At 37.9% G+C, this 125598-nt stretch overlaps 1 protein-coding gene and 1 long non-coding RNA gene across 24 annotated transcripts; one reads left to right on the top strand and one right to left on the bottom strand.

Moving 5' to 3' along the window:
• Positions 1-20614: 20614 nt before the first annotated feature.
• PUM2 (pumilio RNA binding family member 2) lies at positions 20615-99868 on the top strand. 22 transcript variants are annotated; one of them, XM_034432172.3, is made up of 21 exons: positions 20615-21068; positions 30782-30850; positions 45760-45865; positions 46026-46213; positions 47505-47677; positions 54114-54387; positions 55005-55098; positions 55810-55932; positions 63392-63534; positions 65994-66132; positions 73256-73399; positions 75886-76167; positions 78732-78968; positions 85589-85856; positions 86367-86496; positions 89504-89638; positions 90301-90438; positions 91155-91280; positions 92606-92727; positions 94102-94294; positions 98068-99868. In XM_034432172.3, exons 1-21 carry the CDS (start codon positions 20775-20777, stop codon positions 98197-98199), a joined length of 3510 nt encoding a protein of 1169 aa, XP_034288063.2. In that variant the 5' UTR covers positions 20615-20774; the 3' UTR covers positions 98200-99868. The 22 variants fall into 22 exon arrangements, with proteins under 22 accessions (XP_034288063.2, XP_034288065.3, XP_087738474.1 ...); XM_034432174.3 differs by having other exon boundaries at positions 89504-89632; XM_034432176.3 differs by having other exon boundaries at positions 20647-21068; positions 55825-55932.
• A 3028-nt stretch (positions 99869-102896) lies between these two features.
• On the bottom strand, positions 102897-117604 carry LOC117674138 (uncharacterized). 2 transcript variants are annotated; one of them, XR_004593703.3, is made up of 6 exons: positions 117486-117604; positions 115634-115772; positions 105584-105665; positions 105233-105350; positions 104715-104773; positions 102897-103135 (listed from the first exon to the last, which is right to left on the bottom strand). It is a non-coding gene; the product is annotated as an uncharacterized LOC117674138 (long non-coding RNA). The 2 variants fall into 2 exon arrangements; XR_004593702.2 differs by lacking the exon at positions 102897-103135 and adding an exon at positions 104084-104152.
• Between the last annotated feature and the right edge of the window lie 7994 nt (positions 117605-125598).

The raw sequence follows: 125598 nt of genomic DNA on the forward strand, positions 1-125598 counted from the left end.
TACTCTGGTGCCAGCGCAATAGAACAAAATCTGGCAAAAGCAGTTTGTGCAGTCTTTGGAATCACTTGCCTGTCAACATTCCAGCTAAGGTAAAACTACTCGTGACTTCCAGGGATGAGGTTTAGATATTGGTGAGTGGGAAAGTGTTGGTTTTTGGAATGTTTGTCACAATATTCAGCCAGATCACTTCCAAAATATCTTAGTTTAACAGCAAGTCATCAAGATAATCTGGCTGTCTCTGAGTTGCAAATAGCTTTGACCCTGTACAAGGTAGCTTTCAATATTACCTATTTTTACTTGAGTACCATATGTGTTAAGGTTAAAAAAATGTTTCATTTTCTGTTAGATGGGCTGTGTACTACTATATGAGTATTATGACTGTCATAAAATGGATGACAAAAGAGAAGTTATTTAGGATTTAGGGAGTGAGGATATACCTTGGTGGTAGAAGGGGATAGATTCCTCCCACTTTTGCTTCCTTGTATCAGGGATGCGTGCCACCACATTGTAGATAATAGGGACATCTAATGTGTTTCCCCAAAAATAAGACCTGTCTTTTATTTTTTTGAACCCCGAAATAAGCACTTCGCCTTATTTTCAGGGAGGTCTTATTATTTGGGGAGGGTATGGAGCAAGATGGGGTTCATCTTGCCGTCTTATTTCCAGCTCTGCATTTAAATATTTTTGGGGAGGGCTTATTTTCAGGGGGAGGCTTATTTTAGTGCATGCGCTCAAATGCCCGATTGGGCTTATTATCAGGGGATGTTTTATTTTCTGGGAAATAGGGTACCACAGCATAGTGTTTCAGGTTGTGGTGGAGAACAATGTGTATTTCATGGGTGTCTTATGCAAAGGGTTCCAGTTCTTGTGACACCTTATTTTTGAGGTTCCGACTCACACTATGGCTAGAAAAAGTCTTCCTATGGCAGTCCTATTGATGCTAATGAATGGGATGTTAGTTGGTTCCATTGTCTAGGGAAAAAAGCCTAAGCAAACAGCTTCTGGTGATGAAAATGGCAGCTTAGATGCCTCCAACGTTCTAATCTTGGAGATGATGGGACAGCTTGTTTTGCTCCCTGCACAGCAAGGGCGCCCTATCTCTTCTAAAAACCAGAATTGTTCCATATGAACCCTACTCCTTGCAAGTAAATTGCAGAAACAAAATTTTGAGATGAGTGTCATTTCTCTCTCTCTCTCTCTCTCTCTCTCTCTTTTGATGTATTCTTCCTTGTAGCTAAAGAGAAACTTTCTTTGGATCTTTGGAAAGGGCCTGGTGGCTCAGCAGACTGATAGCATTGTGATTAACACCAGCTGTCTGCAATTACTGTAAGTTTGAATCTCACCAGGCTCAAGGTTGACTCAGCCTTCCATCCTTTCTAAGGTAGGTAAATTGAGGACCCAGTTTGTGGGGGCAATAAGCTGACTTTGTATAAATATACAAAAGTATGAAGGCTATTGCTTAACACATTGTAAGCCGCCCTGAGTCTCCAGAGAAGGGCAGCATATAAATCAATTTTTTTAAAAAAAATGAATACTTCTGTTTAGAGACTTTATTTCTGGAGCTATATTTATATTGAAGTGTTAAGAATTTTTTCTTATATTTGTCTGAGTTGCAAAAACTTGGAAACGAAAGAGACTCAGAGCATCTAAACAGAATTAAGTTGATTTTTTATTTTTGAAAGACTATTTTTTGATGAATCTATGTTCTTCAGCTTGGAGCATCAAATTGCTCTGCTTGTTTTTTCTATCTACCTTCCCATCATTTGGTTGGATTTACAAACAAGGACTGCCTCCTTTGAATTAAAGGCTGTTAATAAATCTTTTGCTAGCAGTGTATGATATAGACCATGGTTCCACATAGGGGTATCAAGATCAGGGTTTAGAGATGAGCAGCAGCTTCCACTGTCTCTTATGAATATGATTATTTAACATCTTGGGTACAACATTAGCACAATCTTTAGAAGTTTAGTTTAAGACTTTGAAAAACTTTTTTTAAAAAGACTGGATAAGATTTCAGTGGAAATTAAAACATTTAATGTCAGGATGGAACTTTGGAGAAAAAAAATCAGAAATTAGGGATCTGAGGAGAGGATTGGACAATTTGGCAGGACAAATTTGGCTCTGCTGGAACTCAGAGAGAAGGAACTCTGAGGTTTAGGGTTATTCTAAATAGAACCCTTTTGAAAATATATGAAAAATGTTTATTCAGGCATTAGTTGATTTGTTGAGCTGGGAAGAGGAACAGATGGTGGGACAATTGGACAAGGTCTTATCACATAAATTCACATCAGACTTCAGAGAGAATTTCTTCATGGAATCAAATCAATGATATATACTGTACATCCCCAAAGGCTCCAGTTATAGTTAACGGTGAATTGATTAACCATTTTTATATTCAGAAGAGGGACAAGACAAGGTATTCTCTGTCCCCTTTGCTGTTTATTTTGGTTTGTAAAGCTTTGAATAGAGATATTAGACAAGATGAGAAGATAATGGGCTTAAAAATAAAAATAAATAAGACCTTTAAATTGAGAGCTTTTGCTGATGTTTTGGTTTTGATTTTATAGGATTCCCTGAATTCTTTGATGAAAAAACTGAAATGTTTTGTTGTGCCAGTAAGTTTTAAGATAAATAACTAGAATACAAAGATGTTGGTTTAAAATATGACTCAATCAAATCTTTATTCAGTCATAGACCAGCAAATAAAATACAAAAGTCAATTAAGACACAAGAAAAATATAGTTATTCTAAAATATCTAAAAAGGATTAGGGTTAGTGCTGTGGTATACTGTGCAGATTATAGAACAGTACTTGACTGTAGTCAAGGGAATAAAATTAGATTGATGCAATAATATCATCTTGAGATAAAACAGATTGGACTGATCAGGATATTTAATAAAGAGTAGAAATAATAATTGTTAGGAAGTACCTGCACAGAGAGGGCAATAGAGAATAGCATGTTCCATTGATTCAATTATTTCTCCACTACATAACACAGTCTCTGTTCAAAGGGGATTTTTTGGTATCCTCTTTTAGTAGCAGCTGTTGGGAGGGCATCGAATTGGACTAAGGAGAAGGCCCTTCTGAATGTTAGGATTGTTATGCGATTGAGATGTCCAGTCCAGCTGGTTGGAGAGGATGTTCAGAGTGACTCAAGAAGGTATTTCTGGGTAGGCTGGAAAGTCTGCTTGCAGCTCTAAATCAATCGCTTGCTATTTGAGATCTTTCCGGTGAATGTAGATTTTTAAAAAATCATTTTATCAGATATGCCATATTGAGAATTTGGAACAGTTAATAAGGCAAAATTGTTTCCTAAAATTCCTTTATGTTTGGCAGCCCCCAAATCCATTTTTAGAAGGGAAATGATAGCTAAACAAAAAAGACTTGCTGAATTTTTCTCAAGGAGTGCATAACTTAAAAAACAAGAGAAGGTTTTGGAAGGCTTTACATGCCATTGATTTCCTTTTGTTCAGCTAATGGAAAGATTTAAGTTGGATAAGAAGAATTATGAATTTGGAAAACAAGGGCCATCAAAGGGGCAGGATGAGTGAATAAGGAGTCTAAGTCGTCTTTTGAATCAGTGCTTGTAATACTGTTTTTGGTGACCTTTTCTTTCTACTCTCTTTTCTCTTTCTCTTTTCATAGCTACTGTTGCTTGCTTAGTTAACAGAAAGAGATTGGTGGTATCATGAAACTTTGCCAGAATTTTCTTTCAGCAAGAGTTCAAGGGATACCAGGAACCTTGTGTCCAGTGGCTTTAAACTGGTTATTTTTACACATGCATCCTTGCTAGAACCACTAAATGCTAATCGGGCCATTTGTGTTATACAGTAAGGTCAAAGAATATATACATACCACATTAAGCCAAAATCAGATGAACCACTTTTTGGCTGTGCTTCCTTGCTTGCAAAGGTAACCCTATCACATGTTGGTGGAAGAGACCATGATGTGGGTCAAAGGGAATGCTTCACAGCAAAGCTAAAGACCTAGTTTCGTTCTGGCATTTGTAGGTAATGGATTAGATACCACAAGAAGAAGTTATATCAGAGATCCTGGAAAGCTACTCCAAACAAGCTATCCAAAATCGGTGGTTGATCTATATCTTACTTTCCTTACCCAGGCTAATCTTATTGTTTGTAGAAATATAAGATTACAGTGAGTCCCACAGAATGATAGTCTTGCTATACAGAACTTCAAGATGAAGCTATCTTTTGAAGCTATCTTTTGCAATGATTGGCCAAGAACTCTAAAGCATTTATATGGCCAAATGAGAAGCTTATGTGAAAGGCCAAGTTTCTCTTCCAGTATTTCTTCAACATCCTGGGCATATTTTCCTGGGCTATATTACAGGAATATAAAGCAGATTAATATTTAAACTCATTTTTTGCATTCCAGGGACCAGCAAAGCAAGTTTACAATATGGTGTGAAGTTATCCAGTGTTCTAGCCAATCAGCCATGTCATCCTCTAAGATATTCTTTTTCTTGACTATTTTGTTTTCATTTCTCCTGGCATCTCCTCCTAGATTTCCAGTGTTGCTGCAAATAAGCAGTCTTACTTGGGCTTTTGGATTTTTAAGGTTCTGGGTTTTTAATATTTTCCCTTTAAGCTGATATGCAAAATGTGTGTTGCCTTATGGATCTTACCTTGTTTGGCTACAAACAGTATGGGCAGTGCCACTGAACTATATAACAATGGTTCTCACTTCTAAGCATGGAAGATGAAGAATATATTTCTAGTCAGTTGGCTAAAAGAGACTGCTGGGATTATCTCCTTTCTCCATTAAAGCTGCATCCAGTATGAACCTTCCATATCCATAGTTTCTCTCTGATGAATCTTCCATTTTATTTTCAGGACTTCCAGAACAGTAGACCAGCCCTGGGCAAACTATAGTTTGCCCAGGGCTGATAGTTTGCCCAGGGCTTGTCTACTGTTCTGGAAGTCCTGAAAATAAAATGGAAGATTCATCAGAGAGAAACTATGGATATGGAAGGTTCATACTAATCCTCTTATACTGAACTATACATCAGTAAACCCTCAGTTGTCATTTACTTGAGAAAAAAATTGGTATGAGGACTGGCTAAATCCTGACTTGTGTTATTTGAGGGGGATTAGCCCTGCTGAAATAATATTCCTCGGCTATAGGTTTGCCCCAGCTGTTTCATCATGCACTCTACACACTTACATGCATTTCTCTATATTTGGCTATGAAAATACAGTATGTGTTCTTTTTGCCTGGCCTAATTTCTAGGCCCAAATTGGATTTCAAGTCTTTTTTTGCCAGTTTGGCTGAAGTTTACCAACAAGTGAGCACTGGTGATGTTGCCTAGTTTGGGTAACGAAAAGTCTGCAAGAAAACAACCAAGCTCAGAGAGCAACAGGGAGCCCATATTTCAGCAACAAATATTCTCCTTTGTTGGTTTATCAACCCTATCAGAGCTAAGAAGCACTTGCAACATTCTGTAGCAGCGCCCACTTGTCATGGCCAATCTACATGGGTACAGATTTTCTTTCTGAATATGTTGAATTCCTTTTTAAAACAAATAAAATTGAAACAAATCTCCAGCTGCTTATATAGACTTGCCATTCAGTGTTCTTGTTCATTACTGCACAGAAGCCCTACTTATTTCAGAAAATTGTTTTATCAAGACCACTATATTGGCAACTTCTACCTAAAATGTATTAGCTAGCAAGCACCATACTCTTGATAAAAGAATTTTCTGAAAAGTGTTGGTTTAACACAATAAGTTATTTTTGTTTCATATGGGTACTTGAAATATTCCCCAAGTTATGGTAGAGGTCAATAACATTCAGTGCCTGCCCTCTTTTCTATTTTGTTCTTCACTGAATAGATTGCTGTATATTCTGAAATAAATTGCCTTGTACTTGAACAAATGAATGTATAATTTTGTCCTTGTTAAAAGCTGGAACTACTGGACATAGAAAAGGCAATCAGTAGATATATTAACTGGGTTATTATTATACTACTAAGTCATGATTTGCTTAGCCACGGTTTATTCAATAAGTCACAATTGTTGACTTTACATGACAAACTGAATTACAAGATTAAAGTTTAATAAACCAGACAAGATACTTTAGACTTAGCATTTTTCTGTAAAGGGTCACAAGACTCCAGTAATCAGCAATAAGAAAAATAAATAATGTAAACAAACAAAAAGATCATGAAGCCTTAATATAAAGGTATCTAAGAAAGGGAGATTGGTATATACGTATATATCAATGCCATTTTTAGGGATAATTATGAGCAGTCCTGTCTTCTTGATACAGAGTAGAAGTAAGATGAGCTATGCAGCTATACTTTAGAAGGGAATGGATATATCCCATGAAGAACTCTTTAATGAAGACAGTAGGTGGCATCTGACCTTTAGTGATTCTTAATAAAGGCACAACAGAAACACAGGCAGGAGAGTAACTCCCACTTCTAGTACAGCTAATTCTGGAAACCAGATGGGTACATTCTGTAGTGTTTCTGGAACTGGATTTCTACATCTAACTTCTTTTTTGAAACGAACCCTTATTGCCATCTACTGGTCTTTAAATAGTAAAAGCTTTATTTTATGAAATGCCTGCAGGTTGCACATAGCACTCAGAGACTGCTTCCATATGCTCTGCAGGCTTAGTACTTTACAGAGATGGAGCATAAACCACAAAGGATAATATTTTAACATTGGGCAGAGAAAGACAGCTACCTTAAACAGCTGATTTGAATTATCACAAAAGGCAAGAAGTTGTTAAATGCTTTTTTTTTATAGCTGATGAAGGCAGTCATGGAAAACTTCTTGTTCAAAGGAGAAGAATTGTACCAATGAAGAACTGTACCACAAAATTATAAAATCTTTGTACAATGAGATCTATCATTAGAAGACATGTAGAACTGCCATATTTTACAGAAGTAAAAAATTAAGGAAACAAATCAAAACTAAACAACCCAAGATGGACGATCTAGTAAAAAAACAGCTCAGTGAAGACTTCAGTTGACTAATGACTAAGAAAATATGGATGCAGGAGATGAACACTGGAAAAATGGGCAGTGAAACTTGAGTCAAGCTTGATCCCTGGTAATGCCATGGACACACCCCTGTTGTTTTCTTGGCATTTCTATAGAAGTGTGGTTTGATTGTTTCCAGGGTGTTTTGTCTTTACTTCCTCTCTGTTCGGCACAGTGGTCTCCAATTCAAGTATTAAATGCTGTTTGGCATTTTTCAAAGCCAGTCAGGGATGCTAGATGCTGTCATCATGGGAAACTTAACTAAATATCTTTGAATGGCTGAGAGGGCCAGTGAGGAACTCCAACAACACGCTGTTGCAGGTCCATTTTGTGTATGTATCTATCAGAAATATGGTTTATGCTTATATTAAATAGTTCTTTAACTCCACTCTTGCTCTAAAGATCACAGAGCACATTATATAATTGCTCTTTATTCTAATTTTTTTACAGGATTGTGAGGAAGATTTGAGAATCGCCCTCTATTAGCCTTAACTCTTTTAATGAGCTTTTGCTTTTCACTCTATCCATTCTACATGAATTCACAATGAGACCTATTATATTTCATTTCATTTACATTTATGTATTTACTTACTTTTACTTTATTTTTGTATTGCCATCCAAAGCCATCACTGGAGCCAAGAGAGAGCTAGTTGGATTCTGGGCAAAATAGCAACTCAGTCTTCTTGGAACTTCATCTTGCTTCTCCACAGGCCAATCCTTAAAAGTACCAGGTCAAGACTTCTCCTGCATCACTGCTCGGCATGTGTTGGAGAGGTATGTCAGAGTACCATCAAAGTACTGATATCTCATCCCAAATTAAGAGATGATTTCTCCAAGAGGCTTCACATAAATGAAACTTGCTAATACTGTTTGAGGAAGTTGCATAACATTCTCAGAGACTCTTCCCATCCGGCTTACAATCTTTTTGGACTGTTGCCTTCTGGCAGAAGATACAGAACAACTCAGACCACACGTTTTCTGAATAGTTTTTATCCCAGAGCTATAATTGCACTCAACAATGAACTAAAGGGCCACCATCAGTGAGCTGTTGGACAGCATTACTTGGTCTGTTGTGTCAATGTTTGGATGGTTTAGGGGTGGGGAATTTGTGGTGGGTGGGGGTGTGTTTGGGGATTGTTATGTGTGTTGGACCTGGTCTTTGGGTGTTAAGTGAATTTCGTTATATGGATATATACTGTGTATACACATACAATGACAATAAAATTATTATTATTAGTTGTGTTTACTTTCTGTCTTCATCTGAATTGCCATTCTCCACAGACTGATTTCCTCTATAAATGATGCACTAGCGCATTCATTCTTGCCAACTAGTACAGCCTGCCAATACCAGGTGGTGTTGGGGTTATGGACCAAAACACCTGGTGGTGTCAGATTAGGAAGGCTTCTCTACATCTGCAATAACTTTTCTACTTAGAGAAAGTATAGTGATATGTATAAACAGCAGTGACAGAAATTTCTGCTCTGAAAGTTTTTACTTTTTCCTTCTCTACTTCCACATAATCTTTGCAAACCAGGAAGAAAGGAACGCTTACATTTGTAATCAAGCTCAGTAATGGCACTCCTAAATAATGGTAGCCATACATGGAATTCTTCCACAGTTCCTTCGATACCAGCATGCTGGGAGGGAGCCTATGAAATGCCTAGTCACCACTTAACTGCCCAAGGTTGGGGGTGGGGAGGGAACACAGTTCAACATTAAAGCATTTCTAGGATTACAGAGGTTTCTACATATGGCAAAGCTTAATGAGGAGCCTACTGTATTAATGCCAGAAAGAAACAGTAGAAGTATTTCAAACTGAATTTACAAATAATGCCTTGGAAGACATATACAAGTATGAGCCAGACCTCTCGGAACTATAATTAGAACATAACTCTGACAGAGATGCAAGGGACAAGCTAGTATGTGGTATCAATGATGAAAAATTCATGACTACAGCCTGAACCACAGAATCCATCTTTTGACGTTGCTACAAAGCTTCTCCAGGAGTCAGTATGGAATCAGTAAATAAAAGTACACCGTCTTTATTCGCTTGCCAAAAAATAAAAATGAAGGGTTTATTAATAAAGATGTGAAATTTGCACCATGGATAGCCCAGGTAGTATTTACATTAAAAGAAAATGTTCCTTGGTGCACATATGGTGATTACAAATGTTTATAAATCAGATCTTCCAGTTACTGCAGTCACCTGCTTCCTAAAGTAGAGTTCTTCTGCAGTATTAATGTGCTACATAAGCCTTAGAATTAGGGCAAACAAGAAGCAAAAGCAGTTGATTTCATGAGCTTCGACTGCTCAGTTGTAAATCTTTCAACAGATGCAAGACAAAAATAAGAGCAGTAGAATCTGAGAGCTGGAACAACCCATAGAGAACATTTAGTCCAACCCTTTGGGCTAGGGGTGCAGGATTCACAAGAGTATCACTGGCTGATAAGAATCCAGCCTGATTGAAACTTTTAGTAAAACAGAACTCATTCTGTCATATGGGAGCCTCTTTTGCTGATGGTTCCCATAGTCAGGAAGCAGCTTGACCTTCCTTCTGCAGTTTTAACTGATCTGATCGTACCATGTGGGACAATAGAGACTAAGTCTGCTACTCTTATATGATAATCTTCCAGATATTTAAATATTGCCATTATATTTCTACCTGGTTGTCTTTTCAGGAGACCAAACATACCTCATATGTTCCTTGTTAGGCTTGGTTTCCAGGTTTCTCCTTGGTTGCAGTCCTCTGAACTTCCTCCAGTTTGTCATGCCCTTTTGGTGCCCAGGAATAGGACATACTATTTCAAAGGGGTATGACCACGGCAGAGGCAGATGGAACAATTGTTTCATGTGATCTGGACTCCATGTTCCTGTTAACATACCACAAGATGGCATTTGCTTTTTTATCAGTTGTTTCACATTGCTGGCTCATGTTTAACCTGTGCTTTAGAGACAACCAGATGAACTACTGTCAAGCCAAGTCTCCCCCAAGTTTAATATCTGTGCCTTACGTTTTCCCCATCCAGATGCAGAAAGCTTATTTGTACCCAATCATCTGACCCACGGCTCAATTCTTTCTCAATATTTCCTCTTTCTTCTTAAGTATTAGTCACCCCTCTAAACTTTATAAAGGGTCCCTCATCCAACTCATTGATAAAAATGTTGAAGAGCCAGGACCCAGGGAGCTCTTAGGCAGTCCATTTGATACTTCCCTCCATTTTGAAATGGAGCCTCTAAGGCAGGGCTGTCAACCCCCCTGGGCCGGATGCATCATGTGCTGGCCACGCCCAGTTTAGCGAAGGGGAAAAAGTCCTGATACGTCATGTGATGCCACCGTGAGGACGTGAGTTTGACACCCCTGCTATAAGGAGCCCTTTGGATACTGTCATTCTGCCAAATGTGAGTCTACCTAAGTCTATCTAGCCCATGTTTTACTATTTTATGAAGGATGTTATCATGAGGCACTTTATGAAAGGCTTGACAAATACACAAAGCTGATGGCAGTTGCCTGATCTAATACTTTAGTGACTCAAACAAGGAGGTATGGTTAGTTTGCCATATGTTACTAATTGAAGTATGCCCACCAAATGCTTACAAATATGCTACCCCGTCATCCGTTCAATAGATATATTAAATTTGCAGATCTGCATTGTCTTGGTCCTTCTTAATCCCCCTTTGAAGGTGGGGATATTCTTTTCCTTCATTCTTCTGAGACCTCGCCAGTCCTCCAGGAGTACTCAAAAACATTGTTTTCTAATGACTTGCAGTGGTTATTAGAGACTTTCTTGTATTTAGTTACAATTTTTTTTTCTCTTTCCATTTCTCATAGGTGCCCCTTTTTTCTTGAGTATTTAACAATTCTGCATACTAATCTCTCCTGATTTCTCCTGATTTTCTTTCTTGTGGGGATTGTTTGTAATGCACCTTCAGTATCTAATTCTGCAGAATTTCCCGTCTGTCCTGGTTATTTTTGTTCTTTATAGAGACATTTCTAATAACTGGTGGAAAAGTCAACTGCAAGTTAATTCAGAGTGCAACTTATAAGAAACCAAAAGGAAACCAGTCAGGCAGGGAATTGTTTCAGGCACAGGAAGGAGACTGGAGTGTTTTCTCATACAACTAGAGATTTTAACTTCACATAATTAAAGGAATTCATACCTTCCATTCTCTTGAAGAGGCAGGGTGATCTCTGCTGTTCAGCTCTCTTTAGTTTGTGGTATGATTTATGGCTTGGCACTCTCCCAAGGTCATGGATTGACTCCTTGCTATCTGAATCAACACCCAACAACTCATGGGTGTGTGACAGCCTCAGTATCAGAGGGGTCTGTACATACAATCCTCACTTGCCAAACATCATTGGGACTGGCAATTCGGTTGCTAAGCACTGCGATTGCTAAGCAAAAAAAATTGCCTGACCGCATCAGACTTATATACATCATCCCTTCTGTTTCCATCATTAAGTGAATCACCATGGTCGTTAAGTGAGACATCATGTGACTACAACTGGCAGTTTCATTTCTGTGTTCTCATTAATTCTGCTTGTTGGAAGCCAGTTGGCAAGCTCACAAATGGCAATCAGGTGATCACAGGAGCAGGGGTGGGTTCTAAAATTTTTTACTACTGGTTCTGTGGGTGTGGCTTATTTTGTAGGCGTGGTTTAATGGTCATGTGACAATTCTTTAGGATTTAGCAGAGATACTGGTCTACCAGGCTTTTAACTGCTTGCAGAGCTGTACCAGTCTACCCATTTGTTCTTGGAGCGTTCCGGTCTACCCATTTGTTTTTGGAGGCACCGGTCTACCCATTTATTTTTGGAGGAACCGGTCTACCCATTTGTTTTTTGAGCGCACTGGTCTACCACTACACTGCCTTTTAACCCTGATCAGCTGTAGGGCGGCCCTTTGAAGCCCCGTGGCAAGAGTTTAAACAGTTTTTTTTCCTTCTAGCCGATCAGCTGGCACTTGTGAGGCAGCGAATAGATTGGGGGTGGGGCCAAATAAAAGGTAAGAATAACACGGGGGCGGGCAGGAGGGCCCAGCTCCCGAACAAAGAGAACCGGTTCGGTGATGTCATATCGTCACCGCTACTGGCTCGACCGAACTGGGCCAAATCGGGAGGAACCCACCGCTGCAATGGTTGGGAATGTGTACCAGTTGAATGAATGGCAATTCATTCCTCGTGACCTCTCGCCTTGATTACTGTAACGCTCTCTACATGGGGCTCCCCTTGAAGAGCACCCGGAGGCTCCAACTGGTCCAGAACGCAGCAGCGCGGGTAGTGACGGGAGCAGCATGGCGCTCCCATGTAACACCGCTCCTGCGCAAGCTGCACTGGCTCCCAGTGGTCTTCCGGGTGCGCTTCAAGGTGTTGGTTATCACCTTTAAAGCGCTCCATGGCATAGGGCCTAGCTATCTCCGAGACCGCCTGCTGCCACCGACGACCTCCCATCGACCCGTGCGCTCCCACAGAGAGGGCCTCCTCGGGGTGCCATCAGCCAAACAATGCAGGCTGGTGACCCCCAGGGGGAGGGCCTTCTCTGTGGGGGCTCCCACCCTCTGGAATCAGTTGCCCCCTGAGATAAGGAGAATCCATGACCTCAGTGCCTTCCGCCGTGCCCTTAAAACCTTCCTTTTCCAACAAGCCGGGCTGGCCTAATTCTTTTTAAGTGTTTTTAATTGTTTGGTTTATTGTTTTAACTAATGGGGCCAAATTTATATATATTTTTTAACTGTATTTTAATATTTGTATTTGATGTTTTTATTTGGCTGTTCACCGCCCTGAGTCCTCAGGGAGAAGGGCGGTATACAAATTCAAAAATAAAATAAATAAAATAAATAAATAAATCATGACTATGGGGCACAGATGGCTGAAAATGCAAGGACTGATCGCAAACTGTTCTTTCAACTCTCATACCTTTGAATGGTCACTACACAAATGAGGAATACCTGTAGCTAGAAGCTATTCAAAAAGCGGAAACGTGTAATGATGGATGAAGCATTACAAGCAATACGTTAACAACAACAACAACAAAAAAATGGAAGAATTAAACTCAGGTTTTTCCATCAGTGGTAGGCTAGAAGTTGATAGTGGAGACAACAAATGTACTATTTTTTCCTGACTCAAAGATAAAAGGACTGCATTTTAACTGTACAGGTAGCCCTCGACTTACGACCACAATTGAGCCCAAAATTTCCGTTGTTGAGACATTGGTTAAGTGAATTTTGCCCCGTTTTATGATCTTTCTTGCCACAGTTGTTAAATGAATCATTGCAGTTATTAAGTTAGTAACACGGTTGTTAAGTGAATCTGGCTTCCCCATTGACTTTTGTGTGTCAGGCGGTTGCAACATGGGATCATAGGACCCTGGTACATTCCGACTGTCATAAATATGAGTTAGTTGCCAAGCATCCAAAATTTAATCATGTGACCATAGGGATACTGCAAGGATCATTAAGTGTGAAAAATAAATCCCTTTTCCCAGTGCTGTTGTAACTTTAAACAGTCTCTAAACGAACTATTTTAAGTCGAGGACTACTTGTATTCTGGGAAAAGAATCCATGCTTCCCAACATTTTGGTTACCCTGTCCATCTGCAGAACATTGAGTGGGTCCTTATTATTTCATTTTTTTAATGTAATGTCCAATGGTGTTGTTTCATGGCGATGAACCATTGTGGCACAGTGGTTAGAATGTAGTACTTCAGGCTACTTCTGCTGACTGCCTGCTGCCAGCAGATTGGCAGTTCGAATCTCACCAGGTTCAAGGTTGATTCAGCCTTCCATCCTTCTGAGGTTGGTAAAATGAGAACCCAAATTGTTGGGGGCAATATGCTGACTCTGTAAACCGCTTAGAGAGAGTTGTAAAGCACCATGAAGCGGTATATAAGTCTAAGTGCTATTGCTATTGCTACTCTCATAACCAGGAGTGAAATCTAAAATGTTTTGCTACCAGTTCTGTGGGTGTGGCTTAATTAGTGGGCGGGGCTTGGTGGTAAGGTGACTGGGTGGACGTGGTCAAGTCAATGTCACTTCTTTGCCCTTTTTTAACCTACAAAACACAACACAACACAACAGGCTCACCCACAATGTAAAAGCAGCTGTGCTAGACTCAAAATGGCCCCGCAACAAGCAGGAACCTCACACAATCACAAAAAGCCCAAAAAAACAACTTTCACACTTTACACACACAAAATTCCACATACAGCTTTGTGAGATTTTGTGTTTTTGTGTAGCTAGAGTGAAACACTACAGAAACACACTAAATCTCAGAAAGCTGCACAAATATTATTTTATTTTATTTTATTTTTATATAAAAGCAGCTAAATTTAAAACTTCCTAAACTTTAAATGGCTAGGTCTAAAAAAAGAACAACTAAAAAAACCCCCAATTAACTATTTTTTTTTAAAGCTCCCAAAGGGGAAAAAAACTTACCCAATAGAACAGGGGTCTCCAACCTTGGCAACTTTAAGACTTGTGGACTTCAACTCCCAGAATTCCTCAGCCAGCTTTGCTGGGAGTTGAAGTCCACAAGTCTAGGCAGGAAGGCAGGAAGGCAGAAAGAGCTGCTCACCGATGAGCTTGATTGCAGGCAGGAGAGATTCAGTTGCTTGCTGATGCATGGATCTTTTTTTCTTTTACATGGTTCTGACGATCCAAGCTGAGTTGCCTGATTAGCAGGCAACTCAGCTGGGATGTCAGAGCTTGGCTGGTCAGAGCCATTTAAAAGAAAAAAAAGGCTCTGATGATCACGCGGCTCAGCTGGGCATGGGGGGCGGGGGCAGGGATTTTTGCTACCGGTTCTCCGAACTGCCCGCCGCCATCGCTACCTACTTGCCCAAGCCGATCCGAACCGGGAGCATTTCACCCCTGCTCATAACCTAACTTCTTAGATCCCTTTGCAGTAAGCAGGTCCATAGCTACTAGTTGCAACTGTTCAAACTAGTAAACGATAACATTTAAGAAAATAACATTCCTGTAAAGAGCGTAACTTGTAATTAAAGAAAATTTTGAATGCTTTTGCACCAATAATGACATATAAGGTAAGGGTCTGAGTCTTATACCTATAATAGTGAAATAAAGCCAATTATGATTCCGGTGGTTAATAAGATAATCTCATCCAAAAGATGCTAAAGCAATTATTGCCAATTTTTTTTTAAAAGCCTCATTATGGACATTCCTTTAGCTTGTTCAAAGTAGCTCTTACAGCACAGACATATGAAGATTCAAGTATTTATTACATGCTCAAAATAACTGCTGCAAAAACCAGCTTGACAGAGAGAGTTGGTTTTAAGATGCAAACATTCTTTTTTTTTTTTTATGAGGTGGGAAGATTGTTGGTCTGGAAAATATATTATTATTTGTGTTGCATATCTTGCCACTTCTGCTACATAATTATTCATGTTTAGACTGGAAAGAATTAGCTGTTATATTTACAGTGTAAAATTGCATAATAATGCACAGACTAGACATAACACTGGACTCACACTGGCATGCAATGCCCTGACAACTTTGGTTCTGCTTGTGAATAAATTGAAAGTAATTCCTCTACAGCTGATCTGCACAGCTGGGCTTTTGAATGTTTTTTGGGGCATAACCAGGAGAGTAATGGGAGACAACCAACCAACCAACCAAATTTCCTTCCTTCCTTCCTCCTTTCCTTTCCCTCCTTTCCTTTATTTTGATTTTAAACTAATAAAATGCAATACTTATAAACTGTTTTTCCTACCGCTGTAAACATTACAATTTGGTTGTCACACCTTCCAAAAATTGTTACTGAGGGGAGCTTCATATGGCAACTCTATAACTTCACCAAGCAAACAAAAATAAGTTATCATGTTGGCTGTGACCAAGATAATTTTTGACATAGGGCACTTTGTCTCCCAATTTTTGAGGTGCAGTTCCTGTATCCCTCCAAAAGCTGCTAGCCATTTTATTTTAAAAAATTCTATGCTACTTCTAGTTTTTTTAAAAATCGCAAAACAGTTTACAATTAACTAGCCAGGTAATTAATGGAAATTCATTAATTAATGGTAATGTTTAATATGACACAGGAGGATGTCAACACAAATACAAAGACTTAACTCTGTAGACCAGGGGTGCAAAGTTGATTTCATTGAGGGCCGCATAAGGGTTGTGTTTGACCTCAGGGGCCAGGGTGGGCGTAGCCGGGGTGGGCATGGTCACGGTGGACGTGGCCAGCTCGACATCACTCACGTTGGGGGCATCTGTGGTGGCCTGGGCGGGGCTGGGGGAATCCACTGTCTCCAGTGAAGGAAGGCGAGACCAGGGAGAGCGCCAAACCCTTGTCCTCCAGAGGAGCCTCCCTGTCCCTCTCAGACCACGTGGAGGACCCTGGATGGCGGTGCAGGCTGTCCAGAGCTCTAGACAACAGAGGGCAAGCACCCAGCCTGGCCCTCAAGCTCCCAGGGCATCAGGACCCCACAGTCTTGAGCTCAATTTTTGGCTGTTATGGCCTCCCGCAGCAGTCTGCCAGTGAAAAGGGAGCTCGGGAAGGCGGCGCACGGCCTTCCTGAGGAGGCCATCGCAGCCGAAAAAAGAGCTCCCAAGCTCCATTTTTGCTGGCAGACTACTGCAGGTGGCTGTCGCGTGGCCCTCCCAAGCTCTGTTTTTGCTGGCAGAAGCACTGCAGGCTGGTCTTTCGATGTTTCCAGAGCAGCTGGCCAGATCTAAGCACCCCGCGGGCTGGATCTGGCCCCCGGGCCTTGAGTTTGACACCCCTGCTATAGACAAAATATATAACAGTCTATAGCAGGGTTCTGCAACCTTAAACACTCAAAGAGCCATTTGGACCCATTTCCCACAGAAAAGAAAACACCGGAAGCCACAACACCCTTCCCGTGTCTGACTATTTCTTGAGCGGCCACAAAACTAGCATATGTAGTTGAATTAAATGTTCTGTTTTCTTCTGAAACTTTTCTTTTCTTTGATTTATCCATGGTTGGCCTACCAGGGGTTGAAAAGTTCAATAAATCGCATGCCAGCGGGTGTCGCACATTGGCAGTTGTGACACATATTTTGAGTGGCAGGGAGCCCCAGCAGAGGGGTGAAAGAGCCACATGCAGCTCCAGAGCCACAGGTTGCTGACCCCTGGTCTATAGGAAGAAAAGAGAAGAAGAGGACCACTGTCATCAAGATCTTTTAAAAGATCTGAAGGATCCTCCTGGAGAAAATCTATTTTTATGGTCTCTAAGAGTATACCTTACTATTATCCTTTCTTTATTATTTTATATAATGACAAACATATCTAATACTCCTTCCTTCTCCTTATTTTCCCCACAACAACCCTGTGAGTTGGGTTGGCCTGAGAATGATTTGCTTTTTTGTCTAAGGCAGGACTAGAACCCGCAGTCTTCTTTTTCTAGATTGGTACCTTAACCAGTAGACCAAACTGACTTCTTATTCCATTTATTATGTTTATTATTATGCATATAACATATAATCATTGTTACATAATAAAATATATTACATATTTATATTACACCGCATTATAAAATTATTATAATAAATATAAAATTAAAAATGTAAAATATAATTATTATTATCTGTTCACAACATGAGATCACAGCTACCAGTTCTTTAGCTGGTATTGGCTTTCATGCACATTGAGTTTTCCCCCAAAATCTAGGATGTTGTAATGTATTGGCATAGTACATGTGTGGCTCCAAGCAACTCACTTTTGCAACTTACAGATGGAAATTTTGTCAAATCATTATTATAATAATAATCATCAATAATTACCATTAGTTATTAATCAATACTAATAATTATTATTATACTCATGTCACATAATCATAAGGAAGCAAAATTTTTAAAATGCACCACAGACTAGCACTTGGTAAAGCAGCGATGAAGGCCTTGGAAAAAAGTATTCAGGTATCATGACATGTCTACACAAAGATGAGAATTGTGCATAGTCATTTTCCTTGGAAGTGAAAATTAGACTTTGAAGAAGCAGGACAAAAAAATTATTGCCAACAACTTTGTTGTTGGAGATGATGAAAATACCATGGATACCAAGGAAACAAACAAATGGATCATTGAACAAATCAACCCAGAGTTTTCACCTGAGGAACGAATGACCAGGCTCAAATTATCATATTCTGTATACCTCATGGAAGAACCTAGGTCTTTTGAGAAGTGTGGAATGCTAAAAAAAGTGCAAAAGAAGAGGATGACCAGTAACAAGGTGGATGGATTTCATTACAGCAACAATGGTTGCATTGTTGGAAGTCCTGAAGGGCAAGATCATCCTGGAGAAGGTATTGGTAGTCCTCAATTTACAACCATTATTGAACCCAAAATTTCTATTGCTTAAGTGAGACAGTTGTTAACTGAATTTTGACGCATTTTATGGCTTTTCTTGTCACAGTTGTTAAATGAATCACCAAGTCGTTAAGTTAGTAATGCGGTTAAATGAACCTGACTTTCCCATTGACTTTGCTTGTCAGAAGGTCGCAAAAGGGATCACATGACCCCGGGATCCTGCAACTGTCATAAATGTCAGTCAGTTACCAAGTTTCTGAATTTTGATCATGTGACCATGAGGGTGCTGTAATGGTTATTAAGTGTGAACAATGGTGATAAGTCACTTTTTTCACCACCGTTGTAATTTAAAACAGTCACTAAATGAACTGCTGTAAGTACTACCTGTATACATAAGTCACGGGTATACATAAGTCAAACTCGTGGCGTCACTGTGCCGTCATGTGACATTTTGGAACTTTTCCCTTTGTGGAGCTGGTGTGGGCGTGGCTGCGCATGACTCATCCGGTCCGCGGGCCGCCAGTTTGATACCCCTGACATAAGTGGTAGTACACAATCAGTTAACGACTGACAGACTTTAACAATGCGCCCTATCCAACAAAATGGAATTTAATGTAGAGAAGGTGTCAAACTCGCAGAGTCAACTTTTTTCCCTTTTGCTAAAATGTGGGTGGGTGTGACCAGCATGTGACTCATCCGGCCCGTGAGCCATGAGTTTGACACCCTTGATGTAGAGAAAAGCAAGGTTTTATACCTGGGCAGGAAAAACCAAAGATACAAGTACAGATTAGGTGAAACCTGGCTCAAAAAACAGTAACTGTGAGAGGGACCTTGGAGTCTTAGTGGACCGTCACTTAAACATGAGCTAGGAATGTGCAGCAGCAGCCAAAAAAGCTAATACAATCCTTGGTTGTATAAACAGAGGCATAGAATCAAAATCACGTGAAGTATTAGTACTGCTTTATAAAGCCTTAGTAAAACCACACCTGCAATACTACATCCAGTTTTGGTTACATTACAAAAAAGACATTGAGACTTTGGAAAAAGTGCAGAGGAGCAACTAAGGCCTGGAGACTAAAACATATGAAGAATGATTGCAGGATTTGGGTTTGGCTAGTCTAGAAAAAAGAAAGACTAGCGGTGACATGATAGCAGCATTCCAGTATTTGAGAGGATGCCACAAAGAGGGGGCCAATTTATTTTCCAAAGCACTAAAAGGCAGGACAAGGAACAATGGATGAAAACTAATCAAGGAGAGAAACAACCTGGAATTAAAGAGAAACTTTCTAACAGTGAGAACAGTTAACCAGTGGAACAGTTTGCCTTCAGAAGTTGTAAGTGCTTCATCACTGGAGGTTTTTAAGAAGAGGCTGGATAGCCTCTGAATGATGTCTGAAATGATATAGGGCAGTGATGGCTAACCTTTTTGAAATCGCGTGCCAAAAGTGTGGGGAGCATTGGGGATCATGCACGCGCATGCCCACAACCATAATTAAATGCGCCCCCCTGCGCATGCATGCATGACCCTCACCACTCCCACTGCTTTTGGCACGTGATGGCACGGTGGGCCAGGTAGGCCCCTTTTTCGCCCTCCCCAGGCTCCAGAGGCTTTCTTTCAGCCTGGGGAGGGTGAAAACGGCCTTCCTCATCCCCCCCATCCTGAAACGGCCCATTTCCCAACTTCCGTTGGGACCAAAAGGCCCCAAAATCAGCTAGTCTGTGCGCACATGTGCACTGAAGCTGAGCTAGGGCAACGCTTGCGTGCCCACAGATATGGCTCCATGTGCCACCTGTGGCACATGTGCCATAGGTTCGCCATCACGGATATAGGGTTGGACTAGAAGACCTCCAAGGTCCCTTCCAGCTCTATTTTGATTCTGATTCTGAATTACTCCTGTATTTTCATTTTTTTTGAAAAGTGCATCGAGAACATGATTTGTAAGATGCCACGATTCTAAAATGGGAGTGAGAAATAAATGAACATGCCACAAGAATAAATGGGTGGGTGGGTGACCTTGACTGTGGATGCTGATGAAGCGTGGCTCTTCGCAGGTGTTCAAGATAACGTAGCAATTTTGCGTGCCTCTTCGGAGAAAAGGTCCAATTATGTCAGAACAGTCGATTAAAAGGCACCTTTACGTTTGCGCAGCTTCGACTTTTCACGCCCTTTCCCTTGCAGTGGCATCCCACTTTAAAACAGACTGCAATCCAGGGCCGGAAGTCTTCTTACTACCTTATGACGACTCGCACTCTTTGCTTGAACGGGTATGGGCTTTGTTTGGGTGTATGCCCCCCCCTCCCCACTTCCCCCCCCTCCGGCGTCCGTCCGTCGTACGCACGCGCGACAGCGGACGCCAAAGCGAGCGCCGCACGCTTCGGAGAAATGCGCCGGGACGCACGCGTCCGCACGCGCGCGCTGTCAAGTCAAGCCATCCCACCGTCCCTCCCTTGTGCCGGCGTTCGCCGATGGGTCGGCGGCGCGCATGCGCACTAGTGGGCAGCTGCCGCCGCCGCCGCCGCCGTGTATGTCCGTCCCTCTCTTTCTGTCTTTCACTCGCCATGTTGTGAGCTTTCTTCCCGTTGACAACGACGGTGGCGGCGGCAGAGGTGGAGGTGGTGGTGGCGGAGGAGGAGGGGGAGGGGCGGTGGCAGGAAGGCAAGGGTGGCAGGGAGGGGGCAATTGGATCGTTGTTGGCAAGAGTCTTCCGGGAGGAAGAGGGAGCCCCCTCCTTTCCGTGTCCGTTACAACAAACAGCGCTGCCCGCTCACCCCAGCTCGTGAGTATCCAGCCGTGGCAGAGAAGAAGGAAGGGGGGGGGAGATGGAACGGAGGGGCAGCGCGCGAGGGAGGAGCAAAAGGGTAAACACCCCCCCCCACCCCTAACAGTAACCGCGCGCGCCTTTCCATTCCCCCCACACAGCGGTTCACCCACGTTCTTTTGTTTCGTTCCCGGGGAAAGAGCGGCTGCTGCAGCTGCCCGGGGCCTTGGCTGGTGGTTTTTTTGCACGTCGCAGCCTCGCCTCGCTTCCAACCTTTTCCCCCCACCTCCTTCCTTTCTTTCTTCCCTCCCTCCCTCCTTTGTGTTGCGGAGAAGTAGTAGGCCTTGTTAGGCAGGCCCGGGCTGGCCGAAGCGAGGAGGAGGAAGCCTTGTGTAAAAGGGGAGGTGGGGGGGGGGGTGCAGCAGCAGCAGCAGCAGCCGAGAGAAGAAAGGAGACGGTCCGTGTGGGTGTGGTGGTTGGAACGAGCCAGTATGGTGGTGGTAGGAACGTTCGACCGGGTGGGTTTGTTTCCGTTTCTCTCTCTCATTGTTATTATGGCTGCGTTTCGGGCGAGGGGGAGTCGGAGAGAGGGGGTGGGTGGGTGCCCCGGACCGCCGTATAAACGGTGTGTGTGGAGGGGGGGGGAGGAGGAATGGTGGAAGTGGCTGGAGGGTCTTTTTTTTCTTTTTTTTTTAATGAAAGGGCCGTTTGGGGGAGGGAACGGGGGGTTGTTTTCGTTGGGGGGGGGAGGCTGCGCTTCAGCTCTTCTAACCATTCGGTGGGGTTTTCCCCTCCCCACCAAATCTTGAGGAGGATGTGTGGGGTAAACGGAGGGGAGGGGGAGAGAAGGCAGCGTTTGACCGAGCGGACATCATTTGCAGAAAGGAGTACTTGAGGGCCTATTCTACGGGTGTGGGAAATCGAGCGACTGTGAGGGAGGAATGAGGTCTCTGAAGATATTATACCCTGGATCGGTCGCGAATAAAGTACTTACTGTCTTTGATTTTCGGGGACGGGATTTGTCTCTGCGTACTCGCGGGGTTGGTTTCCTCCCCCCCTGCAAGCGTTAACGTTGGGTTGCTAAAATGTCAAGAGCATGGGTCTTTTACCAGGGAATCGAAATGGTAACCGATCACACTTGCTTTCATTGTATAATAAGTCTCTTGTTAATCTGAGAAAGGGTGAATGAATGCAAGGAAAGGAAACGGTGCTGGAAGTGGAAGACAATAATCATTAGAATTTTCTTCTGCTTGAAAATTTGTGAAAGTATTTTAAAGCTCTGTTGCAGTAATCCTAGTTGCAAATGGATAATGTGGTTTGTTTGCCACTTTGAAATATAAACGTTCCTTTGGACTTGCTTCTTTATAGGATAAATGATTCTTGGGAAGAAAACACAGACGGTTCAAAGGGACAATTTAGCTGTTAATTTAGACTTGATCTACTTAGTTCCATTCTCTGTACCATAAGATGACTCCATGAGTTAGATTCACAGAACGTATCAGGCTAAAATATTGACTGGTGATTGTAGTTCAGTATGTTGTGCTATAATATATTAATTGTGTTTGGTGTAGTTGAACATGCCATTCTTATATATTTTTTTAAAAAGCTGATGTTAAATGAAATGTGTAAGAAGAGTTTGTTTTGGTGCCTGTGGGGAGAATCTCTGGAAAGTGCAACCAGATATTATGAATGATACAACAAAGGTCAACAAACAGGAAATAGTGTGGGGAAATTGTGTACTATGGTTTTTAGGGTGTAACAAGATACTCAGTTTAAAAAAAGTTCTTGAACTATGGCTTGGTTAAAAAAAGATATTCTAATACATTTGTGAAGTATAAAGTCATGATTTAAGCAAGGCAGATAAGCATGTGTTTCACTGTGCAATTTTAAATTCAAGTAACTTAAATCTGAGTGATGTATGAATAAAGCATTTGTTTAAAAGTTTGGATAAATATAGTTCTGAATATTTTCCTTTTTTGTCTTTAGAATAGTAAATATTTTTGTAGGATATGTATGGTACAGACGACAATAAATTTGGTTTTAATGTTGCAAGCAGGAAAAAACTTTTTTCAGAATTTTTGATGTCCCTTTCACTATATATTTAATAATGCAATTCAGATTGTTTAAAAATGGTTAGTTTAAATAGTATATGTTATTGTACATTTCATTGAAGAATGTAGATTATTGTTACAGGTACAAGGCAGTGGGACAGGATATATAAACATACGTTTGTTTACACACAAATCTATAGTGTTTGTCTCTGTCAAAAACATAGCTTCAGAGATTCTTCACGATCCAGTAAAATTGAATATTCATTAACAAAAACAAACCAAAAACACTTTGTGGTTTATATCTAGAAATAACATATTCTGAGAGTCAGTCTCCTCTACTTTCTGTATAGAGTTCTGTGTAGAGTAGCATTTGAAAATGTATGTCCAATTCATGCCTCCTCCCAAATATTCTGTTCTGGCACTATTCTGGCTCTTATTTTTATTTTATTTATGTATCAAATTTATGGACTTGTCTCACTGAAAACAACTTCTTGGGGGATAGAACAGAAGGGAGATTTGGGAAGGGAGATGCTACCCTACCTTCACAATAATTTTACACTCTAGCCTGTGTTGACAAACTATTTTCAAGAAACACTCCTTAACGCAACTCATGGGAATAAAAAAATGGCAGAGCTTCAATAGCTGTGATATTTTCTGTGTACTAAGTCTAAGGGGAGAAGCATAATGTTTAAAAATCCCAACCAACAGCCTATAGCTCACATTAATCACATCTTTGCAGTCATTGTTTATATTATTCAAGACCTAGAAAGAGATAGTGTTCTAGTGGCACTGGGGTCCTTTTTCCCTCATAGTGATATAACAATGCTTGTGACTCACCCAAGATTGAACCTACCAGAAAGTCCAGAAAAATATTGGACATGAGATTGTCTTCTTGTACCATACATACACTTAATAACTTTGATTTTTTAAAATCATGGTGCACAGATAAAAGGAAGAAGGCTCATATAGCTTTCCTACATTGGATTTCCTACATTGAAAATGCATGTCCCTGCTCAGAAGAGTAAAAAGTATGAAATATAGGGGACTTGGAACAGGCAAAGAACACTGCATATGGACAAGCAACTTTTAATATCTTGCTTGATCAGGATCATTGATGTCAGAGGCAAAAGATAACTGATGGATTAAAAGCCATACTGTAAATATCAGGAGACAGTTTCATGTGGTTGAACATGACAGACATACAAATGCCAGGCATATGTTGCTCAAGCTAAATATCTAATGTGTGCTATAACCATATGAGTTGTAGAAGAAGCCATTCTGGAAATTTCTTAATCACAGAATGGGTCTTTCAATTCTGCATGGAACTAAGTGTGCTTTAGATCATATTACTGTGGAGAGTGGTCTATGAAGAGCAAAATATAAACTGAGGAAAGAACAGTATTCAGCATGGTTCCTGGATGAACTGGATTATTTTTTGGTCAAGAAATTAGGGGTAAATGAAGTGAATGAAGTCAACAACATTCATCGATGGAATTTAAATCCTGTAAAGGCTGTCCTTGATTTACTACCATGTGTTTAGCGGCCATTTGAAGTTAAAATAGCACTGAAAAAAGTGACCTATGACCTTTTATCACACTTTAACAACTGTTGCAGTATCATCAAAATTTGGATGCTTGGCAATTGGCATGTATTCATAACAGTTGCAATGTCCCAGGGTCATGTGATCACCTTTTGTGGCCTTCTGACAAGCAGAATCAATGAGGAAGCTAGATTCACTTAACAACCACATTACTAAGTTAACTGCAGTGAATCACTTAACTGTAGCAAGAAGGGTCGTAAAATGGGGCAAAATTCACTTAACAGTCTTGTTTAGCAACATAAATTTTGGGCTCAATTGTGTCGTAAGTCAAGAACTACCTGTAGTTTTCCTGTTTGCAGAGTTGATAGTGGTGTGCAGTTAAGTTATAGATTCGTCTGTTTCTTACAGATCTGGTTTTGGTGCTGCAAGGCAAATAAGGGCAATGAGTGTTGGAGCCTGCAGCTATAATTACTAGAGTGGAAGACATTACTTTTTCCACCAGAAAGTCCACCTATGTTAAAAGGCATCTTTTGTAGTTGAAGGGTAATGATTTCTTCTTATGAGTATGTTGTTCGGAGAAAAGGTGATATTCATACATGGGTGAAGGGCTTGAGAATAGGGGATAATTACAGGTAGTTCTCAATTTAGGACCACAATTGAGCTCAACATTTATGTTGCTAAGTGAGACATTTGTTAAGTGAGTTTTGTCCCATTTTACGACTTGCCACCGTTCTTAAGTGAATCACTGCAGTTTTTAAATTAGTAACCCGGTTGTTAAATGAATTTGGCTTCCCCGTTGATTTTGCTTGTCAGAAGGTCGCAAAAGGGATCACATGACTTTGGGACACTGCAACTGTCATAGATGTGAGTCAGTTGTCAAGCATCCAAATGTAAATCACATGACCATGGGAATGCTGCACCGGTTGCAGTGTGAAAAACAGACATGTCACTTTTTTAATGCTAGTAACCTCAAACAATCACTAAATGAATTGTAAGTTGAGGACTACCTGTAAAGCATTTTAAAAATATTTACAGCACTATTTTTTCTGATTTTCTTACTTCCTGACCAGAACATTCTGTTCTCATCCCCTATCCTTTATTAGAGAATGTAGATTATTGGTTGGATATACAGGCAGTCTCAACAGTTCTCTCAATTTACAACAGTTCATTTAGTGACCGTTCAAAGTTATAACAACACTGAAAAAAGTGACTTATGACCATTTTTCACACTTTATAACCATTGCAGCATCCCCATGGTCACATGATTAAAATTCAGGCAATTGGCAACTGTCTCTTATTTATGACGGTTGCAGTATCCCAGAGTCATATGATCACCTTTTGTAATCTTCCGTCAAGCAAAGACAATGGGGAAACCAGATTCACGTAACTGTTTTACTAACTTAACAACTGCATTGATTCACTTAATATCTGTGGCAAGAAAGGTCATAAAATGGGGCAAAACTCACTTAACAACTATCTAGTTTAGGAACAAATTTTGGGCTCAGTTTTGGTTGTAAGTAGAGGACTAACTGTAAAGATTGGTGGTTAGAATTTTAGGAAGAGAGTGCCTCAAAATACTTAACAATAATTCAGCTCCTTCGTATGTTTTGAGTTTAGATTTTGTCTATTGCAAAGTATATTCCATTGGTTCTGTCAGTAGAGTTTTCTCTTGTGACTGTGAGTCCAGAATAACAATCTGTATATTGTCTGAATTGTGGATTACATGTCCAGGTTTTAATATGAACTGGTGATATATTGTTCTTGGATGCTGTATTACACCGTTCCTGATTATTTGGGGCATAGGGTTGTGTGAAACTCATTAATAAAAGAAAACAACATACTCAAAAATTTTGAAATATTCTGTCTTTCCTCTGGATGCTTATTCTAGGTCATGGGTGTCAAACCCCTGGTGTCACGTTGCTGTCATGTGACATTTCGCAATGTTTTTCCCATTTGTGAATCTGGTGGGCGTGGCCTGCGCATGACGCATTTGGCCTGCTGGCTGCCAGTTTGACACCCCTGTTCTAGGTGAAGCAATTGTTTAAGTAAATCCTTCAACTGAAACCTTGGGATACTTCAAGTCACTTCTGGTTCAAACAATTTACTTTCAGAAATCAACAAACTATATTTAAGAACAGCCTGGTCTAGAGGGGGATCTGTTATGTTTCAGACTGCTCTATTCTTGAATTACTGAATTTTGTATGTTTCTATTGTAACTGTCATTTTTTCCATATCTGTGGAATTCATGAATTTGCCTTGTGCAAATTCATTGATTTGAAGTTATCCTACTGAAATGAAAGAATTTGGGAGAATAGAAATAGTACCATAACTGTGATATACTGCTAATACCTGTACTGTAATTCATGTTTCAGCTTTTTATTGGCAGAACAATTCTAAGGATGTATTTTGACCTCTATTCTATCTTTAATACTGTAATATAACATAGATTTTATCTATGGCATAACTCTGCTATTTTTATCCATTCCCACATTTCATAAATGTGAAGAATATAATATGGTGCCTATGCTAGAGTTTTAAGAGTTCGTTGAATATTGTTAAAATAGAGGACAGGCAGATTGAACCATGTACAATCTCACAGGAGCCCAAAAATCAAGTGTGCAGAGAGCCTGAGTTCCAAGTGATATTTTTGTGAACCTCTGACAAAAATTGATGGAGCAAAGGTTTGTTTCAAGTTCTCATTATGCCTTAGGACAGAACACTTTAAATGGTTCATCTTTCATTCTACTGTGAAAGGATTCAGCTTTGACAGAATTTTGTAAACTGGAACTGTTTTATCTGAAGCTTGTACACTCATATAAATTTTTGTAGGATGATGATTTTATGAGGTTATGAGACAATTTCCAACATTTTAAAAGTAGATAACTTTTTTAATGTTAAGTTGCGGGTATCTTGTTGCTGACCACTTTTACAATAGAAATACATTAACAAGATTTATATGTACCACGTGTTATTTGATTCTGTGCCTATTTGTTTAGTATAGTATTTGAATCATTAAGTTATTTTGGACAGGTTAATTCTGAATAGAAGAATAGCTGGAGAGGCATACTAGTTATAGCGGGTCACTTAACCAAGGTTATAGTGATAAATGGAAACCATTGTTAAAGATTTTCATTTATGAGTTTTTCACTTTAAACTAAAATATTACTTCCCCACCATCTTCATGATAAGGAATTTGGATAAATTGTAACTTAATCTTATTGTTTTTACCCTTTAGTTTTATAGAGACCTGGTCCCAAATCTGGGTTTCCATTTTAGTCTTGCATGTTATTTTTTTCCCAAACAACTATAGTTGAATGATATAAAAGTAATGTTCCCTTTTCATTTCACTGCTGTCACTGCACTCTTTTTAAGAATGTGTATGAGTTAAATAACACAATTTCAAGTGGAGTACTTATTAGTTGTATAATAAATATGCCACAGAATATTTACAATTCAATGCAGGTAGTCCTTGACGTACGACCACAATTCAGCCCAAAATGTATGTGGTTAAGTGAGACATTAAGTGAATTTTGCCCCATTTTACGACCTTTCTTGCCTCAGTTGTTAAGTGAATCACTGCAGTTGATAAGTTAGTAACCCAGTTGTTAAGTGAATCAGTCTTTCCCATTGACTTTGCTTGTCAGAAGGTCACAAAAGTGATCACATGACCTTGGGACCCAGCTATAGTCATAAATATGAGCCAGTTGCTAAGCATCTGAATTTTCATCACATGATCATTTAGCTGCTGCAAAGGTCGTAAGTGAAAAACGGTCACCTTTTTCAATGCCATTATAACTTTGAACAGTCACTGAATGAACTGCTGTAAGTCGAGGACTACCTGTATTCAAATTATTTCAAAAAGTACATTCCAATTAAATGATACGGAGAAAATTTATTTTAAAGAATTCATTTGCACAGAGAATATGATAGTAACTTCATACCAGTTCTCAAGCTTGAAGGTGATAGTGTTATGGATTGGAGATGTTTTGCTGCCTTAGGATCTGAATAGCTTGAGGGAAGCATGAATTCTGGCTTATATCAGAGAATTCTAAGGAAAATCAAGCAGTTCTTGGTTACCAGAAGAAGGAGCCAACAGGAAAGATTTAACTTCACCTTTTCTAGTTAGAAGGCAGTACTTGATGTTCTTTGCCATTTGGTGACAGCTAACTGCTTCTCAATCTTAGTTCTACCTTTTGCAGACCAAGAAAGGCTCTTCAGCACCATTTTCAGGCCTAGGAGTTTAAAACAAAAGATGGAGAAAAGAAAATCCTTTTTGGAAGCACAGTGCAAGAAGTGGCAAGCAGACAGCTCCAGCATCAGTACCCTCTGCTCCAGTCATGGAGAGCCAGTTGATGGAAAGTAGCTGTGTTAGCTGCAGTCTGGCCAAGAGAGTCTATTGGAGTTCTCTGATCCCTAATTCAACAATGGGCCAAGATGTCTCATGTCTCCTTCCAGTTTTTGTGTGTTTAGTCTGCTATCATCTCTGTATACTTACTGCAAGAGTCAAACATATTGACTGGCACTAGCTGCAGAAGATCTAATTTTCTTCCCATCACAAGCAATAGAGACTCATATGGTTCAATACACATGGGACTGATTGCAAAGCGGCACAGGCAGTTTGAGTAGTTGAATAACATAGTTTGCTTCAGTTGTGGTGCCTTTTGATGGCCCTCCCCTCTCTAACAGGAGCTGGCAGATAGATGTAAATCCAGTTTCCAGTTAATCTCCCATCCAGTGCTGGCTAATGGCTGATGGTAGAGATTCCAGTTGTTTGCAACATAAAGCTTTCTGGAGCTTCTAAATTAGGACATGTATCTGTCCCCTCACCCTCTTTAATTGTTAAGATGAGAGCACTGAATTAGAGATGCTGCTTGGAGAGGATGTGGGCTCAGCTATAGCTGGGGCTAGTTAGGTCTAATGGACCTAGAATTATCAGAAAGAGCAGTTCCCAGTGGAGTCAATGGCAGACTCTTGGGTGTATACAAACTGCAATCTCCCAAATATCAAGCAAAACAGTAGAGTTCTTGGTGCTGAATCATTCATTGGACTGGTCCAAAGCAGTTCAGAACTCATTTAGGTTTGAGGAGCCATCAACCATCACTTTTCTTATCTAAAGATTTTAGGATGGTCTTAATATGACCAAATACTCACAGGAGTCCCTCTAGGAAAGGAGAGGTAAGAGAGATAGCAAAGGAACCAACAGAAGAAGCTCTTATCCAAACTCAACTTTGAATTCCTTTAGTTGAAAAGAAAGCTCCTCGCAGATACAGTGCATGAGTATGAGATCTAGGAAATCAAATGGGCCAAAGGCTGCTTTTCAGAAAAGAATAGCTTTATGATGGGAAAGATGGAAACACACTTTGGCACAAAGGTTCCAGAGGCTGTTCAAGTCAGATGCCTACAATGTGAAAGTCAAAAAGTTGGCAGACTGCTACTGCTTACATTACTAAAAAGATCAGAGAGGTGCCAGGCACATCCACGCCAGACTGGGATTGCCTCTTCCTGATTTTCCCCCCTGAAATAATTAGTAAGGAATGGGTGGAACCATTGAAGAACAGAACTGTGTCTTCCTTGTTTGACTAGTTTTATTTCCTGTCTGGGGAACATATGGACTGGATAAAAACCTGGAACAGAATTGGGGAGTGTACATGGGGCAGGAGAAAGTCCTTCTACATAAGGATTTCATCTTTAGTTTAAATACAAAATTTAATGAAATTGCATGTGTTGTCTCAAAATGAGTATATATCCTTGAAATGTTATTTGTTAAAATGGTTGATTCAGATTTGGTTGTGCTGTGTTTATTTATGTAGAAGTTTCTCAATATAAACTCATTTAATGTTCTGTGTTTATAGTTTGTATTTTTTAAAAATTCCTTAACATTTGAATGTGGCAAATATTTATTCACAAAGTTTAATATTTTTTTTGAAGACAAATAATACAATTTATAGGAAGTTTTCATAAAAATAAGTGATAATGGAAACAATTAGTAAAAACTATCATTCAGACAATCATTGTTTGAAAATAAAATAATTCAGTTGTATCACCTATACTACAATTCTATGCAAACTGATATTGCATAACGTTTCATATAAAATCAATCAGTATTCTGTTTTGATTTATTTTTCCTGTCTCTTTTTTAGGTTTGCTCTGTGGATGAAATGAATCATGAGTTTCAAGCTCTTGCATTAGAATCTCGGGGAATGGGAGAGGTAAATAATTTTAAATGCAATTTACAGAATATTTATATTTATTTGTTAATTGTTAATTCTAGGGCCTAGAAGTGTTTATTTTTCTATTTAGAATATATAATTCTTCCAAAATGTAATTATTTTAATAATATATGCACAAATGAGATCAATTTTAATATAATTCTCATTTTAAAAAACTGAGTTTTTGCTTGTTAATAGAAGTTTAATTATTGCAGGGTATTTCCTCAAGAGTTTTCAATTGTGTTTTTAAATATGCAAATTTAATGTATGCAAATCATAGATGTATTTATTATAACAGAGACTAACATTTGTTCATGCAAATTTTTTATTCTGCATGAGGTTACAATGGGTTTTTAAAAACATTTCTGGTGCATTGACAGTGTTAATTATTCCTGGCATTTACAAATTCCATATTCATCTAAAAGAAACATTGCCTTGAATTTAAAAGAATCCCTTTTAAAAAATAAAATAAGGCAAGGTATAAATTTGCCAAAAATTCTACATTCTTCCAATCTTTTCTGTGCTGCCAGCTAGAATTGTCATCTCTCCCTGAAACCAATCCTGAGTATGAATTCTTCAACGGGTGCATATTTGATTCATTTGGTTTATGCATAAATGGTTTTGTACACTCCAAAAAGAATACAGAACAAAATGTTAATTGAATTAATAAACACTGACTATTGAATAAAAGTGCTTTAATTTAATTCATTTAATTTACATAAATTAACCCCATCTATGGGAGTGTGTATGTTGTATATATAGATGTACTCACTAATATACACATGTACATGCAAACACGACATGCATACACATATTCAAACCATTCTCTAACATATAATGCTTCCTTACACAAACACACAAGTACATATAATCATGCAGAATAACTTTAAGATGGTTAACAAAGGTATGCAAGCTGACTGCAATAAATCCCATTGTGTTCAGAGGTCATCTAGACCAGGAGTCCCCAACCTTTTAGACCTCAGGGACCACCAAGTTCATAATTTTAAATCCCACAGACTGCTGGTGGTGGTGGGGGAGGCTCAGTCGCCTTTCGGGCCTCCCTCTCTGCTTCTGCGAGGTCTCCGGGTGGGAGGCCCAAGAGAAAGTGCCTGGTCCAGGCATACAGCCTGGAAACCTCTTTTGTGTTCCTTCTCTCAAGGAGCTTGGTCAATCTGAGTGAAGGAAAACGAAGACGGGCAGACTGAAGGTAGTTTGCTGACGTTGGTGGGAAAGTCGGTCCCATATTCCAGAGCTGTGGTAGTCACAGGACTGGCCCTTTGGTCATCCCGGAGCAGCTCCTCCCCCAGGTGCACCGGCCTGCAGGAGAGCTGCCTGCTCCCCAGCAGGCCGGTGCACCCGGGTGGAGGAACTGCTCTGGGATAACCAAAGGGCCAGTCCTGTGACTACCATAGCTCTGGAATATGGGACTGGCCCATGGTGGGGCTGGAAATGTCCACCATAGAGGTGGCATGTGCAATGTGCAACTTTGCAGGTGGTGTAACGTGCAAAAAGGAGTGCAGCCCTCGCCGGACGGAACAAGATAATGGTGCTGTTGCGGGGTGTGTGTGGGGCAGTGGCCCAAGTGGGCTGAAGTGGCAGTGGCGATGGCTGGAAGGTGCAAGAGTGAAGCGTTACTTGCATTTGCGTGGCATCAGCATTCCGCCTTCCACGCGATATATTTGCGCCACTGGTGGCACCAAGGCAGCCCCTGTCTCCTGCCGTTTGGGGCTTGGAGCAGTAAACCGCGTCCAGGAAGCACTACAGCTTTTTTCCATTTTATCATTTCTTCTGTACATTACAGTACACCATTCATAACTGTCCTATTTTAAATTTAATCAGCATCAACCTAGAATCTTAACTGGTGCACCATTATTATTTTTTGCACAACATAAGGCAATGCAGCAAAGAAAACAAAGCTAACAAATCTCAGTTCCCCCGCTTCACAATAAATTTCTTTTAAGAATTTATACTCATTCCCATTTTAAATACATAGGCATATTCATGCCTGGGATTTATCCATCAATACAATACAAAGAGAAGTCTTTAAAGCCCGGTGTTTCTAAATCTTTGGTTTTTAAATCGCACAGGCAAAAAAGAGCAGATTGAAAGCAAATTGAGGACTTGGGAAAGTAATGGTTGGGGGAAAAAACTCAATGAGAAATATGGAGATGACCAGAAAGAGACAGCCGATGTAAATAATAATAATTTTTATTATTATAATAATCACAATCAAAGGGGATTTGGCAGCTAATGCTGGAAAAGCAGGCTTTGGAAAGCGCCAGCTGGGTACAAAAAGAGGAAGGGTCTTTTTTTTTTTTTTTCTAGAAAGAGCCACAGGGAAAGAAGGGAAACCTTTGTGTGGAAAAATTGGGCAAAGATACCCTACTACCAGGTTTCCTCCTCCTCCTCCTGGAACTGCTGCTGCTCTTCTTCCTTTTCTTCCCGGCCGTAGCCACCCAGCCTCCGAAGATCCAGTATTTCCACCTCATCCAAAAGACTGGCTGGGGGTAGAAGGATGGAAGGGGTGGTGAGGGCTTCGTGGGGTCCCCCAATGGGAGATGGCTTGAAGTAGATGAATGGCTCAGCTTGGTATATGACAGCCGGTGCTGGGCTCGACCTGCTGGCTGGAGGAGAGCTGGTGCGGGGGACTGATTAGGTGGCACTTGGGGTTTGGAGCACTTGGGGCTCGGAATGGTAAACGACATCCAGGAAGCACTACAGCAGAGAGAAGCAGCCGGAGTCATCCCCAGCTTTGCTGTCCATTGCGGACGCTAGATTGGCCCTCTGCAAGCTTTCATCTCTTGAGCCTGGCTGAAGTTTCCCGCGCCACTTCAGTGAGCACTCCTTGATAGATGAGAGGTTGCAGGGGGCCGATCTAGCGTCCGCAATGGACAGCAAAGCTGGGGTTGAGTCCGGCTGCTTCTGTCCGCTAACAGGCGGCCAAGGTAACTGCCTGAAAGACCCCATCCTGTCCCTGGGAGTCAAAACACTGAAGTGCAAGCAGCGCGGAAAACTTTGGCTGGGCTCCTCGAGGGAAATGCAAAGATTTCTCTGTGGACCACCAAATTTTTCCGCAGACCACTGGTTGGTGACCATTGATCTAGACCTAGTATTATCAGCTGGGATGCTGGCCTTGCTCCCCTCTCATTCCTGTCTCACGTTGAGACCAAGAAACTTCAATGAAAAGCCTCTTTATTTACAGAGTCCCCATTCAGTAAAGATCCTGATCTTCTTGTTTCCTCATTTACATGGAGAGTCTCTCTTGAATAGAAGCATTTCAATGCTGAAAAAGTTGTGCATTGTTTACACATTCAAGAGAACAAGGGGAGAATGGGGCTAGTATGTTTATCTCACATGTTCTTCCTCTCCTCAGTTTCAGCCATGAGATTCATTATTTGCACTCCCTTTTCATGAGCTTGTTTTAAGCTGCTTCTAAAAATGTGTTCTCCGTGGCAAGAGAAAGATAGGGCTAGCATATTCATCCCAGTTCCCTACATGCCATTTCTCTCTCTTCAGTTTTTGTTTCAGTCTCTTTCATTACTTGCTTCTTCTACCAATTAGCTTTCTATCAACATCTGTGATTATTACCAGTAATGTGATAATAAATACCAATAGTAGGATAAATCCCTGCCCCTCCCATCCATAAAAATAATTATTTCAATGTAAGAAGAATAACTTGGAAAATGTTTTGTTTTCCCGAGATAATTTGGGAAGCCCTTGTGTAAAATAAGATGTTAAATAAAATATTCAAATAGTTGTAAATAACATTTATTAAAGTAGGGTTAAATTATTTGGAATGAAAAACTGTATACAAACCTATTATTGTTTTCCCTAAGCTGAGTTACACTAATTTAAGAAAAAGAATGAATATAAAGCAAAAGATTTGAAAGAAATTCTTTAAAGATCTAGTTAAATAGGTTATATTGTCTTGCTTCTAAATTAGTTTTACGAGATATGTATATTGTCTTTGAATTGCTTTATTTATGCATATTACTCCTATAGCCATCCATCTATATCAGTTATTTTAGATGGTATAGAGAGGATTATTTTTTAAAAGGAGCACAATATACAATGTAAATAACCAAAATAATAATCTGAAATAATAGTAATATATGCCTGTGGTCTAGAAAACATTCTATTTTCAATCAGAATAGATTAAAACAAATAAATCCGCCAACAGGACTGATTCATCTCCCAGCCCAAATGTCTGAGGGAATGTCCATGTTTTTAACGTCTTATGAAAGATCAAAAACTTTGAGGGTCATCTGTGTATCTGGGAGGATACTATTCCATAGCACAGGTCCTGGACAGACAAGATATAACTCTTTAAGTAAGTCCTACAATAAGAAATTTCCTAATCGAATGGATCTGGAACATCTATTTCTGCTGGCTGTGGTGAAGTGAATAGAAACATAGATGGTCCCAAAATAACTCTATACCATGTAGAGCTTTGTAAGTGGCAAACAGAATCTTGAGTTGCATCCTGAAGCCCATTAAAAGCCACTGTAACTCCCAGAGCAGAGATGTCATGTGGCTATTTAGTAGCACACCCTACATTGCTTGTTCCACTGCATTCTGGATCTGTTGCAGCTTCTGAGTCAGGGCCGGATTTTCCTATAGGCTAACTAGGCTTCAGCCTAGGGCCTCAAGATCAAGAGGGGCCTACACAGTGGTGGGATTCTGGGGATTCTAGGGGGTTCGGCCGAACCCTTTGTTAAATTGCTGGCTCACCCGCCCCTCGCCTCCCACCCGTGCGGCGCCAGCCTACCGTAGCCAGGGGTGGGCAATTGTGGCTCTTTTACAACCTGTGGACTTCAACTTCCAGAATTCCTGAGACAGTTTGGCTGTCTCAGGAATTCTGGGAGTTGAAGGCCACAGGTTGTAAAAGAGCCACAATTGCCCACCCCTTCCCTAGCCTGAGTTCCGCTGCCTGGGATCCACGTGGGCTGCCACATGGTTCCCCACTGGCTCCGGACGCAAGAGAGCAGGATGGAGAAAGCCGCTTCCACGCCTTCACTCACCCTCACTCTCTGCTCTGTTGGATCGTCGGCCGTTCGCTTACCCCGCCCACTCCCCATCTATTGCTGCCTCCGATGGCTAGAGGAAAAAAAAACTTCAAATTCTTGCCGCGGGGCTTCAAAGGGCTGCCCTAGAGCCAGTGGTGCAGCCGAACCCTTTGTTAAATTGCTGGCTTCCCCTGCCCCTCCGCACCACTATTTATTGCCAATAAATAGTGGTGGGCGAGGGGCGGGGGAGGCAGCAATTTAACAAAGGGTTCGGTGTTTTTTTTGTAATTTTATTGGCCCGCGGAGCTTCAGCATAGGCTAATTGGCCTCCCGGCTCTCAGCTGATTTGTCTCAGCTGTTTTGCTCAGGGCTCTTCTGCTTCCTTGCAAAGAGTGCTGATTTTTTTCCCCCTAACTATGCTGAGAAACGAAACTGAAACTGCTTTGCTGTTGCTGCAAGGTTGGAAAATTAGGCAGGCAGAATTCTTTTCTTTTTCCTCACCAAAAAAGGTAGGTGCAAACAATGGGAAATTTAGGGAAAAAGAGGAGAGTTCAGGATTTTAAAACACAAAAGAAAAAAAGCTCTATTTAACTAGGGAATTGTAATAATTGAGATACTATTAATTGTATATTTCTGAAAGCAGAAATGGTTAAGTTGTGGTTTGGAGGAATATATGGGGGAATTATTTGGTTTATTATTATTGGTAAATATAATTAATGGATTTGTAAGAAATTGGATTGCATGGAAATATTTGGAATATTCATGTTCATATTGATTAATATACAAAAAAGGTAGTTATATAACTAATTGATTTATATTAAAATGTTGAATTTATATTAAACAACTAATATTACATAATTAACCAATGTGAGGATGGATATAAAAATAGATGACAATGGGAAGGGGTATAATATAGAATAGAAGGGAAAAATTGAATTTGATTAAGATTAGAGATGAGGATGAAGGGTAATATTGGTTTTTTACAAAAATAGATGAGGAATAAATATGGCAAAAAGGAAATATAGAAATTGTAAATTTAATTGAAATGACTAAACACTGTTTAAATTTGTGAACCGGCCAAATACTCTGTTCGAAGAAAATACATTGTATGTTTGTATGTGTGTTTCTAATTATTGTTATTTATTCATATTTGTTCTCTTTTATTCTTTAAAGTTTAACAATTCATTCTTTATCTTAATATCTTTATATTTGTTTGGGGTTCCCTTTCATCTTTTTTATTGTACAGCAATCTTTCTCCTCAAACCTACCGCCTCTCTCTTTTCTTTCCTTCTTACTTTCTCTTCCTCCCCTTCTTCTCCTCCCTACTTCCTCTTCCTTTCTCCTTCTCCTCCTTCTTCCTCCCTCTCTTACCCTCCCTCCTACTCTAATTTCCCTTCCCTTCCTTCATCCCTCTCTATTGCTGTATCCTTTTATGCATATGGACTACTCAGAGGGCTGAAAAAGTTATTTCTGACTGGTCCTCGCACTTTTGACCAGTCCTCGAACTTACGACTGTCCTCACATTTTACGTTTTTGCCCTATCTTGTCACCATGGTGAAGAGAAGCAGTTGTGAAATGAGTGACATGGTTGTTAAGAAAGCTGCACGGGCATAAATGTGAGGATGGTCATAAGTGTGAGGACCGGTCAAAAGTGCGAGGCCCAGTCAGAAATGACTTTTTTCAGCCCTCTGGGTAGTCCTTTTGTGCATATGGACTACTCAGAGGGCTGAAAAAGTTATTTTTGACTGGTCCTCGCACTTTTGACCAGTCCTCGAACTTACGACTGTCCTCACATTTTACGTTTTTGCCCTATCTTGTCACCATGGTGAAGAGAAGCAGTTGTGAAATGAGTGACATGGTTGTTAAGAAAGCTGCACGGGCATAAGTGTGAGGATGGTCATAAGTGTGAGGACCGGTCAAAAGTGCGAGGCCCAGTCAGAAATGACTTTTTTCAGCCCTCTGAAAAAAGTCTATGCACATAGCCACGCCCACCCGGTTACATGATGAGCTACCCACGCCTACACAGTCACGTGACCAGCTAGCCACGCCCACCCAGTCACATGATTGCCAAGCCACACCCCCAACTAAGCCACGCCCACAGAACCTGTTGTTAAAAAAATTGAATCCCACCACTGGTGAAAGGGCCTCATAAGTGGAATAGCCTAGGGCCTCTTTTCATCTAAATCCGGCCCTGTTCTGAGTACTCTTTAAAGGTAGTCCTTATGTAGAACGCATTACAAAAATCCAGCTGGGGCTGGAGGAAAGGTCTAAGGCTTAAATTACTACAAGTAGAGCCTCCCAGTAAAAAATGAGCATGTGTGGTGCATAAGGCAGACCACCATAATAATAGCCTATCTCAATAAAATATAATTTTAGTCTTCCTGTGGAGTTCATTTTCTGGTCTGGTCTAAGTAATAAGACTAACAGAAAAGGGCTCAAAAACTATAGCTACTTGTTTTTACTAGGTTTTGCTTAAGCCTGTTCTTCCCCATTCAGGTTCCCAAAGCCCCCAGAGATTGGGACAGAACTTTGATAACATGACTTGGTTGGCATGGGACAGAGATGTATATTTGTTGTCATCAACATACTGATGATACTATACTTTGCCCCATGCCAGTGGATGACCACCTCCAGTGGTGTCCAGTAGATGCTAAATAACAGCAAGGAGAAAGCAGAGGTCCCAGGCCCCCCCACAAAGTAGGGGCCTCTGGCTTGATCTCCCACTTACCAACATTGTTGGAAGTGGCCTGGGAAAAAGGAGGAAAAACACAATTTCTTACTGTTGCCATTAAATAGTTTGAATAGTGAGTTTGCTAAACAACATGAATAAGGAGAACTAGTAGAATTCTGCTTAAAGTTAAATCTTTCCTAATGTATTTGGGAAATAGTGTGAGAGGAAGCAGAAGTGAAAATGGCCGTCAACCCCCGAAGATGGCTTAAGAAGGACCTCACTTAGGTTATTGGAGGAATGGGATGGATGCCCAAATGTCAGAAAACTGAAAAGTTGATGGGAAAAAAAGAAAACTGCGTGAGTAAGGATGAAACAAGAAAGATGACCTTGGGGATAAGGGGAAGAGATGCTGCCTAGGAAACAATTGGACAAGAGAGGGTAGGAGCCTCCCAGTGGCTTATGGTCAGGAAAAGAAACTTAGGACCTGACTTAATTGATCAAGCAGTTAAAAGTGTGGCAGGAAGTCTGTACCTTTGGACTTGAAAGATTAATGTAGCCTTGCAATAAAGTAGAATTAGCTCATCTAATTGTGTTGCCAGTCTGGTTTATCTGGGAGGGAATACAGTGAGTGATTGAAGAATTCTTCTCTAGCACTGAAGGGAATGAAACAAGAAATTGGCAGCTGAAGACTTCAGAGGGTCTTGGCAGCTGATATAGACCAAAATGAAAGAAGAAGAGCTAATAATCCAGATGGACTATTAGCAATCCCAGCTTCAGAGTGGTTAAGCCCAGATTCAACAACTGGCAACAGGAATTAGACCAACAATAAAGACAGCCAAGCAAGAGGTAGTTGGTTTCTTGGACCTGAATAGATAGTTACAATAGAGAGATTAAAAATCAAGATTTGGATTAGAGTAGGAATATTAGACAGCTATAAGGGGATAACAACAAAGAGTGGGAGTTAAGTAACACGTAGTCCTCAGTCTATAATTGAGCCCAGAATTACAGTCGTAATTCTTGCCAGTTGTTAAGCAGGTCATCACATGATTGCCTGATCTTATGAACTTTTTGCAGCAGTAGTTAAACAAACATGGTCATTAAGCAAATCCATTGTTCTCAATGGGAGGTTTTGCTGGAAACCAGAAGTAAATACCGGTTTCCGGCAAAAACATCATGAATTGGGATCATGTGACTGGAACACTGGAAGTGGTCGTTAATGCAAACCAGTTGCTGAGCGTCCAAAAATCCTATCATGTGATTGAGGGAGGAAGTGATGAAATGTTCTGGAATTTTTTTATTTTCACAAAAAAAGGAAACACAGGTAATTAAAAAGTGGAGTATAATCCATTATCTGATAACAAAAAAAGCAAAACACAAAGATGATATTGATAGGGATGTATGTATGCATTGTCAAAGAGAAGAGAAATAAAAACACATTAAAAGTGCCTTAACAAATAAGTGAAAAAATACAAAGCAAAAATTATAAAGTAAAGCATAGATCAGTTTAAGTGTAAACAGTCATATTTCTATGCATAGTTACCTAACTATTTAAGTACGTACACGTTTCTAACGGGTGAAATCCAGCAAGATTCTGGAGAACCGGTAGGGGAAATTTTGAGCAGTTCAGAGAACCGGTAGCAGAAATTTTGAGTAGTTTGGAGAACCAGCAAATACCACCTCTGGCTGGCCCCAGAGTGGGGTGGGAATGGAGATTTTTCAGTATCCTTCCCCGAGGAGTGGGGAGGGAATGGGGATTTTTCAGTATCCTTCCCCTGGAGTTGGGTGGGAATGGAGATTTTGCAGTATCCTTCCCCTGCCACGCCCACCAAGCTACACCATGCCCACAGAACAGGTAGTAAAAAAATTTGGATCACTGGTTTTTAACACATTTATGTGATAATAAATTCTAACCTATTGTATTTTGTATAAATGAGCAACATATTTCATTATATTTGTATATACAAAGTCTATTATGGGCAATTTACTTACTCATAAATGGCAAGTGCAATCAGGTCTTCAATCCAGGAGCCACACATTTATCTTTCCTTTATTTTTTTCCTATACATTTATCTTTCCAATGTTGCAAATCTTTTGGGGAATAGTATGGGCACAGAGAATATATTTATGTTGTCCATTTTTCAAATTCCATGTACTAAGTATATAGTCAATAGTTTAGTATCCTCTGAAAATTTTAGCTTTTGTTGCATTTACATAATCTACTACAGATAGTCCTCAATTTATAACAGTTCATTTAGTGACCATTCAAATTTACAACTGAAAAAAGTGACTTATGATCATTTTTCACATTTATAGCCATTGCAGCATTCCCATGGTCATGTGATCAAAATTCAGATGCTTGGCTTTTGGCTCATATTTATGATGTTTGCAGTGTCCTGTGTCATGCGATCCCCTTTTATGACCTTCTGACAAAGTCAATGGGGAAGTCAGATTCACTTAACAACCAGGTTACTAACTTAACTACTGCAATGATTCATTTAACAACTGTGGCAAGAAAAGTAGTAAAATGAGGCAAAACTCACTTAACCAATGTCTCACTTAGCAACATAAATTTTGGGCTCGATTATGGTCATAAGTCGAGGACTACCTGTACTTTCTCCCAAAACTTGGCAAGTATAGGACTTTGTAGAAATCTATGCTTTAAAGAAGCATCATCCTTATTAGATATCCAACAAGTCTTTTTTAAAGTCCTTTGGTATTCAAATGAAATGGGGTCTAATAATCCCTATGATTTTATGTTTGAAATAGTTCTAAATATTATTTTTCTTATATTAGTGGTAGTTTGAGGTCCATTGGCACTCTTGCTACAGAGGTTAAGACACTCCAATTGTCTAAGCAATGTAGGAACTTCTAATTCTTTATTCCATTCATTTCTTAAAATGTGCATATCAAATTGATTTATTGAGAAGAAATATCTATAAAAACTAATAGGTTCCTTTAGTTTTAAAGGATTTAACAAGTTGCTCTAGTGCAGGTGTGTCAAACTGGTGACCCATGGGCCGGATGTGTCACGCGCAGGCCACACCCACCCCAGCTCCACAAAGGGAAAAGTGTCGCGATATGTCATGTGACAGCAACATGATGCAGCGAATTTGACACCCATGCTCTAGTATCTCAGATGTATCAGAAGCTGAAAATACTGCTGGTCCAAATAATGTTAACAAAGGTTGTAACTGTAAATGTTGCCATTCGGTTACAACTGATAAATGATACTTGTCTCTTAACATAGAGTAAAAAAATTCATCTTTATTGCCTATCAATTGGTCTGAAGTCAGTATCCCCACTTACATCCAATTTTTCCAATATCACCATCTCTTCACCAATTTTTAAAGTTAGGTTTCTCCATAAAGTCAATTTGATATGAAAAAAGGGCTAAATCTTTTATTAGACATTTTATTCCATAACTTTCGAACTAACGTAATTGTTTCCAGAGATCACTAAAGCATATTTTGATTCTTATACTATCTATCCAACTAAAGGTGCTATAAATGTAGAAATTCTTTTCTAAACAAAGGATTTATTTTCTGAAAATATTTTCTAGATATATAAATTGGAAACTCCTCTCAAAATATGAATTAATTTGGGAATAATGTTCATTTTGAAAGCATTCACCTTTCCCCAGAGAGTAAATTTTAATAACTCCCATGTATCAATATTTGAAGAAATCTCTATATTTTATTTATATCATGTTACTCACTTAGTTGTATCCTAAATATTTAATGAATTTAGTACAAATATGGAATTAATGTGCCTTAAATGAATTTCTAACCCAATTTTGGCATCACTTCCAATTTGGACCAGTTTATAGAGTAATCCTGCTAAAGGCATCTGTCTCTTACATCAACACTGGGATAGTATAATGAGCTTTAGTAATAAACAAAAGAATGTTATCTGCAAATAAAACCAATGTGTCCAGTTGAGTTATTTACTACATAAATCTCCCTACATTGTCAAATAGCATAAGCTGAGGGTTCCATGGAGATAATCAAAAAGCAAAGGTAAATGTTGACATCCTATTCTAATTCCTCTGAATAATGGGAAAGTAGGAGATAACATGCCATGAACCTTTACTTCACCTGTGGATGATTCATATCAGTCCATTTTATGGATTCCAAAAGAATCTGAATCTATTTACTAGAGCGAACTTGCACTGTTTATGTGTACTATCAAAGGTTTCTTTGGCATTTAATTATTAAATTACAAATTATCTTTATTCAAGTCTGTTAGATCTACATCTTGAGACTACATGCTTCTTAAAACTATAAATGAGCTAAGGACCAAGGAAATCTACAAAACTTCAATTCATAAATGTGGGGAAAATGAAAAATTAGGTAAATCTAATGTGTGGCAAAACCTGCAAGGAAGGTTTTTCAAATATAACAGTAGAAGGAGGAAAACAAATGAGGCATTGGCTCATTGTTTACTTCAAATGAAGAAATCTTCATAGATATCAAAGAGAATATAAAGGAACTCGTATCTTATTTTGTTTATGTCTATGTCCACAGCAATCATCTGAGACTAATCTTGTCTCCTTTGACAAGGTAGCTAATGGAAAAGGATTTGGATATGAGTGCCTCAATTTCAGCTTTTTTAAGCAAGCTTTTTACAAGATTGCATGTGACAAGCTGATTTGGATGGCAGTATGTTAAGGTGGGTCCATAAGTGCCTGGCAAAATTACACTCAGCATAAATGGCACTTCATTGAGCTAGAGAGAAGTAACTATTGGGGTCAAGCGGGGATCTATCAAAAGGCAAGTATTATTCAACATGTTATTAATGTTGGGGTTGAATTGCTTGTCCAATTTGCACAAAATTCAAAGGTCTGGCCAACATCCAGAAAGATTGAATGAGACTACAACTTAATCTGGATAGATTAGACGTCTCAGCGGAGAGTAACAAAATGCTCTTCAGCAGAGAAAATATAAAGTATTACATTTAAAAAAGAGAGATGTATGGCATATATACAAGATGCAGGATTTATAGCTTGAAAACATTATGTCAGAAAAGGACTTGGGCCTATTCACTGATAGTCAGCTGAATGTGAGGTAGCTACTAGCACAAATGCAACTCTGAGCTGTGTTATAAAAATTCTTATTCTCTCCCTTATTGATGAAACAATTTCTGCAGACCTGTGTATGGTTCTAGACTCAACATTTCCATAAATATATTGACATTCCCTTAAGAGGCTGACAAAGATTTTTTGACAAAGGTTTTGTGATAAAAGGCTAGAAGAACCTGAGATGTTCATCTTGAAACAAACACTGATAGTAGACCTGTGAGTGTTCAGGTCCTTAAAAGGGTATCATGAAAAAGTTATTTAGAATCTATCCATTACTGCATAAGACGAAAATCAGATATAATAAGTGCAAGTTGCAACTACCAAATTCTGTTTAAAGAAAACCTTTTTGGCAATAAGAACTGCACAGGAGAATAGTCTGTCTAAGGAGATTATGGATTCTCTCTCTGTGGAGATTATTTTAAGAGGCCAAACATTCATTCATTCATTCATTCTTCACAGTTTTGACCTGCCCATCTCTGTCAGAAAGGGACTCTGAGTAGTGTACAATAAAATGTTAAAATATACATACAGTATTTAGAAATGGGTTAATTTGTTTTCCTGTAGCCTACAGAGAGTTTGACTACATCATCCTTGTCCCTTCCAACTGTACAATTTTATAACTGATAGACTCTTGTTAATACTAAAAAATTTTTTATAATAAAATCAGTTTCCAGAAGGAATTGGTATGAATGTGACTTGGTTAGAATTCTTTATTGGCCAAGTGTGATTGGACACACAAGGAATTTGTCTTTGGTGCATATGCTCTCAGTGTACATAAAAGGACAAGATACATTCGTCAAGAATCATAAGGTACAACACTTAATGATAGTCATAGGGCAGTGATGGCTAACTTTTTTGCCATTGTGTGCCAAAAGTGGGGGGGAGCACGGGCGGGCCACACATGCACATGCCCACACCCATAATTCTATGTGCCCTGCCCCCCCTACACATGTGTGTGACCTGCGCTCCCCCCGTTTTTTGCACGCGATGGCACGGTGGGCCCAGTAGGCCCGTTTTTTGCTGTCCCAAGGCTCCAGAGCCTCTCTAGGAGCCTGGGGAGAATGAAAATGGCCTTCCCCACCCGCCAGAGGCCCTTTGGAGGCCGAAAACGGCCCGTTTGCCAACTTCTGGAAATCTCACCGATATGGCTCCACGTGCCACCTGTGGCACGCGTGCCATAGGTTCGCCATCATGGTCATAGGGTAAGAATATCAATATAAATCGTAAGGATACAAGCAACAAAGTTATAGTCATGCTGTCATAGTGGGAGGAGATGGATGATAGGAATGGTGAGAAGACCAATAGTAATAGTAATGCAGACTTAGTGAATAGTTTGACAGTGTTGAGGGAATTATTTGTTTAGCAGAGTGATGGCGTTCGGGAAAAAACTGTTCTTGTATCTTGTTGTCTTGGTGTGCAGTGCTCTATAGCGTCGTTTTGAGGGTAGGAGTTGAAACAATTAATGTCCAGGATGCGAGGGGTCTGTAAATATTTTCACAGCCCTCTTTTTGGTTGAAGTGTATATTATCCTTGAAACTGTAACTCCATCATTTGGTTGGAGAACATTTAGCATCTACTGTATTTCAAGTTCATGTTTATTTATAAATCTTATATAGATGTTAATCTCCATACAAGACACTGGGCAGCTCATAAATAAAAAGATAGCAAACCAATCCAAAAAAAGAGTGACTTTAGGTCAGTCACACACGCTCATCCCAACCTACATCACAGGGCGATTGTAGGGAAAATAGGAGGAAGGAGTATTAGGTTTGTCCACCATCATCTTATAAAGTAATAAAGGCAGGATAAAAAATTAAAGATAGATAAAAGCAATAAGAACTATAAAACCATTTAAAGTGAAAGCAAAATTCATAACTGAGGTAACCATTTTATATCTAACAGTCAATCTAGCCACTGCACCAACATTACCATACCTGCCTATCATCATGCTTCTCAAATACAAAAGTATAGCATGTAATAAAGTACATTATTGGTTTATTAAATGCATTATTGTTTAATAAATACATTTATATCAAAAGGGATAAATGCAGAAATTCCAAATTCCTTTCTCTAGAAATATAATTTATGAATATACATCTGGACATTAGTTTGTTAATAAATAATCATTAAATTTGAGATGTTTCTTTTATAACAGCTGCTACCTGCCAAAAAATTTTGGGAACCAGATGATCCAGCAAAGGATGGACAAAAAGGGATATTTCTTGGTGATGAGTGGAGAGAAACTGCTTGGGCAACACCTCGTAAGTGATACTTATTTAAGTCATTATGTAAACTATACAATTTAGTGTGGGAAAAAGACTGTTCCTAGGTTCAGTGATGGAAAAATCTGCATTGATTTATGCTGTATTAATTTGCATATTGATACTGAGTTTTAATATCTCTTTTTTAAATTTAAAATAGACCACTCCATGTCACAGCCTATTATGGTTCAAAGAAAGCCTGGACATGTTTTTCATGGAACAAGTGAAGTAAACGCTGTCTTATCTCCTCGATCAGAGAGTGGGGGCCTTGGTGTGAGCATGGTCGAATATGTGCTAAGTTCTTCTCCAGCTGATAAATTGGACTCCCGGTTTAGGAAAGGAGCTTTTGTAAGTAACTTGTTTGTATCAATAAAAGTTATTGTAGGCTAGTCTACAATATTACTAACTGCTAGATTTCCCTCATGCTGCCTTGTAATTTAGCAGCAAGTATCTTTATTATTTAAGTTTTTGTTGTGGTCTCCAGAAAGCAGTGCTTTATGCTAAACTAGATCTTATGTGTCTATACTCAACTGTTTCATGCTACTGTTGGGAAAATGGCTTCAAAATCATAACTGTAACATGAAGTGTTGTATATAAATCTTGCATATTCCCTCCAAAGATTTTTCAAAGGCTTTCTGTTCATAATAAATCCTTTTAAATAGCTGTATTTATGAGAAAGAGCAAGATGTCTTGCAAAAGGACACACCAAGCATAAAATGGCATTTTGGTTATATGTTATTCAGTCATTCAGTGACTTCCAACTCTTCATGATTTGATGAAGATAATTTTACCTGGATTATCTATCTATAACCGCTTCTTTGAGCTTATACCAGGGGTGAAATCGCCCAATCTGGTAGCGATGGAGGCGGGTGGTTCGGAGAACCGGTAGCAAAAATCCCTGCCCCCCCCCCACCATGCTCAGCTGAGCCGTACGATCATTGGAGGCTTTTTTTTTTTAACTTTTAAAAGCATTTTTTCTACAACCTCTTCCAACAAAAAAATGCTTTTAAAAGTAAAAAAAAAAAAAGCCTCTGATGATTGTGCGGTTCAGCTGGGATCGTCAGAGGCTTTTCAAAGCATTTTTTTAAAAGCCTCTCTGACGATCCCAGCTGAGTTGCCTGATCGTCGGAGGCTTTTCAAAGCATTAGAAAAAATGCTTTGAAAAGTTAAAAAAAAAAAGTTGGCCACACCCACCCAGTCACATTACCCCCCCCCACCAAGCCACGCCCACAGAACCGGTAGTAATAAATTTTACATTTCACCCCTGACTTATACCATTTTAATTTCATATGTTTTATAGTATTTCACTCTAGACAGTGTTACAAGGAAGAAGGGAGTACCAAAAACTGCCTCTCTTCACTGTCTTAAGTGCAGGGTTAGATTCCTCTGGATCATCAAAACCTCTCACAACTGGAAAAGCCACACTCACTTCATAGGAAATTTACCTTCAGCTAATGTTGATTTTTCAGTTTTATCCTGAAAGCTAGTTTTATTTTATGTATGTACAACACACTTTATTTAAGAATGATACCTGACAATCAAGGTAGTTTACAACATTAGTTAGATTTGATAATGATACCTTGTGGGTGCTACATTTTATTTTCTGCTAGATTCAGACCAAACATGTTTTTTTACTTAGGGCACTAGAGAAGCTGAAACAGATGGACCTGAGAAAGCAGACCAGAAAGGCAAGGTTTCTCCATTTGAGGAGGACAAGAACAGAGATCTTAAACAAGTTGATGATGACGATGTTACCAAAATAAATGGCAGAGGCTTGCCAAATGGAATGGATGCTGATAGCAAAGATTTTAAGTAAGGATTAGATTTTTGGGGGGTGGGGAGGAAGATATATTTGTTTTCAATAAATAAAAGTTATGGGTATACGGGTTCAGGTTCAAAGTTTCATTTAGGTTTTATGATATTTTGCATAATGGTTGCCATCTTTATACATGTTAAGTTTTATGTTTTAATTATGGGATCTGTGCAGGCTGTAATACAGATGGGTGTCCTGTTGCTATCACTAAACTTAATTAATGGAAATTAGAGTTCGACAGCAACTTCTGGGAGGCTGTAAGTTGTCTGTTCTGCTAAAAAAGAAAAGTACACCTCTCCAAGAGGTTTCCATTCTTTTAAAATGTAGCTCAATCTTCAAAATCCATCTTCAAGTAGAGAGCCTATTCTCAATTTTTGAGACTACATTAAAGGATATGATAATTTGTACTTTTTCTTTTCAAAATATTTTCCCCTGACTACATTCATGGATGAGCCGTGGTTTTCTGCATTGATCAAGACTTGTTCAGATCTATCTATATGTATGTATCCAAATAGGATATTGAATTCCCTGCTCGTATTTCCTTTATATCATACAGAGTCTTTACTTAGCAACAGCAATTGGGACTAGAATTTCTATTGCTAAGCAATGTGGTCATAAAGTACAATATCAAGTGACCTCATTGCTTAGCAATAGCAATCTTACTACAGGTCATTAAGTGAGGACCTAATTGCAACTTCCTTCTGGCTTCAAGTGACACTGGGATTCTGCAGCTGTTGTAAGGGTGAGACTCTTGCCAAGTGCCCATATTGTGATCTGACCCTTGCGGTCACATGATCAGAACTTTGAATCAGTCATGTACCCTTTGATCAATGTTATAATTTGGAACAGTTACTGAATAAGTGCCGTTTAACCAAGGACTACCTGAATAACAAATGTCCTGGTTATCTTAGTTGTATATCATCATGGAAAACAGTCTGCCGAACAGTGTCCACTTTGTTAAATTCTGACAGAGATATTAGCCACTTAGTATGAAAGGAGGCCAACTAATGACTATCAAAAATCACAGGGAATGTGTATATTGTATTTCATTGGTGCATGGGTATGTAAACAGGGAGAGTTAACAAATGTTCCTGGGAAGTTCAAAGAGAGAAAAATGACTCCCCCCCCAAAATGTATGTTTTGAATGATTGTGTTCAGAACTGTAAGGGCTGTAAAGGTCATCTCCTGAATAAACTGCTGATCAGAAGGGGTATGTCCTGAGAATTGCTTATTGTCCATTGTATATGATTGAGTGACTGATAAAGGAGAATATTTGTAGCTCAAAGTTGAAATGAGTGTTTATGATTGGATGACTACTTCCTGCTGAATAACCAGAGAGTACAAGGAATATAAGGTAACTTGATTCCAATAAGATAAGTGGAAAATGAGTGCTACAGAATTTAGCTGGGAGTTTAAGTGAAAGCCCTATACATTTTCCTTTCAAAGTTTGTACTTGGCTCATCCAGAAGCCTGAAGGGGAAAAAATGAGAAATAAAAGATTTTCTACTGGTGGTAGTTTAAGAAGTGAAGTTTAAATCAAGTGTCTGTTATAACTCTGATCTCCAGTGCTTCTGATGAGTTTAATTTCTTTTATTTTATCCCACTATTATTGCTGTTATAAATAAGATGGCAAAAATACCCAATGTTCATTCCTCCTATTTTCCCAACAACAACAACAACAACCCTGTGAGGTGGGTTGGGCTTTGAGAGAATGATTGGCCCAAAGTCACCCAGCTGGCTTTCATGCCTAAGGTAGGACGAGAACTCACTGCTTCTTAGTTTCTAACCTGGTGCCTTAACCACTGGACCAGACTGTCTTTTTTTTCTTTTCTTTCCTGAAAACATATTGGGGTAAATTTCCCAAAAATATCTACTTATAGCAGTGCCTGAAGAAAATGACAAAAAATTGGTGCAGCAAGTAGCTAAACTCCAGTTGATGAGAAAAGACAAGGAATTGTCAGTTTAAAGAAAGGAAACTCTACAGTGGAAACAGACCCTGAGAGTTGTCCATCATATGATAAACACAGTGAATGAGAGTAACATCTAGAAGCAAGAGTAATAGAATATATGCTGCATTGCTGAAATGCCAAAGCAGCTTTGAGGCTCATGCAGATGAACAGCTCTGAGCTTTGGAGGAAAGCAAGAGAAAGACTATATATGAGAAATGGGAGAGTGGAGCCAAGAAGGGCAGGGACAGTGTAAGTATATCAAAAGAGAAACACCCCAAAAGGGAAGAGAAGATTCAGAAGAAGTAAAAAAATTGAATTATGGTAATTGGTAAGTCATTACTATGAGGCTTTGAAACAAGCATATCACATAGAACCCTTTGCTTGTGAATTGTGCTATTTGTGAGCAAGAATCGGGGATGAGATAGAACAAGTCTAATAATTACTTCCTGCTGATATATATGGGAATTAATACTGCAGATGGTAATGCAAAGGACAATTGGAATGTTTCATCATAGATACTGAAAATCACAAAACAAACTCTGGGGGCTTGAATTGTGTTCTCATATTAAATGCTTTCACGCCATGGAAGAAGAATAGAAAGGAAAAGAAAAATATTGCAAATCAATAAATACAAGTTAGGTTAATAAGAAAGACTTAATTTCTGAGACGGGGGCGTGTGGTCCAAAGTGTTTACATTCAGATAAGATACGTTATATGTCATAAGGAGTGGAAAATGTGTCTGAGCCACACATGATAAGGTTGATTAGAAGAGTTTTAAATTGAATCAGTATATGTACACTCCTAAAGTAAGACTCTTCATTAAAGTCTTGTGTACTGTACAGAAGTGTTCTTGGAATGAACTTTTAAGTTAGTTTAAAAAATAGGCTTGCTTTCATCAACTTCATAGTTTGTACTTTAATGTTCAGAACATATGAAATAAGATGAACTTGCTTCTCTTTGGACAGAAGCGTAAATATGATTTAAAGATATAGAAATGACATGGTCTGACTCCTTTGACTGCATTGTGGCATTTGAAGAGGAAACCATTCTTTGTTAAGAAGAGAAGCAATTGCACTGTCTGTTAAAAAAATTGATTCCTACCCATAAAGCCAAATCAACAAACCTGGAATTGTTTAGCCTAGTATAAAAAAACCCAAACTCAGAATGAGCAGAGGTTGGTGGAGATGCTAAGAAGAACAAAAACAATCTTGTTAGATAAGTTCAAAATGAAAAGAATCAATACACCAGCTGATCAATAAAGAAGGAAAATTATTTACAGGCGACAAGCAGAACCACTGAAGCTACATAATTTGTTTCATTCTTCCAACCACAAAGAAATTGTGAAGCCACAATAATAGAGTAGGATTGAAGCTTGTGATTGATGGAAACGTGATCAGGGGAAAGCTCTTTACTTTGAATGGGTTTTAATCTTTTGGGCTAGATGAATTGCATTGTAGGGTGCTGAAGGAACTAGTTGATTGGTCTGTTATCCTGGTGAACAGATGAAGTTCCAGATGAGTTGAGGAAGATAAAAGGGAGGAAAGGAAGATCCCTTGTGCTAAAGCCCAGTGAGTCTGACATCAGTAGCTGGGTAAGAAATAAAGAGGTTGGTCTGTAGCCTCTTTCAAAGCATTGTGATAATTGCTAATCGGGTTTTTCTTAAATAAATAAATTTTCTTCATTTTTTTCCCATAGGGTAACTTCCATAATAGATTGTGGGAGTGCTGTATATCTTCAACAAAACAATTAACAAAATACTCAGTGACCCGTTGATTAAGGCTGGTCAGAAGACATAAATTACATTCGAAATCTTGATAGTTTGGAGAAATGGGCTGAAAAGGGTGGACTGAGTTTAACAGAATCAAGGATAAAGTTTAAACAAAAATCAGGTGTACAACTGTAGATGGCTTGGTATTAATAGTAAATAGTGTGGTTGGCAATAGTTATGAAAAAGATTGGGATATAGGCAATACTCTTTTTACGAACGGGTTGCATTCTGAGAGGCTGTTCATAAATCTGTTTTGTTTGCAAGTCCAAACAAATATATATGTGGCATGCTGTAAACTAACCTCCTCCCAATTTCTGGAACCTTTTCTGTTGGAGTTGTGGACAGTTTTTTCTGAATTGATAAAAGTTCATAACTTGAAAGTTTGTAAGTGGAATAATGTTTTGTAGTTGATTCCAAATTAAATAAGAGCTAGCCATGTGATGCGACTCCACAAAAAGCAAATATAGTTGTAGGCTGCAGCAACAGAAATACCATTTCCTAATTAAGGAAAGAAATTATTTCACTCTGTTCTGCTTTGGTCAGATCCTATCTTGAGAAGTACATCCAGTTCTGGGAGTTATAAGGAGTCAGAAAAATTCGAACAAGTTCTAGTAAGAAGAATGAAGCTAATCAAGGGACTAGAAGCTAGATTGTGTGAGGAGAGATTGAAAAAATTACCTGTGTTTGAGAAAAGACTACAGATATGACAGTAACACTTCAAATAATCCTTTTTGAAGAAATTCTTCAAAAGTCCTTGGTTAATGACCATCATTCAGAGACTCTTACTAACAATGCTGAACAAGTGGTACTTATGACTGTAGCTTAAAAGCTGGCAGGAAGTCAGGAAGAGGTCCTGAGTTAATGATTGGTTATCCTCAGTTATGACAGGAACATACTGCCAGGAGTGCCATCACTAAATGATGGGGTTACATAATGTGCTTTATGACTCCATCACTTAGTGATAGAAATTCCAGTCATAATTATCATTATTATTAAGGACTACCTATACCCCAAAACAAATCACATAGAAGTAATTCAAGACTGTTCTTCCCTGTCCCGGGTACAAGAAACAGTTAATAGATTGTTACAGGAAGGCAGGTTGTGTCTGAATGTGAGGAAAAAAATATCTGTCTAAATGCAGTTTGACATGATACCTATTTCCCAGGGAGATAGTAGACTATTATCTACTAGAAGACTACTCTTCCTTGGATATTTTTCATTGGATATTTTGTTTGCTTGTTTGTTTGTTTATTAAATTTATATAGCAACCCATCTCACTATCATGACTCTGGGCATTGTACAATAAATCAATTAAAAATAAATCTTAAATAACCCAAACAAAATATAAGCACAGGAGAATGCACAAAATCTCACTTACAGTGCAACCATATTACAGTCTCTTCATTGGAACCCCTAAGGTTTTTAAAAATCACCTTTTTTTTTTTAGGAATTTCTGGAAAAACAGTGGATAGGACCTAGAAAGCCAAATTTGTGGTACACTTTCATTTGGATTCTTTCAGTGAATGGAGGTTGGAATCCATGGTTCTAGCTTACTCTATGTTCATATTTTAATCATAAAAGCTCTTTCTCTTGTAAGAGGAACATGGTTGCTTCTTCATCCTATAAGTGGCCAGAGACAATACTTCACAAATTGACTGTTTGTGGTCTGATAGCTCTTAAATGTTTCACAATACAGAATGTACATCGTTTCTGACTGCTGTATATTGTTTGATCTATATTATGCCAAAATCCAAGTGTTTTTTAAAATTCAAACTAGTTTCTTCATTTTATCTTCAAAATATGATTTTGCCTGAAATGTTTTAGTAGAAATAGTATTCAGTTAAGTATCTTTTTCAGTGTAAAAGAAACATAGTTATAGCTCCTATAGGCCTGCTCTGTAATTGACTCAGAATATGATTTCCTTAATGCTGCCCTTTTAAGATTCACAATTAAGTTGGCTTTGAAGACATGAATTTAGCTTTGAAACCTGAGCTTCCCATATCCCTCCAAGCATGCTCTCCTGCCACCATCACCACCCTCAAATTGTAGATCTACTCTTTTAAAGTCTGAGCTTTCTACTATAGCATATTTATTAAGCATTTATGTTACTTTACCAGGAAGTACTGAGCACATACATGCTGTTTCATGACTTGGCTTGTTCAAGAAAAACAACAATAGCAGCAACAAACACAGGATAATTTTACCAACTGTTTACCCTAGAAAGCAATATCTATAATTTTTGATCACAAAGATTAACTATAGCTATATTTATCATAGATAAAAATAAAACAAAAATTTTAGGAAATTGAGAAAAAAGGGAAATGCATTTTTATAAGATTATCATATTTTTTAACAAAAAGTTGAGAATGTATATTTTAATATATAAATTTTTGGGCATTAATCATTCAAACATGCTAATTTTCCTATTCGCTGTTAACATTCCACTGCTCCTGAAAGTAATTAACATAACATAAAATAACAATTATTTTGTACATCATTATTTGAATTACGGTACCAATTAATGTGAAATTATAGATGGATTTAATTTTCAAATAATTTCAACATTAACTATCATATAGAACAATTGTGTGTCATTTTCTTATAAATCAAGGAGCAAAATATTATTGTGACATCTTTACTTCAAAGTTTTTCAACATCTTTTTAGCCAGGTTTTTTTTTTTATAAAAGCTCATTTTTGTTTTTCATTTTTTTTCTAAGCAGTCGTACTCCTGGAAGCCGACAAGCATCCCCAACTGAAGTAACTGAGCGTTTGGGTCCAAACCCTAACACTGCTGAAGGCTTGTCTTCACTTTCTAATCCTTCAACTCACAAGCCACTGGTGGAAGAATTTTCAAACTCCGAATCTCAGAATTTGGATGCTATGGAACAAGTGGGTCTTGATTCTCTGCAGTTTGATTATCCTGGAAATCAGGTACAAATGGATTCTTCAGGAGCTACTGTGGGACTCTTTGATTACAATTCACAACAACAGGTTAGTATTTTTTTTTTTATAACTATATTAATGGTTGGAATTACAGCATTATATAACTCACCGGTTTCAACTAAAAATGGGAGCTTTCTAAAGTTCTTACATCTTTTTTTACTGTTGCTGTTGTCCTTTTTTTTTTTAATTCTGTAGTAAAAAAAACTTGTTCACGCCATGTCGATTCCATATCAAGGGAAGACAATGTCTGGATTCATATAATCTCAGTCATAATGCCTTAGCTTTGAATAAGCTCAGCCATTGTCATTTATGAATCATAATTCATAGCTCAATATTATGCATGGTGTCTTGTATCTTATTCAAGATAATTTAACTTCTACCACCAGCTAGATTGTACAATATATTAAAGAGAAAGAAAAAGCAGAAGTGGCATTTCCGGTAGTAGTTTATTATAATGTGGAATTCTTCCATAATATTCTTGAAGAATTATTTCTATTTAAATTTGAAATTCACAGTGTTGAACAGTCCTGTGTGTAACACTCCATGCTATAACAATGGGCCAGTCTTATAAGTTAAATAGGAGTAGAAAGTGTGTGTGTTAATATTGTAATATTGTCGTCTTTCAAAAATCAAATCCCTTTTGCTTGTTGTCATTTTTGTCTTAGATATTTCAGAGGACTAATCCTCTTACTGTTCAGCAATTAACAGCAGCACAACAGCAACAGTATGCACTGGCAGCAGCTCAGCAACCACATATAGGTGAGATATTTTAAAGTTTGTAATAAAAAGTTCCTGGATTTCAGCTGGTATAGGGAACTGTGATTTTTTAAAATATATACATAGATTTGGTAGAAACATTTTGGGGTTTTTTGCCAGTGGTAATAAACAGAAATATGTACAATCAACTTTTTTCCCAACTGCAAAAGGGCTCTTGTTTCCTCCTCAAAAGACTATCCATAGGATTGGTAGACCTTAATCAATCATGGTTGGCTGTGTCTTTAGCTGCTGCAGTTGGAGGGAAGGAATTATTTAAACTTGGGAACCTTAACGAGAAGTGCCAGATTCGTCCACTTGATCTTTAGCAGATGCAGGGCAGGCACTGTGTGAACTGCTTTCTACCTGCACTACATTGTATATCAGCCTTGGGACTGCAGTGCTTTACAATGAAGATTGTGAAAGTGTGAAGTAGAGTCATAGTAATAGCAAAATAAAAATATTTTATTGGAATGTATGTTCTAGTGTGAAATAAGCTTACAAAATGCCCTATTGCATATTACTTATATATTTTACATACTGAATTTTTAATATCGGCAGAGAAAATGAAATTGTCAGTTACAATTAAAGCCTTTTCAATTTTCTACCAATATTCTCTGAAATCACATCAAACTTTAGCATTTAAAAACTTGTGTGGTACAACATTATGTGCGGTGTCTGTTTTTGGTGAAATTGAACCTTTTGTTACTGTAACAGGTGTATTTTCGGCAGGCTTGGCTCCAGCTGCTTTTGTGCCAAATCCCTATATTATCAGTGCTGCTCCCCCAGGTGCTGACCCATATACAGCAGCAGGCTTGGCTGCTGCAGCTACCTTAGCAGGTAAGGCAATGCTGTTTTCAGACAACTCTAGTATTGCATATTTTTAAAACCTTTGCCCTAAAAAAAGTATAAATCATCCAGGTTAGTCAGATTGTTCCCATAGATTTTCAAATATCAAATTTACTATGGACATCATAGCATTCAATCCTGTTCTTTTTCTGTTGTATCCATGTCTCTGGAATGAATTCAAACCAAGATTTTAATTTGACTTTTCTACTCATATTTTTCTTAGTCTGCCAAGTCCCATGTTCCTCTTCATTCAACACTCGGCTGCAGAAAAAATAAACCAAATGTTAGGAACTTATTGTCTTTCTTTTGAATGATGTCACAAGATTGGGACAGGGCAGAAATGAGGAGCATATCACTATTTTCAATATTTTAATTATAAATTGACACCATCAGATAAAATCAATCAAACCTGACATTTGAGAACAGAGATTAAGTCATTCTTAGATTAAAATCCATAATCAAATAGATAGCATCATCTAACTTGCTACCTTAATATGTACATAGTTAAATTACTTTTTATTGGGCTTAAATGATTTCTGTATGGCTTTCTAGGGGAGTTTGTTCTTTAGGAAGCTGCTGACTGGAAGACTTATTTAAATCACAAAACTGAATATGATTTATCCTCAGTTTTATTCATTTATATGATTTGCAGGCATATTTTCTAAATACCAATTCCAGGTGAACCTATAATCACAACCACAAACCAGGCTATCATAGAGTTCCTCTAGATCTAGAAGGAGACATATATTATTTAAGTCTGAAAAAGACAGATTCTACTAGCACCTACCGTCCAATTGTTCACAAGTGCCGCCGTTTCTTGTTCTACTATTGTTGTCAGTTGATGCAAATTATTTGGTCTCATCTAATTTTATTCTTAATAAATATTTAGTCTGCAACCTTATTTGGATTACTATAGCCCAGTGTAATTGACATAGGCCTTTACAGCCTCATTTGGTTTATGATAGCCTGATTTCAGCCTTAGACGACTCCTGGCAGTTTTTACTATCTACACAGTAACCCAAACAAATGCTTTGTAACAATTTTGCTGATAAGGAGAAACTGACAAAGTTTCTATAAAGAAGCTTTCTCATCAGAGGAGAAGGGCTATTGGATTGGCCTTAGTGGTAGATTCTTATATTATCAAAATAACTCTAAAATATTGACTGGAATTGGGATAAAATTTGAAAGAAAGATACAAAGTGGCTGGCAACTAAAATGAACCTAGACAGCCCTGGTTGTTGAAGATTTATGGTATTAAAGATTTATGGTACTAATATGGTATAATATGGGCTGATATATAGCTCAGTTAGATTTGGCACTGTTTATTAATTTATTGAGAGATCTGGAAAAGATAGCTGAAGAGTTTTGGGCACAATTCAGAAAAGAGTACTGAATGTTTGGGAAGATACATTAGGTGGTGTGGTCTGCTCTGTCCTTGAGGGTGGAAAATCAAAGATTTGCCACTCGGAGAAAAGCCAGCTGCCTGCCTAATTAACAGAGGGGAAAATTGGTGTCAGTGTCAGTAATTTATAATTCCTTCCTTAATTCTAAATAAGGAAGTAGGTAGATTGTAGAAATAGAATACAGTCAGACAAAGAGACAAGATTATAGAGGGCATTCATACTGTACCCATAGAAAAATCTTGTTACATAATATTAAATAAGAGAGAAAAGTTTGATCATTCTACAGTTTAGAATCGCTTCACTTATCTAGAAATAAGTAGAAGGTGGGAAATCAGAACTTGGCACATCAACCATAAATCTATTAGCACTGCTAAAGAAAAGCAGCTGTTGGATTGAAAGGAAAGGTTAAACAAATGGAATATACTTCTTCTTTTTTTTTTTTTTTACTTTTCTGTCCATTGTATGGTACTAAATAAATGTTTGGAAAGTATGGAACAAATCCTCCTCCCTATATTTGGATCTCTAAGGAATTCAAATTTTTAGGTGGTTAAGATAATGATTCATGTTGCTTGTATATCTTTGCCCATCCTCTCTATTTTTTTTTAATGTGAAGTTATTTTTTTCTTTTTTATTATATTCTGGAAATCTGGATCCGTTATATTATTTCAAGGCAATGATGCTTGTACAGTATTAATTAAAATATATTGACATTGCTTAGATAAATTAAGAACATTAGAAGTAAAAAAAGATAAATACTCTTATCAGTATTCATTACAAGTTAGGACATTGATACTGCAAGCATGAAATTATTTGATCTTTTCCTCCAGAACTGAAATAACATTAAAAAAGAGATTCCTACAGATCGCATTAAAGTCTGTATATTATGTAAATAAGCGGGGGGGGGGGGAATACAGATTTAGCAAGAATTATTAAAATACCAAATAAACAAATGGGGAGGGAGGGGGAGGAAAAAGAACTATTGAGTTTCTAACTTTCCCTTTTTGGTATATCTACTGATTTACAACTTTGTAGACATTTAAGCCCCCTAGATGCCTGATGGTAAGTGATTATTTTTACCTTGTGCCGTGATGTTTGTTTGGGAACCATTCTTGCTTAAATTTGGTTACAGTTCTTTGCATATATCTATATCTATATATATTGTTAGTTTTGCCATTGCTGAATACTTCACGTCTAAGTTTCCAATCAGATAGAATTGTATCTTTCTTCCAGTGTTAAACACAATTCATTCTCACTACTATAAACATATCTTCCATTCAATTCTAATGAAATAATAAATCCTTGTTGATTTTTGCTGACATTTTAACTAATAAAAAACAATTTCATTTCCACTTAAAATTCTAAAATTTTCTGTGTTGTGCTATATACAGCTTTCTAATATTTTTGTGGGTTTTTATATATCCACTACATGGTTTTGTGACATTTCCAATATTTATTACTGTATGACTTGTCTATCTTGGATATTATTGATAGAGTTGTATACCAACTGTAGAATATCTTGTACCAATTTTCTTTTAAATTTTAACTTGGTGTGAATTTTATAGGTTTAGTTGGTAATTCTTCCCATTGCGGAGTTGTAACTGTCTCTTTAAAATGTTGCATCGTTTTATCATACAGCTTTTGTTTTCTCTCTCTTGGTGTAAAATATCTAAGCAAAAATTTATATAGACTCCCTAACAGATGGTGCTGTTTTTGTATGAGTGTTTCAAAATTCTGTCTTTTTTCTTAATGTCCTTCCTTCCTTCTTGAAATTTGATTTTACTTTCCAGCAATTTGTAAGTACATCAACCAAGATACCTTCCAGCCTTCATTAAGTATTCTTGCTGTCTTTTTAGAGTATGAGTAAACCATTTTTGCATATGTAATTATATTTTTCTTTCTACAGTTGTCTCCAACATGAAAAGCATTTCAGAAAACCACTAGAGAGGAGCTTATTATTCCCTTCATTGAATTTCATGCTGTTGTCCAACTTTGTCTAATAATATGTCCTTTTAAATCTTTATCATCCTTTGTAGTTGGCAACGACTAGCAGAATAAAATTCACAGGGACTCCTTTACCTTTTTTTAGTATGTCCGCATCATAATTATGTACAAAATTATTGGCTAAACTGGTTCCTTTCAAAATTGCTGTTCTACAATCAAAGGATTTTATCTACTCTGTCTGTCCACTACAGACAGCTTGCTTTATGTTGCTGTTTAGACTTTGGAAGAGCAGGATCATCTCTGTAGAATCATGTAGAATTTTTTTGTTTGTTTGATACTGGGTTTTTCCCCACTGAACATAAACTTACTGACAGTTTCTTACCATTTTTGTAGAGTTCTCTTTGAAATGCTGATTGAACCCATTAGGAATAGATAGTTTATCTTGATAGTACATCTCATAGGAAGAGTTACATCATTGTAACTCTTCCTAACTGCTTCAAGGAAGTTTTCTACCTTTCATGGTCTCTTTTAATCTCTTGCCATAATTTAACATACAAATGGTCCTCATTTAGAGACCTTTCCCAGTTATGAAGGTGATGAAAAAGTAACTTTATGATGAATCCTTACATTTACAATTCTTCCCAGGTCTGTAAAGCGAAGGGAATGATTGTTTTCATTAACTATTTTAATGATTGTTTTCATTTAACTGTTGTGGTTACGTAATAATACCATATCTGGATAATGTCGTTCCACAAATTCTGAGACCTGTTATTTGTTTCTCAGGCTTTTTCTGCCATTATTTCTAAAGCAATGTTAAATAATAAAATGGACATCCTAGTTTTCTTCCTTTATTTATTTAGAAATCTGAAAAAAGCTTTCCATTAGCCATAATGGTCATTTTTTCTGTTAGTGTATACTATTAACCTGCTTGAACGTTTTCTCCAGGATTTATTTTATTCAATACTACTAGCAGGAATTGTCAAAGGCTTTTTCTGCATACTCCCAAATCAGTGCATCTTTCTTCCTTTTCTTGTTCTTAGGTTTTGTTATATTGATTATAATCCTACTGTTGCGGTTTGTATTTCTCTTTGGGATAAAATCAGTTTAGCCAATGTGTGATATCTGGTACACATTTCTTCAGTCTATTAGGTAATATTGTTGTAAAAAACTTGTAATCTACCTTCATTTCTCCTAGAGCAGGGGTGTCAAATTCAAGGCCCGCGGGCCGATGTGGCTCATGGGGTGCTTAAATCTCGCCCGTGGGGCCAGACTGGAAATATCAAAGAACCGGCCCGTGGTGCCTCTGCTGGCCAAAATGTTTTTGGCTGGCAGAGTGCTGCTGGAGGCCGGGGAGGCGAAGAACAGGCTGCGCGGGGCCTCTGCGGCCCGTTTTTGGCTGGCAGAGTGCTGCTGGAGGACTGGATTGGACTGGATTACAATTATGTGGCCTCAAGTAGGTGCCTGATCTGGATAGAAAACAAGCAACTGTAGTATGTTAATACTACAGCTTAATGCCAGATTTTACATACTGTAGGTCCATTTAATCTACAGTCAACGATCTATAATTGACAGCCATTTCTATTTACTATCCTGGAAATTTACCTCTGCTATTAGATCTTGTATTATCATGTTATTTATGCTATTATATTTTTATTATTAGTTGAATAATAAAAATACAATACTGTGTTTCCCCGAAAATAAGACATGGTCATTTTTCTTTTGAACCCCGAAATAAGGGCTAGGCCTTATTATCGGGGGGGTCTTATTATTTTGGGGGTGCTCATGGCTGCTACTTGTCAGCTGTTTGCCCGAGGCCGTGCCCACGTCCTTACAACCCTGCGCCCGGCTCTTCAGGAGCCCGCTCGCAAGAGAACAGCTGCCCGGCACTTCTTGCCACCTGGTGCCCACCATGCGGCCTGTGCACTCACATCCAAGAGTCTGGCAGAGAGAGGCTCCCTCCGCACGCCGCCATCAAGGATCTCCCCTCCCACAGGTATGTGTGTGTGTGTGTGTGTGTGGAACGCGAGCAGCCCGAAGGTGCCAAGCCATGCGAGCACCTGTCCCCCTCCCACTCGCGCGCCTCCCATGCCTCACCATATCTATGTGGGCGAAGCCAGTGAGCACCTGGCTGGTAGTGGAGAAGAGGCTGGTTGGAACAGCCACCTGCTGCCGAGTCTTCCGGGAGCCAGGGCAAAGAGGCGGCGAAGGGTGAAGGGAGCCTCATCCCTGCATGGGGAGTCCACGCCACCGCCATCCCAGCACTGAGGGTGGCTTCCTCTGTGGCTTCCAAACCCTGGCTGGAAGCTGCTGGAAGCGGAGAAGAGGCCGGTCGGGCCAGCCGCCTGCTGCTGAATCTTCCAGGAGCTGGGGCAGCCGCATGTAGCTGGAACCATAGAGTAGGAAGCACACTCCCAGAGTGGCTGCTGCCGATGCAGAGATGCCCACCATGGCAACACCCACCCCCAGCCCCACACACACACCCGACCCTCCAAGGTCAAACACAACCCTGATGCAGCCTTCAATGAAATCGAGTTTGACACCCCTGTCCTAGAGGGTAGCATTGCTGTAGAAAAGTTTGTAGCAACTTGAATCGTACCTGGAGGCAAGCAAAATCAGTGCAGCTCTCAAAAAAGAAGGGTTACATGGGCATGTTTATTTAAAAACTTAAGTTATTTAAACATTAGAGAGTTAATTATCTCCACAATTGGGATCAGAATTTTGGTTGTAAATCATGATGGTTGTAAGTTGAGGCTCCCACATGAGCAGACTTGTTTTGATAATTGGTTTTATGGTGGTCATTAAGCAAATCATGTCTTAGGTTTGAATCTATTCTCCCAATTGGGCATTTTTTGGATCACACATTGGAGTCACACGACCATGGGATGTTGAAACCAGTTGTAAATGTGAGCCAGTTGCCAACTGCTTTAAATATGGTTGTGACTGCGGGGAGATAGCACAACATTTTACAACTGCCAGAAGGGCTTTACAGGCCATATTGTACCCCTTCCAAAGCCTTTGTAACTCCAAACAGTCAGTAAATGACCGGTCATAAGTGGAAGACTACATGTGCTATAGCTACTACTTGTATTTTATAATAATACAGTGAAATCGTGTTTTTAAAAAGGAGAGGCAAATTAAGGAATTGAGAATCGTTACTGTTATAAAACAGCTTAGGATCCAAATTTCTTTCCCAGTAACTATCTGGTCTGTGCATTAAGAAAATATGGGAGGATTTATTCATAGTCCCACTGGTAACTTCAGCTCTCATAGTGCAGTGGACAAAAGTAAAGCTTTCTCTAATGAAAGTCCAATTATGAAATTTCTTCTAAGTACTGTATATGGCTTTCCCCCAGGGTTATTTTGTTTTAAACAACTAAAAATATGCCTATTCAATCAAGTATTTGTAAGATAACTGTTTAGGATCAAGACTACTCTGGTTGCTTTTGAAAACTGCTTTAATTTGTGACATTTTTATTGTCTTGGATTAATGGTTTAATAATGTTACTTTTTTGTATGCCACTTTGTCTCCTTCGGGAAACATTGCAGTATAAAACAAAAATAATTATTAATATTAAATGGATTTTTTATTTTCCACTGTATATTTTCTACACTAAAGTTTTTATAAGATTGCTTAGAAAGTGTTCCGACCTAATGTGCTTCAGATGATGCCTGGATGGAAAATGAGCAAGAACTTTATAAAATTATCGGAAAGCTTCACTTGAACTGTTCTTTTTATATTATGTATCAGATTACACATGAAACATTGCTTTTAATGGGAGAAAGAAAAAAAAAACATAATTGTCTCACTAAAATCAAATTGTAAATTGTCAAAAACCATGTAAATTTGACTGGCTTGTGTTTCAGATGTACTCTTTTATTGACTGTATACTAACCTCCCACATATTGCTTTCAACTGTTAGGGACAAAAGATAGCCATCTTTTGGTTGACAGGGGGCTTAAAGTTTTTCTTGGGGGAATTTTAATATCACATATGTAGTGATGTTTGCTTATTTATGATAATATTAGGTATGACCAAGTTACTTTTGTTCCCAAAGCATTAGAAAGTAAAAATATAAATATTTTGATAAAAATCTTTTCTTTGTCAGGGCCAGCAGTTGTTCCGCCTCAGTATTATGGAGTTCCTTGGGGTGTGTATCCAGCCAATTTGTTTCAACAGCAAGCAGCTGCTGCAGCAAACAGCACTGCCAATCAGCAGGCTGCATCACAGGCACAACAAGGACAGCAGCAGGTAAACCAGACAGATAGACATGCCAAAATATTTCTTCGCTTTTATATTTTGCCATCTAGCAAGCTATATATTCTCTCTCTCTCTCTCTCTCTCTCTCTCTCTCTCTCTCTCTCTCTCTCTCTCTGTGTGTGTGTGTGTGTGTGTGTGTGTGTGTGTGTTGTGTTGTGTTGTGTTGTGTTGTGTTGGGAAAATACTCCTATATGGTTTGATATATTTCGTAGATGTAGCACTCCAAAACCTCTGATTCAAGTGTTTTTCATTTTCAGGTTGGTCTGCAATTTTTAGTTTCTATAAACCATGATGTTGACTAAACTTGATTTTTGAACCAGGGATACTTAAGCTTTTTTTTCCTGTTCACTAGATGAATTCACATAGGCATCACGTTGGCTGTGTGTGTGTGTGTGTAACACCCCACAGCAACAAAGATCAAATTCCGAAAATGGCAGAAAGGCAGAAATCAACCAGCCTGAAGGATGTCTTGCTCTAAGTTTTACTTAAGTTGGAAATAAGTTGGAAAGCTAGTGATTTCTCTCACCTGGTCCCTACTCTACTTTATATCTGAAAGGATCACAGAGACATCTGATCCCATTAGCATGCCCTACAAAATATTTGTGGATCACACTATTTCTCATTTCCATAGTTCCCTGCCAACTACCATACCAAATACACCAAGCTGATTCCACAAGTAGAGATTATGTTTTTAGAAGGGCGGCTCGTCTAGCTCAGGGGTGTCAAACTGACAGCCCACAGGCCAGATGTGTCGTCCACAGCCCACGCCCACCCTAGCTCTGCAAAGGGGAAAAACATCACAATACATCACATGACACGCAAGGTGACCCTGCAAGTTTGACACCCATGGTCTACCTGATATGATGGCCACCAATTTTTATTGCATGGCAAGGAAGAGTGCAGGATTTGTAGAGGGTGAAGGAATTGGCAAAAAGTGGATTCCTATCTTCAATAAATAGAAGTGGTTTTTGCTGTTTAAAGCTGGAATCAGAAAATGCCTCTTGGCATTAAAAATTGAATTTCTATGAGAATAATTATCCAAGGTATTGATCACATATTGCTGATGTTGTCTCAGGAGTATTTCAGAGGGAATTGTATTATACAAATGTGTTTGAACAACATATTTTTCTGCATTATTAAAAGAAATGGCCTGTTTTTAATTATTTTAATTCATGTTAATGTTCTCTTGTAATTTAAATTTGTGCCTGTTATTAGGTGGTAAATCTTAGGCTCATACAGATATAATATTTCCTGGCTCCTAATCATAATAAGATTCATTTCTCCTTTTACTCCTTTTTTCACAGCTAACTTTGATTTAATGTTATATCAGTTTGGTAATAAGTTAATTGAAGGATAGTTAGAGTGTGGCTTTAAAACTAATCTTTAAATTTTTGTTAATGATCACTACTATTAACCTATTCACTTACTTCATGATTAATTGGAAAAACACAGAAATGTGTATGTGATACTGATTTTGAAGCAAAATGACTGCATCAGACTTTGGCTGCAGTAGGCCTTAGGACAGTATTTTATGAGCGACACTTCTTGTTTCATCCTGTTTCCTATTACACGTCAGAACTGAGAAATTTCTTTATTTCTCATCAGGATAATTAATAATAATAATTGTATATATAACTTTAGACAAAAATGCTAAACATTTCTTAAAACACCTGTCAATTGAAAAGAATTCTCTAGTAATTTTTTTAAAAAAATAACTTTGATGAAGAAGACAGAACATTAAATCATGAATAAATGTATATGAAAATGTTCCTTTTTCAAGAATTGTTGTTGAGGTCACGTGTCAGATTAGTTTATTAATCTTTTTACCCCTAATGCCCTTTTTGTGATTTACCATATTGTATGCTCAGTTTCATCTGAATAACGGGTGAAAGATGCTTATTATCTATAACGTGAAATATTTTTAGAGTAAAAATACTAATTAAGTCCTCAGGAGTTCAGTCTGATCTGTACTGACTGTGATTGGCAAACCATTGACCATTGTTAAAATTACTGAGGTAACTTGCACTAAACAAGGTGTGCTAAGAAAGAGATCATTATTATCTGTTAACAATTCTTTTTATATGATTTTGAGCCAATAAGCATTACATCTGCAATGATCCAAGAGAGTAAATATTTCATTAAACCTAGTAATCTCAATTTTCTGATAACTGCAATTTTAAGAATGTTAAGAAACACAATATAAAGGCTGGTGATGGCTATAAAGATGGAATTCTGATCTGTTTGCCATTCTTACCTACTGCAACGTGTGGAATTTAATTCCTTGCCATTTCTTGAATTATATTTAGCAGTATTGGATTCTACAAAACTTCATGTCTTGAACCTGCACTTCTTATGCTATATATTTTCTATCAAAATAATTTGCTCCTACTATACATTTCTTTTGTTTATACACGTTAAAAAATACAATGAAAGCCATTGGTCTTTTGTAGGTTCTTCGTACTGGAGGTAATCAGCGCCCTCTTACTCCCAACCAGAGTCAGCAAGGACAGCAGGCAGAGTCACTTGCAGCAGCTGCGGCAGCAAATCCAGCTTTGGCTTTTGGTCAGGGTCTTGCCACTGGCATGCCAGGTATATAACGATGAGTCAAGAAAACTAAAAACAAACTCGGTCTAAACATCCTGTAATCTTGATGTTATCGCAATGGCCTATTTAGCTTTAATTTCTTTATAACTGTTATTTAGCCTGAATAAAACTCTGAAATGTGATTTTGGCCATGTTTATAGCTGTCAGGATCAGCACAGAAGAATGCATTGGGAGAAAAGCAAAGATTTGGGAATGATATTTAATGTAGTAACCTGGTTCCAGCCCTCTAACCTAGGGTGTCGTATCTATACTATCTCCCCCCCAAATTAAAATTCCCTAGTTCTGATCTCCCACTTAATAGGGTTGGAAAACTAGGGAATGATAATAGTGTTCATGTAAAAATGGGCCTTGATTTATTTCTGTAGTTTATTTTCTGCTGCAGCGTTGGATACTTTTCAAAATATCCATGTCAGGAACCATCTGAAATAGAAAATGAACCATAAATGAAAGATACTTCCTATGTGCATTGTATCCAGCACCATTTTAATGTGTTTATCTTAAAATGTATTTAGTATTTGTTATAATATATAATACATAATTTAGAACTCGGTTCATCAACATTTTAGAAATGTTACATTTTTTTTAAAAAAAAGTATTCTGCCTTAATCCATATTAATTATATTTATATATATTATATGTTGATATTAAAACATGCAGGTAGAGCTTTCCTTTGGTTAACACTAAATTAGATTTGTAATATATGCATTTCTAAATTAGAAACTGAATTTGCATGCATAGCATTTAAGCTTTGCACTGCTGATAATGCAGCTGTGTTTCTCTGCTTTTATGCAAACCACAAAGCTGTAACTGGCTATTATGGAGTTTCTTTATTGCGTAGTAGTAAGATTTTGTAAAACAGTTTAAACTTGCTGATAATCCACAGCTATGGTTGCTTTGCCTATGAGTGCAAAAAGGTAACTTCGGGCACTTTTCATTTGGAATATTTCATCTTCCTAGCAAATAGATCATTGGATGATATTCAGAATAGAAGGTGAAACTTTGTGGTACTTTTTGTGTAGTATTGCTGACCAAGTCAGGTGTTCCCTTGGCCAGTTGAATCAGTCCTGTTCCACCAGGATTTCAGATTCAGTTGATCATTCAGTCAACCATTTCAGATTTCTTTCAGTTGCTGTAAAGGAGTCTGAGAGCCTGTCAGTTCCTTCTCTCTCCCCTTCACCCCCTTGGAGCAAATAAAAAATCCAGGGTGTTTTGATCATGGATAGGTATGGGTTATCCATGCACTCTTTTGCAATAGGTAAACATAATAAGAATACAAATAACATGCTTGATGAGAACCATTTTTGTAGTACCGCTTGGTGGAGATAGTTTGAATTTTTAATTGGTTCTATCTCTACTATTAACTGGATTATCATGTTCTCATCACACACTAGTACCCTTCTCTGATCTAATTAAGTCTATTGTGTCCATCCATCATCTATCTATCTGTCTGCCTGCCTGCCTGCCTGCCTGCCTGCCTGCCTGCCTGCCTGCCTGCCTACCTACCTACCTACCTACCTACCTACCTACCTACCTATCTTCCTTGCATTTTCTTGCAAGCACCGGGTCCCCTTTTCTCTAGATATAGTAATCTAATTTGTTACAGAGTCCTTACATGGAAAAAAAAAAAAAAGATTTTTGCCCCACAAACAAAGACAAATTTCAGTCGGTATTTACATATACTGCTGTTCTGGCATAAATTTGCTAGTGAGAAATTTGATCTTGGGCATTGCATAATATTGCTTTCTTAAAGTTATTTAGAATGTTTTCTTAACTGCATTTAACTGTTAAACTAACAAATAGAAAGTATAGGAACCCTTAGCATTCAGAGATACAAATATTCCTCATATTGTATTACTGCATATAGCTTCATTATGTATCAGTGCCATGTAGTTTCACTCACATTGAATTCTATTTTAGTTGACAAAGCCAGACCATTTATAATTTTAAGTATTAAAGAGAGTCTAAGGGGACATAATAGCATTTTTTGCTAAGTAAACACATATAGTTCTACGTTATGATAATGGATATCTACCCATGTATACTTGGAACAAAGTCCTATCATATTTCCATCTCACCCTCTCCTCTTTTAAAATTATTCTAGTAAAATAAAGATACCAGAGATTTTGTCCAGTAAATTGCAGTTAGATATTTTTGGAGATTTAAACAGGTAAATTTGTTTTTAAAAAAGAAAAAATTTAAAAGAAAAAAAGGATCACATAATTGCTAAAATACAAGGCCAAAGAAGTGCAATAATGATTAAGTCGATGATGTTAACCAATTTAACGTTGATTAAGTTTGTCCAGCGGTAATTGAAGTGGCTTAGGTAAATCAAGGAAAGATTAAATTCAATGTTATGAAAAGACTCCCGGAAAACACCGTAGATCTCAATTTTGGATATTTCAAGTGTATTTTACCTGACTTGAGAACCTTTTAGTAAACAGAATAGAAATAAAAAATGATCGGTGCTACACCACTAGCATGCTCATACTTGTAGAATAATTAAGTAATCCCTTCTTTTTAGAACTCAAAATCAATATGGAGTACAAATAGTCCTCAACTTATAGCCATTCATTTAGTGACTGTTCAAAGTTTCAGTGGCATTGAAAAAAAGTGACTTGTGATCGTTTTTCACATTTACGACCATTGCAGCATCCCTATGGTCACGTGATCAGATTTCGGATGCTTGACCAATGGCATGTTTTTATGATGGCTGCAGTATTCCAGGGTTATGTTGATCAGCTTTTGTAACCTGGCAAACAAAAACAATGGGGAAGCCAGATTTTCACTTAACAACTGTATGTTACAAACTTAACAGCTGCAGTGTGTCACTTAACTATTGTGGCAAAAAGGTTGTAAAATGGAGCAGAACTTAACAATTGTTTTGCTTAGGAATGGAAATGTGGGGCTCAGTTGTGGTCTTAAGTCAAGGACTACCTGTATATTCCATATAGTTAACAATTATGTTGTGAAATTATATCATAGCCATGAATGGCAGTCAAAGAGAAGTACATTCATATACAATTTTTTAAATGAGTAGCTATTCTGCTCTGCTACCCTCTTGTCAAGTTCTCTTCTTACTTGGCATAGTTTAGCTTTCATTCTGCCAGTGGAAATTTCTACATAACAAGACTGATATAAATCAACTTTGTGTTAGTAATATTCTGATTACTACAGATGTTTCAGCTAGTAGGAGAACTAAATAAGAAAAAGTTGACATTGTTCCTTCGAATTCTTGCTTATTTTTTTGGGGGGGGGGAGGGGGGGCTAGCTAATTTTCTTCTTTATCTCCAGATCAAACTTCAGGAATGGACAGATATAAATAATGTTAGGACCAGTGTCACCATACTAATTAGAACACCTTATGATGCTAAAGTACTTATTTCTTACATATCTAGTACTGCTTATGATGCACATTCAGTTTTAAGTAAATTGTTATTTTACTTTTAATATCCTCTAACAGATTATTCTACATTCTTTACAGAGGAGCAGTGAGCAGAAAGCAGTGAAAACCTGATCATTTGCTAGCACGTGAAAATATTAGCGAAGGTAGTAGAACAGAACAGCACAGTTTAGCTTTGTATATGCATCTATAATACGAAATACAGTAATTCCATTTTTCAGAAGCACATTCTCCTGACAATACATAAGTAATGACGACTTAACTCTGTATTATTTGTTTTGTTATCTTTTTGCCTGCTATATATATTTGCTTATTTCATGCTAAAGAAAAATGTATGCCAGATATCAGATAATAGTTCTTTCTAGGATTACGTCTGTAGAATATTGTCACTCAGAACATGATTAACCACTGCTCTTCAAGGATGGGATTCTGGATCATGTTGCTGAAGTTTCTACTTGTTTTAGTTTTTTTGATAGATGTTAGTATTCTTGTTAATAGGGATAGGTACAGTATCATGAGGAGCATTTTGCTAGAATTAAGAGAGAATTGCCGCTATAACTTAGTTGTAGCATTTTACCTCATGAGACCAGAGGAATGATGGATCATATAGGTTTGTAATGCTTTGGGAATTTTCTAGAAAATATAGCCTTGCTAAGATTTCCTGCTCTTTATTTGGAATTAAGGAATATTCATATTAGTATTCACATAATATTTTGGAAGGCTCAGAGCAATAAAAGTATCAAGGGTTCTCGCTGAAAATGAGTGCCAGGAAATTGTAAGTCTGCCTTAGATCTTACTCTAGCAATGGTGATAACAGTGTGAAGTAATCACTTCGCCAGCATAATTTTATAGATCCCTTTTGGGTGGGAACGGGCTTTAGGAGAGGCCAAGCAAAGCAATAGCATCAAATCTTAGAACACCTCTGCCCTATCTGCAGAACTTTCTGTTATGTTGACTACTTAGGTACATTCTAATTCAGATTTACTATTGGTTTGGAGACAGAAATAACTTCAGACTTCTTGGTACACCACAATTATATATCTATAATCATGCAGAAATTACTAACTATAATTACTATACTATATTACTATATTATAGTTACTATCTATTGGCCATGCCAGCTGGAGGAGTTAGGACCTATAGCACAACAGTATTCAGAAAATCACAAGTTATCATTACTTCGATAAATTATCAGAACATAAGTAGGTGGTATAACCTGGAAATTTTGACAGCTTGGAAAAAATTGGATTTGTAAATTATGTTATTATAATATTTTACTGAACAGGAGGAGCACAGAATGCCCAAAGTCTTTGGAAACATTGTCTTAGAATGTATTGCCTGCATGTTACTCCTCTGTACCATATTCATAGCCTAAGAAATGCCCTAAAGCAGTGATGGTCAACCTTTTCGGCACTGAGTGCCGAAAAGAGAACACTTTGTGCGCTTGTTTGGGCCACAACCAGGAAGAAAAGCTGCCCAGGGGGCATGCACACGCTGGAAAATGAACTTGCGGTTTCCGGCACGCGCATATGCGCCAGCCAGCAAGTCTTCTGGTTACTGCCACGCATACACATATGCCAATCAGCTGGCCAGTACGCACACGTAAAGGCCAGCTGATCGTCATGTGCGCATGTGCACCAGATATCCAAAAGAGGAATGGGCGATGCCGCGCGTGCCAAGTGGCATGGCTCCGCATACCACAGGTTCGCCATCACGGCCTTAAGGAATCAACGTTATCCTTATGTTCTTTATTATGTACATTAATCTGCTGAAATAAACATTCATGATTTTGGAATGGCAAGACAATAAAATATGGATTAGATACATATCTTTAATTTTTATGTTTTGACTTTGGGGACTCTAGAAACTTTTGAGGTGCTGTGTTCAAATAAAATGACCAATCTGGATAAAGGAATTACTGTGGGTATAGATTGCTTTTATTTGCCCTGAATGAAGAACTAAACGATCAGTGTAGTGCTATATAACTTGACATTACTTTAGGGAAACTTATGGGAATTGCTTTTTTACCCAGAGGGAATAGTTACCCCAGGTGCAGTCCTGCCTGAAAAGGGCTGATTGTGCATATTTTGGTGACTTCTGAAATGGACAATTTTAATATGCTCTCCCTGAGGCTGCCTTCAGTGATAATTCAGATATTTCACCTGTTGCAGAAAAGGGCTGCACAAATAATGGTTGAAACCTGATCATTTAAGTGATACTGATATTGCTCCAGCTGCATTTGTTCCAATGCATTTTCCAATCCAATTTAAGGTTAGGATTTTAACTTTTAAAGCTTAAACTATTTGGGCTCAACTTAAAGACAGTTAAAAGCTTGCCCATTTTCAACAAGAAAGCCCCTTTACTTGGCATATGTTGTTACCAGGGACTCATTAGAAAAAACAACTTGATCTTCTATTGTGGATTTGTCAGGAACCGTTTTTACAATACTGCTTTATTCTTACTAATGTAGTTTGCTTTGTTGGGTGGCTAGAATCTGTTTGAGTATTATATAAAACAATATTGGCCATAAGAAAAGAGTTGCCTAGGTTATTCTCTCCCCCCCCCCCCAATCTGTGCATCTTGCACAGATCAGAAATAATTTTGACTTTAATAGCTGTAATATATAAAGTACATTTCATAAAGTGGAAACTAAAAGCATGTGCTTGCTGCTTCTTTGCAATAAGCTTTAGGAGGATGCTATCACAACCTTATACTGCTTTGTACCTGATAAAATTTAATATATCTGCAGTTTACATTCCATCCAATAATATAATCCGATATAAGAAGACCTTGGTGCTCTCTAAGCTTGGTTGCTTATTTTGCTGATGCTTCATTATCCAACAAGATACTACCAGTGCAATAGTGAATTTTGTTCCCTATTTATATACAAAGGCTTGCCCTTGCAGTTTTGATGTGGGTGAGATTTTATCCTTGATAGTTCCTTGATTAGGCTATGAAACACCCCACAGACGGGGCAAGCTACTATACATAAACAGGGAGCAAACTGATGATGTTACCTAATTGGATAATGAAACATCGGCAAACAAACAGCCAAGCTCAGCAAACACTGAAAACTCCATAGTTTGACGCTGAGCTTAAATATATGCTTTTCTATTATAATCTGATAGAGCTAAACTCCCCCCCCCCCTTTTCCCACCTTTCCTTGACCAGCTTGTTTGATGAAATGTTTGAAACTCAAAAAGACTTCAGCTGGTCCAGTAAAGATGATGTTACGATGACCAGCATTTCTAATTCTTTTGTAGTTCATCTGTTATTGTTTCATCTTTTACATATTCTGCTTTGAAACAGTATTATCTTCATGCTTCCTTTAAAAGGTTAATCAACACTTCTGTAACATCATTTTGCCTGGCTAGGAAAAACAATCTAGATCCACCTTGCATTTTTCTCCTTGCTTAGAAAGACCAGGAGAGTGTGATGTGATGGCACCTGAGTGTCGAGATGAAGGCAGGAGGGAAGGGCAGGTGCATGGCCTTATTTGTTCATTTTGGTATTAATCTATTTAGCCTTGAACAAAAACATTTATAGCGTACTGTACTCAGTAATATTTAAGCACAAAAAGAATAAAGGTTTTCAGTTCTACAAAACAGATGACATTCACCATTTTGCACAAAGTTAAAATAGGCAGTTAGTTGCAAAAAGAAATATTCACTCTAAAACTTATTAGATTGTGTGTTTTATATTGATTAGGCTATCAAGTGCTAGCTCCCACTGCCTATTATGATCAGACGGGTGCCTTGGTGGTAGGTCCAGGGGCCAGAACTGGACTTGGAGCACCTGTCAGATTGGTGGCTTCAGCACCTGTTATCATCAGTTCTGCAGCTGCACAAGCAGGTAAGTAGCTTTTTTGCAATTTTATTTTTTAAATGGTCTAAAAGTTCTTTTCCCGCTTTGCAATCTTCTAGATACTATTCAGAATATTTATTTGTTGCCACACACATACATAGATGCAGGAACATTCTCATCTAGGTTATTTCTCTTAACATTTATTCTGTCATTTGTCCCAAGGGCATAAAAGATTTCAGTGACTGTTTCATAGATTAATTCAGAACTACTCCCCATTCTTTTTATTTGTGACATAGTGTAAAAAAATGTCTGGATGAAAAAACAGTGAACAGAGTAATAAGCAATAGTCCCAGTGTGCTATAGTTAAAATATATTTTCCATCCATTAAGAATACAGATAGTTCTCAACTTGCAATCACAATTGGGACCAAAATCTGAGGTCACTGAGTGAAATGGTTATTAAGTGAGATGTTACACTCAATGACAGCAATTCAGGCAATTCCATTTGTGGCCATTAAGCAATTTTGCAGAGTCCCAGATAAGGAGGATTGTGAGCCTGGGAGGTCCGGTGCAGGCTACACATAAGTGTTTCTGAGCTCAAAAGCTGCAAAATAGAGAAAAAAAGCTGCCTGCCTGGTTAGATTTCAAATCCAAGCAGCTAAAATTCTGCAATGCAAGAGCAAGAGCTGCCTGCCGAAAGATGTCAGCTCTCAGAGACGAGGAAACCACCACCATCACCCCCAGAATCAAGAGGAAGTCCTCTTGACAGGCAGCAGCATTCTTCAACCTTCCTTATCAGTTTCTCCATTGACTTTCTGGGAAAGTCAGCAGAGAAGGTTACAAATAGCAATCACATGATTGCAGGGAACTTGACAAGCAGAAACGGATTGGGAAGCACCCAGATCCTAGTCATTTGACTGTGATGCTTTGGGATGGACGGAAGTTCTTTACACTGTAAAATCTCTTTTCCGAGTCTATTGTTAGTGCAAACTTCGTTATAAAGATTATCTGTGTAGCCATTTTGCATTAAGAAATTTTGATTAGGATACTGTTGTTGGGACATAGAGAAGTGGTTCAGTGGCTAAAATTGTCCCCTTTTTTGGCATTAAATAATTGGGCGTTGCACAGATGTAAAGGTACATACCAAATTGATAGTAAAGTATAAATTTAATATGCATTAAAAGTGCTGCAATTTTTGTTCAATGTTGGAGATGCAGTTTGAAGCTTATTTATGTGGTTTGTTCATGTCCTGCTTTTGCCATATTTGGGTGTGAAATTCATACGATTTAAAGTGAACTTTACTTTTCAAAGAAACATATTCTTCTATTCCCCCCTCCCCCATTTTATTTGGAGTTAATCAAACTCAAGAATTATGATGTCTTTATGAAGGGGAAAGATCACGGGATGAATCTATATTTGATCTGCCCATGGAAATTCTTGACCCATTGCTTTCAGTTTGTCTAACACTTATCTAACAGAGGGGAAAGAAAAGTCAGCCTTCTGGCTCTCCTGTCATTCTCATTTAAACATATTTTTATAGTCTATATTGACTGCTCCAACTACATGATTATGTCTTAGTATTTCTTAATGCTTATGCAGGAAGACGGCTGTCGACCATATTATTAGTATAACACTGAAAGTTGAATTAAATATTTGTAATTTTTCTTACATACATTATAGTATATTGCTGCTATCACAATAATTTTGTAGGGGATATTAAGTATTTTTATTTTGAGCCCTGATTAAAACAGCCTTAATAAAAACATGTTGTATTCTAAGCTGACTGTGTTCAAAAGGAACAAAATATGGAATGCTTACAGTGTTCCACTATAGAAAATAATGGAGTAAGAAACTTTTTCTGCATTCCCTTGATTTTTTTCCTAGAGCCACAAACATAAATAAAATGATAGTCCATGTTGACTGCTACCTATCATCTATCTTACAGAAAAAAAATGGAAAAGGGAATTTTTTTTTTTTATAAAATCAAAAGCAGCTATAGAAGCTGAGCATACAGTACTAATTGAATAGCAATAGCAGCAAAAATATTCTTTTCTGGCTATTGACTTGAGGCCTCTATTTCAAGCATATGGTAACCTGCCAATGTCGCTCAAGAAACAAACAATGTCGTATTTATATTTAGCACACAGCATGAACTTTCACTTCATTAAGTACATATAGATACATATATTAAAGCTTACAAACAAACCAAAAGGCCATTGCATTTGTATTTTAAAAATTTAGAATTGGAAAATCTCAACACTATTAGCAATATTTGGCAGAGCCCAGCACAGGTCTTTGCATTCGTTCATCAAAGGATGTGAAACTTTAGGGACACTCAAAGCCATTTGAGTGAAACAGTCCCATTTATTTAAGACAGTGTTCTCAGAATACTGATGTACCCCTAATAGTTTTTCTTATTCATTGTAACTCTTTGTATTGAAATTTTGCCATTATGGAAAATTATAAGTGCCCTATTTCTAAAACTTGAAATGTTCTACATTCCTACTGATTATTGAAAACTATGGTGTCTTTCAGCTGCTGCAGCTTCAGCTGGAGGAACAGCAAACAATATCACAGGAACCACAAATGGGCTTTTTCGGCCCCTTGGTCCTCAACCTCAACAGCAGCAACAGCAGACAAACAACAGTCTACAATCTAATTCATTTTATGGCAACAATACTTTAACCAATAATTCTCAGAGCAGTTCACTCTTTTCACATGGTCCTGGTCAACCAGGAAACACATCTCTTGGCTTTGGAAGTAGCAGCTCCTTGGGAGCTGCCATTGGGTCTGCACTTGGTGGATTTGGCTCAACTGGTAAGTTACTAACTTTTAAAGGAAAAAAAAAACGGGAAGAGGTTGTACGGGTTGCTGTGATTCAAATAATTTTTCTTTGCATTATTTGGATGCATTGAATTTCTATCTCTTGATTTGAAAGAAAGTCAGTTGGACCAGGCAGATCTTGCATATGAAGAACAACTTGCATTAGTGACCATGAAAGGTAACTTGCATTTTTAGGGCTTTTTAAATAGTCCATTTTTGTGCTCCCGTGATTTTGTATTCAAGATTGTTGCATAAGTGTTAAAAGGGTTACTTTTGTCACAGAGATGGGCAAGAAATATCCTTTTGCTTTGCTTCCCACTCTCTCCAGCTTGGTCAATTATCAGGAGGACTGTTGCTGGAAGTGAACAATAGTTTCTCAGTGTTGCAAGGATGCTCTCAAGAACGCCTGGAGGACTGTGTTGAGCATTCTTCACTGTTTAAGCCAGGCATCTTACAGTATGTGAGAGTAGAAGCAAATACCTTCCATTTCCTGTTTAAAGACATTTTGCTTCTAAATGGAGGCAAGAGATGTTCTTTTGCAGTTGTCTTGGAAATTCATGTAGCATTTGTCTTTCAAACACCTTGCAGTAGGTAAACTTTGTTTTAATTATTTCAGTTCACAGATGCTAACTCTTCTCATTTTCTATAGTTTCTATTGTATAATCTTTACTACTTTATTCACAGCGTGATGGTATATGGCCCCTCTTTTAGAATTCATAAAGTTCTTAGATTGTGCAAATTGTTTTCTCATCGGAGAACATGACAACATATACTGATGCAGATAATGTATGAATTGTTTATTTTGCATAGGCTAAGGCATGAAGAAGCACACACAATTTTGTGCACTGTATAAAAGTGGGCTTGCACACCTTGATCTTGGAAAATGTCCCATGTGAAACAATTTTTTATATATTTAGAGGACTTATTAAAGGTCTTCATATTGATTGTTATAAGCAATTCCTCATCACTTTTTTGTCTTGTAGAATTTGTATTTTGGTTGATGTCCACTGAAATTAATAAGTAGAAAGAAAACACTATAAAAAGAAAGGATCTAATAAATGCATAGTCATTCATTACATGCTTTTAATTGAAAGTTATTAATGGCAAATCAAGGATGAAGTCTCTGTGATTTTTTTTTTACTTGAGAATAAACATTTTTTTAAAATTGTAGGCTTTCAGTCTTATTTGCAGTTTTTCTGCATTTTTATGAATAATTAATTAATGCTCTATATGAGTATTCCACTCAAACAAATCCTGGCTTTTATATAAATAAGTTTATTCAAATCCATAGTTTTTTAAAAAAAAATTGTATAAGATATAGTCTTTTTGTACCAATCACTCATTTTTCCCTTCATTGCATTTTGAATACAATTATTCTCAACTAGTCTTAAAGTGTAAATTTCTAAAATACTATTTTTAAAAGAATACCTTTGCTTGCTACTCTTAGAACATTATCTCAAGGAGACAAGATTAAGTGATTTGTCAGAGTCATCTAGTGAGCTTGACAGCTGAATCAGAATTTTAAAATATTGATCCATATTTCATTTTAATTTTGAAAGCTCAAGTCATCCCCCCCCCCCCATATTTTACTGCTCAGTAAATTAATTGGCTCACTGTGCCATCTTAATCTTTAGGAATCACTGTAGTTTCTTTTTTCTGCATTAGACTGAAATTAAGAAATTCTGAATAAAAGATACATTTGCTAAATAGGGATATAAAATTGTTAATATGGCTAAATAGCTCAATGTTCATAGTAAGTGGTATTTCAAGATTTATATTAGTTAAATTGCTCAGATAAAACATAAGATCAATATACGATTAATATTAATCAAATATTAATTTAAACTCTTAAACCATACTTTTATGAACACATCCAATTTTGTTATTTATATTTGTTCACCCATCCCTATATTCTCTGTCTGTGATCCAGATCATTTTAAGACTTGCCTTCAAAGTATCTTAGACTTTTTTTATTGAATTCCTTTATTTGTTGTTAACCAAGAATGTATATTTTGCCACCATATCTTATTTCTGAAGAGTGTAGAATCTAAGGGTAATTTTAGTAACAGCTATAAAACAGGATGAAGGAATTTATTATTTAGACTATCTCTATACAAAAACCTCTGCTGCATGCCTAGAATATGACTTGAGCAGTTCCCCCTCTCAGACTAGTATCTAAATTGAAAAGAAAAATTGAAGACATTTGCAGAAATTATTTGCACTTAAGATTCAACTTCATTGGTTTGTATTAACACATTAAGACATGCCTAACTATTGGTCCCAAAGCCTGACTCCAGAATGCCAAATACTATGACAATGTGACTAAGTCTTGAGTGAATCAAGACTTGGAGATTGCTCAAATTTTTTCCATATCTGAGGAATGCTTGTACTCATTTGTGATTTATTAAATCATGTGTGGTTATCACAGTAATTGTCTCTAGCATAACTTGATTGTTATAACGAATATGATCATATCTTGTATAGCCCAGCTGTAGGTTGGGGCTAGGTTTTCTTTGGTTGACACTGTATGTAATAGGGTCTTTTTATTTCTTCTTCAGTTGGCAGTTCTGCAAGTAGTAGTGCCACAAGGAGAGAGTCTCTATCTACTAGTTCTGACTTGTACAAAAGATCTAGTAGCAGCCTAGCACCCATAGGGCAGCCATTTTACAATAGTCTGGGATTTTCCTCCTCTCCAAGCCCAATAGGCATGCCTCTGCCAAGCCAAACTCCAGGACATTCACTTACGCCACCGCCATCACTTTCATCACATGGATCCTCATCCAGTTTGCATTTAGGTAAAAAAAACAAAGCCCTTTTTTGTTTGTATATGTTTGTGTGTATATGTATTTTTATATGTATATCAATATTTTATGTTGGGTAAAGATGTCAATCTGCCTTTTTGGTAAAACACTGTATAGGGGGCCTAGTCCCAATATGTTGCTAATTGATTGGTCATTGAGAGTGATCAGCTTTGGGAGCAAAGTGTTGGCCCATGCCACCCTACAGATTTTCCACATAAAAATGAAATCCTGATACTTAGTAAAATAAGAGTGGGTTGTTGTGTGACAGGCAAAGATATATTTTTTCCGTATAACTGTGTAAATCATGCATCTTTTTTAATGGAGTCAGCTTTAGGCTAATGTTTAGTACATGGTAACGATACAAGTTTTGCATCTCAAGTTTAAAAAAAACAAAGCTCGGCAAAGTATGCAGTAAAAAAAAACTGCTTTTAAATCAACAGAGTAATGAATTCACAGTAAATTTTACAAATTCACTTTCAAAACAAAGAAAAGTAAAAATGAAAGGCTTTAGGGAAATAGTGGCATTCAATCTGTAATGTGTCCTTTCCATACACTTGTAGTAATTTCATGCTTGAACCAGTAAGGATGTATATAGGCATGGTTTGTATCTAGATTGATACTGTTGACTAATATATGTTAAAATTACATTATTCTGTGGCATGCTTTGCAGTATTTAGTCATATAATTCCCTATTATTAATTATGTATTTAAGGTAAATTGTGAGTAAATCACTTTATATGCTTTATTGTATAGGCATTTTAGTAGCGAAAGATCTCTCACCATAAATGAGATCTCAAACTTGAATACTAAAAATGTTTCAAAATTCACATATCATATAACTTTCTTAAACTAAATTTGCTCAATTATGGCACATTGTCCAAATAGTGCATGCCTACAATGAAGAAAAAATGGACTAAATAATGTTCCAATAACAAAATGGAATAGGTAGAAGATGAAGTTCTACTTATAAATGGTCATGCATAGAGACTTATTCCAGTTATAATGAAAAGCGTTCTTGAAAGTATCTTTGCAAGTCTCCCAAGTTCTCTTGGAATCCTAAGGCAGATTGGATATTGTTGATCACAACAAAATCTCTACTTGAGAAACAAAATGAGGACCCTTTGTACACTGCTACTTAGATTTGGTCTATACAACATTTGACTGTGCTATATTTTACTTTTTCACCTATCCCTAATTTTTCTGCAATACCATTCTCATATCAAATAATGTATCATTTCTCACAACTTCAACCTTATGTCTTCTGGAAGGCTGTTCCTAAAAATATGGACTTCCAGAGCAAGAAGAAAATAGTTTTAATATTCATCCTTCCGATGTCATTTATGCACATGGCTCTCTGGATTTTATTCAGAATCGAACATTATGTGAAGAATATATACTAAGTGATCTTAAGACCATTTATTACTTCCAAGATAAATAACATTTCATCAAAATTAATGTACGGTACTTCAAGCTTCAAAAGTATATAACCAATTTCACTTGTCTAATATATAAATGATATACATTCTTCAACAAATGCTAGAATATACTTTTTGTGAATTATCTATTACTTATTGGACATAATTTGTACTATACTGTATAATGTATTGTGCTTCTGATTGGTCATAGAGAAGAGCAAAAGATGAATGCACAAACATTTCAGCCTTGCTTATTTCAGTGCTGGACTTGGAACATCCACTGGATTCTGGTGTTCCAGTAACAGCTTTAACTTTGTGTTCTCAGCCATATAGGCATAAACTTTCAAATTAATTTATAGCAAACAGTTTTAAATCATTTAAAATGGCAATAGAACCGTTTACTCACTATATCTGCTGTAGGATTTTGTGTTTGATCAAAGTTTGATCAAAAAATACCTTCGGAGTAAACATTTAAGTGCAAAAGCTTGATTCTGTTTAAACTTTGAAAAATAGCTGACTTTTAAAATAAGAAATACATAATTTCAAATGTTAGCTAGCCATCAACTGATGTTATTCTATGTTCATTTAGTTCTAAAATTTACCTTCTTGAGACAGTTTAGATAAAGCACACATTCTGAAAAATATTTGTAAGACTTCTCACAAGCACTGTATGTGTGTATCTGCTAATAACTTTGCAAAATGTGCCACATTATAATTTACCAGGTGATACATTGTAAACCAAAAATTTTAATGTTTGATTTAAATATTTTAAAATATTTCCCATGAGTATTAAAATTCATAGCATATTTAAAATTAATACACATTTTTATTTATAGTTTGTGGAAAGCAATTCAAATCCTTAAAAGTTCAGAAGTAAGTTTTTATTGAAAACAATTTTTTATTAAATAATGTCTAAATTGCAAGATAGACCCATCTTTTCTCTTTCTCCAACGAAAGCATACTCCTTAGCAGAATTCTGCTTGGGATGCTCTTCTAATAGAATAAAATCCCTCTCCCACCATTACTTTGCTAGATCTGATATTTTTCTGCAAAGCCTGCAGTCCTGCGGAATACATCTTTGCGTGGACAGAGATTTACAATAGGAAGGGAAACTATTAAAGCAGCTGCATGAATCATAGCCAAAAGTGTTGCTTCTTTAACACTTTAAAAAGAGATGCCTTGCTTGTGCTTCTGAATGCTTTGTACACCCCTAAAAACTAATATATCTTGGGCCAAAGACTTCGGGTCAGCCTCAGAGATTTTTTAGTAACAGAGAGGAGTTTCAATGGTGGATTTTCCTTGTGGGCATTGGAAGTCTCCTTTGATATTTGAGGGGACAGAATCCTATGTTCCAAGGCTTATAGCATTGTTGTCATAACGAGATAAACTCTCAAGTTCCAAATAGGTTAAAGACAAAGATCATTATCTGTTAATTTTTTTTAATTGTTGCCATATAAACAAGTAGAGAGGCATTTCCTGCCATGACTGCTCTTTCCACAGAAAGAGGTTTTTAATTGTGTATATCTATCATTTTCATTATGCTAGAGAGAATAAGCTAATAGCAATAACACTTAGATTTATAAGGTGCTTCATAGTGCTTTATACCACTGTCTAAGCGGTTTACAGAGTCAGCATATTGCCCCAATAATTTTACCTCATTTGAGGTAAATGAGGTCCTCATTTTACCGACCTCAAAAGGGTGGAAGGCTGAGTCAATCTTGAACTGGTCAGGATTGAACTCCAGGCTATGGGCAGAGTTAGGCTGCAATACTGCATTCTACCTACTGCGCCACCATGGCTCCTAATGCTTTAATCTGATTAAAAGTATCTCAGAATAAAATTCATTTCTTTTCTTGGTGTATTAATCTTTGTTCTACTTGTTTAAATTAATTGTTATTGCAGCATTTTTGCTCACTCCCTGCTTCTTTGCCTTTCCTTGCTCCATTTCCACCTGGACCAATAAGCTGTTGCCACCTCTGCTAATGTTATGCCTCCCGTTATTATGGTCTTTCCATGTATTACTGAGTTTTAATTCTTCTCATAAACTTATTTGTTTATTTGTGTAATTATGAAGATGATGATGAAATGGATTTATTCATGGCTTATTTTATAGAAAGACAAGTCTGGATTTTTTGTAAAAAATAAAATGAAAGTAAACTTGTATCTGTTCCATACTTAATAAAAACTGCCAAATATTAATAGAAAAAATTGTTTCCAGGGACAATTTTCCGAATAAGTTTAGTAAGATATTTTTAATAACATTAATTATCATGTGCTAGATGCATATCCAGTCACATGGCATATGTTTTTAGTAACCTTGCTTAACGCTGGTATAAGATTTTATAATTGCATACATTTTATAAAAAATTACAAATATCTAGTTCATAACCTTTTGCTTAAAACAAAGCAAATTGTGTGCAAGGTAGTCCTGATTTGTTTATTTTGCCTTGATTGTGTGCGCTGTTTACATCATTAAATCCATAAGAATTTCATTCCCATAAAAATCTATTACTGCAGATGCAGACTTTAGATAGTTATCTCAAATATTGGAAATGGTAAATAATGCTTTATTCTATATACTAAATGAACTTTGCTGTCACCTTTGGGCTTTACGTTGTAAATGTAATGCACTTGACAAGATTTCAACTAGTAATCTTCCTATGCTTGTATTAATAACCTTATGCACATAATATATTTCATCTCTATTCAGGGTTATCTCCAGAACAAGAAACTATTAGTTTCCTTTGTCAGTACGTTAAGAAAAGGAGCACAAACAATCTTTGGGATCTAGTTTTAGATACAAAGCTGTTGCTATATAGTCATTTTCAAATAACTAATGCAATGGCAAGTTTTTAACATTTATCAGGTAGACATTACTGTCATGTTTCTAAAAAAAACAGCATTTTTGTAAAATATAAGTGGGCAAGTTTGAGTAGTTTGAATGGTTTAAGTGAAGTCTAGTTGGGCAGATTCAGAAAAAACAGGTACATAGAATTTTCTGAGAGAATAGGTCCTTCTAAAGACATCTTCGTGGATTTGGAGTGCCCTCTGCAACTGTGTGAGATATGGTATAGAGGAAAAAGAAGGAACAACCTAAAGCAACTCTCTTGGTGCAAGTAGAAGGGTCTTCTATTCATCCAGGAGACTTGTCATATCCCAGTCTTTAAAACTAGAGATTTAAGTTGTAAGCTATTAAATATTAATGTAACCTTTGGTTTACAGGCATTTAACTTTGTAAATACATTTAATCTTTAGTTTTGAATTTGTTTTCTGTAGCAGAATAGTTTTTATAAGACAATAATATAATACATTTCATGATGAAATTGCTAGCCCATCATAAACCAATATTCCAAATTTTACAAAACACTTGAGTTGTTTCAACTGTATTACTATAGGAGTGTTCTCTAAACTCTTAATATCATGATGTTTTGGCACTGCATTCAATTAGATAAAATTAACTCCTCCTCTCTTTTTCTGAGCTGCCTATACCTCTCCAAAAAATTTTTCTTGGGAGTTTGCCTGTATTGAATTTTTCAATAGCTATGGCATTTCCCATGCTATTCAGGAAGGCCTTTCACTCCTCAAAGTAACTTTTTAAAGGGACTTTTTTTAAGCAGGATGTAAAGAAGTCAACTTCTACTAATTTTATGTTACATACATGTTCCTCTTGGTATGGCTATTTTTAAAAAAGTGAATTAGAGCAAAAGGTTAAACAAGCAGAAAACGTATTGAGCAACTGATTTCTTCCCCCTCAAATGCTAAGGGATTCTTGTGAGCCATCCTTATGAATGTATAGTTAGACAATTAGACAACCAATCCACATTACTTAGAATTATATATTTTTAGTATTACATAATTGATTCTTCTCCAACACAAAATATTCTTTTAAATAGTTACATCAAAATGTGCTCATTCCCCATATTCCAGATTGATAAGAAACTTTCTGTAGTTCCACATCTGTTGATGCACATGATTGCTGCCATGGTGGTTCAGTTGGAAGGTGTGGAAGGTGTTTGTCATAGATTTTAAATATGCATTGAATTAGTATGTTTTGAATGCTGGCTATTACACATAGATGAAAACATCTTGTTCTCCAGTATTTCAAATTTAATCAATAACAATTATTGTTATTGGTTTGAGGACATGATTAAATATATGTAGTTTAGGATTGAACTGTGAAGTCCTTGGTGATCTTTGAGCTTGGCTGTTTGCTTACAGACATTTTGTTGCCCAACTACGTAATATCAGTGTGAATGAGTATGGGATGATAAAGGAACTATCCTCCCACCGAAACTGGCAGAACACGCTACTATATATAAGTAGACAGCAATCCTCTCCCTACCTACTTGCACTGATGATGTTACCTAGTTGGGTAATGAAATCTCCGCAAACAAGTATCCAAATTCAGATATCACCAAAGACTCCACAGTTGTACCTGTTACTATTCATTTATTGAAATGCTTTATTTTGGTGAGTCTTTATATTTTAACTACCTTTGCACTTTTATGTATATTTTATGTTAACTGCCTTGAGCATATTGGTAAAAAGAATAATTTTAATGGGTTGTTTAGGAAGTAACATTTAGGAGGGATGCTGGAGTTATTTTAATCTAAATAATAAAGTAGGTAAAAGCAGGTTTTAGTTTGAGCAGGTTTTGGAGTTATGATAAAAAGCATTTATATGTTTGTGTGTGTATGTTTTAGAATATTCCAGATCTCTAACTTAATTAGCCAATTAGTTAATGCTAATTCCTTAGAAGGAAATAAAATGTATTGTCAGGAGAAGGGCTTTAGTTATTTAGCGTGTTCCACCATGTGAGAAGGCTTAAAAGGGGTAACTTATATTGTTAACTTTATATACATACAACAATCAGTAATTAAAATTATATATCCTTTTGGGGAAAAACTTTAATATCCAGAAGCTTGTTGCTGATTTTGTTATATATTGGAGCTGTTTTTTTCAGAGTTGTTTCAGCTCTTGCTTTTTAGACTTGAACTTTTAAAATTATTATACTTGGGACAAAAAGGAACAATCAGAATGTCTTTTGTTCCTTTCTTTTTAAGTAACATCTGATTACTTGACTGGTTACTAGTAGTTAAGAAAATGTAAATAGAAACTAATTCTAGCTTTCCTTAGTTTGAGTACAGTTAAAGTAGTGCATACTTAAAACGTCGTACTAACCAAACTGCTTCATTGTAGGGGGATTGACCAATGGTAGTGGTCGCTATATTTCAGCAGCTCCTGGAGCAGAAGCTAAGTATCGCAGTGCTGCAAATACCTCCAGTCTTTTCAGCTCAAGCAGCCAGTTGTTTCCTCCCTCACGGCTACGTTACAGTAGATCTGACATTATGCCCTCTGGGCGGAGTAGGTTATTGGAGGATTTCAGAAATAATCGCTTTCCTAACCTTCAACTAAGAGACCTTGTTGGGCATATAGTTGAATTTTCACGGGATCAGCATGGCTCTAGGTAAGCATATATAGCTCTCCTGAATAAATAGGGGAATACATATTTCTTTTAATAATGTCTTCGGGGAATATATTGAATGTTGCATATATTAATATTTAATATTCAATATGTGATGAATAATTCTGATTAAACATCTATTCACTCTCGGTGTACCCAGAGACCTAAATTTGGGGATTCATTTGGCATTCATAACAAGATGGGATGCACAATATGAGGTCAAATTTTGTTTTCAAAGTGAATCAGGGACCACTTAAATTAATTGTACCTCACTGAAGTTGGATTGATGTGATTATAAATAAAAGCTGTGCCTAACACAATCTAAAAGTAGCTTTTATTTTACTATTTCCCATATTTCATTCACAAAATAATTGAAATAGAATTTTAAATGTGTATATGGAATTCAGTTTCTTGTTGGCTTGATTGATTATAGTCATCAGTATTGTACATGAAAAGCTTTAAAATACTTGCTATATTCATTTATATTGGCATGTACATTTCTGACATTTACAGATTTATACAACAGAAATTAGAGAGAGCTACTCCGGCTGAGCGCCAAATGTTGTTTAGTGAAATTCTGCAAGCAGCGTATCAGCTGATGACAGATGTGTTTGGAAACTATGTAATACAGAAATTCTTTGAGGTAAATATGTTAAGAATATTGTTTAAAATTTTAATCATATGAATGTATTTAAATAGAAAATTATTAGGGGATGGAAAACTTAACAAACCTTAGGGATAGAGTTACTTTAACAAGCAATGAAAATAAAAGTTAAATACGCACATTTTTGTCTGTCTTGCATAAACAGCTACAGGACAGAGCTCAGTAAATAAGCAGCCGCAATTGATTAACCAGTAACACAACCCATAAACAATGCAACATTAAAAATAGATTTTTCTGGCTGCTGGCTTGAGGCCTTCTAATACACATGCACGATGTATAATTTTTGTGTTTGACATTTTGAAAGCTGAACAGGATAGTAACTCTTTATCTATAATCCATATGGACAATGGATAACTTTGTTGACTAAAAAGTAAACGCAACATATAAAATACATAGAGGCAGCAGTATTGTAATCCAGGAACTCTTAACTTCTCCATAGCACAAAACTGACAAATATGAAGTACACCTACAGGTCAGGTAGGCAAAAATATTGTTTCTGAGCATTTAGCTATCGCATTTGATGCAGCGTCATATAGTCTCAGAACCAGCATATTCTAACCGGTTGATCACTGGTTGGTCAGTGGGGCTTAGCCATGTTTGTCAGGTGAAAAAAAGATAGTATGTGACTGCTAGTTGTCAGAGGGTGAGAGAAAGGCTTAGTTCTTAACTACCTTCCAATGGCATGTTGGGAAGTTCAGTAGGAGGAGACTATATTTCAGGGAAACCAGCTTCTCCACCAAGGCAGTGTTTAAACATAAGACATGGAATGTCACTTGCCTTGGAGAACACAGTGTGCCAATGTGTAATCATTGATGAACCTGGCTAGACGTGTGCAATGATGACTAAAACAGTGTTTTGCCATTTCACTTTTTCTGGCTTATGGAAAAACTATAACGCATATCCAGGGAGATTACAGTTAACTCTTATGCCCTTTTGCATAAGGAGCCAAGATTCCCTCCTCTTTTCTCACACACAATGGGATACATTCTTATGCTTGCCAAAGGAAACCCGCTGTTGGATCTGGTCCCCTGGTTGCTACTGATGCCAGAGTTGAAATATGTCTTGATATTTTTGCTGTACCTCCTGGCAACAGTCTAATCTCCTGACCTCCGCATGGGCCACATTTAGAACTTTATTGTTTATGATATTTTTCTTCATTTGAAGAAAAATGGGATAATACTCTAGCCCATAGCTACTTCAGAAAGAAAATTACATTAGTTCCCAGTCAGCCTTCTTCAGACTCCAACTGAAGTTCAAAGAAATTGATATGAACAGAATTGGCATTAATTTAGATGAGTTGATAGACAAATGTGAAGATGAATTTTTATTATAGTTTGTTAAGAAAGCTTCCTCTGTCTAGCCCTGTTGTGTACCCCCCACCTCAGGCAGCCATTTAAACAAGGTAGGCAGACTTCTATTGCATGTGCACAGAATGCAGGAATCAGAATACTGATTTCACCCTTCTTTTTTTACACAGCAATAGAATGGCTTTGTAATTTCACTGTACGTAAGTTTCCAAATAATAATACCAACATCTATAGGGTAACTTTGGAACTGACCATTTTAAGACCAGGACTTCCTGCCAAGCGAAAAAAAAAATGTTGTCCTTTCCAGTTGGTGATCCTGAACCCATGATTTAGCTCCTCTTGACTACAACCATCATTCAGGTTATGGCCCACTGCATCTCATTTGCCATGTGGGAAAAACCATCGCCTTGGAGTAAAGCAACATCTCCCTGTTCCTGATTCCTGCAGCACAAGAGATGCTACTCGATATAGACTTAATGCATTAATGCAGTTTCTATGCTATATTCCCGACAATCTAATTTAATTCATCTTAAATAATCAAGCAGGTCTGGGGTGTGGATTAGAGATGTAGATGGGATGTAAATTAGAAGAAGGCTCCCTATCTTTCCCATTCTGAACTGTCTCCTGTACTGCTTAGTAAGTAAAGTTGACTAAGAAAAAACATTAACTCTAAGGAATAGAGTGGGAAGGGAATGATAACCTGTGCAAATAACCATTCTTCACCAATTAATTTCTATGATTGTATCTGTGATTGCCAACTCAAGATTGCCTCTTCCTTCCTTCACCAGCGCCAGTCAATAGCAGCTACAGTGGAACTTGTGCCTGCTGCTTGTTAACTAAAGCAGTCTACTGTTTTCCTTAGCTTAGAATGTTTTTTAAGTTAATCATTAATGTTAGAATAGTTAAGGATGTGGTTCAAAACTGTTTTTTGTCTCAAACTCAAAACAAAGTTCTAGCCTCAAAAGCACTCTGTAGTTGTTCCAAACTTTTGCACATCCCTTATTTGAAGCACTTACATTCGGAGTCTCAATTTTTAGAATAGCTCCTAGATTAATATTGAAAAAAAAATAAACATCTTATACTGTATCTCTAGACCTAGGGGAGCTTAACTTCCAATCCATGGAACCCTTGGGAGGTATTTTCCAGATTCTGAATGGCATGGATGGTACAAAAAATTAAGATCCCCTATTCTTACCTAAGACAACAATTTCAGGCCATACTAGTTTTCAGTCGTGTTTCTTGCTTACAAAAACCTTCTTCCAATATTCTGTAAGCAGGAAACACAAACTGAAATCTCCTTTTCATCACTTCCAAAGGATTTTACCTAAGTCATAAGAAACCTGAAGTATGCTACAACTCTTAGCATCTTCCTCCTTTGGTCATATTTCCTAGAGTTGCTGCGAGTTGTAGTTCTACAACAACTTGTACAGATAAAAACTGAATTTGGAGTTCCTTCACTGGATGATTTATTTTTGAGATTGCAAATTACATGTGCAGTTAATTCTCAAGTGGTGAAATACAAATCCTTGGGTAGAGACATAAGGGAGATCCTAGTAATAACAAAGGATAAAGTGGCTAACAATGCAGATACTGTTCATAAAGTTTTTAAACTTGTAATTTTCTGCAGTTGAACATGTAAAGTTTAAATTTTTTAAACAGTGCTTTCACTTTCATTGTAGTTTGGAAGCATTGACCAGAAGTTAGCACTTGCAACGCGCATTCGTGGACATGTTCTCCCATTAGCTTTACAGATGTATGGGTGTCGAGTCATTCAGAAAGCTTTAGAGTCTATTTCACCTGACCAGCAGGTAATTGTAAGTTAGATCAATATTTTTGTATTTATATTTATAATCAAAATATAATCCCTTTTGATTAGTTCTGAAACATACTTATAGTGCTAATCTAATTTTTAGATTACTCATTCTAATTCTGAATACTCATTGAATTCTGGTGACTTCATATAGGTTGATTGGTTGATAGGTTGAATCCAGCAATGAGTGGATTGTTATTGCTTTTTTCTGAGTTACTGTTTTGACTTCTTAGTCTAGTCTTCAGCTCTGGGATTTTCTAGTGGCCTTTCATCTGAATCTAATGAGATTCTCAATCATCCAGGTCATGGTTGTCCCAAAAGTACTTTTTCAGGAGGCAACTGGACTTTCTTGTTTTTCTTTGAAGATGTTTCGTTTCTCATACAAGAAGCTTCTTCAGCTCTTCTTCTTCATAGCTGAAGAAGCTTTTTGGATGAGAAGTGAAACATCTTCAAAGAAAAATGAGAAAGTCCAGTTGCCTCCTGAAAAAGCACCTTTGGGATTCTCATCTGAATGCTAACCAGGAGTAATCTACTTCACATTTTGATACCAGCAAATATTAGCTGGCTATTACTACATATCTAGACAATTATTTATAGAAATATTTTGTGAGAGGAACATCAATTAAGGATGTGCATAACTTGATCTCTTGGGTTATTTCTTTGTAGAATGAAATGGTGAAGGAACTAGATGGTCATGTCCTAAAATGTGTTAAGGATCAAAACGGAAATCATGTGGTACAAAAGTGTATTGAATGTGTTCAGCCACAATCACTCCAATTTATTATTGATGCTTTCAAAGGACAGGTAATTTTTCATTTATTATTTTGTGAATGAGGAATTACTTCCATAATTTATATTTAGGCAAATGATAAATGCGATCATACAACTTCAGTTTTGGATTTGTATTGTAGCCTTTTATTCCATAAAATATTTTTCCTTGGTGCCTGTATTGTAATTCTTCCGGCATGTACTGAAAGTAGATTAGTTTATTCAATTTACAGTTACAGATATTTATGAAATACAAATTTCAAAACTTTCAAGCTTCCCATTGCTTTTGACTTATCACAGAAAGATTTTTCTAGGAGGTGCTATGAACCATTTAATCCTTTAGTTTTATATGTACTGCACTATGCAGAACTTCTTATTAGGACTGGGGGATGGAATGTTTCAGAGTTTTCTGGAATATTCCATTCTTGGATTGAGTAAATTTCTAATTACTATTTGTGTAGGTGCATTTAATAATATCTATCTTTTTAGTATATTGCTTTATCAAGGTGAAATGCAAAATAACTATCCAAAATGCATTGGAGAATAAAGACAGATATTCAGAATAGTCATTCTTTCTTATTTTCTTCTTGAAATAAAATAGACTGCCTCAGATGTTATTAAATACATTCCCTGGGAGCTGTAAAATTAAAATATTCCCATAATCTGACATAAATAAGGAGGGGAATCATTCTAAAAATTTCACACAGGTGTGAGATAATATATTCTTACAATTAAAATCTTGTTATTTCAAGGTGTTTGTGCTTTCAACTCACCCTTACGGCTGCAGAGTAATTCAACGTATTCTTGAACATTGTACTGCAGAACAGACTTTGCCCATTTTGGAAGAATTGCATCAACACACAGAACAGCTTGTGCAGGTTGGTGTGTACTAAAATGCCAAGATGAACATAAACAATTACAAAATCATTATAGGCGGATAATATTGGGGAAAGTGGATATTGGATTATGTTGGGTAATTTAATTATACTAATTACATTATATGATTTAATTAGACAAGATTGTGAATGTAGGCATGTGGCTAGAATGTGATCAGAGCTAAAACTAAGTTTCTAAGCCAAGCACTATCAGAAACTTCTTGGGGGGACTATGTGTGTAAATACAGGAAAAGAAGCAGCTTTTTAAAGGAGGCACTGACGAGGCACTACAATTCCACCAAAGCAGATTTCCCATTTTAGATCTGAATTAATTGCACATCCTTATTCTCCAAGTGGTTCCCATTTATGGTAGATGTGATTTGCCAGGGTGATTGCCTTTCTCTGCATCTCATTTTGGCCAAAGGAGAGCTAAAAGGAATGGCAAAGCATGCAACCTTTGGATTCCTCTCTCCATGTTTTATACCTGGGCTTCAGAAGAACAAAACCATCATATGAAACTGTTCCTTCCTCCTCCCCCCAAAAAGCAACAACCAGAACGCACTGTTCCAATCTGCCTTTTCCCAACCTGGGCCCATGGACAAAATGAGCAGAGCCATGCAGCCTGTGTCTGGTGTATCTCGGAAGCTTTCCATGGGAGGAATCAGTCAGGAGAGCAGGTTGTTTTTGCTAGGTGAGAATGGGAAAGAGCTTGTTTGGGGCTGTTGTTGGGGCAAAGAGTGATCTAGAACAACTCTGACTGACATAGCAGTTGAAAGATGGATGGGATGGGTAGAAAGCCTGCACCTTTTAACTGTTGACTCTAGTGGCAAATGGCTTGGAACTTTAACCGGACGCACATTATAGAAGTAGAAGAGGATTAAATGTTTTCCTCCCAAACCTATGTAGCCCCAAGACAATTTGAGTTTTAGACCCCAGATATCTCACCCTGCTTATACAAAAATCAATTTTTAAACTAATTCAGAAGCAATGTAATGACATATTGCTTCTTTTTCCATCAAAGGTGACTGGAATATGTGAATTTGGAGGACACAAGAATTGTAGCAATTTGTATAATTGTCTAAATGGTGCCTCATGAGTGACCCATGCTTAGTTGATCTTGTCACTTAGCATACTAAACGGATATGCCCAGAACAATGAAATATTGTGCTTTCTTTCTATTTATTTTGGCTTAGTATTTGTCTTGGACATGGCCATTTGCTCATATATCTTTCATTTTTCAATGCTGAAGCATTTTCATGCAGTGAATAAATCACCTCTTTAACTTTAACATTTTAAAAACTAATGATATGACTCTTAACTAATTTTAGGATCAGTATGGAAACTACGTTATTCAGCATGTTCTGGAACATGGCCGCCCTGAAGACAAGAGTAAAATTGTTACTGAAATCAGAGGGAAAGTTCTGACTTTAAGTCAGCATAAATTTGCCAGGTATGGTAAATAACAAATTCCTAATTGTACTAGCCTTGGCTGGTTGAATGTTTTAAAAAAAAGGGTAGCTGAGTTACTCCTTGAAGAAGAAGAAAATTAGGAACAGCCCTAAGCAAAATGGAATACAAAAAAGTGCAAATCTTTATATTCTCCACACCTGTTCTGCTAGGAAGATAACAACAACAACAAAAAAGGAATGGAAAGAAGCCACAAAATCAAAATGTTTAGCCAGATATTTTAATTAAAAATCAGCAACAAGATGGAGATTATAGGCAAAATGCACTTAACTCAATAAGTGTTGAAGCAAGATAATATATAAGAATATTGGATGATAGTAGCTTGATTGAAACCAGAAATTAAAATACATGACAGATAGTTTTGAGTTTTCCAAGTTAGTCTGTGTACAGCAGTGTAATATACATAAATGTATTTATAAATATAATTTGAAAGTAGAATTATATTTGCATAATAGGAATGTCCCATCCTCCCCTCCCTCTTCTTTTCCCTGTACCATCCAAAATCTGAACAAAACATTCAGGGACTACTCAGAGTACCCTTTGTGGGAAAAAGGCCAGAGAGCTAAATTGTTATAGGAGCTCTCAAATATATTGTATATTAATGATGCGTAGAATGCAGCTGATTTTAATACCTTGGCTCCCTCACCTGCCCCACGTTGTTTCATATACATGGAAAAAAGAAAGCAAATAGAGTGTGTGTGTGAGGGTTGACAGTTTGGTGTAAAGATTAAGTCACAGGCGAAAAATCAGGAGACTGTGAGTTCCAATCCCACTTTAGGCATGAAAGCTGACTGGATGACCTTGAGCCAGTTACTCACTCTCAGACCAGTTCACCTCACAGGGTTGTGGAGAAAATAGAAGGAGTAAGGTGTGTTGGATATGTTCACTGCCTTGAGTTATGTATAAAGTGGGAAATTAATTAATTAATTTTGATCAGGAAGTTTGTTCTGTACACAGGGATTCATTTTGCTGAGGACAGCTCTTCTGCCATTAAAAATACAAAAATAGTCCACTGGAGCTTTTGATCTCCATTCTGTAATCCAATAGATCCCAAGTTTTCCTCATGAAAGGCAAAATTCTTATTTTTCAGATAAAACTGGGGGGGGGGGATTATTTGTTTACTTTTGTGCAAGTAGAAAGGAAATCTCAATTTACTTCATAGCAAAGAAACTCTGTAATATGTACATCAGCATAGTCTTTGGATATCAGATGGAACCCCAGCAATTGCTCAAGAAAAAGGTTAAAGGAAGCTCATATGAATTGCAGTTAGCACAAGGGCAATAATTTTGTTGTGTTGACAGAGGGCTCAGGTAAAATCTATGTTTATTTGTATTGTCCAATCTCATAACTTTTACAGCAATGTGGTGGAAAAATGTGTGACTCATGCATCTCGTGCTGAAAGAGCTTTGCTTATTGATGAAGTATGTTGCCAGAATGATGGTCCTCACAGTGCCTTATACACCATGATGAAGGACCAATATGCAAACTACGTTGTTCAGAAGATGATTGACATGGCGGAACCAGCTCAGCGTAAGATTATAATGCACAAAGTAAGAATGAAATCCTTACATTGCTCTGCTTAAGAATTGCTTCCATCAGCAGGTCAAGGAAAGAACAATTCCTCATCCCTTTTTCCATGTTATCATATAAATAGATTTGAAGAAAGGAAGTATGTCTTGTCACAGGTGCTGGCTTTTTCCTGTGAATTTATTGCAAGAGTTTAAGAAGTCTTCACATAAGATTAAATACTTTCCAATATTTGTAATTAGACTGATGCTATTATGTCTGCCAATCATCTCCTATAATGCCATTTCTAATTTCTCATTTTGTATAACTTAATAGTCTATATTAGTTTTATGAAAAATAGGATTATTTTAATTTTTTATTTTATTCTTCCAAATTTCTCTCTGAAATTTTTTTATATAAATATATATTTTTATATAAAGATAAATGTTGACAGAAACTTTAATACTAATAACTTTGTGTAAAATTTCAAATGTTACTGTATAGTATCCAATTAAAAAATACAAGGAAGAACAATTTAACTACTTTTAAAAACCCTAAATTTTACCTTCACCAAATGTAATCTTGACTCGAATCCATACACACTCTTCTGCAGTCAGAAGTTATATCTTCTTGATCAAAGTGGTCTTTTATCAATTTTCTTTTTTTGCTGGAGACCTCTGCCACCACCTTTATAGTGATACACAGGAAAGGGAAATAAATCTGTATTCAACAACCAATTTTATTTACATTGGATGTTAGGCATATTTTGGCCTCAGATTTGAGGACAGACCTTTTAGGGCTGAAATTTTGAGTCTTTGAATGACAATCTTATAACTCTTTATCTCCTTTTTAAAAAGGTGAAAAATACTAATGTTGAACATTTTAGAGTGCAATATTGGGTTCTATGGGAGAAAAGAAGGGCTTATGTAGCCCATTTGTTTCTCATTCTGCCTGTAGATCTAATCCATTGTCCATACTCATAGGGCTGCACAAAATGTTGATTCTGTGATTCTTAGATATATACATTAGTTTAATTGAATCTCAGGAATCAAATTAAAAAATCAGATCGGCTGCTAAATCAATTCGGCGCCTGATGGGTCCTGATAGGTTCCAGATGGAGCTTGGGCCATTTCCTGAGGATCTAGCACATGACTCGGCCGAGGACCTGGTAGCCGCCTGGGATCGGGCGGCTGGTGGGGCCTTGGACCAAGTTGTGCCTTTGCGGCCTCTGACCCGGTGCCGATCCCGGGTGGCTCTTTGGTTTACTGAGGAGCTGAGGGAAATGAAGCGCCGGAAAAGACGCCTGGAGAGCGGTTGGAGGGCCAGTCTCGCTGAATCTGATCGAACACTGGTAAGGTCGCATATTAAGGCCTACCTAGTGGCGATAGAGACGGCAAAGTTTAATTACTTTTCCGCCTCTATTGCATCATCAGGGAATCGTCTGGCCGCCCTGTTCAGGGTGACCCGCTCCCTGCTCCATCCGGGAGTGCGGGAGGATCCCTTGGAAGGCAGGGCGGAGGATTTCGGACAATACCTGTATGACAAAATCGCTCAGATCCGGAGGGATTTGGACTCTGACTGGGTAGATCAGGGCAGGGTGACGAGGAATAGTCTTGAGAATGTTACTTGGGAGGAGTTTGATGCTGTGACTCCCGATGATGTGGACAGGATTTTGGGGAGACTTAGTGTGGCCACATGTTTACTGGACCCGTGTCCCTCCTGGTTGGTACTGGCTTCCCGGGAGGTTACACGAGGCTGGCTCCAGGGTGTTATCAACGCTTCGTTGAGTGAGGGTCACTTCCCCGCTGCCTTGAAAGAGGCGGTGGTGAGGCCTCTCCTCAAGAAGCCGTCCCTGGATCCGGCAGTATTGGCCAACTACCGTCCTGTGTCCAACCTTCGCTTCATGGCGAAGGTTGTTGAGAGTGTGGTCGCGCGACAGTTTCCACAATTCCTGGAGGAAACATCTTATCTAGATCCGTTCCAGTCGGGTTTCAGGTCTGGGCACAGCACGGAAACGGCATTGGTCGCGTTGGTTGATGATCTCTGGAGGGCTCGGGACAGGGGTTGCTCTTCTGTTCTGGTCCTGTTAGATCTCTCAGCGGCTTTTGATACCATCGACCATGGTATCATGCTGCACCGGCTGGAAGAGTTGGTGGGAGGCACCGTGTTGCGGTGGTTCTCCTCCTTTCTCTCCGACCGGTCGCAGTTTGTGTTGGCAGGGGGGCAGAGGTCGACCTCGAGGCCTCTCATCTGTGGAGTGCCGCAGAGATCAGTCCTCTCGCCCCTTCTGTTCAACATTTATGTGAAGCCGCTGGGCGAGATCATCCATGGCTTCGGTGTGAGATACCATCAGTACGCTGATGACACCCAGCTGTACATCTCCACCCCAGGCCACGCCAACGATGCCCTTGAAGTGATGTCCCAGTGCCTGGAGGCTGTGCGGATCTGGATGGGGAGGAACAGGCTCAGGCATGGCGCTCCCATGTAACACCGCTCCTGTGCGAGCTGCACTGGTTCCCGGTGGTCTTCCGGGTGCGCTTCAAGGTGTTGGTCATCACCTTTAAAGCGCTCCATGGCATAGGGCCTAGCTATCTGCGAGGCCGCCTGCTGCTACCAACGACCTCCCATCGACCCGTGCGCTCCCACAGAGAGGGCCTCCTCAGGGTGCCATCAGCCAAACAATGTAGGCTGGTGACCCCCAGGGGGAGGGCCTTCTCTGTGGGGGCACCTACCCTCTGGAATCAGTTGCCCCCAGAGATAAGGAGAATCCAAGACCTCAGTGCCTTCCGCCGTACCCTTAAAACCCACTTTTTCCAGCAAGCCGGGCCGGCTTAAGAAGAAATTTTTAAATGTTTTAATTGGTTGGTGATTTTTAATTTTTGGGCCAAATTTATATATATTTTAATTGTTTTTTTAATATTTGTATTTCATGTTCTTAGTCCTGAGTCCTGAGTCCTCAGGGAGAAGGGCGGTATATAAATTGGAAATAAAATAAAATAAAAGTAAAATTCAGAAAAATCAAACACCCAGTTTCACACACTGAATTGTAAAATCAAGAATTGACTTGTTTTTTGAATTGATTTGAATCAGATTAGAGCCAATGTACACACCTCTATTGCTTAATTGCTGTCTAAATGTATATTATCAAATCTTTAACCTAAAACATAATCAGTTTAATAATTAAATAAATGAGTACCCCCATGTAATGGAATGAATAACTAACTTTGGGGTAGCATAGTTCATTTGTGGATAAAAATAATTGCCATTCTTTACTGCAAATCTGTTCTTTTTTTGAATTCAGAGTTTAAGTCCATAACTTTTTTTGTCTGCACCGACATTATTTCTTTTGTCAGATATATTGTCACAAACCTAAAATGTGGCATTTCTGTTTGACTGTGTTCTAGTTTACAACTCCTATCTGTTAATATAACAAATTGCCATTGGGCACTCTCTCTGATCCAGAAAAGCTTGCTCCATTTTACTTTTTCTTCACTTCTATATTTTACATGTGAAATCCCTGCTTGAGCATACTGAACCTGTTCTCATTCAAAGCAGAAATGGGAGAAAACTCTAGTTAATAGGCATTACAATGCCTATTGTATCTGTATGCACACTGATGTAGCACTTTTACTCATAGTTGGTTCTTCATCGGGGTCTTAACATTATTCACAAATATTCACGGTCACAAATATTAAGAAAAGACACCTTGAGCATTTAGTGAAAGATGGGTTATATTTGTCTTTATCCTTCTAACTATGCTTCAAAATGGCAATTTTGATGATGGGAGTATTTAATGGTCTCAATTTCTTCCTTCCAGATTCGACCCCATATTACAACCTTGCGTAAATACACCTATGGGAAGCATATCCTTGCCAAGCTGGAAAAGTATTACCTGAAGAACAATGCTGATCTGGGGCCAGTTGGAGGACCACCAAATGGGATGCTTTGAAGATAAATTTAAGGAGCAGTCCAAAAGATGAATTGTATTGTGAATTATCAAAACACCCAACTTAACTAAAATTTTGTGATTTTTTTAAAAATATATTTATTGACTTCATCCATTTGTAAAAATGTTATTCATGTGTATATTTTTGGGGAATGAATTACAACAGATTGCCATTTCTTAATAGAGACCTATCAGATTGCAAGGCTTACAAAGCACAGAATGCCTGTAAATGATGTAACTATCGGAATAGCTCTCCCATTTTGTAAATTTTTACCTTGTAAAGTCACTGAATAAAATAGTTTTTAAAGGGAAAAAGTACAGTATTCTTTTAATATACTGGCTTACAGTCTGGTAGGTCTATCCACCATCATTGCACAACATGTTTATATAATTGTATATAGAATTAGTTTTCATTTTTCCCCTTTGTGTGGAATCTTTTTTATAACAGTTGGAAATGAAGCAATTGCATAATTATTATTTAACCTGATACAGAAAGTTAAGTTCTGTATTTTGGTGGTTCACAATTTTATAGTCCCAAAAACAATCAGGGTACTGCAAATACCAGTAAAGAAGTCATAAAATGTGAACACTGATGAGTAGTTTCCATCTTTTACTCTGGAAATAATTTTTTTAAAAAAACAGTGCCCTTTTCTCCGGCAGTGTACAGAAGCCATGTATATAATTTAATATTTAACTAATGGTGAAAGAATAGGGTATAAAATCAAGGTAGTACTTGGATCCAGCAATGTACTGTCTGGGAAAAAGTAAATTCAATAAATAAATAGGCAGACAGTTGGTGTAAGATGTGTGTTTTGCTTTGCATATACAATTGTAAGACAGGATTTGAAAATTGAGCATTTGCTTGAAGTAGTAGATGAATTTGTAGAGAATTGATGGAGGAAAGAGCCTATTTAAATTTGATAGTGCAACATCTGAAGCATGATTAAATATTCAGATAGGGTTTTTTTGCTTCCTTATAAATATAAGCATTATATAAGTATAGTTAATAGATGTAAGTTTACCGTTTGTAAACAGATTCCTTGTTTTCAATGTTTTAAAAGCCTTGCTAATTAAGTAGTGATGCTTACCTTGGTTGTACAGATGTACATTTGTAAACCTTCATGCTGTAAATGTAATTTGTTTTACCCCTTTTGGGAAGAAAATTTGCATTTTAGTGTATATTCATATCCCTGCCCCTCTACCCTGACATAGTGTTGTATAATGTAAATTTATTTCGGCAAATCAAGACTGGTTTTTTAAAAATTCTATCTTTATATGGTTTCAGAGATATGAATCAGCTTTCTTTGATCTGTTACAAAAATCTTTTTGTTTATTACATAGCTATTCTGTTAATATGGACATTTTGGAAACTTAAATCAGTTTAAACATTGAGAATAAAGATAATTAATGGACAGAAATACTGATGACAGAAACCAGTGCTTCTTCCATCTTAAATGTGGCACGATTTGTTTTTGTATAGAAGAATGCTGTATTTTTTAACAGCTTGTTTCATCCTAAAGCAAATATGTATGATACTGTCAATTTAAACACAACACTGTAACAGTAAGATAAAGGTGTACATTTACAAGCGGCCTTATGTACATTTCCCAGTTTCCTTTTTAAGGCAAGAATTGTGACTATATGTGTATAATTAAAATCCTTTTTAATCCTTTGCCTTTGAAGATATTTTGGAAAGACATTTACTTTGTATATTCAGTTTCTGAAAGATAAAATGCATTGTATTTTGTTCAAGCTGGCATTTTGTATAAGCGCTTCTTCATTTTTGTGACATAATATAGGTGCTTTGCCTCAGAATTGTTGGAGGAAGTGACAGTTACAGCATATGCAAAAGTTTTGGGGTGGAGGTTCCAGAAAATGGAAGAGAACAGTGCATCTTGTTTATGCAGCTTCTTAATAGAAACATGCAAATAACTGCATACCATAGAAAATAGTTTATTCCAACGTTGATTTTTAAAAAAATAATAATAATAATACCAACTTAAAATACCTGAAGTTTATGGTAATTTCTGTTCATAATAGCTTTTTCTCCATTTACATAATTGTTAAATATGTGATAATTATATTTGCTATAGAACAGTTTTCTCATAGAAGTTGCAACTTGATAGAACTCTAAAATTCCAGTAAAATTTATCTTCTCATCCAAAGAATATATGATTTGAAGAGTTGGAAGAACATAGGTCTTTTGTACTCTGCTATATGTTAGATAGACTACATGTGTATAAAACTTAATTCAAATATAATTTACTGCTCCTCAATATATTGCAAGTCTGTCCTATAACCTATTGGCTCAATGAAGTGTCATATTTATAATACAAGAAACACTGTTCTGCTATCTGACTGAAATATATTTACACAGTAGAAGTATGGAACAACAGGAATGGCTTTCCTCAGCTAGTAGCTGGAAACAACCTTACACATATTGAAAAATTTTCTATCCCATCCCCAGCCCCCAGATACCCTTTGATGTAGATTTGTTTAGGTCTGCTCAGCATCTAGGCCGCTCTTAGTTCATATTGAATGATGTAATGTTCACTTGTAATATTCTGTATAGAAAAATGAAAATGTGTAAGTTTATGCAGTACGTTGGTCTTATGTTCTTCTTTCCAAAAGGTGGTGGTCCACTGACTATAATTACTACTCTACTTTCGTTGGAAACTTTAGCTATATTAGGCTGAAATAAGGCACATCATCTTTTTTTTTCTTTGTGGATTTTTTTATATTATTATTATGGTTGGTTTTGCAATCAGCCAGATGCTTAGACTGGATTTGGCATTTTTGTCCATCTGTTGAGTCCTTCCTAAGGAACTGGAATAAATAGATGTTGTTATTTGATAATATTAAAGGTATTGTTGCATTATTATGTTTGGTCACACAGCCAGATGGTTAGACTGGATTTGACATTGTTAATACACTTATCAAGTTTTTAATTACCTGTTCACAACAATGTGAAGTCGCAGCTGCCCGTTCTTTAGCTGCTGTTGGCCTTCATACACAAATAGTTCTTCCCAAGAACCTAGGATGTCATAATGTATCAGCATAGTATATCTGGCAATCCAAGCAGTGTGGAGTTTTGCAATTGATAAATGGAAATGTTGTCAATGCACTGATTTTGTAAGTGCTGTCTAAGATAACCACTAGGACCACCATGGCCAGTTTATGTCACTTCAGATCTTGATATTAATATTACTATTTAGTATTTTTATGCCACCTATCAAATAAAGTACCAGTTATGCCTGAGTTATCTGTTAGTTTCCCACTTGTTAGGCCACTTATAAAACAATCCCTGCAATTGACCTTGGTAGCTGAAGCTAATGGGAGTTGTTTAAAATGAACCTTTGTAGTAATATTTGATCCATGTATTTTCTATAGAAGCTTCTATGTATTCTCCTTGTAAAGTTTCCACTGCAAAGTACAGGACACCTAAGATCCCAATGTTTTGTATGTCCAAATTTGTATATCTGTCACACGTATGTATATATTGGATAAAATACATTTTAACACCCATTGTCTAATTGTATAAATGAAAATGTGCTTAATAATAATTAGATATCATATCTAAACCAGTTATTTACCTATGTGTAAGAAAAGAGTTCACTTTTTAAATTAATAATGTGCTTTTTTATAAATTAGAATTTACCTGAAGAATATCTGTTCTTTGAAATCTGACATGGATGCATGAAACATTTTTTTTCCTCTATAAAATTGGTGAAGAAATATTTCTGAGTGAATCTATTCAAGAGAAGTTATCCTTGGGAAATTTGAGAAACTACGTTTTACACCAGTCACAGGACCCCTTAATCCTTAGAAGTGACTTGGAAGGCTTATGGAGCAGTAAATAAGTCAGAAAAACATATTGGATAAATAGAGTTCTCCTGCCTTTGTTCTTCACAAGTCAGTTGAGCTGTGGATTTTCATCATCATCCTAATTTTTCAAAATTATTAGTATTGATTCCAGTTTACCCCTATTGAACTGAATGAGAAAATGAAAATAACAATTACTTAAGTTTAACTGGAATGCATTATTCTTGACAACTTCTCAAAACAAGACAGTTGTTTTCTTTATCAGTTATCAGTAAATTCCACGTCTACTTAGTCTCTCCTCACCCATCCATTTTTCTTATTTTCATACATACTTCTGCATATAGCTTTGTCTTATAACTTCAAGCTGGCTTCCTTTTGTCAGAAGTTATATGTTACCTGTGTAGATTGATCCCCATTTTCTTATTAGAGAAAGGAACTGTTTGGACTTCCAATTGTTTTGTTTCAGCCAAGTAGTTATTGTTTCTGCTTTGCCTTTTCTCAAGGACCTAATAAATCTTAAATTAGGTCACATTCTTGAATATCATCAATAACATCTATTTTGATTTAACGTATTTTGAAATAAATTCATTTTGATAGTCTAAGCCAGCACATTAAGGCCTCCCTTGGAAATTGATACTGTCAAAAGAAATGAATGGAAGAACTTGGGAAGGTCTTAAATAATACCTTCCAAATGAAATGGCAAGATACCTATCCCATATGGCTCACTAGTGCTGCTCTAGCCCATAACCATTAGACATTTATTGGCTTTGTTGTCCAATATAAAAAAGGTTCTCCAGCCTGAGGCTTAGCACTTTGTATACAGCTGAAATGTATAATTTATTCCACAACATTAAATTTCAATTAATTAGGTCCAGGCATTGCACTAGTGCTCTTATCCAGCATACTAACAGTTACGTGTCAAAATTATCTTCTGCACTAACAAAAAATGGAACGTTGGCCGACCATTATATTGGTATATAATATGTGATTTTAAAAAAACATTGAGAATGTGAAGCTTGACCCAGGGTTGATATTTCAGTCTGGATTTCTAGCTGTGTCCTAGTTGATGGTGATGGTAGCTCTTCAGTTTCACTTTCTTCACCATTTTAAAAGTATCCTAAAATCAAAAGGTTTGTCAGCTAGATGTGTTTACACCAGTTCTCATTTTACTTTTTTAAAACATCTTTTCTACCATAGATACACAGTAGTCATAATTTATTTGATTGACTGTTACAAATGGAAATGATCATTGTAAAAGTCTAGTAGAGGTCACCTGCGTATTATTTGCATGTGAAACCACTATGTAGTAATAAGACTTTCAATTGTACTTGGGATTTTATTTATTTATTTAAAAAAACACTTTCTAAGGAGCAATGGCCAATTATTTTACTATCGGCAGAAACACTGCACTGTACAGTTACCACAGACTGAACTTGACTTAAAGGTGGCCATCTTTTAATAAATGAACCCAGAAATACTTCTCTCTAGTTCTTAAATTCCAGCTAGCTAATGTTTTACCAAACTCACGGTAGTAGAAACAGGAAGTCTGAATTTGCTTCTTTGGGGAATGCCTCAGGTAATCTTGCCATGTTCCTGGCACAATAATTTGACAATCTGTAGATAATGGTTCAGTTAGCTTTCAATTATCACCACTGAATACATATTAATTTTTCCGGTGACTTAAACTGAATCATCCAAATTCCCTTTAACTTGTTTTAGCACATGCTGAAAAGTTTTCATTTCTGGGCAGCAGTAAGCAGCAGATTCTGAGCGCCAGATTGCAAACTTGTTGGAAAAAAAGGGCCATAATACAATTCCAAAGCCCATTTGTGTAAGTGAAGTTAGGACTAAAGTTCTTTGAATCCAACTCTAGGACAAGAAAAAATCCACATAAATGAGGGATTCTTTACCCTGTCAGGTGAAAACAACCAGATGCACGTGTGCAGAATTCAAGCTAACTACTTTATTATGTTCTGTCTACAATCTTCTGACAGTAGCAGCCTTGGGAACAAATAGATACGGATTCAAGGAACTTTGGGTCAGTCAGTTGGTCCTAGCCCATTTGCAGTTGGGTAGTGACTCCAGGTTAACTCAGCGCTTAAGCCTTCCTCGAGGCTGGCTGCTTCCTTATTAGCTAGAAAACAAAGCAGAACTATGACTAAGAAATAAGGTGATATGCTCCATGATTTCCTTCAGATTTCATTATTATTGATCAACCTCAATAAGCTACTTATACACTTTCTCATTATGCCTGTAACAGTTATTTACATTTTGCCCAAGAACTTAACACCCCCTTCTTGACTCTTAAATTACACGCCCCGGAGCCCCACCCTTTGTGTTTTGCTTTCTCGGCCTCTGCCTTATGGAACACCCTACTATCCAAGAACATCTGGTCCTCACTCTGGCCATGGTTTCAAAAATTCTGAAAACTTGGCACTTCCCTCAGGCCTCAGGTAAGCACAAATGCCAGGTCCTGGGTATTTCATTGTCAAACCATTGTTCCTTTTCCAGATATTTAGGGTTTTACTTGCTTTTATCATATTACTCTGAGAGTTTTTAATAGAGTAAGTTGGCCGTATAAATTTAATTAAGAGTATTCTTTAAAGAAAGCAAGAAAACTCATACTGGATTAAGTCATCGGTCTGATACTCTAGTTAAAATGTTGGATATGGTCAAGAAAAAGTCTTATAATTAACCTGATTCAATTGTGATTTGGCCAGTTGTCATGTCTCGGCTTAGTCTTCTTCAGAGGTTCCTTCAATAGAGAAAATTGGAGGGTGAATGGTATGTGCTCTGCCTTGAGTTTTTGGAGGATAGGATGAATATAAATAGAAGAAAAAAAAAAAACCAAAGACAATCTACACCTAATAAAGGAGAGCACCACCTACCAATTGTTTTCAATGAGCTTCAGATTATCTCCTTTCAGAAGACTTCTGTAAGGAATTATCCGAATATGGAGGCCCTTTTCTCCTTTTTGAGGAACACTCATGTTTCAGCCATTATTCATCTAGAAAACTGTACTTCCAGTTTACTTGCAGGCCTGAATTAAAGTGAATATCTCAATGTATCTTAACAGCATCCATTTTTGGCTATGATTGTCAGAATGAGCTTGTTTTGCATACTTGCATGATTAACAAATGCCTACAAAAGGAAAATATACGCTCTGTATTCTCTACCACTGGTCACTACATTTTTTTTTTAAAAAAAATCTTACCTTAAAAGTAATAACAATTTTCTGGTATAAATACTAAATGATGTGTAAATATTTCTCCACTGTACTCTAAAAGAATGGGGAGTAGCTCTGCCACATCCAGAAAAGTTGGTTAAAAGTTCTAGTGATAGAAGAGAAAGTACGCTTTGTTATCACAATGATAGTAGAGCACTGTTAAAATGTAACTCTTTAAAAGCAGGAAGGTGATAGGATAGGATACGATAGGATATCATATTTTCCCTGCAACAATTGAGATAGAAATAAAACATTTTGGAATGAAGGTAACTTTTCAGTGATAATAGTGGAATGTCATAAAAAGAGAGCTTTTCCACATGATCCCAAAGGGATACATACTTCTTTCTCTGTAGTTCCAGGAGCACTTCGGTGTAGTTTCTTCTGCTGCTGCTTAACGGTCCTTTTTATGTCAAGGTCCTGCCTGTAAGTAAGGCCATTGTTGGTTATGCCTGCATGACTAATGTCAGGAGGGACCGCACAATGCTTTGAAGATATGCATTGCCTATGTGCGGAGGCAGCCCTCAAAGAAATCAGACGCTGCGCCTGTGGAAGGCTACCAAATGACTGCATGAAATTAATGTTTTTAGAGGAGCCGCCCACAAAGAATTGGCTGCATGCTATCACTCTGTGCATACCTCCCAAGAATATTGATTTTAGCTGATTCATATTACACCAGTGGTGGGATTCAATTTTTTTAACAACCGGTTCTGTGGGCGTGGCTTAGTTGGGGGTGTGACTTGGTGGGCATGTGACCGGGTGGGCATGGCTAGCTGGTCATGTGACCGGGTGGGCGTGGCTATCTGCATAGGGACTACTCAGAGGGCTGAAAAAAGTCATTTCTGACTGGTCCTCGCACTTTTGACCGGTCCTCGCACTTTTTTTTTTAAAATTAGACTTATGACCATCCTCACATTTATGCCCGTTGCAGCATTCTTAACAACCGTGTCACTCATTTCACAACTGCTTCTCTTCACCATGGTGACAAGATAGGGCAAAAACGTAAAATGTGAGGACAGTCGTAAGTTCGAGGACTAATCAAAAGTGCGAGGACCAGTCAAAAATAACTTTTTTAGCCCTCTGAGTAGTCCATATGCACAAAAGGACTACCCAGAGGGCTGAAAAAAGTGATTTCTGACAGGTCCTCACACTTTTGACCGGTCCTCACACTTATGACTGGTCATCATTTATGCCCATTCTAGCATTCTTAACAACCGTGTCACTCATTTCACAACTGCTTCTCTTCACCATGGTGACAAGATAGGGCAAAAACGTAAAATGTGAGGACAGTCGTAAGTTCGAGGACTGGTCAAAAGTGCGAGGACCAGTCAAAAATAACTTTTTCAGCCCTCTGATAGTCCATATGCATAAAAGGATACAGCAATAGAGAGGGATCAAGGAAGGGAAGGGAAATTAGAGTAGGAGGGAGGGTAAGAGAGGGAGGAAGAGAGGAGGAGAAGGAGAAAGGAAGAGGAAGTAGGGAGGAGAAGAAGAGGGAGGTGAAGAGAAAGTAAGAAGGAAAGAAAAGAGAGAGGTGGTAGGTTTGAGGAGAAAGATTGCTGTACAATAAAAAAGATGAAAGGGAAAAAAGCCAACCCAAACAAATATAAAGATATTAAGATAAAGAATGAATTGGTAAACTTTAAAGAATAAAAGAGAACAAATATGAATAAATAGCAATAATTAGAAACACACATACAAACATACAATGTATTTTCTTTGAACAGAGTATTTGGCCGGTTCACAAATTTAAACAGTGTTTAGTCATTTCAATTAAATTTACAATTTCTATATTTCCTTTTTGCCATATTTATTCCTCATCTATTTTTTTAAAAAACCAATTTTACCCTTCATCCTCATCTCTAATCTTAATCAAATTCAATTTTTCCCTTCTATTCTATATTATACCCCTTCCCATTGTCATCTATTTTTATATCCATCCTCACATTGGTTAATTATGTAATATTACAGTTGTTTAATACAAATTCAACATTTTAATATTAGTTATGTAACTATCTTTTTTGTATATTAATCAATCTGAGCATGAATATTCCAATTATTTCCATGCAATCCAATTTCTTACAAATCAATTAATTATATTCACCAATAATAATAAACCAAATAATTTCCCCCATATATTCCTCCAAACCACAACTTAACCATTTCAGCTTTCAACACAATATACAGTTAATAGTATCTCAATTATTACAATTCCCTAGTTAAATAGAACTTTTTTTCTTTTGTGTTTTAAAATCTTGAACTCTCCTCTTTTGCCCTAAATTTCCCAGAGTTTGCAGTTTTGCACCTACCTTTTTTGGTGAGGAAAAAGAAAAAGAAATCTCTCTCTGCCTCATTTTGTCACGTTGCAGCAAAGACCCTGCTTTACTTTCAGTTTCGCTTTTTCAGCATAGCTAGGGGGAAAAAATCTGCTCCAGCACTCTTTGCAGATAGCAACAGAGCCCTGGCAAAACAGCTGAGATCAAATCAGCTGAGAGGCGGGAGGCTGATCTAATCAACTTGTGCTAATTAACCAATGCTGAAGCTGAAGGGGCTGTTTTTTCTTGCTGTTTGCTTGCAAAGAGGTAAGTGCTGTGAGGCACAGGCCAAAGGGTGGAGGCCACCCTCCTTGCCACTTAGCCCCTCCTGCCGCCCACCTTGCCTCTTACCGCCCCCTAAGGCATTCCACCGCCCCCTCAGGGGGCAGTACCGCCCACTATGGCAACCAGTGGCTTAACTACTTAACTACTTAACAACCGGTTCTACCGAAGTAGAATCACACCACTGGGTCTACCCATTTATTTTTGCAGGCGTCGGTCTACTCATTTGTTTTCTTTTAACACTGATCAGCTGTAGGGTGGCCCTTTGAAGCCCCACAGCAGCTGCGAGGCCAATAAAATTATAAAAAAACATCGAACCGTTTAATTGCTGGCTCGCCCACCCTCACCCAGTGGTGCGGAGGGGCGGGGCAAGGGGTGGGGCGTGCCAGCAATTTAACAAAGGGTTCAGCCAAACCGCCTGGAATTGGCAGAATCCCACCACTGTATTATGCATATATATTATTTCATAATTCATCAGTGATTTATAATTATCAGATGCAGAATCAATGTCTGGGACATGTTGCATTAAGCTTTTTAGATGATAGAAAATTGTGTTGGTAATAATTTGAAGGGCTTGTTGTTCAGGCCAGTTAATACTGAAACCTTCATAATTTATACATATAAAGTAATAAATCAATTACATTAAATGGTGGTCATCTTTTCAGCTTAACACACTCCCTGGAGGGAAAAGAGGCAAGGTTGTAATGATCACTATAACAACAGCTATTCTCATATATCAAGCTATGCTTATTTTCAAGTTATGGGGAAAAAATTTAAAAATATTTTCTATTGAAAATGTCAATAACAATAGTTAAAAAGTACAAACTATAAAAAGAAGAGAAAGTAAAACAAGAATACAGGGTGTACAGATATATATATTATATATATATAGTGTGTGTGTGTGTGTGTGTAATAAAAATATAAAGAAGTAACTTTGACTCTTGCAAGCTGGGGAGTGGAAGTCCACAAATGTTAAAGTTGCCAAGGTTGGATATCCCTGCTCTATAGCATTACATGTACCTATCTCTTTTTCACATAAACCATCCCTTATCCATACACAAATCCATAAATCATTAACATTTCACTTCCAGTGTCACCAAAAAATATATAAGAGGATCCAAGCTTCATAGTGGTGGAAGTCTTGATGGGCTGCTTTACATATCACATGAAAAGCTGGTTCTACATCCAAATGATGGGCTAGGATCAGGCTTGAGTAGGAGGCTATTTACTCTGGTTCCTGGGGGTAGTTTTGATTTTATCCATCATTTTATGGATTGTTTTGAGTGGCCTGGAGTCATCGTATGAGACAGGCGGCCATACAAGTCTTCTAAATCAATCATTCAATCACACCAATCCAGGACTGAGAAGCTTCGCTTGTTTGTTTGTCTATTTATTAAATCTCTTTGCTGCCCATCTTGCAGAGGCATATAACCAGTGGCCCTCATTCAGTAAGCACTCATTCAGTGACTGCTCAAACTTACAATGGCATTGAATAATGAGACTTATCACCCTTCTTCATAGTTGTGGCTGTCATGGTGTCCCTGCAATCACATGATCATGATTTGGGTACTTGGCCACTGGTTCATAATTACAACGGTCGTGGCATCCCATGGCCACATATCCGCCACTGGTGACCTTCCCTGCCAGCATCCAGCAAGCAAAGTCAAGAACCCAGCAAGAGAATGCAAAAGGCAATCATGGGACTGTGGGGCACTATGACTGTGCAGGATTCACCTAACAATGGCAACTGGGACTGTGGCAACTGCTGTAAGTGGGCACAACAACCACATGACGTTGAGCTTTACGACTTTAGTGACGGATTTGCCAGTCCCAATTACCATTGTTTAGAACAGAGGTCGGCAATCTTAAACACACAATGAGCCATTTGGACCCATTTCCCACAGAATAGAAAACATCGGGAGCCACAAAACCCTTCCTGTGCCTGACTATTTCCTGAGTGGCCACAAAACTAGCATATGTAGTTGAATTAAACTCTGTTTTCTTCTGAAACTTTTCTTGGATTTATCCATGATTGGCCTACTGGGATCAAAAAGTGCAATAAATCGCTGCTGGTGGGTGTTGCACATTGGCCGTTGTGACACATATTTTGAGCGACGGAGCCGCAGCAAAGGGATGAAAGAGCCACATGTGGCTCCAGAGCTGCGGGTTGCTGACCCCTGGTTTAGAAAAAGAAAAATACAAGATAAACATGCATGCATTGAACACTTCTAATACTTGGGGATGGAGTCATGTCTTTAAACAGGTCTCTGGATCACACCGAGAGACTCTTTTACTGGCGGAGAAGATCAACATCTCAGAGAAGCAATTAAAAGACTTTTGGATGGCTAAAGATAACTTGGCTGTGACTACAGGTAGTCCTTGTCGTACGACCACAATTGAGCTCAAAATTTCTGTTGCTAAGTGAAACATCTGTTAAGTGAATTTTGCCCCATTTTACGACCATTCTTGCCACGGTTGTTAAGAATCACTGCAGTTGTTAAGTTAACAAGATGGTTGTTAGGGGAATCTGGCTACCCCGTTTGACTTTGCTTGCCAGAAAGTCACAAAAGGTGATCACATGATCCTGAGACACTGCAACCATCATAAATATGAGTCAGTTGCCAAGCAGTTGGATTTTGATCACATGGCCTTGAGGAGGCCGCAGTGGTCGTAAGTGTGGGAAAATGGTCATAAGTCACTTTTTTCAGTGCTGTTGTAACTTTGAATGGTGATTAAATGACCTGTTGCAAGTCAAGGACTATCTGTATAGTCACATCTCATTGAGTGGGGTAGGGTGGGGTGGGAGCTACAAACAACCCCACAACCTCAGGTTTACCTCCTGGTACACTAGAACCAGCTCTACTGTATGATGAAGTTTACCCATAAAGTTGACTAGGAGAAGTGTCATTCAGCTGACCTATGAATCAGAAAACCCACTTCACTGCCCCCATGGGATGATAGAAAACTCTGATGACAAACAGAAAAAAATTCCCCCTGGTGGATGCAGTTATACGGATGATAGAACAATGATTAACCTTATTGTTTCAGTAATGAACATTTAATATTTTCTTACTTACACTTGTCCCAGATTTTTGTTTTCCCATTTCTTCCATCAGTCCATTATTCATTAACTACATCCTGGATTCTTTTACACCATGACATTTTTGTTTTGAGATTTTATTTTATTTTTTGCTCAGGGTAGTTTAAAACTATTTCCTGCACAGTATTGGTTCTGCTAACAAGATTCTTGATTGGGTTAGGTGGTTGGGGGCATAGATTTATAGGTTTTTCTCTATAATATAAAAATATTATATCTATATATCTATATCTATATCTATATCTGTCTTCTTAAGTTTTCGCGGGTGTGCATATGCAAAAAATTAAAATCTCAGGTGTTTTCCCGCGTCATTATAAATAAGTTGGTTAAAATATTTAAAATCCTGGTTAAAATCCCAGCTTAAAATCTTCTAAAAATCCTTACAGTAGGATTTTGTAAAGATTTTTAGATTTTTAACCAGGTTTTTAAATATTTTAACCAACTTATTTATAATGACGCGGGAAAACACCCGAGATTTTAATTTTTTGCATATCTATATCTATATCTTTTTTTTTAATTTCTTTTTTCTTTTTTATTTTTTTTATTGAAAAAGTTTTACAAATACAAATTTTACCATTCCCCCCCCTTGCCTCCCTAACCCTCCCTAGCCCTCCCCTCCTCCCATGACTTCCCCAAGGTGAAATCCAAATCCACATCATATTATATCATACTTTACCGCCCTTCTAATCTCCCCCCTGTGTACTATACATTTCTACATAACATTGAACAATTCTACCCCCTATATACTATACATTTCTACACAGCATTCAACTAAAAGCTATCTGGTACTTCCTAGTTTGATATTTATTCTGCACATAATCTATCCATTTCTTCCACTCCCATACATAAGTCTCTTGAGTCCGATCTTTTAAGTATGCTGATATCTTCGCCATTTCTGCAAAACTGGCCACCTTCAAAGTCCATTCTTCAATAGTAGTATATCTATATATCTTTATATCTATATCTATATCTATATCTGTATCTGTATCTATATCTATCTATCTATCTTTGTCTGTCTGTCTGTCAGTTTCTCTATCCTTGCAAATTATTGGGTGTCCTGCATTCACTAGTGAAAGCTGCAGTCAGCAGGTGGCAGCACCTAGCTGTACTTGGTTGATCTTGAAAAGCTAAGCAAGGCCCAAGCCAATCCACAGGGCCCTGGACAGGCTTAAAAGGATTCAGAAATTCATCTCACCCAGCATGGATGGTCTGATGCTGAATGGGAAAGCACCAATTGAAATGGAATTTCTGCTGCTCAACACTGTCTGAATGTACAGCCAAGATACTGCAAAGGACTGGACAAATGTACCACCCTTACTAACAACAGGAGGAAAATAGTGAAGACTGAAGGAATCAAGATGCCCTATGGAAATAACATCAAGAGTCTGGATGAAGACAATCAGGACAAATAACTGGGCATCCTTCAGGCTGATACCATTAAACACACTGAAGTCAAGAAAAAGATCAGAAATGAATATATATCATGGGAAGGAAGAAGATCTTAAAGTCCAAAATCAATTAATGAAATACTATCAAGGCAATGAACATCTGAACAATTCCAGTCATTCACAGGCGTGTCAAACTGGCAGCCCACGGGCCTGATGTATCATGCACAGGCCACGCCTACCCCAGCTCCGCGAAGGGGAAAAACATAGTGATAGGTCACGTGATGCCACGAGTTTGACACCTGTGCAATAGAATGAACTCTACACAAGCAGAACCAAAAGCCAATCCACGCAATGATGTCACAGACTCAGTTCACCAAAGAAAATGGGTGTCTATGGAAAGTGGCTTCAGAGAGCTGAAGAAGGAAAAAAAGGGCATTGGAAGAATATCTGAAGGACAGTGAAGAAGATGCACTGAAACAAGTGTACCATGAAGGCTTACTGAGTACTGGAGAGACCAACTGGCCTACACGAAAAACCAAACGAAAAACAGAAAAGATAAATGGAAGGCAAAATATTACTTGTCCAGTACATAAAGAAAATAGATAAGATAAGCAAAGCAGATAAGAAGACCTAGCAGTGGCTAAGAGCAGGAAACTTGAAGAAAGAAACAGAGTAATTCTGGCTGCACACATTACTAAGACTTAGGGACAAATGCATACAAAACCTGAATTGGGAAGACAGCAAAGGACAGCAAGTGCCACCTCTGCAAAGAACCTGAAGAAACAGTGGATCACCTGGCTAGTTGCTGCAAGATCACATAGACAGATTACAAATAAAGCAGTGGTGGGTTGCCCCTGGTTCAGACCGGTTCGCAAGAACCAGTAGTAAAACTGGTGGGAGGCCCCTCCCACCGCCCCGGATGTCATCATCAGCAATCTGCACATGCGCAGAAGCGATCCCCTTGCAAACTGGTAGTAAAGGTAAGTAGAACCCACCCCTGAAATAAAGGTATGACAAGGTAGCAACAATGGCGTATTGGAATATCTGCAAGAAATACGACGTACCTGCAAGAAGTGGTGGGACCACAAAATAGACAAAGTAATAAAAAATAAAGCTAAAATGCTCTGAGACTGCAATTCAAACAAATAAGTACCTGCCACAAAACACCTCACACTTAAAAAGCAGCTTGTAACAACTTACATCCTGTGACAATACCTATAATATTATTAAACAACAACATCTGCCTATTCCAAGTCCTTGGAAAGGCTTGGTAGGTGGACAAAATCCAGAAATTCAAATCCTTGACAGGTGGACAAAATCCAAAACGCCAATCCAGTCTCAATATTAGGCTGATTATGTGACCAACGATGACAATAATAATAATATGGCAGCTTGAACAGTACTTTCAATAACATGAATGGATTTCTTAAAGTAGCAGCAACTTTTTTCGGGTTTGCGAGACTACCCTGAAGGCACTGAAACAACAATAACAACAACAAAAATTGTGGCATTTCCCATGAGGTCTCCTGCTTTGGCCACATGAAACAACCCAGAGATGTATGGCTGAAGCCTGACTAAACACCCGGAACACTGGTTGTAGTTGTTTGAAAAGAATGATAAGATTGACTGTGTGTTCACAAACTTTCAATGTGTTATTGACTGTGGCACTCATAAATCTTGTGACAATGTCAGTCACTTCTGGATAGTGGAAAGGTTTGGAGAAAAAGGAAGGGAGTAGTTTTAGCCTGTTGGATTATGATTTCTGCTTGTCTTTTTGAAAATGAGAAGCGGCAGCCCAGAAGTTATTAATGGCGTAAGTGGAAAATTAACCATATGGTTACATATCCAATGAGCTTGCATAGCTCAATATATCTTTTTGATTGGATTTGGCAGTCGGCATCTTAGGGACCATCTTCAGAACTTCTTTTCTGCCTTTTTCGCCAGGCCGTGCTTCTCCAGACCCTGTCCCAGCACAGAGAAGACCTGTCATTCAACTTCACAGTGCACCTCCTGCTCTGGGGACGAGGCCATTATTCAACAAAGAGCTACTTTTTCCACTCCCTTCTCCTCCTCCGCAGGTGGGAAGGGTGGGAAAAGGAACAAGTCGCAAGGCCTTTCCGTGACAAGGAAAGACCAGCTGTTGATAACGGAGGCTTCCTCCCACCTGAGTTGCTGTGCAGGAAGGACCAGGCGAGGCAGGTCCAGACAAAAGCCCTAACAACTCTTCTGCCGGGTTTCCTGGTGTCTGAATCAGCACTTATGCAAAAGGATGAGTGAACTGGAACACAAATTGCTGCAGCAGTTACAATCCCTTTGAAGCTGCTGATCAAGTAGTTTATACCTGGGCTCAATCACAACGGGGTGATATCAGAACAGGATATGCCTTGGGGTTGGGGAGGACCAGTTTGGAGGCCAGAGATGCACTTAACAGGCAATGCCAGTCATGGCTGTCCAGTCTGAGAGGCCAGTTTGGTCTAGTAGTTAAGGCTCCAAGCAAGAAACCAGGAGTCTGTGAGTTCTAGTCTGGCAGGGTAACTTTGGGCCAGTCACTCACTCTCAGCCCAAATCACCTCACAGGATGGTTGTTATGAGTAAAATAGGAGGAGGAAGCAGTATAAGGTATGTTCGCTGCCTTGAGTTATTTATAAAAATAATAAAGGTGGATTAAAAATTAAATAAATAAAGCTTTCCCTTAGTGCCAGCTTCTTTTGGCCCCAGAAGGGACAGGCAAATATTGTGACATTTCAAAGATTGTGAATTATAGCTCCGACGCCTGATATACCCAGCTTGCATGGCTAATGGTAGAGAATTCTAGGAATGGTAGTTCAGCAACATCTGATACCTGACAAGTTATCTATCACTGGTCTAGCTTCGGTTCTAGACCACATACTAAATTGAGGGTACATGCCACAAACTGGTGGAATTTTTCTGGAGGCAATTTTTCACAAAGATACCTATAGATTTAAACTGTAAAAGCAGAGAGATTGAGGGTAAAGGAACCCAGTTCAGGTATACATACAGCAGGCTATCTCTAACACCACTATTTTAAGACTTCAATCAGAATTCTTGATGAAAGTGGTATTGATATGGCCACCGCAAAATAATTATACATTATATATCTTGCCCAATTATGTTCTCAACAACATTCAAATTCACCAGGTAGATACACTTACACGGAACTTCAAAACTCTGGTGGTTATTCTACCTGATTCATTAAAACATTGTCCTGGGAAACCAGTTCTGAAAGACAAAATGTATTTTAGTTAGTACGAGTATAAATCAGTAAAATAAGTATAATTAAGCAAATTACCTGATGCTTCTCACACAACCGTGAAAAACAGGCCACGTGTAGCAGCTTGGAGAAGTCAATGCTAATTTCCTGGCCCAATTTGCTGTCGCCAAGCGTTGGGTTTTGTGCAGGAGAGCAATTCATAGGTTGGTCCAACATTCTGAGAATATGAAGAAACGTTAGTGTGATTCTTCAAAAAAAAAAAAAAATCTGTTGGCCACACATACTCAGTCATCAGGAATACATCTGAAGATGAATGTTGTGCAGCTGTGTATGTGTCATATATTTCAGTATACTTGCAAGGCATTTTTAAAAGCATGATTATTCTTCATAAGGAAGACCCCCAAAACAGCATCTATCAATGAGAACAACCATCTCTCACTAAAATAGAAGACAATTTAAAGAGAAGGCAATAAAGGCAGTTTACAGTTTATTCCCATACATGGCAATTGATTCTAATGGTGTCTTTGAGGTGAGAGGAGACAGGACCAATTTATTGAAGCAGAATAAGCAGGGGGAAGATCGCAATGTGTTGACCCATTTGTGGTAAAGTACTTTTTCTCAAAGTGGTATCTTCCAGAACCTTGGGCTACATTTCCCATCATTTCTGATCAAGCTGGGTACTTGTGAGCTAAACTATAAGGAAAGGGATGCTTGATCTGTTTCTGATCTGAATAAATCTGTTTAAAGTTCTCCAATTTTTAGTCCTCCAATTTTGACATGTGTGGCCTCCTCTCCCTCAAATTTGCCTGTTTGATACAAATAAGGATCCTGCCCTATCTTGGCTGCTTGGCTAGCAGAGTTTCTCTGCCTTCCTGCCTTCCCCTTATGGCCACCTAACTCATGATTCTGGACAGCTTGCAAACAACTAAAAAATAATCATAAAAAAGCTATACAAATCAAGTCAAACAAAGCAAACTGGCAACCAAGGATGTGCCCAGAGTTAGAATCACTCAAAACTCTGATTTTCTCTCTTAAACAGAAATCTTAACCAGAATCATATACCCGTCTATTTAAGTAGGAATTATTCAAACTGAATTTGTTGCCTTATATATATATATATATTTCCTGCAAAAGTGTGAAGCAGTATTGACAAGCAGGAAAAAAGCTAGGTGCAAAATGAAGGATTTTAGGAAGGAAAAATAGCTAGGCTCTACTAAGCCGAACTGAAGTTGCCAGCTGTCCTAAAACAAATTGCCTATCTGGATTTTTGAGCCAGATATTCTTGGTTCTGATTGCAATGGCAAGCGGCCTTTGTCAGGAACTCCTTAAAGTCACACTGTCACCACAGGAAAAGACGCATTGAGTGTAAATATTTAAGGACTAGAAAATGGGCACGTGATGGATATAAGATTAGTCATAGTGCACAAGCTACAAAAAGTGCAGCAAGGTTAAAAATGTCTCATCTCAGGGAGACTTATTTAGATTCTACGCTCCTACCAGGGGTGTTAAGTCTGGAATTGATAAGAGCCAGATTCCCCATGAAGATATGCAAAGGGCCATGATGTGAAGGAAAACAACAACTCAGGAAGGCACCTATTCAAGAATCATATAATTTCTGCTTGCTGTTCAGTAAATCATAGACTTGAGTGACCTTCACTCCGAGAAAAGAAATTATTATTATCCTCAGAGGAATTCTTGCAAATAGGAAGTACCAACCCCAACTAACTTTTCCCAAGAGCTGCTAGAAGAAACAATGAACCACAACAGTGTTTTCTCTTTTTTTTTTTCCTCCTGGTATAGCAATTAAAAAAATAAATAAATCCAGGAAGATAGTTCAGTTTGCAACAGCATTAAGCTTCTGGCTCATCCTCATTTATGCTCACCCCAATCTGGAGCTCTCCCTAAATGCTTGCAATACATTTTCTCTCACCCTCTGGACACTTGGCCCATTGATCTTGTTGGCTGGGGATATGTAGTCCAAAACATCTGGCTTACATCCTGATCAACATGAAATCGCAGGAAATGTCAGTTCCAGGTTGCAAACTAGCAGCAGACACCAATGTCAATATGTACACTGTTCTTTCGCTACAGTGCAGGATCTCTCCAGCACCTCCAAGGTGACACACATTTTTCTAACTCAACCTGTACAGCTAGAAAAGCCACTGTAGGAAAAGCGTAGAAGGCAAAAAGTGTTTATGCTAGAGTATAGTGATATGAAATCAGCAGCTCACCCCACCCCTCAGCACCCAGAGAAGGTTCAAGGAAAGCTTTAATTGCTGCAGTTAGGCACCTGTTTCCAGACAGGTCCCAGCCTCCTCCTCTAATCATGCTGCCTGGAAACCTAAAATTGCAATGGTCCTGCAGTAGGGAAGGAACACTAATTCAGGGGAATACTGTGTTGCTAGAATCCCTGCCAAAAAATTTTATTTTTTTTTTTAAAAAGGGGGGTGGTGATGGTTAAGGAATGGAGCTGAAATAATCTGGGTTAGCATCACAAAGCAAACGGCACAGAAGATGCTATGCAAAAATCTAAGGCAAGGGGTGTCTAACCTGGGCAACGTGAAGACTTCAACTCCCAGAATTCCCTGGCTGGGGAATTATGGGAGTTGAAGTTCACAAGTTTTCACGTTGCCAAGTTTGGACATCCCTGATGTAAGGTATTGTCCTAATCCAAGGTAGCCTTGGCAACTTTTTTCAGAAGCAATTTGTCCTTGCCTCCTTCCTAGGGCTGAGAGAGATGGACTGGCCCAATCACCTAGTTGGGTTTGTGTTTACAACTGAACTAGAACTCAAAGGCTCCTGGTTTCTAGCCTAGTGCACTATATCAGGCTGGCTCTTATGATCTTGATCTAGATGGCTTTGTGGACTGTGTAAAGTCCACTGCACCCTTTGTTTAAAAAAAAAATAGGAGGGAAAAAAACACCTTGATAATAATTTGCATAGGAAGCTTCTTAGCCACCTCGGGGATCCTGAATGTTGCCTGCATGGGATGGTAGTACACATTAGTCTATTGTACTGATACATCTAATCCATAAGATGCCTGGCTTCACATAGTATATGAAACTATAAACCATGTTTTTAAGCCAGAATGGCTAGATTCACACAACCAGCCAGCAAGAAACTAGTTATATGATGGCATATATAAACCATTCTTACATTCTGAGAGCTAGTGACACCTTACCAATGTGTTTCTTTACCCCGTTCCTTGGTTAAGCCAAGAAGTGTTGGATTGTAGCACAGTGGCTGCAATGTTTGCCAAGAAGTCTTCCTTGCCAAACTGTTCTGTCAACCATAATTCACTACATGGTCCTCAGGTGATTAACCTTCTCAGCTTTCCATCTGCAATACCTTAAGAACAAGAAGACTGACTGGTTCTTGTCAGGATTCCTAACTGATATCCATGGGAAGGGCAAGAAACATCAACAAGTGTTGCTTAATTTTTAGTAGCAGAAGGATTAATATCATATCTGACCTCTGGTTTGGAATTCTTCATTCCTTCATCCCACACATTATCTCTGCCTCCTTTTCTCCTTGCAATTTCTGTGTTTAGCTGGGATGCTAAAGAAGAAATATTAGATACCAAGTGCTGTATTTTACTCAAGGTGTCCTACTCGTGTTGTTCAGATTAAAAATGGGTGTCATCTTGGATACTCAGAGACTGTAATCAACAAGAAACAAACCAAAGGCATAACATCAAAGTTTAAAGAATTATAAGATGGCAACTGGTCCGAGTTTGAATGACAGGCCAGTCTGAAACACTGACTGCAAAAGGTTGGAAATCTTTCCCAATTTAGGTTTATTTAGTAGATTGTGCACGGACCTCCCTTTATCCTTCCATTTCTCATCCTATATTTAGCCATTTTGCGCTACATGATGACTAGGTTCACACCATGTTATATTTATTGTGTTAATGTTTTATGTTGTTGTTTTATGTTATAAGCTGCCCAGCAAGATAGTGAGATGGGCAGCCTATAAATGTGAGAAAATAACAAAATTTGTTTCTGACTCCATCCTATTGTAAGCCAATTTCCATTATGGTTTATGGTTTGGCACTTATGTCACAAATAGGAACTCTTTCTTGGCACACACACACTCACACACACACACACACACACACACACACACACACACACACAAAATAAGCAAATAAATTGGAAGCCAGCATGTTGGAAGGCAAAGCTCCAGCCTCAGGAATTTATCAGAGTACACCAGAGTCATTCTTAGAAAACCAAGATGGTGAGGGATTGCAGTCAAGTCCTCTGTAAATCCAGAAAAAAAAAATTGGGAGCATTCTAGAAGGCAAGAATAGGTCTTGAAAAGCAATTTCAGCAATATTGTGTCCCCCATGGTAGTTATGTTTTCTAAATTTCAAATATGCTCTTTGATCTAGACTCCTGGCTCAGCATGTTTATTAACCTAGCCAATTCATGGTTAACCAAAGCATGCCTTGGCACATGTGTGCATCCATTTTTCTTCGTGCCCATCCTGAGGAAGTCCACTTAGAAATGCTGACCATATAGGCTTTTTGTCAAAACCTCCAAGTTCTTTTCCATCATCTTTCTTCTCTCACCACCCATTCTCTGTGTACAAGAAACAGCATGTCTCTACAATGAGAAATGACTCATGAAGATCAGTACTCCAGACTGACTCTCTGGATAATTAAGCTATATTCTGTTTAAACAGAAACAGACTTATACCCGAGAGAGAATTAAAAATGGGAGATCCTCAGAAGTTTCAATAAAGGAAAGAGGAAGGTAATTTTGCAACAAATGGGGCAGGACCTTAGTACTTTAGATATTGTAGTCAGGCATAGCTCACCTATTAACAAATCACCCAAAGCCTGATCACTGGGGTGCAAATTATAGAAGAAAACTGTTGTATTTCACCTTTTCATGTAACCTTTTTGGAAGTGACTGGTTTGCCACTGCTAGAAACAGATTACTGAGCTAAGGTTTTGGGAGGGTTCAGAAAGTCTGCTGGACATGGGAACTGACAGGAAAGAGGCAAAACGCATTTGTCAGCTGGGAGGCTAGCCGATTAGGAGTGCTAACAAGAAGATCATGTTATCCCCCAAAAGGGAAATTATGAAGAATGTAGATTTTGGATTTCAAGCCTCTTGAAGAAGCTCTGCTATATGTTATGTGGAAAGAAGAGAGAAGGACTTAGCCCAGGGGTGTCAAACTCGATTTCATTGAGGGCTGCATCAGGGTTGTGTTTGACCTTGGGGGTGTGGTGAGGGCATGGCCATCTTGTTGTGGCCATCTTGTCGTCACTCATGTTGAGGGCACCTGTGGTGGCCCAACTGCTCTGCCAGTGAAAATGGGCTCCCGAGCTCAGTTTTCAGCTGCCTCCTGCAACCCTCTACCAGCAAAAATGGAGCTCTGGCTTAGCCTGAAGGAATTAGCTGCATTCTAAGCCACTGGCCAAGTCTCTCTCCCATAGCCTTTTTAAAATTATTTATTTATATCCCACCATTATTATTTTTATAAATAACTTAAGATGGTGAACATACCTAATACTTTTCTTCTGCCTATATTCCTCACAACAACCACCCTGTGAGGTGGATTGGGCTGAGAGAGTGACTGGCTCAAGGTCACCCAGCCAACTTTCATGTCTAAGGTGGGACTAGAACTCACAGTCTAACCTGGTTTGTAACCTGGTGTCTTAACCGCAAGACCAAACTGTTTCTTGTTACTTTGTCCCCATATCCCTGGATTTGATCCATTTTCAACCCCTCGCCAAATTTGGTGTAGCTCTCTTTAGAGTAACTCTGGAGAGTTACTTTGCTGACAGTCAGAGACCAAAACTCTTTTTCCATGTAATGTTTCCCCACAGTTCTATTGGGATGGAAAGAATAAATAGAGCGTGCACAGATTTGTTTAAAATCTGCATAGACTAATTTACAGGCACAGGTACAAATGTAGAAATGAAAATATGGTAAATTTAAACAGAAATATAACATACATCTGCTCCGGGGAGACTTGCAAGCAAGCAGATGACTTGCATTTTATCCCATCTGCTGTCCAGGTGGCAATCATCAATGAGTTCCTTCAAGGACCCTGCTCTTTTTTTGTTTTTCCCTGATGGTCCTTTCTATTTAAATGACTGGACTGGACTGGACTATCCTTTAGAATGTCTTTACAGCCCTTCAATTATGCAGCCCTATAAATAAAAGTCTGTACTCGGACAGATGGCAGATGAAATATTGCATTCTCTCACTAGATAATGAGAAAGACAAAAAGTATTTTTTCCCTTCTGTTCTGACTAAATATAATTAGAGTAACCAGTTTGTGAAAGGAAACGATAGCAAAGAATGTTATTAAAGGAGTGGAGATTTGTCTATATATTAATACATAGTGAGGCAAAGTACTACTTGTTGGTTTTTTAATGAAACTGAATTTATCTGTTGTTGTAAGAAGAAATAAATGTCTACAGCTTTCTTCAGACATTGAAAGTCTTTTATTCCCCTATAATACCATAATACTCAAATGTTAGAAGCAGTTTTATAATGGGTTTGCAATTCCAAAACAGGAATATGGGATTTTAGGAAAAATGAAAAATTGAAGAGCTCATGTTTACATGCAATGTATATGTATTTTTTTCATACAAGTAGCGCTCAACTTACAACCATTCATTTAGTGACTGTACAAAGTTACAGTGGCACCGAAAAAGTGACTTAGGACCATTTTTCATACTTATGACTATTGCAGCATCCCCATGGAGATGTGATCAAATTCAGATGCTTGCAACTGGCTCATATTTATGACCATTGCAGTGTTCCCGGGTCATGTGATCACTTTTGCAAACTTCTGACAAGCAAAATAAATGGGGAAGACAGATTTGCTTAACAACCAGGTTACTAATTTAACAACTGCAGTGATTAACTTAACAACTGTGGCAAGAAAGGTTGTAAAATGGAGCAAAATTCACTTAACTATCTCAAACTATCTAGCAACAGAAATTTTGGGCTGAATTGTGGTCATAAGCCAAAGACTACCTGTATTTTATGCCATTGAACAAGAAATACCTTTCGGATACATTGATTGTTTCAATAAGTCCTTTAGAATGGAAAATTATATTTGCAAGAGTTTCATGTTAGAGATGAAAGACAACAACAAAAAAATGTTCTGGAAAAGAGTTAGGATTATAACCATAAACCCCTAATTTCCCAACAAACAACTAGTGCTTCACAGAATAGAAACTTTCATTTGTCAACAAGCCAATAAAAACTTGTGAATCAGGATCTGAAGGAAAAAAAATGGCTTATCAAATAAAGAAACTGGACCTAAAATAATAATTGCAGTTAACTTTTAAACCCACTGTAAAAAAATACATTGGCCACTGACTTACATGGCAAGTCAACCTATTTTCAGTTTTAAATTTACAGATTATGAGCAAAAAAGCTAACAACGTAAACATGAAAGGAACATTAAACTGTTTCACAGTATGTATGCCAGGCATCATCATATTGTCATATTACCCTTGTGTTTGACAAGGGAAATATTCTCTCTTTTATCATCTTATTGGAAGGAATGTCTGACTGGTAAGAGAATACCAAAATATTGTCTTCCCATCTAGATCCAGCGGTCTTTTCTGTTTATGCTCTTAATAAACTGCTTTTGTTAACATTTATCCAATTTAATGGCATTCATCCAATAATGTGGCATCTAAAATCTCTTCGATCAGATCAACAAAATGAAGATGGCTGCATTTATTCCAAAGTAATACATTTATATTCAAAATCAGATTTGAAGTCTAATTATTTCCTGGAAATTCTTTCTGCTATAGTTACAGATTTTCTTTTCTGCATGAACTGGGTTGTTTCCTTAGACTATTCACCTAAATATGTTAATTAGTGCATTGTCTTGTAAAATGTCCTTAAGTTAGATCTCCCACAAGGAATGTATTCATATGTTAGAAGGTGAGAGGATCTCCGTTTTCTCACATCCCAAAGATATGACTGGTGTTTTGAAGGGGTTGTTTCCAACCACAGACCACTTATTTGCAGGTAATTGTCTATTAGTTAGACCACAAGTGTGATAATTTCCCCACAGAACCTGGTTTCTGCATGCATACATGTGTGTTCACTGGAGCAAATATTTGCCTTATGCATACCTTTTGAGGCAAAGTTTTCCTGTGGTTTCCTTCCAGGTAAAGTATATGATGGGTACCCTTTTTATAATTTGTAATCATAAAAATTATAGCCCAAGTTCCCACACTACAACTAGTTCTGCTTACTCAGGAATTTGACTATGAGCTCAATTTGACTATGAGCATATTCCAATTAAATAAAAAGCTTTTTTTTTCAGGGAAAAGAATCAGGCATACCTAGGTTTGTTTTACTCTGAAATATTCAGGAAGGATGAGTTCCTAACAGTAAGAATTGTATGTGTGAATCTAATACTGAAAAATCTATGCATGGTTACTTAGAAGTAAGTCCTACCAACAGAAACTAGTCAGATTTATTTCTGTGTAATTGTGGATAAGGTCTACATACACAACTGTTACATGTTCTCCATCCCCAAAATAAAAAGTCAATGCCCGAATCCCAAAAATGTAATCCGTGTGCACTTCCGCACATACACCCCGTTCCCCTGAGCATGTGCATGCCCCCCTACATGCACCCCTCCCCACATGGGTCCCCCGCACGTGCCTCACCCCCCATGCATGCGTGCCGGAGACCTGGCGACCAGCTGGCCAGCAGGAGGCGCGCATGCACGCGTGGTGAAACTGAACTGAGGTAATGGCTCACATGCCCACAGAGCGCCACATGCCATAGGTTTGCCATCACGGCTCTAAACCATTTCAGACAAATAGCTATCCAATCTCTTTTTAAAAGCTTCCAGTGATGGACCACCCACAACTTCTGAAGGCAAGCCATTCCACTAGTTTATTGTTCTGTCAGGAAATTTCTCCTTAGTTTTAGGTTGCTTCTTTCCTTGATTAGTTTCCATCCATTGTTTCTTCTCCTGCCTTCAGGTACTTTGGAAAATAGGTTGACCCCCCTTTTCTTTGTGTCAGGCCCTCAAATACTGGAACATTGTATCATGTCATCCCAGTCCTTTTCACTAGACTAGACATCCCAATTCCCGTAACAATTCTTTATGTTTTAGCCTCCAGCCCCCTAATCACCTTTGTTCTTCTCTGCACTCTTTCCAGAGTCAAATAAAGTGAGATTATATTTATTACTACAGGAACTCTGTAGTACTCACCAAGCTAGGGAGCAGCACTTGGTGAATTTGACAAAGCTAGCAAGGCTAGGTAGTAATTACCATAGGCGAGTGTCAACTATTAATCCGAAAGGATAAACTGGAAAGATACAATAGTGTCCCAGAAGGGATAGTGGAAGCTCATTTCTGTATTGCCAAAAACTATGGCAGGAAAACTACCTGGGATAATCTCCAGAAGACATTGTGGATTTGAAGAGAAACTGCATGTTTGCTTATGTTGTTTGTCAAATAATCTTGCCTTGCTGTGAAAATGTGCTTGGCTTTTGCCCACAGGAAATTGAAAGGATGCAAGTTTCTAGTAATCAGACAGAAAGAAGAAAAGTCTTTGGGTTGGAGCTGAAAAAAAAAGTTAAGGGCCTTAACTATTAAGTATAGTTGCTAATTTTCAACTCTCTCTCTCTCTCTCTCTCTGTGTGTGTGTGTGTGTGTAAATTATATAATTTCAATAGCTCCTCCGGGCTTCAGGAGCTTGTAGATCAAGGGCTGTTAAGAAAACAGATTCACAAATCTTAGATTATCAGCCTTCTCACTGGATATCTTCAGAGGTTCAGCAGCTGAAGCGAATCGGAAAGTAAAAGGGCGCCGCTTCTGATCCAGCGTTTGGATCAGCCTTCCACTCTCTCCCGACTCCCGCTTCCTGCTGCGAGACCAGGTTCTGCGTTTTCGTTTGTCTTAGATGGACTCGCAGGTTACACACAGGATCATCTGAATAGTATCGCGGGCCATGGCTAGGGACTTTCTCTCGGTTTATTCGGAGGAGACCTATGGATTAATGGCTCTTCTTCCCCTCCCCGTTCCTCTACGGGGTTTTTT

Source organism: Pantherophis guttatus, chromosome 1 (assembly GCF_059756535.1).
Source record: "Pantherophis guttatus breed Tessera chromosome 1, ASM5975653v1, whole genome shotgun sequence".
Classification (NCBI taxonomy): domain Eukaryota; kingdom Metazoa; phylum Chordata; class Lepidosauria; order Squamata; family Colubridae; genus Pantherophis; species Pantherophis guttatus.

Excerpts from the sequence above, each read along its gene's own strand:
- PUM2 (XM_034432172.3), top strand. The coding sequence starts at position 20,775 with ATGCGCACTAGTGGGCAGCTGCCGCCGCCGCCGCCGCCGTGTATGTCC. Across the intron at positions 45,866-46,025 it reads AACTGCTTGGGCAACACCTC|ACCACTCCATGTCACAGCCT; the intron begins GTAAGTGATACT and ends AATTTAAAATAG. Across the intron at positions 91,281-92,605 it reads ACACAGAACAGCTTGTGCAG|GATCAGTATGGAAACTACGT; the intron begins GTTGGTGTGTAC and ends AACTAATTTTAG.